General features: G+C 47.0%; 1 protein-coding gene across 3 annotated transcripts; it reads right to left on the bottom strand.

Annotated features, from left to right (window-relative positions):
- Positions 1-24,876: 24,876 nt before the first annotated feature.
- Positions 24,877-97,257, bottom strand: TBX1 (T-box transcription factor 1). Of its 3 annotated transcripts, XM_028709895.2 has the most exons (10): positions 96,781-97,257; positions 76,332-76,538; positions 70,706-71,225; positions 56,542-56,643; positions 49,045-49,216; positions 46,857-47,012; positions 38,670-38,737; positions 38,251-38,351; positions 35,434-35,496; positions 24,877-32,715 (listed from the first exon to the last, which is right to left on the bottom strand). In XM_028709895.2, exons 2-10 carry the CDS (start codon positions 76,363-76,365, stop codon positions 32,279-32,281), a joined length of 1,653 nt encoding a protein of 550 aa, XP_028565728.2. In that variant the 5' UTR covers positions 76,366-76,538; positions 96,781-97,257; the 3' UTR covers positions 24,877-32,278. The 3 variants fall into 3 exon arrangements, with proteins under 3 accessions (XP_028565728.2, XP_028565726.2, XP_028565727.2); XM_028709893.2 differs by lacking the exon at positions 96,781-97,257 and having other exon boundaries at positions 76,332-76,765; XM_028709894.2 differs by lacking the exons at positions 35,434-35,496; positions 96,781-97,257 and having other exon boundaries at positions 76,332-76,763.
- Between the last annotated feature and the right edge of the window lie 46,922 nt (positions 97,258-144,179).

Here is a 144,179-nt window from a genome sequence, read left to right as displayed (position 1 = left end):
GCCGTTGCTTAATGATTTGCCTTTTCACCCAGTTGGTGGATTCAGCTTTCGTTACATTGGTGTGCTTCCACACGCCCTCCGTGTCGGCGCCTTTCTTGAGAGACTGGACACAAAATGGCAGCTTCAGAAGCATAGCCCTGCCGTGCGTTGATAGAAGGAAAGGGCCATCTTTCAGGGCAGAGAGTGGGGCACCCTGTGGCCATCCAGATTTCTTGGACTACAACTCCCATCATCCCTAGCACTTAGCCATGCTGTCTGGGCTGATAAATGCTGGAATCTAACAGCAGCCAGAGGGCCAAACCTCTCCAGCCTTGTTCGAATTGTATGTCACTCCTTATTGCAACACCTAAACTCATAATAATAATAATAATAATAATAATAATAATAATAATAATAATAAATTTTTATTTATATCCCGCCCTCCCCAGCTGAAGCCGGGCTCAGGGCGGCTAACAACACTAAAATAGTGCAACATTCTAAAAACACTATAAAAATTAATTAAAATCAAAATTGATGGCAACCATAAACTAAAGTTCTGTAAAGATTGCCAAAGGAGGGAGTCAGGCTGCACCCTGACCAAAAGCCTGGTGGAACAGCTCTGTCTTGCAGGCCCTCCGGAAAGATGTCAAGTCCTGCAGGGCCCTAGTCTCTTGTGACAGAGCGTTTCACCAGGTCGGAGCCGCAGCCAAAAAAGCCCTGGCTCTAGTTGAGGCCAGCCTAACCTCTCTGTGGCCTGGGACCTTCAAGATGTTTTTATTTGAAGACCGTAAGTTCCTCTGTGGGGCATACCAGGAGAGGCTGTCCCGTAGGTACGAGGGTCTTTGAAGGTTAAAACCAGCACCTTAAACCTGATCCTGTACTCCACCGGGAGCCAGTGCAGCTGGTACAGCGCCAGGTGAATGTGATCTCGCAGTGAAGACCCCATAAGGAGTCTCGCCGCGGCATTCTGCACCCGCTGGAGTTTCTGGGTCAGTCTCAAGGGCAGCCTCACGTAGAGCGAGTTACAATAATCCAGTCTGGAGGTGACCGTCGCGTGGATCACAGTGGCTAGGTCAGGGCGAGAGAGGTAAGGAGCCAACTGCTTAGCTTGGCGGAGATGAAAAAATGCCGCCTTTGATATAGCTGCAATCTGCGCCTCCATGGAGAGGGAGATATCGAAGATTACACCCAAACTCTTAACGGACGGCGCTGGCACTAATTGCACCCCCGCAAGAGATGGGAGTTGCCCCCTCAATCCCATATCGTCCCGTCCCAGCTAGAGGACCTCTGTCTTCGAAGGATTTAACTTCAACCGGCTCCCACGTAACCATCCAGCCACAGCTTCCAAGCATCTGATCAGTGTGTCTGGGGCCGAGTCAGGATGGCCATCCATCAACATATAGAGTTGGGTGTCATCAGCATACTGATGGCAGGCCAGCCCAAAACGCCGGACAAGCTGGGCGAGGGGGCGCATAAAGATGTTAAAAAGCATCGGGGAGAGAATCGCACCCTGGGGCACTCCACACACCAAGGAGTGGCACGATGACAATTCCCCCCCCAAGCGCCACCCTCTGTCCCCGACCAGAGAGAAACGAGCGCAGCCATTGAAGGATGTGCCCTGGATCCCCACGTCAGCAAGTGTACCCTTAATTCTCAAAACCTCCCATTAAAACTGACCCTACCAGCTAAAGCTGTTGGATGATCTTCTGTTTTACCTGGTCAAATCTTACAGCGCAAAGATACGCTTATTCCTAGACACCCCTCTGTCTATCCTCTAGAGAATCATAGAATCATAGAGTTGGAATAGACCACAAGGGCCATCAAGTCCAACCCCCTGCCAAGCAGGAAACACCATCAGAGCACTCCTGACATATGGTTGTCAAGCCTCTGCTTAAAGACCTCCAAAGAAGGAGACTCCACCACACTCCTTGGCAGCAAATTCCACTGTCGACTGTAGTGCTTTGCATAGAAAGTAAAACATATACACTGTACAGAAGTTTGATACTTATCAGCAAGAAATGCAGTACAGGGGGTAGCATTAGCTGCCATCAGGCAAGATTATATTTACAAACTTGAGCTGCTAAAGTAATACACCTGCTAGTTTTTTCTTTTAAAGAACACCTATGTGGTGAATGGGCTAGGAGTCCCGATAGCAAAAAGGCACACTGTCAAACAAATTACTGATGCTAGGAGATGCTGAGGGGGAGTCTAGCAGCAGCAGTTCTTTCGACGACAAAGCCATAGTTGTACTCTTTCTCAATATCGGCAAGAGATTTGATATGCAAGCTTTTAAAGAGAGAATAGGCATTTGTGCCCTTGGGAGATGCTGCTCTCAAACTTGGGGTGGAGGGTGAAGGGCACTCCATCCATGGCTGAGATGCCATGGCTGAGAAGGAACGTTTTGATTTGTTTTTAGGCCTTTTCTGCTGAGATTTCTGCAGAGAAGTGATAGCTTCCTCCTAAAAAACAATTCAGGTATCCAGGCTTTCAATGTAGCCGTGATGGGAGAGTCGTGTATCAACTAAAAAAAAAACCAACCCAGAATGTCACAGCAGAGATAGGGCTTATTTCAAACACCACAAAGATGTGATCCTCTTCCCTCAAGTTTCTAAACATTCTTTAAAAAATTACTCTGCTAATTCCCATGTGCATAAAGTCCCTCATTATTGTGCTCATGTTTCAAGAGTGGCTGGGGAAACCCAGCCAGATGGGCGGGGTACAAATAATAAATTATTATTATTATTATTATTATTATTATTATTATTATTATTATTATTATGAGGTGGGGTGTGGCGAAAAGCTCTTCGTCCAGTGCGTCAGAATCTCAAAGCCATCCCAGGTGGGTTATGGCAAAGCTGTTGCCACCATGTTGATCTCTGGCTAAGGCTCGTCAGACCAAGGAATCGCTGTCTGAGGAATCTCTCTGAAAATGGGGTCCATGTTGCAAGTTGGGAGTCGGTGGTGGGTCTTGGGCCTGGACCAGTTGAAGACCACCTATGGATGGACCAAGCTGGCCTTTGCCGTGCCCCTGCACTCTAGCTGCGAGGCAGCCAGTGCAGCCACCTGGGTCCTCCAGCCAATTACAGCCGCGTCCCAACGTGATTTCCAGCAACTCGCATTCAAGGTCTTCCTGGAAGTAGGTGTGGAGCCTGCCTTGGCTCACCTGCCCAATGGCAGAAGCCAGAGTGTGCTGCCCTTCAGTTCAATCTGTCCCTATATCCAATCTGTGAACTGGTCTGGCTGGGGATTGCCTGCAACTCTCGAGACTTGCATTTCCACATCTCCTGCGACGTTGCAAGTGATGCCCCAATTGGGTCATACGGTGCAGCTGCTTGCAAAGGCGTTTTGTTTTTCGCTTGACTCCCCTCCCCACCCCCAGATGGGAAATTAAAGGAGAGAGAGAGCATGAGCCGCCTGGGGCCATTGGAGTCATTTATTTCAATTACTTCACAGTTTCCAACCTGCCCTTGCTCCTCGTGCTCAGCTTGAGTAGCATCTTGAAGCAGATTAAGATTTTTAAATTGTTACACACAGAGACACACGGAAGAATTAAAGACTGAAAGATTTGGGACAGGTTTTAAAAAGGACTTCTTTTTCGTAAATTTATTTATTTGGGTTTTTCAAATTAGAATTTTACAATCACATATCAACATACAATAGAGAAACAAGATTCTACAGAATCTCCTGGACTTCCCTCCTCCCCTTTCTATTGTTAGTCCTCTCCTCCTGCATCTTTTATAACAATCCAAATCTTTTGCATCTCCCTTATGTCCAAAATTCACCATTAAACTACAAGTGTTATTCTAATCCCACTAACGATTTTAGCTGTTTACAATGGTTTTTAAGATTATAAATTTCCCCCATTCCATATTAAAATTTTGGTCTTCCTGTTTTCTGATTCTTCCGGTCATTTTTTGCCATTTCAGCATTGTCCATCAACTTGATCTGCCATTCTTCTCTGGTCGGGACTTTTTCTTCTTCCCATAAAAAAGGACTTCTTCATGCAGCACAAAATTAAACTGTGGAACTCACTCACACAGGAGGCAGTGAAGACTACCAGCTAGGATGGCTTTAAAAGAAGATTCCTAGTCTATTGATGGACTATTTGCAGTCTAACATGAAATTTATTACGGTCAGAGACCAACTTGAGAAGCACAAATGGAACTACAATCCCAATAGCAAACATTTAAAACAATATACGACAATAGATTTTAAGTTTAAAAGTGCAATAGACATATAAACACATAAAAACTTTAAAATAGACTACCTTAGAGAAATGACCCAAAGTCGCCCGTGGATCCAGGTTTGGGAGTTTTCTTAACAAACTAGATTGAATCGGGGGATGGTCTGCGCCTACAGATCTGTGCCTAGAATCTGGCGACAATCCGGGTCCTTTTGTGGTCTTTGCCTAACAGAAGATCAAATTTTTGCTTTACCGGAAGGTCAGTAAGCCTCACCAGCAGGGGGTAAGTGGTTTCTCTACGTGCCTCATCGTAAAAGGGACATCTAAAAAATATGTATTCAGGGCTTCCTATATCTCCCAATGGACAGGCACAAATTCTCTGGTCATATGGGACTTTTTTAAAGGATCCTTCTGAGACCGGCGAGGGCAGAGCCAAGCTTCTGGCAAGTGTAAAAGCCCTTCTTGCATTTTTGGATACAAGAAAAAAGAGATATGCTGCTGGTGCAGTTATATTTCTCTTGATTTCTTATTTGTAGTCTATACTCTGCCTCCACAGATGGAGACAAACATGGTTCTGAATCCCCAGGAAGGGAGAGGGCTCTTGTGTTCAAATCCTGACTTCAGGTTTCCCATCTGGTGGGCCACTGTGAGAACAGGATGCTGGACTAGGTGGTCCATTGGCCTCATCCAATAGGACTCTTCTCATATTATTAGGCCTAAAAGTGATTATGGTGCATTTAATATAAACTTAACATAGGCACACTTTGCAAGACAAAGCACAGTAAAACAGCCCCTTTCTAAAACGTCAACTCTGGCAAAATTAAAGGACTGGTTTGCACCCGACGCCAAGAGTCAGCATCCGAAGGCGATGACAGCAACACGCTGGCTCTGCAAAGGCTGCCCTCCCAGCGAGTGAGTGGCTGCGGTCCTTCAGTTTTACGGGAAGGGGTGAGAACAAGCAACATTCCAAAATTAATTGATATAAATCTTGAGCACTCGCATTTGTCCACCAATTACATGGGATATTTATCACAGCCGAAAGGGACGCTGATCTCTGACCCCCAGACATTTCCTGCAAATGAATCAATTAGTTCCAAAGTCCCTTTCCTCCTGCGCTCCAGCGAGAAGTTCCCATTCCGTCTGAGCCAGCGGAGAGAGGACCGTGAACTAGCCTTTGGAGCTGGAGGTCTGGGGAATGAAAGAGACTCAGAGCCACATCCTGGAGGAGCACGACTGGACTCAGCCGCCTTTCTGGACCACTGGAGTGGCCTAGCAGCCTCAGCCAGAAAGGTCCTCAGTGAGAGATGACTAATAATAATAATAATAATAATAATAATAATAATAATAATAATTTCTTATTTATACCCCCACCCATCTGGCTGGACTTCCCCAGCCACTCTGGGCGACTTCCAACAAAATATTAAAATACAATAGTCTATTAAACATTAAAAGCTTCCCTAAACAGGGCTGCCTTCAGATGTCTTCTAAAAGTCTGGTAGTTGTTGTTCTCTTTGACATCTAGTGGGGGGGCGTTCCACAGGGCGGGTGCCACTACCGAGAAGGCCCTCTGCCTGGTTCCCTGTAACTTGGCTTCTCGCAGTGAGGGAACCGCCAGAAGGCCCTCGGCACTGGACCTCAGTGTCCGGGTAGAATGATTGGGGTGGAGACTACTGTACCTCTAATATAGAATAATACATTTTAATATAGAAAAAATAGGTCTTAAGTAGCATAAAGGAAATCAAAAGGCAGCAGCGAATGTTACAACAATGCTCAATAAAACCATCTGTCGTCGCCCGCCTTTCTGTTTTAGCCTCTAAATACCCACTGAAAACTTTTCCATGCCGCCAAGCGTAATGCTGGCAATTGAGAAATGTATTTATCTAAATACCAGAATTATTAGAATGGAGAACCAAAGTTATTGAATTCGTGGAGATGGCAAAATTAACAGCACCAATTAGAGGCTAATCAAAAAATTAATAAAGAGTGGGAATGCATTAAGGAATACATGAAAAAAGTCGGTGCTGGAGATTCAAAATTAATACGCAAAAGTTTAAAAGGCGCAAGGAGATAGGATAATAATATATTAAGGATGGAATAACAAATAAAGTGAATAACACAACAATAACAAAAATAATAGTAGGTAAAGAAGATCGCACACCGGTGGAGGGAAATATTGGGCTGTGGGGGAGGGAGGTGAAGGGATTAATTGAAATTGTTAAAGATTGGTGTAGGATTTAAGAGATTTAAATTTTCATAAAGATTCTATAAGGAAACCAGAAAGCAGCAAGAAATATCAAGTAAAGGTATCAGAGAGGAGATCAGTGTAAATGAAACATGAGACTTATGGTTTTCTTACATACGATTTTGTTTTGGAGTTGTTTGTTGTAAAGAATGTCTATTATGTGAATAAAATAATAAAGGATTTGAAAATTTAAAAAGGGGAAAAAAGAGAGAAATGTATTCTTCTTTTTGCAGTGACACACCCACCTTTTTTTCCTATAAGGAGCCTGGCGTGGTGTATGTGGTTCTCCCCCTCCTCGTTTAATCACCACTAGAACCCTGTGAGATAGGCGTAGGCTGAAAGAGGCAGCGACTGGCCCAAGGTCACCACCACTCCAGTGAGCAGTGTGGCCTGGGGAGGATTTTGTGTTAGTTTCTGTAAGAGAGCACCGGAGGATTAAAAGGAACAAGATTTCAGCAGGTCAGTTACGGAACATGCACTGGTTGCAAACAACAAGGTGTGTCTGCCCTGAATTTTTGGTAGGCACAAACGCTATGGAAAGCTGGGTTGTGTCTAAGCACCCTTTGTTGGACTAATTCATTGAGGAGTGGGCAATTGATGGCTGTTAGCCATGACAGCTATGTGCTGCCTCCACAGATGGAGGCAAGAGTGCTCCTGAATCCCAGTTGCTGGGAACCTCAGGATGGGAGAGGGCTCACATGCTCAAATCCCATATGTGGGCATCTGGTTCACCACTGCGAGAAGAGGGTGCCGGACTAGATGGGCCCCTGGCTTGATCCAGCAGGCTTATGTTCTTATAACAGGTGGTCGTTTTATTGGCAATCTCTGTTTCATATACAGTCAAACCTCGGGTTACAGATGCTTCAGATTGCGCTTTTTCGGGTTACGGACCCGCCGAAACCCGGAAGTACCGGAACGGGTTACTTCCGAGTTTCGGCGGTCATGCATGCGCAGAAGCACTAAATCACGCTTTACGTATGCGCAGAAGCGCAGAATCATAACCCGCGTGTGCACAGAAGCACCGCTGCAAGTTGCGAACGCTGCGGGTTGCGAACGTGCATCACGCATGGATCACATTCACAACCTAAGCGTTCACTGTATCTATGTGTATACACACACACGCACACACACACACAAACTTTTAATTAAATTTTCTGTTTTGCAATTTAAAATACTCATTTTTGCATCCTTAAAATATCAGTGACTTCCCTTTTTCTCTTTCCGTGGTTCATTTTGCATACCATAAATCCCTGTATATTTTACAAGCAACTAAACCATTCTGTAGGGATGCGGGTGGCGCTGTGGTCTAAACCACAGAGCCTAGGGTTGCTGATTGGAAGGTCAGTGGTTCAAATTCCTGCGACGGGGTGAGCTCCCGTTGCTCGGACCCTGCTCCTGCCCACCTAGCAGTTTGAAAGCACACCAGTGCAAGTAGATAAATAGGTACCACTCTGGCGGGAAAGTAAACGGCGTTTCCGTGCACTGCTCTGGTTTCACCAGAAGCGGCTTAGTCATGCTGGCCACATGACCCGGTAAAACTGCCTACGGAAGCAGACAAACGCTGGCTCCCTTGGCCTTTAAAGCGAGTTGAGCACCGCAACTCCAGAGTCATCTGCAACTGGACCTAACTGTCAGGGGTCCCTTTACCTTTACCTTAAACCATTCAGTATTCCATTATTACATCCATACAAACTTATTTACACTGCTGAATTCATCTTAATGCTGCCAACATTTTCAAATGTACACAATTTCCCCCCATATGTTCAATAAACACTTTCCAATCTTCTCTAAACATATGTTCTTCTTGTTCTCTTATTCCATATGCTAAGTCTGCAAGCTGCGCATATTCTGCCAACTTAAGTTGCCATTCTTCTTTGGTTAGGACCTCGCTCGTTTTCCATTTTGGGGCTAACAAAACACGAGGCGCAGTAGTGGCATACATAAATAACCTTTTTTGACACCTGGGAATTTCAATCTGAATTATCCCCAGCAGAAAGGACTCTGGGTTTTTTTTGTTTTTTTTTTTGGAAAGTACTTTTAAACATTTTTTTCAATTCATTATGGATTATTTCCCAATGTTCTTTTACCCTTTTACAGGTCCACCACATATGAAAGAACATACCCTCAGCCCAGGGCTGGATTTAGGTTTGATGAGGCCCTAAGCTACTGGACGCGGGTGGCGCTGTGGGTAAAAGCCTCAGCGCCTAGGGCTTGCTGATCGAAAGGTCGGCAGTTCGAATCCCCGCGGCGGGGTGTGCTCCCGCTGCTCGGTCCCAGCGCCTGCCAACCTAGCAGTTCGAAAGCACCCCCGGGTGCAAGTAGATAAATAGGGACCGCTTACTGGCGGGAAGGTAAACGGCGTTTCCGTGTGCGGCTCTGGCTTGCCAGAGCAGCGATGTCACGCTGGCCACGTGACCCGGAAGTGTCTCCGGACAGCGCTGGCCCCCGGCCTCTTGAGTGAGATGGGCGCACAACCCTAGAGTCTGTCAAGACTGGCCCGTACGGGCAGGGGTACCTTTACCTTTACCTTTAAGCTACTGAAGGTAATGGGGCCCTTCATGTGTCCAGCTGTCCTTTGCCAACAACAAATTGTCGCTGTTTTTTGTGTTGAATATATGCTATGTGGTAATTTATGGATCTACTAGGTATCTAAAGCCATTGGCACATGCAGAATGTAGGCACCGTATATATAGAAATGAGCAAACCAGTGATATTTTAGGGACCAGGCTAGCAGGCAGGGCCCATTATTTACATCACAGGAACCTACAGAACACAAAACAATAGGTCCGTATAGTTAAAGCTATGGTTTTCCCAGTAGTGATGTATGGAAGTGAGAGCTGGACCAGAAAGAAGGCTGATCGCCAAATAATTTATGTTTTTGATGCTTTATGGTGCTGGAGGAGACTCTTGAGAGTCCCAGGGACTGCAAGAAGATCAAACCTATCCAAACTGAAGGAAATCGGCCCTGAGTGCTCACTGGAAGGACAGATCCTGAAGCTGAGGCTCCAATACTTTGGCCACCTCATGAGAAGAGAAGACTCCCTGGAAAAGACCCAGATGCTGGGAAAGATGGAGGGCACAAGGAGAAGGGGACAACAGAGGACGAGATGGTTGGACAGTGTTCTCAAAGCTACCAGCATGAGTTTGACCAAACTGCTGGAGGCAGTGGAAGAGAGGAGTGCCGGGCATGCTCTTGTCCATGGGGTCACGAAGAGTCGAACACGACTAAACGACTAAACAACAACAACAACATCTTATATTTTGGAAATGTACATCCAGGTGTTTTTTTCCTTTTATTTTTTTCGGGGGCCCCAAGAGAGTGGGGCCCTCAGCTATAGCTTGTTTAGCTTATACGTAAATCGGCACTGCATGCGCCGTTCTTCAAATTTTCAGTAAAGGAAAAAACAACGCCCAATCGTTTTCAACACCAACAAAATCCCTAACACGCAATGGGGGCGACACTGCGGTGTGTGGTCAGCTGAGCATGTTGCTAACCGTTACATCAAATGTGTGCGCAAACACACAAACCTGCTTGGGCCTTTCCAGACTTGTCTGCTTTTTGAGATTTGCCTGAAACGCTGGAGTGTTATGAAGCTGTTTTCATTTACTTTCATTTTTTTTAATGTAATATACTTTTACACTTGCGATCCAATTAAAGATTTCCTGCATTCCAACTTGCCCTTGGCTGATTTTTTTTTTTTAATGAATACCAATTGCATAAACAGTGTTTTGCTCCAGCTATTAAAAAAAAAAAGTCAGACATGAAGGGTAATTGACCCCTTTCAGGCAGGAGTGTAATGTCTTGTGGTTGAATAATTCCAGCTACCTTTACAGCGACGTACAGGGTTCAGGCTGGACCCTCTTCGTTTGGAGGATGGATGGCGGCAAACAGATTGAGGTTGAATCCTGACAAGACAGAAGTACTGTTTTGGGGGGACAGGGGCAGGCGGGTGTGGAGGACTCCCTGGCCCTGAATGGGGTAACTGTGCCCCTGAAGGACCAGGTGCGCAGCCTGGGAGTCATTTTGGACTCACAGCTGTCCATGGAGGCGCAGGTCAATTCTGTGTCCAGGGCTGCTGTCTACCAGCTCCATCTGGTACACAGGCTGAGACCCTACCTGCCTGCGGACTGTCTCGCCAGAGTGGTGCATGCTCTAGTTATCTCCCGCTTGGACTACTGCAATGAGCTCTACGTGGGGCTACCTTTGAAGGTGACCTGGAAACTGCACTTAATCCAGAATCCAGAATGTGGCAACTAGACTGGTGACTGGGAGTGGCCACCGGGATCACATAACACCGGTCCTGAGAGATCTGCATTGGCTCCCAGTACATTTCAGAGCACAATTCAAAGTGTTGGTGCTGACCTTTAAAGCCCTAAATGGCCTCGGTCCTGTATACCTGAAGGAGTGTCTCCACCCCCATCGTTCAGCCCGGACACTGAGGTCCAGCTCCAAGGGCCTTCTGGCGGTTCCCTCATTGCGAGAAGTGAGGTTACAGGGCACCAGACAGAGGGCCTTCTCGGTAGTGGCGCCTGCCCTGTGGAACGCCCTCCCTTCAGATGTGAAGGAAATAAGCAGCTATCTTATTTGAGGTATTTGTCCTGCAAATGCCAGTTACCACATATTCCTTCTCGCTGCCAGCTTCTTAGGACCGAGAAACTAAAAGCCACATTGCCAGAGATGGGCGAGGCAAGAAGCAAAATGTGGGTGGAGCAATGAATGAAATTTTTTACCTTTGTAAAGATTGCATCCCCTTCATGGATCACTGCCTTGAAGGGGTTTGAATAACTCCAAGAAACTATGAGCTATGCCTTGCAGGTCCACCCAAGACAGACAGGTCATAGCCGAGAGTTTAAACTAAATGTGATCCACCTAGAGAAGGAACTGGCGAACCACTTTGCCAAGAAAACTCCATGGACATATAAAAGGAGAAGCTTTGAGAAGAATGTGAGAGTTTCCAAGGCATGCTCTGGTTCATGGGGTCATGGAGAGTCGAACACGACTAGGACGACTAAACAACAAAAATATTGCATACTGAAATATACTCGGAATCAAGAGTGGATTTCATGCTCTTTATTCAGCTCATAGTGGTGAGGAGGAATGGAAGTTCCCCCAGAATGTCTGCTTTATATACATTATTTACACAAATAGTGATTGGCTAATTCCGGGATTCTCCTGTAGGCCAATCAGGTTGTGGATTCTCTTCCACCTGGAGATGGATTGGGTGGCTCCTGTGGACCAATCAGACTGCTGCATTCTGAATCCTATTGTTCTAGGACCAATCAGACTGCTGCATTTTGGATCCTATTCAACTCAGTACATATCACATACCCTCCAACATTTCTCAGATGAACATAGGGACATCCTATTCCATAATGATAATTTTACTATTTATACCCCACACATCTTACTGGGTTGCCCCAGCCACTCTGGGCAGCTTCCAACACACATAAAAACATAATAAAACATTTTTAAGAAAACTTCTCTATACAGGATTGCCTTCAGATGGCTTAGGGGGTTGAATAACTCCATGCCCTCCATCATTTCTCCAATGAAAATAGGGACATCCTAAGGAAAAGTGGGACATTCTGGGATCAATGACGCCTCTATATTGGGCCAAACCCCTCATGAGCAGCATTCCAGGGTCACATGCCAGGGCCAGGCAGGACACAATCTTAGATAACTGTATCGTGTGTGTCCCTTGCTCACCTTTCCCCCCTTAAACCGCTATTAAGAAGTACAGTGGTACCTCTGGTTAAGACCTTAATTCGTTCTGGAGGTCCATTCTTAACCTGAAACTGTTCTTAATCTGAGGTACCACTTTAGCTAATGGGGCCTCCCGCTGCCGCCAGTGCGATTTCTGTTCTCATCCTGAGGTAAAGTTCTTAACCTGAGGTACTACTTCCGGGTGAGCAGAGTCTGTAACCTGAAGTGTTTGTAACCCAAGGTACCACTGTACTTAAGAGGAGCCCTCGTGGATCAGTCCAAAGGCCCAGCTATTTTCACAGTGGCCAGCCAGATATCTCTGGAAAGTCCCAAAGTTGTTTGCAATTGCAGGCACAACTGGTATTCAGAATCAAGCTACCTCCAGCAGCAAGTTAGCAGCGTAAGCATCTTTTCCAAGTCGCCGTCTCCTCCCTGAATATGCCTTCGAGGTGGGAGGCGAAAAAAGGCCTAATAACTTTAGACGGGTGCTACGATTTCTGCAAAAGATGGAATTGCAAGCCGCTGCGAGAGTGTCACTCAGCCTGTTTGATACCTAATAGATCTGCTCTCTCTCTCTCTCTCTTTTTCCCACAGAGCTGAGCTCTACATCACAGCTGGAATAAAGCGGCGTGCCGGCCTGGCAGTAAGAACATGGCCAGATACGTTTCACGCCATTAATCACATGGGCAAAACCCTTCACCGCGCAGGAATTAGGTTGCTACAATCCCAACTGCGGGCTTTTCGTACATTAAAGTGCCAAAGGCTCCGTGATGAATGGCGCCGGGAGGGAATCGACCCCCAACCGCTAAAAGCCGAGAAGGCAAACCCCACGCAGATAGGCACGCTGGAAGCACAAGGCTCGTTTCTCAGGGGTTCGTTTGCAGAGATTACAAGGAAAGCGGACCAAAAAAAAAAAAAAAATATCCCAGGCAGAGGAAACGGAGGGGGTGTAAAATCTAAGGCAGATTCGGACATTGTACAAGCGTTATACTCTGTGGTGGTTGGCGCCCATTGGGACTGGTGGGGTGGAAGGCAGGGAGGCCCAACAGTAGGTGGCGCCAGAGCCAATGACAGGCAGAGCCAGCTGATTCTGGAATTGTCCCCCAGCCTCCCTGAGGAGTTCTACAAAGGTAACACTGAGACTCAGGAGGAAACTGGCAACCAAAGGCATCCTCTGGACTGCGTGTAAGTAGTGCGCACTTTACCTGGCAAATGCACCTTTGGACGCATTACTTTGGACACGGGTGGCGCTGTGGTCTAAACCACTGAGCCTTGGGCTTGCCAATCGGGAGGTCGGCAGTTCGAATCCCTGCGACAGGGTGAGCTCCCGTTGCTCTGTCCCAGCTCCTGCCCACCTAGCAGTTCGAAAGCACATTAAAGCGCAAGTAGATAAATAGGTACCGCTCTGGCAGGAAGGTAAATGGCGTTTCCATGCACTGCTCTGGTTTGCCAGAAGCAGCTTAGTCATGCGGGCCACATGACCCGGAAAAACTGTCTGTGGACAAACTCCGGCTCCCTCAGCCAATAAAGCGAGATGAGCGCCGCAACCCCTGAGTCTTTCGCGACTGGACTTAAATGCCGGGGATTCCTTTGCCTTTTTATGCATTACTTTGGTGGGGAACTTGCATTGCAAAATTCAGAGGAGTGTGAATTTTGAAGGGCTGCTGTGTTTCGGCTTACTTAACTGGTGCAAATTAGGCAGGTTTGCCTTTAAATGCAAACTGACTCGAATCGCTGATGAGAAGAGGGGCACCTCTCGCTTGGCTTCCCAGCCCTCTCATTTCCACAGAGGTGGTGCATCCTTCAGGGCTCTGGACTTGGGCCAGAACCCTGCCACCTGCAAATCTCTCTCTATCGCGTTCCCATGCCTTCGCAGCACGTTTTCAAACAGACATGCAGCAAAGCAGGTTCCCTGACCTGACTGTGATCCCAAACCCGCCCCCCAGGTTTACTTGTGTTGTGGGGTGGAGATAATCCTGGGGCGCACAGTTCTGGCGCTGCCCCAATTCAGTCTGCCTCCCTCCTCCTGGGTGATGTGGGACTTTGAATCTCTGCTGGGCATAGGCAGGCCAGCCAATCTGGCCCGCTGCGGCCTCATTTGCTCTCATTTGTAACAACTGCGCTCGCTTCCGAGCTCTTAACCACAATCTCCTTCATCATCGCAGCAGAGACTAATTTGTGCGAGGAGTGATTACGGGTGCTTTACCACAACTGAGCCCATCGGCATGGGTGGATACTCACGGGAAGAGCCTTTTCCGGACAGGGAGTGGAAGTTTTCCCCTAGGCCAGGGGTGGGGAGTCTGTGGCCCCTGCAGGTGTTGTTCGACTGCAGCTCCCATCATTCTGATTCAGCAGACGCAATAGAGTGGCAGCCCAGAAGCACCTGAAGGATCACAGGTTCTCCCACCTCTGCTGGAGGTTCCTCAAGGTATCTGCTGGGAATCCTTCTACAAACACTGATATTGCAGCAGCAGTGGAGTCTCAGAACAGAAGAACGTGGGATGGCTTTACTGAGATACTGATTTATTTCTGGGCTTAATTTAAACTAAATGCTGAACATCAGATACAGGGAACCAGGCAGAGGGCCTTCTCGGTAGTGGCACCCGCCCTGTGGAACGCCCTCCCACCAGATGTCAAAGAGAACAACAACTACCAGACTTTTAGAAGACATCTGAAGGCAGCCCTGTTTAGGGAAGCTTTTAATGTTTAATAGGTTACAGTGGTACCTCGGGGTACATACGCTTCAGGTTACAGACTCCGCTAACCCAGAAATAGTGCTTCAGGTTAAGAACTTTGCTTCAGAAATCGGGCTCTGGCGGCGTGGCGGCAGCAGGAGGCCCCATTAGCTAAAGTGGTGCTTCACTTTAAGAACAGTTTCAGGTTAAGAACGGACCTCTGGAACGAATTAAGTACTTAACCTGAGGTAACACTGTATTGTATTTTAATATTCTGTTGGAAGCCACCCAGAGTGGCTGGGGAAACCCAGCCAGATGGGCGGTGTATAAATAATAAATTGTTGTTGTTGTTGTTGTTGTTGTTGTTGTTAAAGCCTGCTGGATTAGGCCAATGGCTCCTTTCGTCCAGCATCCTGTTCTCACGGTGACTGACAAGATGCTTGTGGGAAGCCCGTGAGCAGGATCTGAGCACAAGAGCACTCTCCCCTCCTGTGATTTTCCAGCAGCTGGTAGTTGGTCATTAGTTGGATGCAGACTGGATCTCGGTGGGTTCCACTAGATCTCACTTCCCTCCATGCATGGAAGCAGCCCTGCCGTCTGTGGAGGGGCGCCTGCAGATACTTCCCCTGATTTTGAAACCCTGTAGAATTTGGGGTGTGGATATTGAGAGCAGGAGGTTGCCAACCTTTTGAAGTCCATGTATGTTTGGAATTTTTAAGCAAGCGCTGTGCGCAACACCTCTTCTGGTCACTTTCTCCTGCACCCCTCAGATCAGCCCCATAGCAAGGCAGAAAGGAGAAAAAACCCACATACACTCACGCTTCACTTTTTCGAGGCATCTGGTAAAAGTCAGATCCAGTAGATTTGATCTGAGCAGATAAAAAAAAGCACGTAGAACTGAAGGAAATGGGAAAGGGCATCACTCTTTCTTTCTTTTTTTCCCAAATGATATTTATTCAAAGTTTCATCAAAACATATATAAAACCCCAACCCTAACCCAAAAAGAAAAACAATAAAAATAGAAAAGGAAAAGGAAAAAAGAAAAAGAAAAAATACAAATCTCAAATTACAGTTTTTCATTTGCTTAATTCTTGAACCTCCTCACACCTCCCTTTTTGTATTCTAGTTTAGTTCATTATTTCAGCAAATTCTTCCCATATTTCTCAATTTTAGTTTAAGTCATTAATCTTCACACTCTACCTTATTTATTAATCAACATAACATTTCCCTCTTTTAATATCATCTGTTAATCAATTTACCTTACTCTCTTTAACCTTATCTTATCTTAAAAATCTTAAAATTTCAAAATCACATCACATTCATGCATTTCTCCTTAAAATCATTTCTACTAAAGCCAACTTTTTCAACCTCCTCCTCCAGCTCTATGTCATTTTGAGGGGAGAAAAATTGCCCTCACCCCCTCCTGACCAAGGGAGTAGTGAGAGGGGTGGGAAAGGCTCAAAGGGCTTTGAAGAAGACTTCAAGGGTACCCCAGGGCACTTTCTTGGCAACCGATCGAGCAGGTCATGTCCTCTGGTCACCCATGCAGTTCTCTTTTTCGACAGCAGTGCATTTTCTAAAACAAAACATAGGCACTTATTAGTCTGCCTTGTTTAATATTGTCTGCACAACAGTAGCTCTTCAGGGTAGCAGACAGGAAGCTGGAGAGCAGTCAGGGCTTAGTGAGAAGGGAGAGTCTGCGACAGAGAGTACTCCAGAAGCAGAGGCAGGAGAGGAGGGGGCCTAAGAGGCAGAGATGAGTCTGGCTGGGGAAGAGTCTCTCCCCCTCCTGCTGGGACAACCTCCTCTCCCCACTTGTCTCCCAGAACCAGAAGAGACATGAAAAGGGCGGAGGAAGGACTGGCTGCATGCAGGCACAGCCTCCGATTGCTTGGGGAAAGGCCCTGGAGACGAGGGAACTTAGATGGCTGTTGCGAGGCAGGGACTTCCAGTCTCAGCAACTGATCCATGGGGCAAGACCTGCTGGGGATGAGCTGCAGTCACTCGAAGGTCAGTCAGTTTTACTGCACATAGCCAAAGGCTGCCGCAATGTACACAGAATCATTCAAAAATTGAAGGAAAATACACAGGTTAATACAAAAAACTTAAAACATTTATGTTATCAAGACTTTACCTACTCTTGTTCTTGCTAACAAAGAGTTAACTCCAACTTTAACAGTGTGATTTACTGCTGGCTTGCTCCTGACACCTACGCAATTTATGCTCTCTGAAACAGCTCGAAATACATCCAACGTTTTAAATTTGCACTATGATGAACCTTGCAATGCAACTCTCCTGCCAAGTAATAGTTGCACAAAATGCATAAAAGCATGTACAGTGGTACCTCGGAATTAAGTGGAACTTAATTCATTCCGGAGGTCCGTTCTTAACCTGAAACTGTTCTTAACCTGAAGCACCACTTTAGCTAATGGGGCCTCCTGCTGCCGCTGCGCCGCCAGAGCACGATTTCTGTTTTCATCTTGAAGCAAAGTTCTTAACCCAAGGTACTATTTCTGGGTTAGCGGAGTCTTTAACCTGAAACATATGTAACCTGAAGCGTATGCAACCCGAGGTACCACTGTACTGGGGTAAAGTGTGCATACAAATACATATATAAGGAAAATATGCACACACATATTAAGTTGAAATTGCTCTATATGCAGAGTTGCATACAGGTGTGTCTCAGGATAAATTCTCACAAAAATGCGGATGAATTTTCTTGAGGATGTCACACACACACACACACACACACACAAACACAATTGCATACTATTAGGGAAATGTAGAGATCTGGAGACTGGAAAAAGTGAAAACCAAAACTGACGGATTCATTCAATCCCTGCAAGGCTCGGTGCTCAATGAAATAGAGACATTGAAATATTTCAGAGGGTTGTTTTTTTATCTCATCAACTCATCTGGTTTGAAGCAACGCACACAGGAAAGGGAACGGAATCAAAGGCACTCGCTGTGGTTGCTGAAATAGGAGAAATATGTGAGGTGATGTTTAAAAGGACTCCAAGAAAGTGTCTCTCTCTCTCCTCCTCCCCCCAAAAATATTCTCAGCCTCCTTTATCTGGCAGTTATGAAAATGCAGAGTCTCTGAACGTGCCTCTCGTAGCATATGCAAACAGAGCGTTTTGAGCCCTGGTTATGGAGGCTCTCCAGAAATCCTCCTCCTTGTTGCATCCATGATGGTCTGTGCTCAAGATGGTATCAGGGCAGTAATACCTGATCTCGCTTTCAGTACTGTCTGAGACAGCAAAAGATCCCTGAGAGGTATGCAGCTTCTTTCCCAATTGTTGCAAGTCCCTGAACATCCTACCGAGATCCTGCGATTTTTTGTACCACAGGTGGTCCAGGGTTTCCTCCTCAGCCTGTCTCATTTTCTGTTGTGGCAGATCTATCAAGCCAAACCCCTCTGCAGACCCAAGCACCCAAGATCATCTGTAGGGATGGAGATGGCATTTTGGATACTTGAGGCCTAAGTCACGAAGGGCTTAAAATCACTTAGACCCATATCGTGGTGTAGAAGAAGAAGAAGAGAAGAGTTTGGGTTGATATCCCACTTTATCACTCCCCTTCAGGAGTCTCAAAGCGGCTAACATTCTCCTTTCCCTTCCTCCCCCACAACAAACACTCTGTGAGGTGAGTGAGGCTGAGAGACTTCAAAGAAGTGTGACTGGCCCAAGCTCACCCAGCAGCTGCATGTGGAGGAGCGGAGACGCGAACCCGGTTCACCAGATTACAAGACTACCGCTCTTAACCACTACACCACTGGTGTAGTGTTCTTATTTCCCTTTTGACTCTGCATAGACGCTAACCTTACTGTACGCTTGTGAAACATGGACCAAATTATGCCATGAACCTTTGAAACCCCTTTGCACACACTGCCTTAAGGGATCTCCACCTTGGGAAAGGATCCTCATCTTGATCCTTCGTTCTTTGAATTTAGTATTTTACAAAGCACTTTTCCTTTTGTAAGGCGGTTTCTGCTTATAATGTGAAAATCCTGAACTTGAGATTCATGACATCAGACTCAAACATCAGGTTTGTGGACTCTCTTCCTTTTCACCTTCCTTCCTTCCTTCCTTCCTTCCTTCCTTCCTTCCTTCCTTCCTTCCTTCCTTCCTCCCTCCCTCCCTTCCTTCTCTCTCTCTCTCTCTCTATTTCTCTCTCTCTCTCTTTTTCTCTCTCTTTCATACCTAATGGAAATAAATGTGAACAATGTATTGTAATTACTTTGATATAGGCTGTTCTCAATACTTTTCTCTTCACAGAAATCTGGAAACACATTTAATTCCCCATATGGAAAGGGGGAAAGCCCACATTTATCTTAATTTACCCATAGACGGGTCAGCCAAATCTGTTGTCCGTATATGCAAAACAGATGTGACATATACAAACTGTTTGAGTGTCATAGGCTATGAAAGGGAATATAATAGGTATATTACACCAACATGTGTGCCTCGTTTGCAAACCTATCGTGGGCGGAATTCGAGCACCGAATGAGGCAAAACCAAAACGTTAGCCAGAATCGAAACAGATCATTGGGAGAATTGTGGCATCTGCGTTCGTGCTGGGCTGCTCCATTTCAGGCTGCAGGTGGGGAACAGCACGTTTAAATGTTTCCTCAAATTGAAAAGAAAAGAAGATTGATGATAGATCCTCTTTCTTTGGTGATAGTATTTGTGTGTGTGTGTGTGTGTGTGTGTGTGTGTCTGCATGCCAGTATTTTTATGCAAGAGACTGAGTGTGTGGAATGCGGCTCCCGACAGCTTTCCATAGGGGCAATCTGGCCCTTGTCCTGGAAAAAAAATATCCATGCCTCTGCACAGCAGCTTGAACCAAAGAATCCTCCAGCTCCTTTTGCCTCCCTTCTCAACAGCTTTCCAGAGATGCTGTGGCGACTGGACCCTCTTACTTCCTGCGATACAAGCGTTGTTCTCTAGAGGGCACTTGCTATTAAGCTGCTGGCTGAATTCTCAATGGCTGGCAGTGCAATCCTATACATTTAGAAGTCAACACTCCTTCAATCCAGTGGAACTTACAAGTAGGGATGGGCAAATACAGGGGTAGGCAACCTTAGGCCCAGGGGCTGGATGCGGCCCATTCCCCTTCTCAATCCGGCCCGCAGATGGTCCGGGAATCAGCATGTTTTTACATGAGTAGAATGTGTACTTTTATTTAAAATACATCTCTGGGTTATTTGTGGGGCATAGGAATTCATTCATATATTTTTTTCAAAATATAGTCCGCCCCCCCCATAAGGTCTGAGGGATGGTGGATTGGCCCATGGCTGAAAAAGGTTGCTGACCCCTGGGCAAATATATCAAATTCAGTTTCAACCTTATGTTCAGTTTTCTGCAATTGGGATTTTTATTTTAAAAAGTCGTGAAAATTCACCAGTATTTTGGGTGCGAAATTCTCGTGGTGCACACATTTCTGTATGTAATTGTCCCCGTTATGCACCTTTTCACAAAGCAATTTCCCTAATATAATGCATTTTTGGTGATATACTCACTACCAAATACATTTCTCTGTCCACTTCACCTTAGCATCTGCAGTTTTGCATAGCTATGCCACAAAATCCGGAGAAGTGTGAATTCCAAAAGATCACCGTGTTTCAGTTTGCACCTTATTTTGCAAAGTGTGGCTTAGATAGATTTGCCTTTAAATGTTGTGTTTCATCCCCCATTCCTATATAAGTGTGCATAAAACAAGAGTCTTGTTCCTTTCCCTTGGGGGCATGTAAAATCACATTGCTTTAATGCAGGAAATGTAACACAGGCCGCCACAGCGGGTTTTGCCACCTCACCTGTAAACCAAAAGGAAGCACAAGAGAGCATTGCCGATTTCTTCCCATGTTTCATTCCAGTGACAAGCAAATGCTCCCAAAACATATATTTGCCCAATGGCCCTAGGATTGTAGGCTTTTGTGAGCAGAGCTGGCAACTGGTACATAAGAACATAGGACGCGGGTGGCGCTGTGGTCTAAACCACTGAGCCTCTTGGGTTTGCTGATCAGAAGGTCGTGGTTCGAATCCCAGCGACAGAGTGAGCTCCCGTTGCTCTGTCCCAGCTCCTGCCAACCTAGCAGCTCGAAAGCACACCAGCGCAAGTAGATAAATAGGTATCGCTGTGGCGGGAAGGTAAACGGTGTTTCCGTGCGCTCTGGCTTCCGTCATGGTGTCCCGTTGTGCCAGAAGCAGTTTAGTCCTGCTGGCGACAAGACCCGGAAAGCTGTCTGTGGACAAACACCAGCTCCCTCGGCCTGAAAGCGAGATGAGCGCCACAACCCCATAATCGCCTTCTTGCTTTCATTTGTCCCAAACCTTCCAACACTCATCTTTGTTGGGTAGCCCTGAGTTCTAGAGTTGTGAAAGAGGGAGAAACACTGAGCCAGTGTGGTGTAGTGGTTAAGAGCGGTAGTCTCGTAATCTGGGGAACCGGGTTCGCGTCTCCGCTCCTCCACATGCAGCTGCTGGGTGACCTTGGGCCAGTCACACTTCTTTGAAGTCTCTCAGCCCCACTCACCTCACAGAGTGTTTGTTGTGGGGGAGGAAGGGAAAGGAGGATGTTAGCCGCTTTGAGACTCCTTCCGGTAGTGATAAAGTGGGATATCAAATCCAAATTCTTCTTTTGTCTATCCACCAGGCAGAATTCTATACACCTCATCATGTCCCCTCTAACCTGCATCTTCAGAGTTCGTCTGAAACCCTGGTGTGATTCTGGTGTAGCATGAACCTGGGGAAGCTGAGCCACAAAATCGGAGTCATGACGTGGTACAGCTCTTTCTGAACGGTTCCACTTCAAGCTGCTTGCTGGAGCATGGCGTGCCTAAATTCTATCCCGTATAATTAAAAGAACAGCAGCAACCTTCCACCTAGAACACTAGGAAGATGGAAAGGTCACTTGGAGAGGGATCGGACAGTCATGAAAAGGCCCTCGTCCATTTAAACTGTGCAGAAAATCTCATAATGATCCAATGAATACTTGCTCCCATCTTCCAGTCCCACTCAGGAATTATCATCAGAGTCTGCCTTGCTCTCGGTTTCAATTTTGGAAGGTTTGGTCTGTGAACACAAGACCTGGGAGCTTTTCTGTGACAGCACCGCAGCCCTGGGTTTCTTTGCTGCTCAAACGCCACACGTTTCGTCTGGCTGAAATTAAGTACACTTTTAAATTCCAGTGGGCTTTTAGAGGGTTAGCACCCCATTTTATTGCCTCTCTCTTTCACATACCATGGTACCTCTGGACACACACACCTCTGGTTGTGTATCCTTCAGTATGCGAATGTGGCAAACCCGGAAGTATTTTTCCGGGTTTTACCATGTGCGCATGCCCAGAAGCGCTCTACCAAGCCGTGCACATGCGCGGAAGAGACACCTCAGGTTGTGAATTCCCCAGGATCTGACCGGAGCTCCAGAATGGATCCCATGTGCAAGGAGGCACCACTGTATAACATCTTTGAAACTCATTAACGCGAGGTTTTTGTTTTTGTTTAAAGTGCTGCTTGCTTTATTTGGGCGTCTGGTTGTTTTGGGTAGTCTGAGGTGAAGCCAAACAGGACAATTTTGCTGCACATTGGCCTCCAGATTTTGCTATTATAAATAGGGAGAGTCATAGAATTGCTCCTCCCATGGCTCACTCCTTGTGGTTGGACTATATAGAGTCATATTACAATCTCGGCTATATGTAACTGCATCCCTATGATTAGGGGTTTTTCCCCCCGCTCCTGGATATGCCTCGAATATGGTTCTGTTATTGTTTGCGTGGTTATTTGTTATTTTGTCCATGGGTTCATGATAAATCAATTTTTTTAAAAGTTGCTTGTGTTATATTCTTCGTTCATTGGTTCTTGCATTTGTACAACTGTGCTCCAGTTAGGGTTATTTCAGCTAAATAAATGGTTGTGACATTATTGGAAGTTGTAGCTGCAACAAAAAGTTGCAGTGGTGAGCGCTTTGGATCAGGGTTCCACCCGCTTCGTTCTGTTCCTGTCTTCTCTGCTCCCAAAAGCCTGTCTTTATTCTGAGCCCATTGAGTGTACCCAATCCCTGTTGGACTGTCTGGGAGCTCCTTCCTCCAACATCTTCCTCCAACATCTGGAGGGCCAAAGGTTCCCTGCACCTGCTCTACTAGAACAGGATTAGACCCAGGATTCCCTTGCGTGGCCTGTGATGAGTCTTTTTTCATTCATAAAAGTTGAAGTTCACCAGTCACAACTGAGAATATCAGGGAAATCTAGGGAGAGCCCTTTGGGGGTAAAGGGGGGAAAAATGGGGTAGAAATTTTCTTAAATAAACTAACCGGGCAGAATTACCGTATTTTTCACTCCGTAAGATGCACCTGACCATAAGACGCACCTAGTTTTTAGAGGAGGAAAACAAGAAAAAAAAATATTCTGAATGAAACAGTGGATGTATGATTTTTGTGGTTCAAGCTGTAGTCAAGGAAATGATATGTGATCTGATGGTGAATTTAGGGAGACCCAATGCAAAAATCCTGAGGATCCATGTGGATTGGTGCTTTGTAACCACGTTTTTGCGCCATTGCGGCCCCACAAAACAGTGGATGCATGAGGGTTTTTTTGGTGCAGGCTGTAGCCATGGACATGCTATGTGATCTGATGGTGAATTTGGGATGACCCAATGCAAAAATCCTGAGGATCCATGTGCTTTTACCTCCCCCCCCCCCTCCCCGGCAGCCTCCTTTATCGCTAGAGTTGCTTATCTCCCTCCCTATCGCTTGCCGATCAGCTGCTCAGCGGCTTCGTTTCAACTACTTAGTTAAATATGTTAAGATAACTTAAACAGAATTACTTGCGAGTATCAGATTGGCCTAGTGAGACGTGGGTGGTGCTGTGGGTTAAACCACAGAGCCTAGGGCTTGCCGATCAGAAGGTCGGCGGTTCGAATCCCCGTGATGGGGTGAGCTCCCGTTGCTCTGTCCCTGCTCCTGCCCACCTAGCAGTTTGAAAGCACGTCAAAGTGCAAGTAGATAAATAGGTACTGCTCTGGCGGGAAGGTAAACGGCGTTTCCGTGCGCTGCTCTGGTTCACCAGAAGTGGCTTAGTCATGCTGGCCACATGGCCCAGAAACTGTACGTCGGCTCCCTCGGCCAATAAAGCAAGATGAGTGCCCCAACCCCAGAGTTGGTCACGATTGGACCTAATGGACCTTTAGCTATCAGATTGGCCTAGGATTTAAATATGTGATGTTGTAGAACACTATGGATAAAAGTCAAAATGAAAAGAAAGAAAGATGTTAATGGACCAAGTAAATTTTATGTGAAAATAGTTTTGGAAAACTGCTATAATGACTTATATGGAAACTCAGCCAGGGGGATTCGAGGAAATCACCCAACAATGACAAACAAAAGTGGAAATATTATAGTTAGGATACATGTTTGTTTGTTTTTTGATGGGGTTTTTTTGTTTATGTTTGTGGATATGTTTGTTATAAATTTGGAAAACTAGTAAAAAAAATTGAAAAAAACAAATGGATGTGAGGCAAAAATGTTAACCTTCCTTCCCCAATTAACAACTGTCCTCCACCCAGACAAGTGAGAGGCATGAGTGTGAAGCAAGGCAGACAGGTAGCCTGGGGAAAGTTCTGCAAACCCGATTGAGAGCCCCGGAGAGCCACACCCGGACCCTAGACCTAAGGCTCCCCACCCCCTGAGGTTTGTGCTACAAACTGGGCTTTTAGCACTGCAGCTCCAGCCGTCTGGAATAAGGATGTGTGAAGAGCTTCGTTTTGCTTGAGTAACATGAAATGAACACCGCTGACGGCCGCACCCCCAGCATGTGATTTCGAAGGGGAGGGGGAAAAAAGACAGGAGATTGAGAAAGAAGGAAGACGAAAACCTTTTATAAATGTTACTGTCTGTCATCTCCCCCCCCCCCCCAGTGTAACCGCGGTATGTTTATCTACAGTTATCTACAAATATCTACAGATTATCTACACTCTTTGCAGATATGACTCTTTGGTTGAGTTGAATATTCCGGCCCCCCCAACCCCACCCCACCCTTCACTTTACACTGCAACTATCAAGAAGAGAAGAGAAAAAGAACACACGCACACACCACAAATTGCATAATTGCTGAAAGGAAGAAAATAATATTAATAATAACAATAAATATACCAATGTCATGAAAGACTTGACCCAAAGCTTTGGCACTAATCCACGTAATTGGGGAGAAAACCCTTCCAATAATTTGGAAATAAGAGTGACAAAAGCAAAAGCTCTCATAGAGGGGGAAGGGAGGTTCTTTGGTGATGGGCGGGTGATACACAGAATTGTAGAATGCTAGGGTCATAAGGGACACCCCTCCCAAAGGGCTATCTAGTCCAAACTCCCTACAATGCAGGAATCACACAACATAAACCTGCAGCCTTGGCCAGCCTGACTCCCTCCATCTGTTTCAGACTACAACTCCCATCAGCAGAACTGTGCTATCTGGGGCTGATGGGATTTGTAGTCTGAAGCCGATAGAGGCGGTCAGGGGGCAATGATTGCAATTGTCCAACTCAAACTCGGCCCTCCAGATGATTTGAGACTACAATTCCCATCATCCCTGACCACTGGTCCTGCTAGCTAGGGATCATGGGAGTTGTAGGCCAAAAACATATGGAGGGCCCAGGTTGAGGAAGCCTGCAATAGTCCATCAGCCATCTTCTTAAGGGCAGTGCTTGACAACATGGTTTAGTCCAGCCCTTGAAAGAATGCACAATTACCCCTACACTTTCTTTAAAGGATCCCTTTTTGCTCAACACATTGCGATTGAACCAGACTTTCTTGCAGCAGGAAAATAATAATATATAATTAACTAGAACACATCTGCTTTCGTCCGTGACTCTTCCGAGCGCTGCTAAAGCCTTCCAAAAGCAGAGTTCTCACTGCAGTAGTAACACTGTATATCCGGGGAAAGAGGGAGGAGGCAGGAGAAGCTCCCTTGAAGGAGATCAAGGAGCAACTTGCAGAATCTGGGGTGCAGAGGCACGAAGTCGCACTCAGAGCTTGGGTATGTTTAGGCTAGAGGTGGGTCATGATTGCTGTTGTGCATATGAGATAGATATGCCAAGTTGAAGATAGATAAGCCTGTATCAGGGATGATCAGAGCACTAGGGGGAACAGTGTTAGAACGTCTGCTTGGCATGCAGAAGGTCCCAGGTTCAGTCCCCGGCATGTCCTGGTAGGGCTGGGAGAGGACCTTGCCTGGAACCCTGGATAGACACTGCCAGCTGGGAGTAGACAATATTGAACTCTGAACTCCAGAGAACTGTTGCCTGAGTCCCTTTCAGAAAGCCCACACTTAAGGCATTAATTGTCCCCATCCTGTTGCCCCTGCCCCCCCCCAACCACTGGTAAACTAAGTGATAGACACCCACTGATCATAGGTGATTTATTTAGCTGTGCTAGCAAAGCATTTCCGGGGAAGGCATAGCTCAGTGGCAGAGCCTGGGGTACAGAAATTTCCATTCCCTGCATCTCCAGGCAGAGAAGCCCTGGAAAGCTGCTGCCAGCCTGTGCAGGCAATACTGTGTCCAATAGACTAAGGGTCCAACTTGGAATATAGTGGTGTCGTATGTTGCCAAGAGCTGTGAACGGACCTTCTTGCAATGACCCCCCCCCAAAAAAAAAATCCCCTTTAAAGCCCATCTATGTCAGACGAGCCACCTCCGCTTCTTACATCAAGTTTAAAGAGTACACCTAAGAAAGTAGGTGGTGCTGTGGTCTAAACCACAGAGCCTAGGGCTTGCTGATCAGAAGGTTGGCGGTTCGAATCCCCACGATGGGGTGAGCTCCCATTACTCGGTCCCTGCTCCTGCCCACCTAGCAGTTCGAAAGCACGTCAAAGTGCAAGTAGATAAATAGGTACCACTCCGGCGGGAAGGTAAACGGCGTTTCCGTGCACTGCTCTGGTTCGCCAGAAGCATCTTAGTCATGCTGGCCACATGACCCGGAAGCTGTCTGTGGACAAACGCCGGCTCCCTCGGCCTATAGAGCGAGATGAGCGTGCAACGCCAGAGTCGTCTGCGAGTGGACCTAAAGGTCAGGGGTCCCTTTACCTTTAAGAAAGTAATAAGCAAAGGCTGGTGCCCATTGGGGCTGGTAGGGGAAAGGGCAGGGAGGCCAACAGTAGGTGGCACCAGAGCCGGCAGTGGGAGGAGCCAACTCATTCTGGTTTTGTCCTTACCGAGCTAGGGGACTTGATGCAAGGCAGCTTCTAGGAAGGTCAGAGAGTCCGACTGCTCCTTCAAAGAAGAGCAGGAGCATGGGACAACAGACCACTGCTAAATTTTGAAAGCCAAAACTCTGCACACTTTGTCAGATAAAGTGGAATGGAAGCAGTGATCTCCAGCCCACCGAAGCAATAAATGTATTCGCCTTTAAGGCATTGCAAGCCTTGGTTCTGTTTGTGCTGCAATGAATGCTGTCCTCCTCCGGAAGGGTCAGTAACGCAGTGGCAGAGGGAGGGGGGCATGCGGGGCGGACAGGTTCAACCCCTGGCAACTCCAGGTAGGTCCAAGAGAGACTTATTCTGCCTGATGCTCCAGAGAGCCACTGCCAGTCAGTGTAGGACCAATAGCCTGACTCAGTAAAAAGGCAATTTCGTATAACTGGGGCGAGAGCTGAACCAGAGATGCAGTGGTGCAAGGCATGCTATTCCTGCAAAGGGTTGCAGGATCAGTCTCCAGCATCTCTAGGTTAGAGCTGGGAATGGTTCCTCTCTGAATCCCTGGGGGGCAGCTGCCAGTCAGCGCAGACAGTACTAAGCGTGATGAGCCAGTAAGGCAGCAAGGGTCATTGCTCCACGGGAGAGAATCTCCTGTGCATGCAGAAAGTCCCATGTTGAATGCCAGGTTCTCCCCAGGTAGGGCTGGGACAGAGCCCTGGCTGAATCCCTGGAGAGCCTCTGCCAGCCAGTGCAGACAATATTGAGCTGGATAGACTAATGTCCTGGCTCCTTATAAGGCATCTTCTTGTTAGGGTTAGGGACATAATTCAGTGGTTGAGTATCTGCCTTGCATGCAGAGCATCTCAGGCCCAATCCAAATTGGTGGAGAGCTGCTGCCAGCCAGTGTGGACCACCAACCTGGTTCCTTCCAGGCGTTTTGCACCACACTACCTGCCAGCACGCGAGACAAGAAATAAATAAAATAAATGTAACGGCCAGCGTGCAAGGACCTCCTGTTAGGGTCCAGAAATGGTTCCAACCATCATTTTTGGCCGGGGGCGTTTGGAACAGGACAGGACAGCTGCTTCAGAACAGACTGGTCCCATCAAGGTCTACTAGTCAAGGTGGCTGTGATCTGCCTCTGTTGTTGGAGGCAGCACGCCTCTGAGTATCAGCTTCCGAGACTCGGAAGTGGGGAGAGCCCTGTTGCACCCAGGTCCTTCTCTGCGGCTTCCAGGGGTGTCACAAAGAGGATGATGACTTGGTTGGCCATTGGCCTGATCCCATCAGAGCTCCTTGTATCTGAACCCACCGGAGGGACCCTCTCGGTCATTCTTAAGGTCAGACACAGCTCTGGTCAAGTCTGCGGAGTCTCCTTTGTTGTTGCAGCTACGTGGGGAGACTGAAACTTCCTTTCCCTGCTCTCTGCTATGTGATGGGGGGTGGGGGAGGACCCAACAGCAGCCCATGAACCCAAGTGTTATGTTTTGATTCTGCTCAAAGTCTTCACTACAGCTTCCTTGTCTAAAAATTGCCTTTGGGGAAAGAAGCACAAACTGGGCTATTCAGTCGTGAGTACCACTTTAGGGGTGCGGGGGTCAGTTATTTACGTTTATTGCCTGCCTTTCCTCCCAAACTAGCCCACACGCTGCAAGAAGGTCAGACGTGTGCATGTGCCCACACACACTTGTGTAACTTCTCTGGTTCGTCTGACAAGTGTGTCAAAATAAAATATCTAGACAACCCAGCGATAGCCTCTGGTGTCGAGCAGTAGGGGGTTAGCCCCACAGCTCAGAACAAATCTGACCACCACTGCACACAAATAGTAACAAAGGAGATGTTGGCATTTGTGTGATTTAGTCCAACTCCCTCTCTCTCTCTCTGTCCCCCAGCAAAAATGGAGGTGTTGTCTATAAAGCTAACACCCATTTGCATGAGTGCAATACCCAGCTTACACGATCCATGATTCAGCCGGCACATGTACCTGCTCTCTGCCATTGAAAGGAAGCTCTTGAGCTAGGTCCATCTATGCCATGTATCTTCAGCTAATGGGTGGGAACCCACTATTGGGTACCAGCCTGGTCCCATGTGGGTCACAACAGGAGCACAACCACCAAATGCACATTTGGGTTAAAAGTGGGTCCTGGATCTGAAAAGGTTGGCGATAACTGATCTAGGCAATTAATATTGCCTAGGACTCGGACAGATGTATGGAAGTGGGAGCTGGACCATAAAGAAGGCTGATTGCCGAAGAATTGATGCTTTTGAATTATGGTGCTGGAGGAGACTCTTGAGAGTCCCATGGACTGCAAGAAGATCAAACCTATCCATTCTGAAGGAAATCAGCCCTGAGTGCTAACTGAAGAAGAAGAAGAAGAGGAGGAGGAGGAGTTTGGATTTGATATCCCGCCTTTCACTCCCTTTAAGGAGTCTCAAAGCGGCTAACATTCTCCTTTCCCTTCCTCCCCCACAACAAACACTCTGTGAGGTGAGTGGGGCTGAGAGACTTCAAAGAAGTGTGACTGGCCCAAGGTCACCCAGCAGCTGCATGTGGAGGAGCGGAGACGCGAACCCAGTTCCCCAGATTACGAGACTATCGCTCTTAACCACTACACCACACTGCAAGGACAGATCGTGAAGCTGAGGCTCCAGTACTTTGGCCACCTCATGAGAAGAGAAGACTCCCTGGAAAAGACCCTGATGTTGGGAAAGATGGAGGGCACAAGGAGAAGGGGACCGCAGAGGACGAGATGGTGGGACAGTGTTCTTGAAGCTACCAGCATGAGTTTGACCAAACTGCGGGAGGCAGTAGAAGACAGGAGTGCCTGGCGTGCTCTGGTCCATGGGGTCACGAAGAGTCTGACACGACCAAACGACTAAACAAACAAAACAAGCTTCCTTATACTGAGTCATCAGGTCCATCTAGCTTAGTATTGTCTACACTGACTGGCAGGGGCTCTCTGAGGTTTCAAGCAGAGGACGTACCCAGCTTTACTTGGAGATGACGAGGACCTTTTCTATGCAAAGACAGATGCTCTGCCACTGAGCCAAAAACCTTAAACTGCAGACAACTTCTAAGGATACTCCCATGCGGACAAAATCAGAAGCAGTATCTTGATGCATAATCATCAGTCTCAGCAGTGCCCTAAGCCTGGCAAAAAGATTGTGTACATAATTCAAAAATACTTGCAGTTCTGAAAGTCTCAACATAAGCACCCCTTTTGAGTAGTCATGCAATGATTCTGATGGACCTTACAGAAGAAACCCACCTTTGCATACACTGGAAACCCTGTGAGTACGTATCACAGAAGTGCTTCTGGTGGGCTCAGCTTTGCCACTCCAAGGGCTCCCTGGGCTGTATCCAATGCCGGTCCTACTCAGAGAAGGCCCACTGGAATCAATGGGCCCAAGCTAGCCGTGCCCATTGATTTCAGTCCTCTCACAAGGACTAGCGCTGGATACAAACCTATGTATGGCTTGGGACTATGGTTGAATGGGTTGAGATGCATTCTGTTCTCACAGTGACCGACCAGATGCCCATGGGAAACTCCCAGGCAGGATCCGAGCACAAGAGAGCTCTCCCCTCCTGAGGTCTCCAACAAATGGTACCATGAGCATTCAGGGCCCGTGCAACAGATGACAAATAGAGGCCACTCTTGGTGTTGAAACCAGACACATGCCAGAACAGCAAGCACTTTAAAACTGCCATGCCAGCTGCAAGGGGCCTGATCCAGCTACATTTTTGCACTAGTGGTAGCCAGCACAATGAGTCCCACTAGTGCAGCGGTTCTCAACCTGTGGGTCCCCAGATGTTGTTGGACTACAAATCCCATCATCCCTGGCCACTGGTCATGCTGGCTAGGCATGATGGGAGTTGTAGTCCAACAACATCTGGGGACCCACTAGTGAAATGGGACTTTCCCCATCCTTTCCTGCTCATGTACGCCCAACCCCCCAATCAAATCTGCTCGGGAGGATTGGGAGAATACCCCAGAGCACGATGTGAGGGGACGAGAGGGGAGGTTGCTCCATCCAGCAAAAGCAGAAGTCATTGTACTGACGGAACGGTCATCTTAGTGTGACACTGAATTCCACCCAAGGTCCACAGATGCTCAACTCACCTGTAGGACATGCAGGCCTGCTGCACACCAGTACTCTACCTGCAACAGAAAGGTCCTGGACCATGACCAACTATTTGCCCATGTATCCCAGCATTGTCTACACCAGGCATGGCCAAACTCGGCCTTCCAGCTGTTTTGGGACTACAACTCCCATCATCCCTAGCTAACAGGACCAGTGGTCAGGGATGATGGGAATTGTAGTCCCAAAACAGCTGGAGGGCCAAGTTTGGCCATGCCTGGTCTAGACTGACCAGCAGCAGCTCACCAGGGTCTCGGAGGTAGAGGCTTTCCCGATAATCTGCCCTCTGATCTGAGATGCAACCTGGGGGCCATCTGCACTGAATCATGGTCCTTCCCCACTGTTACACTGACTGATGGATTTGCACCTGCCTTCCCCAATGCCCTCCAGATGTCCTGGACTAATTCTCCTGTCCGTGCCAAGGCTGATGGGAGTTGTAGTCCAAATCACTTAGAGCACACCAGGTTGGGGAAGTCTGCCATCTACCTAGATCAGCTGACAGATAAACCTTGTCACCTACCTTAGAGCGGTAAGGTAGGCAAGCTAAAATTCAGGCAAAAATAAAAACTGAGCTGTTCTGATGCTCACGCTTTAGGTCCACAGCCGTGTCGGCACGATCACCTGACCTACCTGCACAGTGGCAGTGCTGTAAGTAGTATTCAGCAAGCACTCTGAGCAGGTAAACAACTGCATAAACACTAAAAGGTTATTATGATGACAGCAGCAGCGAGGGCAACAGAACAACATATGGCTTCATTTATAAAGCAAAGGGATGAAAGTGCAGCTGCCAATCACTGTGTCGGGGGACGGGACGAGAACGGTGGTGCCCTCCAAGCAGGGCGGCAGGCGGTGCAAAATGCTCCGAGTAAAGTCCCAACCTCCATCCATCCATCCATCACGCATGTCAAGAGACTGATCATTTCCTCCTCCGGGACGAGGAAGGAAACCAAGTCATGAAGGACGATTCCAACGTTGCAAGAAGGGATGAGCAGAAAGCGTGTGCAAGAGACAAAGGACCCCCTCATGGAAACAGGGAAGGGTTGTTGTGTTTTTGTGGGGAGGTGAGACAAGGGGATGTTCTTTCGACAAGATAGTGCTTTCTGAAAACTGAGCCGTTCAAACCCATGCAGATAGCCAGTCATATAAGCTAGAGGACCTTGCGTCTCGAAGGTTATCTTGGTCCATAGTCATAGCTGGTGGGAGCTCCTGCGGTGGAATACATGTTGGCCGCAGCGGCAGCTGCTGCAGCGGCAGCCGCCGAATTCATGTGGTGGTGATGGTGGTGGTAACTGTGTCCCCGGATGCTGGGCAAAGGGTAAGGGGCTGGCCTGCTCTTTGCCCCCAGGTAATGGTCGTAGGCAGAGACCGGGTGCTTGTAGGGGTGGTGGTGAAGGGGCTCCGAAGTGGATGGCTCCAGCCGCAGTTCGTGGTGTGGGGGGCTGGGCCGGCTCCCTGCTGGGCTGGTGAGGGGGACCAGACCCCCTCCACCGGGCACAGGGAGCGCCGGGCTCAACACTCGTGACATGAGCTGCTGGTGGGCAGGATCTGCGTGGAGTGGCGTCCCGCCGGCTGCGTCCCTCTCGTATTCCCGACGACTCTCCGCCACATCTGCAGGGGGCGCCAAAGAGGAAGGGGGGGAGAAAAGCACAAGAGTCAGTTGGCTGGCAGGGGGCTTGGAAACTCCAGGTCACCTCCAGGTGCCCATCTAACCTCTAGAGAGGGGACCCATCACTCCAGAGTGAAGCCAGGTAACTCAAGCCGATACAGTTTTAGCCTTTGTAGTGCAAACATGCGCCACTGCAGATAAGAACATAACCTACTGGATCAGGCCAGCAGCCCATCCAGTCTGGCGTCCTGCTCTCACAGTGGCCAACCAGATGGGAAAGCAGCAAGCAGGATTCAAGCACACGATGCCTGTGGTAGAGAAAGGCTGGAAAATATGGCGGAGGCACCCAATTCTGACCTTTTGTCAAGCTACGTCATTAGAAAATAAGGTGTATGGTTGCCCCAGGTGCTTTGGCTTCTAGGCCGTTTTGACACCAGAAGAGGAGTCCTGCCAGATCAAGCTGAACATAGAACAAGCTGAACACATGTAGAACATAGCCATCATGGTGAGCAGCCATTGATTTGTCTAATATCCTTAAGAATGTAAGAGCAGCTTTGGTGGATCAGACCAGTGTGGCCCATCTAGTCCAGAATCCTTTTCTTGCAGTGGCCAACCAGATGTTCTCCGGAAACCCACAAGCGAGACTTTCCCCAGCCTCCTGTGGTTTCTAGCAACTGGTATTTGGAAGTACATTGCCTCCAGCTGCGAAGGTGGAGCATAACCTCCATCACCCCTGACTTGGAAGGAAGAGACATTACATGCGAAGGAGTCTCCTACATATTCCCACTTTGATCTCTCCTCGCTTGCTCAGAGGGGACACATAAACAGGCCACGTCAGCCAGGAAGAGACTACATCGAATGGCAGCAGCCCCCTCACTCGGCAGTGGGACCTCTGCAAGCACCTAACAATGCCAACCTATGGTCCCACGCCTTTTCTTGGAGCTGTGGGCCCAGACACTCAAAGCACTCCAAGTCACCCCAGAGACATGCCCTGTCCCCAGTGCAAAATGGGGTGCGGTGGAGAGATTGAGAATAAGGTGCGCTTTTACAAACAGAAGCGGTTTGCTACTGGTCATGGTTTGTTGGAGGAAAACAAACCACTATTGAAGGAACGTGGGAAGCTACTTCACACTGAGCAGCACCAATTGGTCCATCTAGCCCAGTACTGTCTACACTGACTGACAGCAGCTTTCCAGGGTTTCAGGCAGGGGAATTCCCAATCCTACCTGGAACCTTCTGCCTGTAACGCAGGTGGTCTCCCACTGGGAGCCATGGGACCTTCCTGGTTCAGACACAGTGTTAAACCAGAGATTGTGACCACCTGTTTTGTAGAGGCTTGGTGGAGAGGAGGGTTCTGAACCAAGGAGTGCAGTTATTATTTCTGGATGATTAAAGGAGGAGATTGATATTTTGATTGATTGCTTTGCATGTTCTACTAAGCTCTTCGTGAAGTTTTAGAAATAGCTTCTGCACACCTACACCTACTGAGACGCTGCTCTGTTCCGTGCGACCACGTTTCTTAAACAAAAGGACAGCCCTTTTTGTGTGTGTGTGTACGTTGTTGTTTTTTCTTAGCTCAGTGATCTTAAGTTAACAGAAGGGAGAGGAGGAATGCCAGGGATAGCAGCTCCCCACCCCCCCACCCCGCTCAAATGAAGTGTTTAACATTGTGTTCAGCAGAAATCTGTGCTCCTGGGACAAGGCATTCTGACTGTGATAAATAGAGCTGAGTTGAGTGACAAGTTTGCACACGCTTGAAATTTTTGCAATTGTATAACACTAAACAAATAGAGACTTCTCTTTATTTTAATAGGCCTGGAGTGTGCTGGGGGGAGGGAGGAAAGGCCCCCACCCCCAAGATTCTCTGCGCAACTGTTTACTCTGGGTAATGGAAAAGGAATCAAATAGAGGTGCCTAATGGCTTTGCTAGGGGGGTCCTGCAAGAGGCTAAATACAACTACTGGCGGTTGTGTTTTCTTGCTCCTTCACTTTTGGTTTAAAGAACAAGAAGAGGAGCATGGAAAATGCTCTGCTCAGGTGATTGTTGAGGAGAGTGAAAGCCTCAGAGGTTAAAGAGAAGCCAAACAAAACAAATCCCTAACTAATTTTAAGTCTCAGCATCATAGGCAGGCAATCTGGAAGTAAAACAAATATTCTATCCTCTGGTTTATGTTGTTTCCCTGGGATTTATGTTTATCCTTATAATTATTTTTGAACATTTCAAAACTGAAGTTTGTGTGCCTGCTAATGCACTATACAATTTTAAATAATGCATCTAAGGAAAGGTAAAGGTCAAGGGACCCCTGACCATTAGGTCCAGTCATGGCCAACTCTGGCATTGCAGCGCTCATCTCGCTTTATTGGCCGAGGGAGCCGGCGTACAGCTTCCAGGTCATGTGACCAGCATGACTAAGCCACTTCTGGCAAACCAGAGCAGCTCACGGAAACGCCATTTACCTTCCCGCTGGAGCGGTACCTATTCATCTACTTGCACTTTGACGTGCTTTCGCACTGCTAGGTTGGCAGGAGCAGGGACCGAGCAACGGGAGCTCACCCTGTTGCGGGGATTCGAACCGCTGACCTTCCGATCAGCAAGCCCTAGGCTCTGTGTTTTAGACCACAGTGCCACCCGCGTCCCTTCCACTAAGTATAATGGGACTTAATTCTGAGTAAAATATGCATAGAATCAGGTTGCACAGCTGCAAGCTGTAGATACTTACTTGGAAGTAGGTCCCATTGAACACAGAAGGACTTACTTGTGGGTACACACACATAGGATTGGTCTGCAAATTTAAGAAATAAAATTGGAGGGGCCAAAATTCACTAATCCTTTACATAAAACTGTTGGCATTATTTTGTTTGTCAACTACGCAGGGAACATTTATCAATGGGTGGTTACATGCATCTAATAAATAATAATATCAAACCAACAAATTTGTTCTATGCACATTTTTTTAAAAAAATACTAATTAATAGCCAAAATCAAATCCACCCAAATTCAGATAGTTGCACTGTATCCTGTACATGCCTACTTAGAAGTAAGCTTTATCGGGTTGAATGGGATTTGCCCCCAGGTAAATGAAAATCCCAGACTTCTGAACTGCCGTTCCTTGGATTGCCCTGTTAAGGCCTTACACGGTGCAAATAACACAGTCACAATTGGCTCCAGATTAAAGTATTCATCATTCCTGATATAAATATTTTAAAAACCACAATACCCCACCCTCTGCACTCTGTCTGAAATTGATAGGATCGTTGACATTATTTATCATATCATAAGAAAACCTCAAAGCAGTTTACGATGATATCTATGTATAAAGAAAATGCACAACAAATTTAAAATTAGAGACCAACTATCATTCAGCTAACTATCATGGAATTAAGATGTGCTCTTAATTGTCTGCATAAGTCTAAGGTGGAATAGCAAAAAAGTTATTTGTAGGCATTTGAAGGTGCCTGCAGAGTCTCTGTTTGCAGGGCATTCCATAGTTCTGTACTTAAAGGGAACTCTGAAATGTTTTGCTCAGGCACACAGGGACAATATATCAACCACTAGAATCCCGGGGCCGTATGGGTTATGTGTTCGGGTGCCCTCCCAGACCCCCCCCCTTTAAATTGCAATTCAGCAGGTCTTTGAGTCATTCTCCCCAAAGGCTCGAACTAAATGCAATTGGCAACTCTGTGGCTGGCTTTTAAAGCGTAAATCGCAGAGGCTGGAGTGAGGGAGGGCAATTTGGAATGGGACTCCAGAAGGCAGGTGGAGGGAGGGTGTGATCCAGATTCATTCGCCTCCTGCTCAGGAGCCTGGTTCCCCTTTCCAGCATTTTTTGATAGTGGTCTCTCATCCCTGCAGAGCAGAAGAATTCTGTGCACCTAATACAGAAAGCTTTGCTTGTGGAAACCTGTTTTTCTCAGGCGCATTGAGGCCACTGGATAGAAACTACTGGATTGAGGAAGAGGCAGTGAGCCCCACTTGCTTAAATAGGATAAACAGCCTATTGTGAAGTTTGCCACCTGAGCAAGTAAGTGCTTGGGGTGGTTTCTGCAGCCGTGGGCATTAGCAGCAAAACCCCAGAAGAATAACCAGATCAGCTTGCAGAAGGGAAATAAAGAAGCAGAAGCTTCCTCCCGCTGAAGCTCTGCTAGTAACTCAGACGCTTTCTCTTTTGTGAGCAAGATGTTTTTCTTGTAAGACTATAAACCAGACTGGCAAACCTCCAGGCACTGTGCCTCGACTAGTCAGTGGATCTGGCTGCTAATCACATTTAATTTAAGGCTCCTTTGCATCACACCACTTAAAGCCAAGCGCACACTTAGAGCTTCGTGTAGAGGGTGGAATCCCTAACTCTTACTAAGGCTGTCCCTTGTTCCAACGAAGTGACTTGTGGCCCTTGAACGACTCTTCCCACATTTACCCATTATTGGCCCTACCATTAGGAAGAGTGAGATATCCTCTTTTTCCATGTGGGGAAGGGTCACAGCTCAGAGGAAGAGCATATGCTTTGCCTGCAGAAGATCCCAGGTTTAATCCCTGGCTTTTGACTGTATTGGCTGTATTGACTGTATTGACTGTAGAGCCAGTGTGGTGTAGTGGTTAAGAGCGGTAGATTCGTAATCTGGGGAACCGGGTTCGCTTCCCCGCTCCTCCACATGCAGCTACTGGGTGACCTTGGGCCAGTCACACTTCTCTGAAGTCTCTCAGCCCCACTCACCTCACAGAGTGTTTGTTGTGGGGGAGAAGGGAAAGGAGACGGTTAGTCGCTTTGAGACTCCTTCGGGTAGTGATAAAGCGGGGTATCAAATCCAAACTCTTCTCCATGTAGGGGCGCACATTTGCCTCTGCTGTGGGCAGTTGGAAATCTGGGGAAGGGCCAAAGCTCAGTGATGGAGCCAGTGGCGTTGCAACGGGGGTGGGGGATAGGGCGGTGTGCCCCGGGTGCCATGTTTGCGGGGGTCAGCAATGTCTAGGCAACACGATGACCATGTGTATATGCAATAGACAATCTTTATAGAATTCCTTCAAACCATAACAAGTACAAAATGAAATCTTTAGTCTCAAAGTCTCTGAAAATCTTTAAATGAAGCGAGGTAGCAGACTTTGTACGATGAAAGACAAGCTGTGAATTCTACGAAACAATAGTCAATATCCGGAATCACTGTTCAGTGTTGGACATCATATTTGCTGGATGCACAAAGCTTCACAGCTTGTCTCTCATCTAGATGAACAAATAGTCTGACCTGTCCCAGACTCAATCCATTGCATCTCTAGGTAGGGCTGGGAGAGACCCACTGCCAGGCAGTGTAGTAATTCTGAGCTCGATGGACCAATGGTTTGGCTCATTGTAAGGCAGCTTCCTGTGCTCCTGTGAGGTGGATGCTCCCAGATCTACCTGGTTGGACCTTCTGCATACAAAGCTGTCAGCCTGCTACTCAGCTATGGACCTTCTCTGTTCTTAGGTTGAGTTTTTAAATCTACCATAACAAGCCACAGCTGCCCTGAATGAAGGAGGTTTCCTACCATTGTGACAAAGACTCACCTTTCTCGGTCCCATTCTGGTGCACAGGGGAAGATACTGGATTTCTAGATCTGGCAAAAGCACTCATGAGAGGCAGGGCTCCAGGCCGGTGATTCCTGGGCCTAATGTGGGAAAAGAGTGGACAGAGTTTAGACTTTTCAAAGGAATAATGGGCTCTGAATAATGAATACACAGCAAGACGTTATGTGAATAATCAATCCAGCCAGCCAGCCAGCCAAGCAACCAACCCAATTCTCCAAGACACAATCTAAATAAGGCTTCCCAAATCTCAGCACCCCCGATTTCCCTTGAAGTTGAGGTAGCGCCCCAAATGGACTCCAGCTCCATCTTCCCTTGCTCTCTACACCAGGGACATGTTTGAGTCCAAACCTAGGATGAAGCTGGACCTTAGCAGAGGAAGGGAAGAAAAACATCCTTACCAGTCTTCTGGATCACAGTCCCGGAATCCTTTTGCAAAAGGGTTGCTGGCAATCTTTAGCTGGGTTATCTGAAGAGAGAGGTTCAAGGAAAGTAAAGACGTCAAGGGCCATTAAGGAACAACAATGTCACACTAACCAAGAGGGTGGAATCCCCAGGCCCTCAAGAGGGCAAGTTGCTCTGTTTTATCCTATATCAATTGTTCCAAAGCATGCCACACCATAAAGACAGGGATGGGGAACATGTTGGACTCCAGTTTCCATCAGCCCAATCTAGCATGGTCAATGATCAGGGATGATGGGAGTTGTAGTCCATACCAGCATCCTCAGTAGGATCATAGGTTCCCCACTTCTGTTTTACACTGAATATGCAAGGAATTGAGCCGGGGACCTTCTGCATGCAAAGCTATTTATGAGCCACTGTCAGCTCCCTCAGTGAAACTGGCTGAATGCTGGGCACAAAACCCGCTCAAAGAACTACATAACACTCAGAAAGTACATAGGGTTCGTTTATTTGCAGCTCCCTTTATTCTGAGCACATTTTGATCGTAGCATGGTTTTCCTTCTTACAAATAAATAAAAGATTTTTGCACCTTTTAAGAGAGAACACTGAATAGGATCCACCCCAGTCTGGTATGCACAGGGCACATTAAGCACTTGAAATCCACATTGGGTTTCATGCCAGAGAGTTGAGCACATATGCATCTTGCTCCAACTAATGGGATTTAAACACTTTTAGTTATGGCTGTATTGCTGCAGCCTAGAGATGTACAGCACACCAAGTACAGCATGTCTGTGGTGTGTGTGTGTGTGTGTGTGTGTGTGTGTGTGTGTGTGTGTGTCTGTCTGTCTGTCTGTCCAGGATTGGGAGGGGAATGTACAGTGCTAGATTACCCAATAAGCAGTCTATGCATGTGATATGGGCACCAGCAAAGCAGAGACACAGGAAAAAATGAGTTGGGTTTCTTTTTTAAAAAAGAATTTGACATGAGGTAGAAGAAGAAGGAAGGAAGGAAGGAAGGAAGGAAGGAAGGAAGGAAGGAAGAACAACCGTAGCAGAAATATGGAGTACCATACAAACACAGATCGAAATAATGCAAGGGAATCAGATTCTGTCATGTGTTGCAATAAATCCTTGTTTTCTTATTGTAATGTATTCTTCTGAGCTATATACGTACTTGATTCATTTTTCTTTTTTGTGTGTGTCATAATTAATGTGAACCGAATCACATTTCTCCCCCATCCCTAATACTGGGTCCCCTTTTTGGTCGTGGCACCAGGGATGTTTTGAAAATGGTTACAGGCAAATTCTCTCTCTCCCTCTATGCCTTGGAAGTTCAACCACATGGCTGCTCCCAAATGCAAAATTGTACTCTGTGCTAACGCTAATTTGGGGCACCAGGGAAAGGCAGACCCACCCCCCAACATACATTGATCTGTCTGAAATGCAAATAAACTTGAAAGAAGACGTCACTTCATATGCCTCCCCCCACCTCCCTCCTCTGCCAAACCATCCCATCACCACAAGAGCAGTCCTGTATTTGTTTCATTCACCAGGGAGAAAGACAGGGCATTCTCTCCCCCCCCCCCTTCCACCCACCCCCATATTTAAGCGAATCCAAGGATAAAGTATGTGATTGTGAGTTTCCGGAATGGGTTGAAAAACAAACTTTAAGCCCCTCAGTGACAGTTCCAGCCTTAGAGGTCAAACTGATAGAAAGCAGAAGAGAAGGAGCAGCTGTCCCAAGCCATCAGATAAATGCCAGTCGGGAGGTGGGGGGCAGAGAAGTCTCTTAAAGGCACCGCACTTGGCTCCCATGAAGGTTATTTTCAGATGTTGTCAGAACAGCAATTGCGGAACCTCTCCCCCTCTTCCCCCCCCCCCCGCCTGCTTCACTTCTGATCTTATTATTTTTAGGGGGGGGAATGAAAAATTACAGGCCCAGAGTTCCATATTCTTTAGCAGTATGAGTAATACTACTCTTGTTTCTTAGAATCGAGTCATAAACAAAAAGACTATCAGCAGCAATACAGGTTTACACACACACACACACACACACACACACACACACAAATTGTTGCATTTGCAGATCAGATTGGACCCACGGATTCAGAGGGACTTCCAGCTGTGTGGTCCTGTACACGCCTGCTCAGAAGTAAGATTCACCAAGTTCTGTGAGGCTTGCCCCCAAGGTTCATACGTATGGGATTGCAGCACAACAGAGCAATTCTCTGCATGTTTGCTCAGAAGTAAGCCCCACTGTGTTCAGTAGCGCTTGCTCCCAGGCAAGCACGCTTTAGGATTGTCAGCAAAGTGTTGATGTTCAGGATTCATGGTGACACTGTGTGTCATCAGTTGTAACCTTGTGTGATGCTGCAGTGACAAAGAGTAGGTATTCAGCCCAACTGTCTCGATACTGTTTTGCACATCCTAATTTCTCTACAGAGAAAACGCTTCCATATAGGAAAAATGGGTGGAGCTTGAGTTTCTCCTCCTAACTAAGCAATATGGGCAGCTAATCCATTAATGGTTGGAATGGGAAGACCATTTAAAATGGATTCTCAGATTCACCTTTGGTGTGGTTAATGTGTTCGTTGGCTGATTATCAGTTAAACCAACGGCTTATGGACCACATCAATATTTATTTTGGCAAGGAAGTTGGTATTTATATAAAAAACAAATCTCACACACAAGAAACCCCAGAATCGATATTCTAGTCTGTACTTCAGAAAGGCAACTCATGTTTTATGCCATATTGAGTTCTATGGTTCAGCAGGGCAAGTCCAGATAAAACAGAGACCTCCCCCAAGAGGAGTTTTTCAGCTTACCAATTTTTATGTACTGTATTTGTACCACCTTGGTGGTGCGTTTCCTGCAGTACCTCAGACAGTGCTTGAGGCTTAGGTTTATACAAGCTGTGATGTCTCACTGATGTTCAGGACATTTTTGTGGGAGGTTTTCTTTAAGGCAAAACATGGAACCCTTGCCAGCTTCTTAGGGGGGGAGAGATAATACTTCAAGGCCTCCCAGGGTGATCAAATTCCTCCAGAAACCAAGGGACGGGCTTAGCAGATGAACTGCTGCAGCAGAAAGAGGAGGAGGGCAACTCCCTAGACAGACTATGCAACTTGCTTTGAGACTCAAAAAGCTGAATGCAGATTATTCAGCCAGAGGACTCTGTCAGCCCTGTAGAAAGAGTTGAGTAGAACAAAAAGCAATGGACTGGCTCTCACAGTCCATTACTGATCCTTCTCTCTATAGCTCTGGTGATGGGCTTGTCTGCACTGCAAACACAATCCAGTTCCAAACCTGTTCTCATCTATCATGGTTCCCCTCGCTGCAAGGGGACACTGTGATTCAGGGCATTATGAAGCTGCTGCAAATCCTCTACAAGTGCTCCTCAGTCTCATAGGTAGAAAGACTCAATAGTAGTACTTTGATAAACCCAAATTCAAGTTTCTTCCCAGTCTAGTTTTATTAAACTCAGTGGTGTAAGCTGTTTCCTGTTGTTGTGATTTTAAGATTATGAACTCAGGAGCTGTAATATCAAGAAAGAGACCTGGGGTCTTATCTAGTGCTAATCCTACCCAGAGTTGACCCATTGCAAATAATAGGCATGGCTATGGCCAACTTATATCCATTGATTTTCATGAGTCTAATCTGAGAACAGTTGGGTACAACTCACAGAAGAAGAAGAAGAAGAAGAAGAAGAAGAAGAAGAAGAAGAAGAAGAAGAAGAGGAGGAGGAGGAGGAGGAGGAGGAGTTTGGATTTGATATCCCGCCTTTCACTCCCTTTAAGGAGTCTCAAAGCGGCTAACATTCTCCTTTCCCTTCCTCCCCCACAACAAACACTCTGTGAGGTGAGTGGGGCTGAGAGACTTCAAAGAAGTGTGACTGGCCCAAGGTCACCCAGCAGCTGCATGTGGAGGAGCGGAGACGCGAACCCAGTTCCCCAGATTACGAGACTACCGCTCTTAACCACTACAGCACACTGGCTCTGTGCAATTAGCTTGGAGTTGGTGGTGGGTCTATAAAGTACAGCGGTACCTTGGGTTAAGTACTTAATTCATTCCGGAGGTCCATTCTTAACCTGAAACTGTTCTTAACCTGAAGCGCCACTTTAGCTAATGGGGCCTCCTGCTGCCGCCGTGCCGCCAGAGCACGATTTCTGTTCTCATCCTGAAGCAAAGGTCTTAACCCGAGGTAATATTTCTGGGTTAGCAGAGTCTGTAACCTGAAGCGTATGTAACCTGAAGCGTATGTAACCAGAGATACCACTGTATTGCCATTTTGGAAGGCACCCCAAGGGGCATCTAGTCCACCCCCCTGCAACACAGGAATCACAGCTAAATAATCCCTGGGCAGATGGCCATCACAACCTCCTGTGAAGGAGAGTCCACAACCATCAGTCACAACCATCAGTTCCACTGCCAAACAGCTCTTATCGTCAGAAAGTTATTCCTAATGTTTAGCCACAATCTCTTGCCATTTGAATACATTGGTTCAGGTCCTATCCTCCAGAACAGAAGAAGACCAGCTTGCTTGATTTGTGTTTAAGAGAGGTTATCACTGATCCTAACAATATTTACAGTTCCTTCCAGTAGCACCTTAGAGACCAACTAAGTTTGTTATTGGCAATGGCGTAGCGTGGGGGGTGCAGGGGGGGGCGGCAGCACCGGGCGCAACATCTGGGGTTAAGGCAAATCCACAGGTTAGGGGGCGCAAATCCACGGGTTAGGGGGTGCAAATCCATGGGTTAGGGGGCGCAAATTACTTGCCTTGCCCCGGGTGCTGACAACCCACGCTACGCCACTGGTTATTGGTATGAGCATGCACACCAATAGCAAACTTAGTTGGTCTCTAAGGTGCTACTGGAAGGAATTTTTGTATTTTGTTTCGACTACGGCAGACCAACACAGCTACCTACCTGTAACTAGAAATATTTACAGTGTGTGCAACAGAAACAACATCTAAGCGAGCGCGCTGGGGAGATGTCTGAACTGGTTGGGTCCAAGCACTGTGTTGTTACTGGTTTGTGGGTGGAAGTTATTAACGGCTGTTCTTATTAAATCACTGCTAAATTGGACCGGTGTGCTTCTAAGCTGAAATCCAGCAATTCACAGTTGCCATATTTCCCAAAGACCTCCATTCAAAGCCATGGGATTATCTAGGGAGCATGACACATACGTGAAACATGTGAGACAAATATGAATCCATAGCTATATTAGCAGTGACTAAAAAAACAGAGATATCAAAGTCTTAAAGCCATCAGAGCAGCTGAAGAAGCTGGAACATTTTGCTTTAGGACTTTAATCTGTTTTGTTAACAAATTATGGTTTTAGGGATTTAGCTGCATCTTTGCATGATCCAGAGCAAACAAGTGCTGTTTTACGCTTTACGAATTGTAGTTTTACCACTGCAATATTTTGGATTTGGACTTTCTCGTCTTAATTTGCTTTAGGATCAAGCCAAGGGAGGTAAGTGTTCCAGGTGTACTAGACCGGCCACTTTTGCTTCACAAATCTATTTAGGGCCATATTTTCATAGCTTCTGCTTACTGAGTCACTTCAACAAGATCTATGTCAAAAACACGACTGCCTTTGAAGTGGGTAGGAATATACATTTTGCTTTTAATCCACATTGCTAATCTGCAAATCGCCTCTTTTCCTTGGCCTTTGACACCTGAGATGCCTTTTGGTTTTTTAAAGGGTCCACCCTATTTTTGTGAATGTGTTGAATAGAAATTTTTTTAATTGTTGCATTTTAAATTGTTGTAACCAGCCCTGGGACCCGAGTGCAGGGCAGATGACAAAAAAAAAATATATAGCAACAACAACAACAATTTCCAATTGGTTTATAGACTGTGGGTTGGATCCAGACAACACATGAGGAAATTCCATTCACGGAACCCTGCTGTTGGATAGAAAGGTGGGGGGCTCTTTTTCTGATTCATCCCAAATCTTCCTCCTGCAACACCCTAATTCTACAAAATAAAAGGGGGGGAGGGGGAAACCAACCCCTTTTAACTCCTGTCATAGGGCTTATTTGTAGCATAGCTGCCTCTGTTCCTCCTTCTGAATACAGTGGTACCTCGGGTTAAGTACTTAATTTGTTCCGGAGGTCCGTACTTAGCTAATGGGGCCTCCTGCTGCCGCCGCGCCGCCGGAGCACGATTTCTGTTCTCATCCTGAAGCAAAGTTCTTAACCTGAGGTAATATTTCTGGGTTAACGGAGTCTGTAACCTGAAGTGTATGTAACCGGAAGCGTATGTAACCCGAGGTACCGCTGTATGTCTTTCTCAAGGAATACTTATGCTGCGGTTTGACAGTCATTTCCTCTCTCTAGGGATCCCTTGGAATTTTAGTTTTTTGGGGGAGGTGGCACAGATTTCTTACAAAATACATAGCCCTTCCACTAAACCAATTGTTGAGGTCTTTGGGGGAGTCGCTGTTAGTGCTCCCCCATGGCTCAGATGCAGAGTTTAGCTCAAAGGTCAGCAAACCTTTTCAGCAGGGGGCCGGCCCACTATCCCTCAGACCTTGTGGGGGGCCGGACTATATGGGGGGGGGGGATGAACAAATCCCTACGCCCCACAAATAACCCAGAGATGCATTTTAAATAAAAGGACACATTCTACTCATGTAAAAACACACTGATTCCCGGACCATCTGCGGGCCAGATTTAGAAGGCCATTGGGCCGGATCCGGCCCCCGGGCCTTAGTTTGCCTACCCATGGTTTGGATCTACGAGGAGCCGTGCATTGAGTACCAAGTGGCCAATTTTATGCAACTCCTCTCTCGATGAGGTCAGACAGACCCCCTCTGTGTTGAGTTTCCAGTGCCTCCTGAATATTTTTTTCATTCTAGCACTCATTTGTGATCGTATGGTTTTAACCGCTGTCCATTTTCATTGTATTGCATCCCTTGTATGCTGCTTAGAGATTACTGTAGCTAAGCAATATAAAAACCGTCTAAACAAATCAGTAAGAAACTGCCATCCAACTAAGTTATAACTCAGAGCAGACCCACTGAAGTGGATAAACTTGAGTTAGTCACGTCCATTAATTTCAGTGCATCCACTTTGAGTAGGATACAACCCAATATTAATAGGAAGCCTAGTAAATATTAATAGGAAGCTGGTAAAAATTGGTTGTGTAGACATTTTTCCCCCTTCTGTCTTGCATTTTCCTTCTCTAGAGGCAATTCACACTCGACAGAAACCACAAACAAAGCTCCCTTGAAGTTTGGCAGTTCTGAGTGTGGAGGGCCCAGAGGCACAGAAATCTTTTTAAATGGCAGAGTGACAAGTTATATAATCTCAGGCTGCACCCCTTTACCCACTTTACCTGGGAGTAAGTCCCACTGAACTCAAGGAGACTTACCTCTGAGTGCGAACAAGACTGAGTGTATGGGGGGGGGGCTCATTTAATTTCACTGCACACAGGTGGTGTAGTGACAATAAAGGTTTTTTAGTAGTAGTAGTAGTGGTATGCATGTGTGTATATATAGCATGGCACTGTTAACACCTCTTCATTTTATGAAACAGATTGAATAATAATTTCTGGATTATTTTAACTGCCTTGGATGAAGAGCTTGTTATACTCAAAATGTGCTGGGCATAATATCTGCTTAGAGACCTGCTTTGTAAATACATTAAAATAGCAATAGTAGTAATAGTAGTAGTAATAATAGGAGGAGGAGAAACTGGAGATCACTTGCAAATGTATTTTCCTTTAGTGCCTTTTTAGGTTTGCCTCTTTGGGGTTTTTTGGGGGAGGGGGGGATTGGTTTTGGAGCCCAACGTATGCAATGCATTTCATACATTTCTTCCTAAGGAGTCTGCAAGCAATTTTTCCATCTCAACCAGTTTGATCCCATCTGCGTAGTCTCATCACATCTGAGCTGATTTAACTGGGGACACGTCACCTTAAAGCACATTATGGATAGTTGTTTTGTGGCTGGTGTTGTTTTTTTTTTGGTTTTTTTTTTAAAACTATCAGTTGATTGACTGCTCTTAACAATGTCTCTCTCTCTTTCTCTCTCTCTCCTGCCTTCTCTTTTCCGGCTCTCCATCCATCATGTGGCTCAAAAAGAAGGTTGGGAAAGGTGCTTTTTCTTTCTTTCTTTTGCTGATAAATGAAGTACTGGACGGAAGGTTTGTGTCTCAATAATGAACTCCAGATACTCACCCGATGGTTCTGGTAGGCGGTCACCGCGGTGAAGCGGGTCTCCTCGAAGACAAAAGTCTTATAGTTCTCTTCCGCGTATTTCTCGCTGTCTTTCCTAGGATCCACGTAGACCACGTGGAAGCGGGGCTGGTATCTGTGCATGGAGTTCAAAATGATCTGGATGATAAAACGAGCAAGGGAGATCATGACTGAGTCATTCTACGACACCAAGATGGAACGCAGAGAGGCAAAGAAGGGTCCCACGCAGGAAACTGACAGCGGTGCCAATGGGGTAAAGGCTTTGGGGCAGACATCTGAGCTGCTGCTTGATAGGAAATCCCCCCCCCCCCAAGCACAGCAGAGTTGGCTTCTTACCATTTTTGGAGTATGTGAAGCAATTGACATTCCCATCTGAAAAGTCCATACCCCCCCCCCCCAATAAGACCATTAAATACAGAGTTTCAAATTACCTAGCTGAAGTATACCGTGTCACAGAGGGGGCAGGCTGGGGGTGAGGGGGGTCAATCTGTGCACCCCAAACTTTGAGGAGACATATGGACTGCAGGAGGACTCAACAATGCCTACTGGTGTGCAGTGTAAATCATTTGGGTGGATTTATTAATGCAATCACTGTCCTGCCCCCGCCCCCCAAAAAAGGAAAAAAAGAAATCTGGAGCAGACTATCAATGCCACTGCTGAGAAAACTGCACTGGCTGCCAGTTAGCTACTGGGTTACGTTCAAGGTGATGATGCTTGTGTACAAAGCGCTATACAATCAGGAACCAGGATACCTAAACATCATTTGTTCATTGTGTCAACAGATGCCAGGCCAATCATCCACATTTTTTCCAAAGAGCTTCAGGTGGCACCCATGATTCTCCACCTCCTCATTTAACTCCCACAACAACTCTGTGAGGTAGGCTAGGCTGAGAAGCAGTGATTAGACCATAGGTACTACACACCTGTGCTAGCTACTCTCTCACACACACCAGGCCTTTTGACCACACAGCCTCTTTATTTGAGTCAGTAAATCCCAATGATTTTGATTGAAACATTTTATTGATCTGGCTTGGAGGGTGTGCAATCTCTTCTAGCTTAGTTTTTTTGATGGGTGCCACTAAAGAAGTGTGCCAACAAAAAGTTGTGCATTCTGAAGTCCAGGACACTTTGAACCATGCTTCTGCCTGCCGTAATTTCGGAGGGCCTGGGCTCTCAAATAAATTCATTTAGGGTTGCAAGTTGTTCTCGTGGAAATTAAACAAGGCAACCTGCTTGGGCACCAAAATGTCTTCAAGTAAAATACGCAACGAAACAGCAGTTTAAAAAGCATGTCAATGGTGTGTTTTGTTTATTTTAAAAAGCAAACAGTGTAAAAAATAAAATCAGAAGTTCAGTTCAGCGGGAGACTTGTGAAACTGCTGTGTCTCTAGGGGCCAGCAGAATGCCAATGCTGATGGAACTTCTCATATTTCATCAGGGAGGGGTTTCTACAACACTGGTGTCAGCAGTAGAAAAGCCCACCTCTGTGTTACCACAAGCTGATAACCAACTGGGTTCTATTAACTGATTGTAGTGCGCTTGCTGGGGAGCGGAAGGTAAAAATGTGTTGGGGGTGGGGTTTCTGGTCCAGAATCATTTAGGGCTTTGTATGCAAGGAGCAGGGACGTGGGTGGCGCTGTGGGTTAAACCACAGAGCCTAGGACTTGTTGATCAGAAGGTCTGCGGTTCAAATCCCCGCAATGGGGTGAGCTCCCATTGCTCAGTCCCTGCTCCTGCCAACCTAGCAGTTCAAAAGCACGTCAAAGTGCAAGTAGATAAATAGGTACCGCTCTGGCGGGAAGGTAAACGGCATTTCTGTGCGCTGCTCTGGTTTGCCAGAAGCGGCTTAGTCATGCTGGCCACATGACCCGAAAGCTGTACACCAGCTCCCTTGGCCAATAAAGCGAAATGAGTGTTGCAACCCCAGAGTCGGTCACGACTGGACCTAATGGTCAGGGGTCCCTTTATGCAAGGAGCAGAACCTTAAAATTGGCTCAGTGGCCTTATAGGCAGCTGCTGCAGATCCCCTTGTACTGGTAGGATATGTGCCAGATACAGAGCACCACTCAGCACCCAACTGCAAGAACCACCCCACACCCAAGACTCATTCCATTATTATATTGTTCCATGTTCCCCAATTAGCTTCCGCCCTCCCCAAGACAACACTTACATGTCCATTGTCATCCAATAAATTGTTAGTGAGCTTGAGTTTATCAAAGGAGACAATCTGTTTCATCCACTGGGCTCCCCTAGCCGGGGAATCTGGGTGATAATGGACTCTCCCTGGAGTTGCAGGGTCTGCCTTGCCAGCCACCAGCCAGGAGGAACTGTGAAATGCATATCTGTATGGGGAGAAAAGCCAGCACTGGGTTAGCCGCCATGCTAAGTTTTACATTTGTGAATCTACGTTGCCAACGGCGAATTCAACACTTGTAAAAACATCGATTTTGATACATCAAATAAGCATCCTGTTCTTCAGATAGGTTAAATAAACAACCAATTTAAAGAACGGGTTGTTTATTTACTCTGTCGAAATCAGCATCACCCTGTCTCAATGGACTTCAAAAATATTTAGGTGTTTTTAATTAGCGCAACAATAGTGTGCCATTTTTAACAGTATGATTAGAAAGTGAGGCAGTGTGGTGCAATGGTGTTAGACCCTACTAGGCAAGACCCTGGTTCAAGTCCCCACTCTGCCGTGAAGCTCCCTGGGTGACCTTGAGCCCCTCTCTCTCTCTCTCTCTCTCTCTCTCTCTCTCTCTCAATGTAACCTACCTCAAAGGGTTGTTGTGAGGATAAGATGAATGGCAGGGAGGAAAACCACACGCACTGCCTTGAGACTTGTGGAGGACAAGCAGGACTTCAAGGTAATAAGTAAGTATTGCATTTGGGCACAGGTCACATGTACTGTAGTGAGCTTTAATTTATGATAGCATTTATAAACTGCTGATATATCTATCTACATAATATATAATATATAATATATAATATATAATATATAATATATAATGGTGGTGGTGCACAATAAATTATAAAATAGGGAAATGTTCCCTGATACCAAGATGAGGTATGGAATGCAGATAGAGAGAATTTATAAGAATAATGATCTGTTGTGACCTTGACAGAAGTGTACAATAGACGAGCCTTCTTGTGTTTTGGCTTATTTTCCACTCCCCCCCCTTTCCCCTCCTTCTTCTTTCCTTTTCCTTTTTTCTTTCCCATAATGGCTTACGTTCTATGCCATGTACTCTGATATTTTTTGTAGTTTTTTTAGCTTTTTCCATTATTATTATGGATTTTTCTTTTGTAATTTTGGTTGTTTATCTGTATTTGTTTAAAGCAAAATAAATGTATTAAATTATAAAGAAATTATAAAATCGTAAAATCCAGAACAAACGGTCAGCACTGACGAAGCACTTGGGGAAACATAAAATTTGAGCAGGTGACAAAATATCAGCTTTGTAGGTATATTTGATTTCAACAGTAATAGGCAGAAGGAACACCATCCCAACCAGAGCTGAAAGCCCCAAAATGGGGCGCTCTGTTGGGGGGCAGGACTGAGATGGCCCAAGATCCACCAGATCCCAAGCTGGTATCCCAGCCAGTGCCAGCCAGTACTGGGCTCCATGCAAATGTAATCGCCGCACCAACCTGGAGCTAGCACACAGATCAGGCCCGATCTGTGGCTGGGCAGTAGACATGGAGATCCCTTTCCCATGTTTCAGTGCTCTGGCGGCAGCAGTGGGTAACTTGGACTGCTTTGCCTACCCCACAAGGAAACTAAGCAAATATGTGGTAATTGTGGGACAGTCAAGTATTGCATCTGTATAGGGCTGTAGCTTTAATCTAGGGAGCCCTTGGCAAAGGAACTTGGAAGCAAGACAAAGAGACCTACCACAGCCAGAGGCCGGGCAACATCTGAGCCACTGCTCAGCCAAAAAATTTGTTCTCATTGCCAGCACGTCGCCTTGAAAGATGCAAAATGACAGTAACTAGAGGGTGCCGCTGACCATAGGCAGAGAGTTACTTTCACCACAGAGTAACCAAAAGCAGTGCATGGACATCTGGGATGAGAGTAAAAGAGCTCCAAAGTCAGAGTGGGTGTCTTCCAGAAAGGGCCTTTCATTTCTGAACTTTAACATGTGGGTGTGTGAAGTGTCAGGCTTTGCTTTCCCTTCTGTGTGATGGGAACAACTTCACTTTCTGCTCTTGTAGCTTCTCAACAGCTAGCTTGCAAAGAAACTGTAATATTTTAGTATGCTGTCTATAAGTTGGTGGGAACAGCTGATCAGGTGCTTAGGAAGTTAAGAACATTAGAAGAGTCCTGCTGGTTCAAGCTAAAGGGATCTCTGGACACCTAGGCCATTGAGTCATTAGGGCCCAATGGAGATATGGTAGGAATATAACAACAGCCCTGCTAGGTAAAGGTAAAGGGACCCCTGATCATTAGAGGTCCAGTCGTGGCCGACTCTGGGGTTGCGGCGCTCATCTCGCTTTATTGGCCGAGGGAGCCGGCGTACAGCTTCCGGGTCATGTGGCCAGCATGACTAAGCCGCTTCTGGAGAACCAGAGCAGCGCACGGAAACGCCGTTTACCTTCCCGCCAGAGCAGTGCCTATTGATCTACTTGCACTTTGACGTGCTTTTGAACTGCTAGGTTGGCAGGAGCAGGGACCAAGCAACGGGAGCTCACCCCGTCGCGGGGATTCGAACCGCCAACCTTCTGATCGGCAAGTCCTAGGCTCTTTGGTTTAACCCACAGCGCCACCAGCGTCCTTCCTAGGCCACTGAGTCAGTAGGGCCCAATGGAGATATGGTAGGAATATAACAACAGCCCTGCTAGGACAGGCCAAAGGCCTATGTTGTCCGGCATCCTGTCCTTACATTGGAGAACCAAATGCAAAGAGGAACCGAATGTCCCAGGAACTCTCTCTACTTATGATTCCCTGCAGCTGATATTTACAGGCATTCTGCCTCGAAAATATCTATCTAATGCTGAAATCAGCACCAACCCATCTTAGCAAAGGTGATCTTTCTATTAAAAAAAGAGAGAATCATTTCGCATGCCTCACCCGAATCAAGAGAGATGCATGCTGAAACAGTAATTGGTTTAAATGTCATCCCAACAGTTAAATATGTTGACATCTATGCATGTCTACTCAGAAGTAGGGGACGTGGGTGGCGCTGTGGGTAAAACCTCAGTGCCTAGGACTTGCCGATCGCATGGTCGTCGGTTCGAATCCCCGTGGCGGGGTGAGCTACCGTCTTTCGGTCCCAGCTCCTGCCCACCTAGCAGTTCGAAAGCACCCCTAAGTGCAAGTAGATAAATAGGTACCGCTTTATAGCGGGAAGGTAAACGCCGTTTCCGTGTGCTGCGCTGGCTCGCCAGAGCAGCTTCCTCACGCTGGCCACGTGACCCGGAAGTGTCTCCGGACAGCGCTGGCCCCCGGCCTCTTAAGTGAGATGGGCGCACAACCCTAGAGTCGGACACGACTGGCCCGTACGGGCAGGGGTACCTTTACCTTTTACTCAGAAGTAAGGCCCATTGAGTTCAGTGGAAACTTCTCTCAAATCAGTGCAGCCTCAAAGCAGGTTTCCAGCAAAACCTGCCACCGATTTGTTCTTTCTGCATGTTTTTATCTTCCCCAAAGTCCACATTGATTCAAGAGAGTGCCAAGAGAGTGCCATTCTCTTTTTGTGATTGTTTATTTAAAAGTCTGCTTTGGCTCAGAGGGAGAATCTTCTCGCCTCGGAGTTGAGCAGAACCATCACTTGCCAAAAAAAATGGAGGGAAGCAGAGGGTGAGAGGGAGAGAAAGGGAGAAAAAAGAGAGATATCCTCAATTAGATGTTCTATATCCCGTTGCCTTTGACAAGCAAACATTTCTGAAATGCCCTGGGAAGCTGGAGATCTGTCTAAATATTTACATCTTTGGCATCGGGATTTCATAGGAGCAGGTTTTTTTGTTTTTCTGCCAGGCGCCTCGGACCTGGAGCAAAACGCATAAATGCTCCTTTCACTGGGTCTTTGAAAACCCTAGGCATGGGGGGGGGGGGGAGTCAAAGCCTATAACAGGGGGAGGGTGGGTGTGAAGGTGGAGAATATAGTAAGCTGGCTTATATTAAGTCAGAACATCAGTCTTGGCAGTCGTTCTCCTGAGTTATTATTTATTTGTCTTCTTATTTTCCTCCAAGGAGATGGCACATGTGGTTATCTCCCTCCTTCCTTAACCTTCACAACAGCCCTGTGAGGTAGGTTAGGCTGAGAGGAAGAGGTTACCCAGTCAGCTTCATATCCAAGTGGGTGGCGCTGTGGGTTAAACCACAGAACCTAGGACTTGCCAGTCAGAAGGTCGGCGGTTCGAATCCCGCGATGGGGTGAGCTCCCGTTGCTCGGTCCCTGCTCCTGCCAACCTAGCAGTTCAAAAGCACGTCAAAGTGCAAGTCGATAAATAGGTACTGCTTCCGCGGGAAGGTAAACGGTGTTTCCGTGCGCTGCTCTGGTTCCCCAGAAGCGGCTTAGTCATGCTGGCTACATGACCCGGAAGCTGTACGCCGGCTCCCTTGGCCAATAAAGCGAGATGAGCGCCGCAACCCCAGAGTTGGCCACGACTGGACCTAATGGTCAGGGGTCCCTTTACCTCCCGGTCCTAGTCTAACACTCTAACCACCATTCCACACTGGCATGGACAGGGAGTCTCTCCAAGCCCTATCTAGAGATAACGGGAATGGAACTGGGACCTCCTGGCTGCAAAGCACTGAGCTGTTCCCCAAGCAGCTCTCAAGAGGAAGAGGAAGTGGGCGGGAGGAGGATGCATCCTTGCACTGGGGAAGAGATAGAGCATAGGTAGGCAAATTAAGGCTGGGGGCCGGATCTGGCCCAAACGCCTTCTAAATCCGGCCTGTGAACGGTCCAGGAATCAGCGTGTTTTTACATGCGTAGAATGTGTCCTTTTATTTAAAATGCATCTCTGGATTATTTGTGGGGCGTAGGAATTCGTTCATTCCCCCTCCCCCCCAAAAAATATAGTCTGGCCCCCCACAAGGTCTGAGGGACAGTGGACCAGCCCCCTGCTGAAAAAGTTTGCTGACCCCTGAGACAGAGGCTCTTGTTGCCTAAAATGCGTCTCCCCTGTTTCCCCCACTTCACATTCTTATATGTCCCTTCTACTGCTCTCGTCAACATGTCAATGTCAGCGGCGCACTTAGATCACTTTAGACATTGTCTTATGAGGACACGCCTCTTTCGATGGCAAGTAGTCAGTGTAGGTGCCCTGCAGATGTTGTTGCACTCCTGCCCCCAGCAGCCCAAGCCAGTATGGCCAGTTGTCAGAGTTGATGGGAAATGTAGTCCAAAAAATATGCAGGACACCATGTTGGCGATGTGTTTTTAATGGGATTTTTATTTTGTGAGTTTTAATTATGGGTTTTTGTTTTTTTTATTGCTTATGTAATTGGTTCTTATGAACTGCTGAGAAGCCTAGCTTGACTTTAAGTGGATTATTATTATCATTATTATTATCTGACTCAGAAGACCAGGTGCTTACAAGGGTGCTAGTTTCGGGACACCAGGATTAAACTGTGCAGAGCTGGAACATGGAGAGTGACTAAAAATGTATATATATATATTAAAGGTAAAGGTACCCCTGCCCGTATGGGCCAGTCATGTCCGACTCTAGGATTGTGCGCCCATCTCACTTAAGAGGCCGGGGGCCAGCGCAGTCCGGAGACACTTCCGGGTCACGTGGCCAGCGTGACGAAGCTGCTCTGGCGAGCCAGCACCAGCGCAGCACACGGAAACACCATTTACCTTCCCGCTATAAAGCGGTACCTATTTATCTACTTGCACTTTGACGTGCTTTCGAACTGCTAGGTAGGCAGGAGCTGGGACCGAAAGACAGGAGCTCACCCCGCCTTGGGGATTCGAACCACCGACCATGCAATCGGCAAGCCCTAGGCACTGAGGTTTTACCCACAGCGCCACCCGCGTCCCTATATATATATTATCTATTAATAAATAATAAAATCATAATGGTGATGCTTTTCTTCCTTTGAAATATGGGACACGGGATTCTGATAGAGGGGGCCCTGCTCCAAAGTCCTGCGTTCTATGGGGCTTACTCCTCAGTAACTGCCTACAGGATCGCAGACTCTACACCCAGCTGGCTGTTGCTTCCTTCCTGACTGATGTACGCAGCAATTGCAATGGACGACTGCAGGATCCGAAACGCAGCAGAACCTACAGAATAAACACGCATAGGAGTGTTGTAGCAGACAACAGACTGTGGCCAATTAAATTCTCGCGGGTGGGGGTGGGTAGCTGGATCGGGCGGAGGGGGTGGGGTGGGTTGGTTCTCAGTCAACCCGATGATCCCACCCACGATTCCTAAGGGCCTGCAAGCCAGAAATCGACTTCCACCGACCGAACCCGTTTGGAAGGATGGCCGTGAGGCGGATTCTTTTACCGAGTACAAAATTGGAGATAATCGCTGACAAATTGCCGAGGCCTCGGAGCGAAAACACGATAAAAGAAGCAGTAAAATTGGGATGTAATCGCCATCCGGGCTTGGCATTCCTGCGCGTTGGAATGGCAGGGCTCAAAGCTGCCGGTTCTGCCGAGCTAAGGGATCCCGTGGGGAGTGTTTTCCCCTCTCTCCCCTCCCGCACGACTTATCCCTCCTTTGAGCCACCGCTCCCCACATTCCCACGGCATTGGCACGCAAGAAAGTGTTTGCACGTCGGAATGCGCCCAGGCGTGTCAGCGTCGCTGAAACGATATGCTCGAGCGGAGCGGCAGTCCAAAAGAGAGGCTGTGTGTGTGTGTGTGTGTGTGTGTGTGTGTTTCAACTTCTGCTTTCAATGTTGCAATTATAAGCGTGAATTATCTTGGAAGTAAAGCCCAAGTAATATAAATGGGACTTGCTCGTGAGTAAAGATGGGTAGGGCCGGGCTGTGATAGGCTTTGGGACACTTTAGCTGGGAAGAGTAAGCCTGCATCGGGCTGCTCGACTGAAAAGTTACTTTCCCGTCTCCAGGGAAGGGAAAGAATTCAAGAACATGATGCATGGAGAGATTGTGAATTTACAACTTTTGAGCTCCCTCGTGGGTTGGTTCATATAAGAGAATAAAGCAATACAAATGAGAATCCATTAGATAAATAAATAACCTGTCCTGATCTGGGATTTAGGAGTGCTTATATCGAACTTGGTTTTGGGAAATTTTTTTAAAGGTTTTTGTTTGTTTTGTTTTTGTTTTGCATTGGTTCCTGATATTTGCAATCGCCCCTTAGACTTTGATTTTAAGAGAACATGAAAACACGACATCATACAGCTTGAACACTAGCAAACCCCTAAAGAACCACTGGCGACTCCAGCCCCACAACTCTGCCCCCATAACCGTTGCAAATGACCTTGCAACACCATCCTCACCACCATATCCATTTAGAAGCGAGTCCGAACTGAATTCAACGGGGCTCACTCCAAAGTCGGCGGAGTTTGGGAGTCTGGGGTTTTTTTATACTTGTAAACCGCTTAGTGCAAAGCGCTGAACAAGCGCTCCCTAGTCTCCCAGAGCTGCGAGGGACTCCAAAGTTTGCTGAGCGCCGATTTGGGCTCCCTTAATGAGAATCTTTGCTTCCAACCCGGAAAGAAGAGGTGCCCTTGTACTTGCCGGTATCGCTTGTCGTCCACCGGTACGAAGTCCATCAAGAGCATGTAGTCTGCCATAGGGTCCATCCCAAAAATCTTCACCTGGAAGGTGGGGAACATCCTCCTGGATTAGGGAAGGAAAGGACAGCGCAGGTGATGAGCCAGTTAGAGAAAAACGTTTTTCTGATCTTGCACCCGGTGGATGGCGAGGAACGAGGGAAAACAAACCAAACCAACACACCTGACCCGACTGGGCGCTGCCCTAACGACCCACATATTAGAAGCGCTGAAGCGGCTGCGCTGGAGCTGCCTCATAGCAGATCATTGGGCCACCTAGCTGAGCATCCTCCCTACACCGACTGACAGCTGCTCTCCGGGATTTTAGACCTGCGACGGGTCTCTCTTCCGCCTGGAGAGGCCTGCAAAGCGGATGGTCTACCAAGGAGCCGCAGCTGTAGCGCACACACTGTGCGCGCGGCTGTTGGACCCCTTTTACAGTGGTACCTCGGGTTAAGTACTTAATTCGTTCCGGAGGTCCGTTTTTAACCTGAAACTGTACTTAACCTGAAGCACCACTTTAGCTAATGGGGCCTCCTGCTGCGGCCGGAGCACGATTTCTGTTCTCATCCTGAAGCAAAGTTCTTAACCTGAAGCACTATTTCTGGGTTAGCAGAGTCTGTAACCTGAAGCGTATGTAACCTGAAGCATATGTAACCCGAGGTACCACTGTATTTGAAGGCCCAGCTAGCTGGAGAGCCGCTGCCTGTCAAACATACTAAGTAGTTCTGGGGTAAATGGACAGCTAGCTTTTTCCTGGCGTGACTCTGCGAGGCAGCTTCACCTGCGCTCCTCACCCTGGTGTTTGGAAGGTGGTTACGCACAACCCAGGCAGCAAATGCAAGTCTCAGTGGCACCGGGGAGAAAACCTTTCAGCCCGTCTAAGGCAAAACTAATTGCGCTTGCAATACCTAATTATACCTAATTGCAAATTCAAATGTATCCCCTATCGTGTTTTATGACTTCTTTGATATTGTTTGTGGGCTGGAACAGGTCTGTGACCGAAATAATAAATTCATTCAGTCTTTGAAGCCCGTCCATTCTCTCGGAAAGAAAGTGGCTTTAGTGGCGGGCCTGAGTTTAAATCCAAGCGCCTGTGTTGTGACAATGGTTTGGGTAAGCGTCGCCAGCCTGTCAGGGTAAGGTTGGTTAGTTGGGCTGGCAATGCCCTAAGAACAGGCTAGGAGGAACAGAAGAAAGATTCGTCAGAAGAGGCAATCCCGAGCGCTTAAAACCAGTGGGACTTTGGGTAGCAATATAAAATGCTCTCCTCGGCTGGTTACGCACCATACATCTGAAGCAGATTACATCACACACACGAGAAATCTTGGGAACTATAGTTTACCCGCCACAGGGCTTCGAGTCACAGCACTCTTAAACTACAGTTCCCATCGTCCTTTGGGGAGCGGGGGAGCTATGCGCTTTAAACGCGTGGCGTGTGCGCGCAGCCCTTGTCTGGCTGTCGTAAACATGCTACTGGAAGCGCATGGGGAGCGCGCCCAGCTCAGTGGGCTAGCGAGTGTTCTGGTTCAATCTCCGGTTTAAAGGGGCAGGGGTAGATTTCATAGAATTGCAGAGTTCGAAGGGACTAAGTGGGTCATCTAGTCGCTCCCCCTGAAACGCAGGAACGTTTCGACCAACGAGGGGCTCAAACCCTTGATGGCCCCGAGATGGAGTCTTATGCGCTACCAACGGAGCTACTCCCCGCAGGAAAAGGGATGGTAGGAAGGAGCACCCGTCGGGGGCTTTGGAGAGCCGCAGCAGGGCGTGTAGACCAGGCTTCCTCAACCTCGGCCCTCCAGGTGTTTTTGGCCTACAACTCCCATGATCCCTTGCTAGCAGGACCAGTGGTCAGGGATGCTGGGAATTGTAGTCTCAAAACATCTGGAGGGCCGAGGATGAGGAAGCCTGGTGTAGACTACAGAGGGCTAGATGGACCGAGGTCCTTCCTATGTTGTTCCTTAATGCACAACATAGAGAGAAGCAGAAGAGCTCAGGGGGATCCAATAGCTTGCTCACAACTATGTTTTGGTTGGCCCTACGGTTTCCCACCCCGCAGACCAATACACTGCTCTCACGCTGGCTCTCGTCTTCATTCAGAGTTGGGATCCCAAGGGTCATCTAGTCCAACCCCCCCCCCCCCGGCAATGCAGGCAACTCCACACATCCAATCTGAAACCGTACGGGGAGCGCCCAGCTTAGCTTTGCAAATGTGCTAATTGTCTGTTTCATTGTTTCTTCTCACCCTGTTCCCTTGTTACAGCTTCGTGGTATTTTAGGGGCACCGGAAATGTAGATGCAGGTCGCTGAGAAGAATAGCGCAACGGTGCCAAAAAGGACACTTAAATCCCTTTGACTTCAGTGTGGCTTTCTTCGGAAGAGGGAGTGGCAAACATCTGCTTAAACTTATAAATCCAAATATTTTCGCTTCTAGCAGGGCTGGATTTCTCTCTCTCTCTCTCTCTCTCTCTCTCTCTCTCTCTCTCTCTCTCTCTCTCAGCTTTGGATGTCTCCCCTCCCCCTCCCCCAATACAATTCTAGGGGCCAAAAGAGGAAAGTGAAAGCAGCCTGAGGAACTCTTAATAGGCCGACCTTCGCCCACGTGGGTGCCCCCTCCTCCTCCTCTACTTCTTCCGAGGGTCACGCTGCTCCAGAGATTCAGCAGCTACGGATCAGGTCCCACATGCACAAGTCTCAAGTACAATATTTCCCGCTCCCAGGGCCTCAGGCTACCCCGCCTCAGGCTGCTGCTGGCAGCTTCTCCGCGGTGCAATGAATTCAAAACCCTTGCAGGCAGAAATCCAGCAGGTGAATGATTCTGCCTCGCCTTTCATCCAGCATGCTTCTCTTCTAAGTGCGGGGAGCTTCTTCGCCCCCTCAAGTTGCACTCAGGGTAGACCCATTAATATGAATACACCCAAGTTAGTCGAGTCCGTCAGTTTTAATGGGTCTACTCTGCATAGGGCGAACGTCGGATAACATAAGACCCTTGAACATTGGGAACGGATGTGGACCGGCCAGGTGAAACAGCGCCGCTTGAGCCTGCTGCAAAGCGGTTGGTTCTCCGCCCACGTTTCCCCCCCGGGGCCTGTCTGGAGCCTGCACAAATATGCGCGGCATCCTGGCTTGGGAAGGATTCCCCCTCCCATCTCCAGGATGAGCGCCCCAGCTTCCAGAAGGGTGCCAGCGTGATTCTGTTGCACCAAAAGCAAGCGAAGAGCCGCCCAGTGGGACGTTAAAGGCCAACAGATTTACTGTGGAAGAAGTTCCGGTGGATTGGCGCATTCCCGGGGTAGGAAAAGCGTTTGCGCTCCATAAGAAGGCGATCCTGTTCCAGTTTGCCTGAGAATGACATACATACGCGAACAGGAAGCTGCCTCCCACGGACTCACCCTCATTGGTCCATCTGCCTCAGTACTGTCTACACTGACTGGCAGCCGTTCTCCAGGGTTGGAGATGCTCTGAGACTCAGCTACAGCCTTTCCCACGAAGCCCCTTTATAAGCTCCATGAACGGTGCTAACTTCGCCGAAAATCGCTCTGTAAGACGCTTCTTCTTTCCTCCCCCAGTTGTCCGGGCATATCGTCTCCGAGGTTTTTTGGTACTCCGTGCTGAGCAGGATGCAGGACTCGGAAGTTAGCAGCATCGCATGGGGCATTAACTCTTATTGGGGGCGAAATACCCCAGCGCAACCAATGGCTCTGGCAGCAGCCCCAAACCTTTGCGCGAAAGTGTGCAGAGGAGACTAGGCGTAAAAGCGGAGGGAATGATAAGGAAGGTAGGAGAGGATATATTGTTTTGATATTATCCCTCCTCACTCACGCTAGTGAGTAAACAGCACATTCCCTTTGCAACTTATTGGAAGCAAGTTGATGATTCATTAGAACCCTTTAATGAAGCAGTCAGGTCTGGCTTGTCCAGTCTGGATTGTTCCTGGTAAGTTCCTCCTTTATCTCCCTCTTAGAATAATAACAACACAACACAGTCTTCTTTAAAAGAACAAAGTTTTACTCACATTCAGTCCACAGCAGTAACCTGAAGGCAGGCTTTACCATGCAGTTACAGTGAAAAGAAAAAAGGGGTGTGGGTGGCGCTGTGGGTTAAACCAGAGAGCCTAGGACTTGCCGATCAGAAGGTCGGCAGTTCGAATCCCCATGACGAGGTGAGCTCCCGTTGCTCGGTCCCAGCTCCAGCCAACCTAGCAGTTCGAAAGCACGTCAAAGTGCAAGTAGATAAATAGGTGCCACTCCGGTGGGAAGGTAAATGGCGTTTCCATGCGCTGCTCTGGTTCGCTAGAAGCGGCTTAGCCATGCTGGCCACATGACCCGGAAGCTGTACACCGGCTCCCTCGGCCAATAAAGCGAGATGAGCACCACAACTCCAGAGTCGGTCACGACTGGGCCTTATGGTCAGGGGTCCCTTTACCTCTACAGTGAAAAGAAGTCTGATCTGCATCTCAGTCTTTCCGCTTGTGGGCTCCATCCTATGTGAAGGTTGAGCCATGCGCTGGCTAAGAGCCAGGAGAGCAAGAGTACAAGACTAAGAGTAAAATCTGACTTCTAATGGCTCTTAAATGCAGGTATCTTCAACGGGGTGGCCATAGGACTGTGGTACAGGGTCTGCTTCGCAAGCACAAGGTCCCATGTTGAATCCTGGCACCTTCACATAGGTCTGAAACCACCACTGCTAGTCATTGTTGACAAAGCTGAGCTAGATGGAGGAATGGTCTGGATCCCTATAGAGCAGTTTCCTCTGTGCCTATGCCTAGCTTGGCTCAGAAGAGCTTGAGGAGATCAGCCGAGGAAGGGCCCCGCATCACAAAACTTGAGGCACGTTCCCCAGGCGACCCCCTTTCCCAGGCGACCAAACTTTTCCCAGCTGAGAGGGCGGGTTGTGATTCGGACTTATGCGTTTCTCAGAAGCTCAGCCTGGAGCTTAGACTGAGTACACCCCACACGTTTGAAGCGCAAGTCTCTCCCGCCCCCGCAACAAAAAAATAATGTGAACTGCAGTTTGTTAAGGGTGCTGGGAACTGTAGCTCTAAAGGTAAAGGTAAAGGGACCCCTGACCATTAGGTCCAGTCGTGGTTGACTCTGGGGTTGCACGCTCATCTCGCTTTATTGGTCGAGGGAGCTGGCATACAGTTTCTGGGTCATGTGGCTAGCATGACTAAGCCGCTTCTGGTGAACCAGAGCAGCACACGGAAAGGCCGTTTACCTTCCCGCCTGAGCAGTACCTATTTATCTACTTGCACTTTGATGTGCTTTTGAACTGCTAGGTTGGCAGAGCAGGGACCGATCAACGGGAGCTTACCCTGTGGGGGGATTTGAACCCCCGACCTTCTGATTGGCAAGTTCTAGGCTCTGTGGTTTAACCCACAGCGCCACCCGAGTCCCTATAACTGTAGCTCTATGTGGGGCCAATTACAGTTCCCAGGATCTTTTGGAAGAATGTATTTTAAATGTGTTGTAAAATGCATGGTGTGCGCATAAGCAGTCTCGGGCTTTCTGAGCCAGTGTGGCCTAGTGGTTAGAGTATGGACTCGTATCTGGAAGACCAGGGTTCAAATCCCCACTGGTCCATGAAGCTCACTGGCTGACCTTGGGCCAGTCACGCTCTCTCAGCCTAACCTACCTCACAGGGCTATTGCGGAGATTAAATAAGGAGGGAGAGCAGCAGGTAGGTCACCTTGAGCTCCCTGGAGAAAAAAGTGGGATATAAATTAAAAATAAATCCTTAGGCGCCTTGCGCGCAATCCAGGCAGAGACCAAGGCGGGCGGGAGCCTTTTCTGAAAGCACCAGCCGGCTTCAGCTCACACAGCTAAGCGCGCAGCGATCAACGCTCTAGATCGCCCCCCACCCCATTGGGAAATAAAGCCCACCTTGAAATCGATCAGGACCCCCCAGCTAAAATGTTTAACTGCTAAGCTGATGGGAGGACAAGGTAGGTGTCAACTCCGAGCAAACTTGTTTGGGAGCAAATCCCACCCGAAATAAATTGGGTGTCTAAGAAAACGGATAGGATGGGGCTTCTGAAATCAAATGTGCAGGAGGCCCCACGCCGAAAAATATATAATGAATTTTATATCAGAGTAGCTTTCTGGGGATGGCTGGGTTAGCTCAGTGGGTAGAGCAATAGGCTCTTAATCTCAGGGTGGTGGGTTGGACAATCTAGGACAAAAGATTCGGGCATCGCAGGGGGTTGGACTAGATGACCCGCGTGGTCCCTTGCAGCTCTACAGTCCTTAGATTCTGTACTTAAACAATCCCGAAACTCTAAGGCTTCGTCTCCAAGGACAATACCTATTGCAATAGAGTGGTATTTACTCCCAAGTAAGTATGCAGAGGCTCGATCTGCAATGGATCGGAAAAATAAAAGTTGGATAAGGATGGCCACAATCCGTCCCATCAACAGCGCAGTCGAATATATATCTACTCAGCCCCGTTGAGTTCGTTGGGTCCTTACTCCCCGTTGTATAGAACTGTAGCCTCAGTACGTAACTCCTCTTAGAGAATATGTCACAGTGCGGGACTTATGCGGCACCAGTAAACTTAGCAGCTTGTGGTAAAGAGACCCGGCTTAGTTGTCCGTTTCTCTTGCTTCAAATCAGAGATGTCAGGGGCGATTCCCTGACACACATGCACCAAAAGTAAGTTGTACCATCATATGAAGAAGATATCTGAGCAGGTTTGTTAAACTGGGTCCCTTTCAGGGAACACTGGTATGTTCTGAAAAATAAGGACGGCGCTTGGAAAGTGCAGAATAGCACTTGCATGGCACAACGTCGTCTAATCTCTCCTCCTCTCTGCCGCAGAGCAGAACGACTTGCTGGTGAAATAGGCCTGCTACGTCGTCTAACCTCCCCCTCCCCAAAACAAGTCGGGCTGAATGCTCACGAGACAAAAATCCGCCTGGAAGCGACCTTAAAAGGATGGATTGGTTTACTGCGAGAACCCAGTCCGCAAGACGCATGGAGCTGGGTTGTATATTTAAATTACTTATTGCATTTGTATACCGCCTTCTCTGCCAAGGCACCCAAGGCGGTTTACAATTTAAATACTAAAACAAATGGATTATCTTAAACGAAGGCGGACAAGAGTCCTCTCCTGCCGGCTGCATACTCCTGGTCTGTGGGCTCCCTTGCGCGTAGGATCCCTGGCTCCTGCCTTCCCTCGGGGCACGCAGATCTTCAGCAGCTCCCCAGGCAAGGGGAGTTCAACGGGCAAAGAGGCGCAGGGGTGCAGGCTCTCTTGCTCGCTGCAACAGAAGACTGGCCACCCGGTCCAGGAGCTGCTTCGCTTTCAAGGGGGAAGAAGCAAAGGCTCCATTGGAAAAAGAGAGGCAGAGAGGGAGAGGGAGGGAGGGAGAAGTCTCCATTGCGGATTGGGACAGCTGTCCTTTCTGTTCCCGACGTTTCACGAGCCTCCCCCTAACATTTCTCTACCCACCCCACGTCTGCGCTTGGGAGAGAGAGATTCTCTGGCGGGCTCCGAACCAAACGTGCTCTTTGTAGAAAACGTGCGGGCATCTCTGCTTAACGGTGCCTGCTTGTCCCGTCTGGGGGGGACGGGGACGACTTCGGAGTCGTTCGGGGGGAAACCAAACCACACACCCCCAGACCCGGAGCGCAATATTGTGTCAGGCCCCGAGCTGATAGTTTAACAGGAGGTGAACCCTATTAACCTCCCGCCCCGGTGTTTTTTCGCTTTTGGCCTTAAATGAAGCTTGAAAAACAAACACGTTAACTTGAGAAACTCCAGCTTCAAACACCACCGGTTTTAAAGAGTCGTTAAAATAAACCGGAACACTCGCCCTTACCAGGGACTAGAAGCCTGTCTTAAAAAAATTTTGTCGGTTTGTTTTGCCCCCTTTTAACCTTTCCCTTTCCCCACCTCTGGTAGAGGCGTTCAGAATTTTAAAACGGTTTGGGCTAAAATGTAAGGACTGTATACATGTGAGAGAATTTAAAATATAGACAGGAACGATATCCAGTAATTTTCCCCACCACTTTCGGCGAGCATTTTTGCCTTTACTCGGAACTGAGTCCAAACTGGACTTACTCCCCAGTAAATATTTAGGAATTAAGCCTTAATTCTTCCCTCGTTGTTCCACTTAAAAATAATCCAGCAGATTCTCAAACGCGCAAGCACGATTTTTAGAAGACCTCCCTAGAGAATCTTGCTTCGTTATCAACTCTACTAAAATCAGTCAAGACGAAGAAGCAAAGAAAACCGCTTTGGAGTGACCCACTTCCAAAGGATAATAGAATCGCGGATAATAGAATCGTGGCTTATTTTTCTACAATGTAGATGGGCGAAATCAAGTTCTAGAGCAGCAGGGATCAGCACGGAACGACGTCGAGCAAACTCGCCCTGGCCGGACCTAAGCGTTTCGGGGATTTGCAATTGTAATTCTACCTAAAATTGACGTTTAAAAATTTGACAACCCGCTATTTACACACACACACACGCCCAAAAATAGGAGTCCGAAAGGGGTTAACGGTTGGATTCACAAGCTCAGGGCCTCGTTAACATACGAAATGCGTGGATTTCAGATCTGCAGACCCTGGACACAGACCCTAAAACCGCTTACAGCCAGGGCTTTTTTTACTTTAAAAAATTAAGCTGTGTATCAGTGTTGCTAATAAATAAGCACGTTCACTGGGACGTGACCCCCGTTGAAATCAACGGCGCTGACCTTTTCTTAAAAAAGGAAATCCGTTTCAGATAGAGGGCTTCTTGGGGAAACCACGATCGTGGCTTTCAAATCCAAAAACCACGCCCCACAAAACCCCCAACTCACTTATGGAGGCCCGCACACATAGCAGGGCCCAGGAATGTGGGCAAAGAACTCTGAAACCAAACCGAAATCAATGCGAAGAGCATTTTCCCCCATTGAAACAATCGCCGAGGTTTTAGGAAGTCGCCCATTCCCCCGCTCCATTATTTCAGCCCTACCAATTCAGAACAAAAGCAGCCATTGACTTAGAAGCTGCCGGATGGTATGAACCCTAATTCTCGCGAATCTGAGAGAGAAACTGGGGCATCAGTTTCCTTTCCCCGCAAGTCTTTGTTGTTGTTTTTAAATCAAAACAAAAAGCTGGCCCGTGGAGAGACTCCTTTCAACTCCAGAATCTCTGCTTTCCTAAACGAACGTTTCCCACATTGTACTTTTTACTGCAATCCTCGCATGCATGTTTATCCAGAGACAAACCGCATCGAGTCCCATGGGACTCAATCCCAAGTGACTGCGTATAGCATTTTAGATTTAGGGTGGCAATGTCACGCTTTGCTCGCTCACTTTTATGCGGGGCGTCCACATGAGGTAGTGATTATTTCATAGCCAGTCTGTATTTTTCCCCATGTCCCTTCGGTTAGCTCCAACGGGACTGGAAAGGAAAGTGTGTGTGTGTGTGTGTTGTTTAAACGCAACAACTGTGTACATTTACGTTTTCCTACAGCGAGGTTTACTTCTGAGCAAACACTCAAAACGACAGGAACAACACTAAGCAACTTCTGTCGTGCCTGGGGGAGGAAATTCATGTTTATGTATTAGTTAAAAGAGTTCTTCTAACACGATCAACAATTATAAACTGTGTCACCCAGGTAGAACTTTGGGGGCAGAAGTCCAGGGACCAGCTCAGAAGAATGAGCAGGAGGGTCCCAAACACGTATCTATAGAGTCACCGTAGGACTGTGAAGTCCAGAGTCAAATATTATTTAAACTTAACTACTGCCAAGTAAAGTAAGTAAACAGAGTGTTCTTTTGTGGAAGTTTAAAAAGGGGTGGGTATTCTGTTTCTGACACTGCTACATAACTTCTAGACCAGTTACTAAAAAATCGCCTCCCAGGAAAGGAAAAATCCTTGATCTAAAAAGGCTGGGCAAGATCCAAGCAAAGCCAAGTTCGTTGGAAATCGCCTAGATTCCCCTGGGAGAGATCAAGTTGCGTACACACCATACATTTAAAGCACACACGCACAAAAGTAATCACGGGAACTGTAGTTTGTTAAGGGTGCTGGGGATTCTAAGGTGTAAACTAAGGTTCCCAAGACTGGGAAGGTGTTTTTATTAAATGTATGACATTCTGATAAGAAGAGAGGGGGAGATCAATGCGGTTTAAAAGAGCATGGATCGTGCCCATTGCCTATCAGCAGGTGTTCTGCATCACTCCTTGCTGCAGAGGTGTAAACAGAAAGGGAAAGAGAGCGGGGGCGACTGGACACAGAAAATCATGTCCGGGTTGGCTAATAATTCCTACCGAGCATTCTCGGCAGGAGACGGTGGTAGACTCGGCAGGCTTTGTTCCTTTCTGCTCACGGTTTGCTACCAGCAAACATGTGCAGGCGTTTCTGCTTCCCGAGGAACAGCCGGAGAGAGAGAGAGAAAGAAAGAAAGAAAGAAAGAAAGAAAGAAAGAAAGAAAGAAAGAAAGAAAGAAAGAAAGAAAGAAAATTCCCCCAAAGCGTCAGACCCAAAGGGGACTCCAGCGCACACCGGGCCTCTTCTCTGCAATGGAGTCTTTCCTTTCCAGAACCAAAGCGGCTCCTCTCCGAAAAGGTTATGGGGCTGACAAGCCAGATCGGGAGCTCCTTGCTCTAACAAAAAAAAAGTGAGCCCGTGTGCCGCGATTGGAAGACCAACGATATTTGCCACGCTGGTTGGGATCAGATTCAAGGCCCCAGCGAGCCCTCCCCGTCTCCGCATTCTTGCCATAAAAAGAAGTTAGGGACTGTGATTCTTCAACCAATTCCCCTTTGAAACCAGCGGGGCTGATCTACCAACTGCTCTGCTGGTCGAGGATGTCACCCTAAAGACTCTTGGCTAGTGAGGAACTGAACCTTGCTGGGTCTTACTTCCGAGGAACTAAGCGCAGGCTTGAACTTTCTCCTGACGCGGAAGCGGAGGTCTGTTTATAGCGCCTTGGGCGGCGTTCATTGCCTCGGCATAGTCGGGGCCCCAACGGAGCAACAACTCCCAATAATTTCAACTTAACTGAATTGTGGGTTGTTGCTGTAACAAAACGGGAGCATAATATATGACAACTCCTGCTGGGACAGGAAAGTTGGGGGTGGGGGTGGCTGTGTGTGTTCAAGTTAATTTATGCGGCCCTCTGAAGTACCGGTAGGTGTTTCATTTAGTATATACCCAGGGAAAATTTAAAATGCAAAAAAATTAAAAAATAAATTTTAAAAATCCCCAGCATTTTATAAACGAATGTTTAAATTATGCTGAACTAAGGCTTTAACGAAACATAATACTTTAAAAAAACCACAACCTATTTTTGTTTTTATTATGTATATATATTCTCTCTATATGTACTATATATAGAGAGAGAGTTTGAGAGGCCTGCTGGGGCGAATCCTGAATTTATTTTACTTCCCTTCCGAAGGCATGAATAGAAAGAGATGACTAAACAGGCGAAATCCCATCATTTCCCCCGCTCAAAATAAAGTACTAACAAAGCTCCGTATTGATATAACCCCCTCCCTGTATTTTTTCATATATATTTTAAGCAATGTAAACACACGTTTGCCTCTCCGCGCTTCCCCACACATTTATAAGAGGCTTTCTCTGTTCTGCGCTCCCAACTCTTCTTTTCCACACTGAGACAAAACGCAGAGCTTCCCCTTAAAGAAACACAAGTGACTGAAAGCAGATTACCCTGAAAGAGTGAAGTTTTTAAATATATATTTTCTTCCAGAACAGGCCTATAAAATGTTTCCAACCTATCTATTCCCCGAAGGGAATTTGAATTCATTCCTTAGAAACTTTTTTTTTAAAAAAAAGCATTAAAACGGCATTGAAATTCTGAACTTTAATTTTCTGCACTGTGGTGGGACGGTAGAAAGAAAGAAAGAAAGAAAGAAAGAAAGAAAGAAAGAAAGAAAGAAAGAAAGAAAGAAAGAAACCGTATGTTGCGAAACCCACATTTTACGGGACTCAACAGAGACTAGAACCCAAACTCCGGACAATGAAAAGAAACGACGCGTATTTAAGATTTTAAGCAGATTTTGCGCCAGCTAAAATATTAAGATATATAATTTTAAAGCGTGCAGCGTATCCCTGTGGAAGTTAAAATCTCCGCTCGACTGCCTGGATCTCAACTTTTAATTCTGATTTTTGTACATTTTTTTTTCCAAAATAGGGAATGAACCCTGGTGGTCACGCGTTGACCCCTTTACACGTTACAACCCGCAAACCAAGTCAGGCCAGGCGGGCTGCTTCTACCTGATCGAAGGGTTTTAGGGATCGAGCTTGCCTTTTCCGCCGAATCAAAGGGAGACCGCTGACGCCCCCACCCGAAACAATTTATTTAGGTGAAAATGAGTCCTCGTTAAATCAGCCGGAATGACAAGTACACCGTTGTTGCGTTCAGGATCAAAGTGGATCAGCCAGTTTTGAGTACAATTACGTTTAGTTAATTTGTGGGCTACCACCTTGCGGGAAGCTATTTTAAAGTTATAATGGGCAGCAAATTATCGGAAGGAAATGACGAGGAGGGTAGGGTGGGGCGGGGCGGTAGAGGGAGCGCAGGCTGCGATCCTAGGCGCGCGCACACACACACACTTTGGAGCAATTCTCATTCAACTCAGTAGGACTTCTTTCTGCGTAAACGTGTACAGGATCTATTAAACCATTACAGCACTACTTTTAAAAAATACACATTGTGCATATATGTAAAGGTTGGGGCTGAAGAAAGAGTTTTGGAAGGATGAGGGTTGATTAAGACTGGTAATGAACTAATCATTTAATCATCGCATTATGATGATGATAATAATGATCCTCCACACCTATTTTTCAAATCAAAAAGGTTTCCACCAGCGTTAGCCTGTACTACTGTGAACTGGAAAGGGTTGTTTTTTTTAAAAAAAAAGCAAACAAATCAGCAACATTTTGGGTCAGATAAGCGGAGATGTCGCTACATGAAATCCAGAGTCAATAAACTGAAGGATCCTGGATCACATAGTCTCACTTGGAAGTAAGAACCGCTGAAGGAGGAGAGGAGGAAACGAGTGAAAGTGGTTGGGATCGGGGCGTTTAGGGACGAATTCGTTCCTTAGTAACTCCTGCACTTAACCGAAGCCACAGCAGGAAGAACGTAAGGAAAACAATGGAGGGGAGGGTGAAAAAAATGCCACAAGCAAGAAAGGGGGGGTACCTAGTGGTATTCACGGCAGGAACGAAGAATAAACTCCAGGAGGTCGATTAAAAGTCCCAACGCGCTCAAATGGCTTTTACTATCCAAGGCGAGCACAGAATCGCAGCCTCAACGCCGCAATCCTCAGCGTGCCTTCTGCTCAGAAGAAAGCCCAACATAGCTTGCAAGTTTCTGCAGGCGTAGGATCGCAGCCCTCCCTCCTTCCCAATCCCCCCAGACATCCCCAAAGCGCCCAACTGTGGCAGGATCGTGTGATAATAATAATAATAATAATAATAATAATAATAATAATAATAATAATAATAATAATACAAAAAAATTTCCTTCCAGTAGCACCTTAAAGACCAACTAAGTTAGTTCTTGGTATGAGCTTTCGTGTGCATGCACACTTCTTCAGATACACTGAAACAGAAGGATCTGGCAACTTCTGTTTCAGTGTTTCAGTGTATCTGAAGAAGTGTGCATGCACACGAAAGCTCATACCAAGAACTAACTTAGTTGGCCTTTAAGGTGCTACTGGAAGGAATTTTTGTTTTGTTTTGACTATGGCAGACCAACACGGCTACCTATCTGTAATAATAATAATAATAATAATCGCCTTAAAATAAATAAAAGAACGCCTGGTATGTTTCCCATTCGTCCGCACTGCCTGCCCATCGGGTCTTTCGGGGAAGAAGTTTGGGGGTGAGGAGAAACGGCGGACCCCACTTTCTGGGTAGGAAGCCCCTAGCGCCCCATGCTAGCCTTGCTCAGAGTAGCCCCATGGAAGTCAACGGACCTGACTCCTTTAGGCCCGTCCATTTCCAAAGGCACCACGAAGGGAAGCCTCTCCCGATCTCCTCTGAGCAAGACTAGGAAGCCTGCCGCTTGCTTTTCGAGACTTGGAAGGGACCTTCCGGGGTCATCCAGTCCAACCCGCCCTGCGCGCAAAACAAGAAAGGGGAGGGAGGCGCAAAGGGGGCTCTGACCTGCCGGCCTTGGTGACGATCATCTCGGTGCCCAGCTGGTTGAACTCGTCCCACAGCGCCTTCATCTCCAGCTGCACGTTGACGTTGGCCACTTTGGGGTTCTTCTTGACCGGCGCCTTGGCCGAGGCCGGCGCCGATCCGCCGCCTCCCCCTCCGCCGCTCTCGGGGGTGTCGGAGCCCGGCGGCGGCGGCTGCGGCGGAGGAGGGTTGGCCCCGGAGCCGCCTGGGAAGGCGTAGCCGAGCTGCTGCGGTTGCTGCTGTTGCTGCTGCTGCTGGCTGGCGTGGTGGTGCTGCGGCGCCGGTGGCGGCGGCTGAGGCGGCGGGTGTTGCTGCTGCTGCGCCGAGCAGGGCTCGTAGTGCGGCGGCTCATGCTGGCCGTACGGGTCCCCCGGCGACGGCGAGAGGTGGTGGTAGCCGGCCGCGGCCGCCGCCGACGCGTTGAGGCTGCTCAGGCTGTTGGCCGTGAAAGCGGCGACGTCGCAAAAATGGGACAGCTGCGTCAGCCAAGGGCTGGAGATGGCTGATATCATGCCGGAGGAAGAAGAAGAAGAAAAGAGAGAGAAAGGAAGGAAGGAGGGGGGAGAGAGAGAGAGAGAGAGAGAGAACAGCGGGCGGTCAGGTCGGTTGCTCGCTCGCTTCCCGGAGCTGCTCGCCCTCCTGAGGTAAACTGGGCCGCGGCGCCACAGCCGCCTCAATTTATAGCGCCCCGCCGCTGAGGGAGAAATAGAAGGGAGGCCCCCCCTCTCTCTCGGTTGACTTGGCCTCTTCTCTTCTCTCTCTCTCTCTCTCTCTCTCTCACCTTCCCCCCCCCCTTAAAAAAAAAAGCGCTCGGCCAAGTTCGCCTCAGCGCCGGCTGGCTCGCTCCTCCGCTCTCGGTGGCGCGCCTGCGCGCGCACCAGAAACTTTACAGCTTATCCCGCGGCTGCTTCTCCTCATAAACGCGCCGGGGGCTCTCCGAGGAAGGCCACCGCCTCGGCTCCGGCTTCTGCGCCGGAGAGACGCCGAGAGAAGTGAATGCCGAGAGAGAGAGAAAGAGGCCCAGAAAAAAGCCCCTCGCGCTCTGAAGGAACGAGCTCCTTTTCTCTGGCGTTTTCTCGCTTCCTCGAGAGAGAGAGAGAGCGCTACTGACAAGAACTCCCTCAGACTGCCTCTCTCTTTTTTCTCTCTCGCGCTGTGGCGCTCCTGACTGACTGACTGACTGACTGACAGACGGACTGAGTCATTCCCCCGGGGACTGGGGGGGGTGGGGAGCGCGGCGGTGGAGAGGCCTGGGCGCGCGCGCCACGCTCTCCTATCTCCTCCTCGCGCCCAGCCCAGCAGGGGACGTCCCTCCTCCCACCTCCAAACTCTTTCTCTCCCCCCCCCCCCCCTCGCGCTTGGGCTTTTGGCCTCGCCCCCGAAAAGGGAGAGGGCGAGTCAGCCAGCCCGGCCGTCAGTCAGCCAGCGAGCGCTGGCGGCTGGCTGCCCGGGCAGGGCTCGGCACCTCCGCCCCCCTTCACCCTCTGCCTCTTCGTCCCCCTCATCTTTTAAACGCCCTGCTTTGCTTCCATTTTCTCCTGGCTTGGCTGTGAGGCGGCCTCTTCTCTCTCTCTCTCTTTCTCTCAGCAGAGGGCCTCCCTCTTTTCGCTGCCACCAAACCGGTTCTTACTTCCCTTCCCCCCCCCCTTCTTCTTCAATGGCGATAAAGGGGAGCCCCTGCAGGTAACGCGCGCGCGCGCGCCCTTTTCCTTGCCTCGGGAGCCGCGGAGTGATTGACAAGCGGGGAGAGTGAGAGCGCGCGCGCGCTTGGAGAGGGTGGGCTTTTCCTGGAGCTCTCCCTTAGCTCGCTCTCCCAGCTTTGATGCAAGCAAAAATTTACATGCAACCTCTTTGAAACCAAAACAAAACAACAACCCCCCACTTGCATCGCCTCTCATCCACCCCCACCCCCATCTCCTATTATACTGCAAATTAATTATCTGCATATTATAGACGTGAAAACTCATCCAGCACCACTGCAGTTTTCCTGCCCATTCAAACAGGCTCGTTTTTAACCCAGGACCTCTGAAGCTTCAGCAAGCGCCGGCCCACAAATCTCTTAAGCCGTATACTGGAAGCAAAAGCCTTATTTGAGCTCTTAACTCTATTTAAATGGCCAGGAGGACTTGGACAGGAATCCCCTCTCCAGCCCGAAATTGTCCGAATTAGGCCCCCGATCTATATACAGTGTTGAATGAGGTTTACTGTCCTATATATGAGATTGCAGTACAGTACTAATCCGGATTGCGGGCTCGCTAATATGTGAACACAGTATTGGAGAGGGTAGGGGGATAAATTCACTGTTGCTAACCCAGAGTCAGATCACTGATCTCTCTAGTTCAATATTGTCCCCAATGACAGGCAACGGTTCTCCAGGGTTTTAGAAAAGGAACATTCCCAGCTCTACCTGAGATGCCCGGGACCTTCTGCATGCAAGGCAGATGTCCTACGACTGAGCTATGACGTCCCCCCCAATGCTCAGCATGCTGGAAGGAATGAAATGGTATTGGTTTCAAGAAGAGCTATTATTATTATTATTATTATTATTATTATTATTATTATTAGATTAGTTTGGGAAGTTATTATTATTATTAGATTGCCGTGGGAAGTGCATTTCCTTGGAAGTCAAGTTCCAAGGAAGCCACAGAATTATTCTGATTCCTCTGTTCGGATTTAAAAATAAAATTAAGATTAAAGTGATTCCTGCGGAGAATACTCACTGAAATCAGACTGAGTGGGCATCTTTTCCTACACGACTCTTTTGATATCCTATTCAATGGAGTTTACTTCCTCTCAAAAAAATGTTCCTGTAAGAGAATTGGGCTACTAGGAAATTTGGGGAAAGTTGGCAGGACTCTCCTGCCGGGGTTAAATCTCGCTATATAATGAAATAGCGAATATACAATATAAGTTTTATTGTTGTTTAAGATTCAATTCAAGTAAGTATAGTCTGTTTTAAAAGTAACCTTTAAAAAGCAACTTTAAAAAAGTTATTATGGCTTATTTTAAGGTGTAGTGTGGAAGCCCGTCATATTATTCTGAACTACTCTTGGACGCCTCCTCAAGCCAGAAGGTTTCATACTGGAGAGAGAGAGAGAGCCATGGAAGTGAACGGGGACCGCGCAGTACCACAACTCCCCCATTCACTTCCGTGGGGTTCCTATAGGTGACCTTTCCGCGAAGTTTAATTAATTGAAGTTTATTTGTATCCTGCATTGCCACCAGCAAACACGCGCTAAATCCATATTGCGTCCTGTGTTATTCGCTTGCTGTTTAGCACGGTGTTCTTGCTGCGCTGTAATACAGCATATAGCCTTTATTGCTCTGGTCGTCTGGATGAGCCCCCAGTCTCTCTCCCCCCCCCCCCCCCCACAAATGGAATATTTGAAACAGAGAATCCTCTCCGCCACTCTCCAATTAAACGCCTTTACTGATTTCAGCTACTCTGTGGCCTTGTTGTAGAAAATCGCCTCCTGACTTTGAACCAGCTGGGGTTTTTTAAAGTTCTAAAACCATTGTTTTATACTTTCTATAAGCGCCATATGACTTCCTATACCATAACACTGCTATTTTATTTTCTTTCTAATTATTTGTATTTCTTCCAAGCTCTGTAATCTCGTGAATTAATTCCTCCCCGCCAAGGCTAACGCCCCGTTGCGCGTTGAAATGAACCGGGCTATCGCAGTGGAATCTAGCACACGTTCATTTCTGTGTGTTTATTTATAGTAAACTTTTTAAAAAAACTTAAATGGAACAGGCTTCCAAGTTAAGTGATTAAGATCTCTGTATATAAAATACAACCTAGTGTTTACCATATTTACCGGGAAGCAAGACTCAAACGTGTTTTATGTCAGCTCCACAGAACGTTAGCGTGATCTTGTGTGTATAATCTGCACCGTATATGGGAACCATCCGGTCATTCATTTATTCCGAAGTTTCAGCCATTTATTTTTTAGTAAGTGTTAAGAGAAGACTTCACCTCTTCCCACTCAAAGAAACGGGACTTTAAAAAGTCCTGGGGTTAGAATTTGTATTCCCTTGACTTTCCTTATGTAGAAGGGAACTATTATAGTTCCTTGTAAATTTAATAATTAGAATTTAATAATAAGACTTATATGTCCCAAATACTCAACTTTCTCTTGTTCTTACAGGCAAATTAGAGAGAGCTTCTCCCCCTCCCCCCAAACACACACGTGGTCCCTTCCTGACTGCGCTGCAATCGCTGCTAATAACTCCATAGCTCAGGGCTACTTTGCTAATTGACAGCGAAGCAGCACATTACAAGCATGTGCCTGACCTAGATTTACTATCGATTTGAGAGAGCCTGTGGTTTGTTTGTTTTTTCCGTGGGCGGTGGCTCCAGTTGCTAACGTTATATGTGCCACCCAAATGCCACAGATGCTTTTACTCGGAAGCCAACCCCACTGGGTTCAATGGGGCTGACGCCCAGGTAGGCTTCTGTTTCGGGACTCCAGCCTCGGTTACGTTTAGAGGAGAGTCGTTTTCCAAAGAAAAGACGCCGGGCGGGCGAGCAAACCAGAAGAGGTTGTGGTTTAGTTCCTAGATCGGTTAAACAAAAGTATGGACTATTTTATTTTTTTAAGAACCCCAAACAGAACTGCAATGTTTGCTGCTCACAGACCCATCTGCTCACACGGTGAGTTTAATGCTAAGTGACTTGGTAATGCTGCACAACATTCATCATAATAGTAATAATTATTATTGTCGTTAATTATTATGAATTATAATGGGTACTCCAAGCAGAACCCATTGAAACTAATGGGCATGACTAGCAGGTTCATTAGCTCCTTCGGGTCTACTCTGAGTCTATCTCCGCTGGCTACAGCCCGGAGCTGGAGGATCCGGGGGCGCTTTTTGCTGCGGATCTCCATTGGGGAGGTTATATATGAGGAAGGGTCGTTCGTGGCTAAGCCGCAAACGGCATGCTCTGTAGGCAGATGGCTCCCCAGTTCGGACCCCTTAGGATCGGGGGAAATCTGCGCCCCAGACCCCCGGAGACCCAGTGCCAGTAAGAAGAGTTTAGAGGGACCGCTGGTCTAACTCGGCAGCAGGCAGCTCCCTAAGTCCAGAAGCCCCCCAAACCCGCGTTATTCCTCGGTGACAAAGCGCCACGGAAAATAATATACGCGAAACAAGGCACATTTTCATTGCACGGAAGTTCCTTGGAGCGAGGGAGCCGGCGCAGGGCAAGCGGAGGCGTGTCTACTCGGAAGTAAGCCCAGGCACCTTGAATTCCCAGGTGTCGTCGTGCGCGCCGCAGAGGGACTGGGGCGTTGGGTTTTGCTTTGTTTGAGGCTGTTGTCAAAATGTTTCCTTGCTGCAACACAGCCACTTGGGCCGTCTCCGGGTCTCCGAGCGCGGCAGAGCTGGGTTGCTCTAACCGGGAGGAGAGTATCCGAGCAAACTGTGCAGTTGTGCGAGTGTCTGTGGGCGAGATCCCCGGAGCTCCCTTCGCCCTTGACCTCTGGGTGCTGGCTGCGCTAAGCAGTGGCTGAGGGGCGCCACATATTTTTGCAGACATATCCTCTCCCCTCCCCACCAACTGATTTATTTAAAAGCAAATTTCTCGAGTCTCTTCGCCGCTTACCTTCCATGTCCCGGGTAACGGCGCTAAAATGCATCCTCCTCCGGGCGGCAGCAGCGGCAGCGGAGGGGCTGTAAGGTCTGCGGAGGCCCCCACCGACGGCGGCGGCGGCGGCGCTGGGCTCGGAGTCCAGCGCAGCGACTGCAACCTCCTCCTCGTCGTTGTCGTCGTCGTCTTGGTCGCCGCCTCCTTTCCCCTCGCGCTCAGCGGCTGAAATCAGAGAGGCGATACTGAACGCGTTGGCCTTGGGGGATAGGGGGCTCGCGTCGTCCATAGGAGGGCAGAGAAAACGCCGAGCCCGCGTGGAAACGGCTCGCCCGTCGGGGAGATCAGCGCGCCAGGGCCAGCTGCGCTGGGACGCGCGCGGCGCGCATGGCAGGGGCCCCGCGGCGGCCCGGCGGCAGAAACTGCTGCGGGAAGAGAAGGAGCCGAAGGAAGTTTCCGAAGCGGCTCCCCCACCCGTCTCTCCTCTGCCCTGGCCCTTCCCTCCCCCCTCCCCCCCTTTCCAGCAACCCATCGCCGTTCCCTCCTCCCAGCTGGCGGAAAGTGGCTCCGGCGCGCCTTGGCCCAACCCGACATCTCCCTCCTCCTCCTCCTCCTCTGCCACCTCGTCCCCCCTCCCGCTTGCTCCCCCCCCCCAGCACCTCGGATCGGCAGCCGGCCTAGCCACGTTTACTCGGAAGTAAGCGCCGCGCCTGCTCAGGGAGGTTTACCTCCAGGTAAAGCGCTTAGGATCGAGTGGGAGTTTTATGTTCTTGGTTTCTCCACACATTTCTCCCGCATTCCTTCTTTTTCCCCAGCAAGGAATAGCTCAGGTAAATGCTCCTGGTTTTCCCTTTTTTCCGGTTTCCCCTGGATTTATTGCGTTTATTTACACCACTCTCCTCCCTCCTTAGGGCGCGCGCCTTCCTTGCAAGGCTGAGGGCGCAGCTCCCTTCCCTGTCGCAGAGGATTCCTCTCGCTCGCTCTGCGCACCTTCCCGTGGGTGGCGATGCCTCACGGACTTGTAAGGATGGCCTTCTGCCCCGCCGCTAATTTCGCATCCTCCGCTCCCCGCTTCCTTTGCGGAAACACTACCAGCGACAAACTAGCAAAGAAGAGAGCTATAAATTGGAGAGGATTGTGTCGCGGAGCAGCAGAGCGGGTAGACTGCGCCTCCTCCTTCATTTTTCCAGTTTTCTTGCCGTGGCCACCAGAATAATAATAGCAGAAACTTGTTGTCTGCCCAGGTGTGAAAGGACACCTCAGAATCACCAGCAATTACGTATATAGGAGGAAGCAGCGCAACCCCCTCCCAGAGTGAGTCCAGCCTAGAAGCAAAACAGTCCGCTCTGCAGTTTCCCGAACCAAAGAAGGGGTCATCTCGCCCCGCAAGACCTTGAGAATGAACAATCCCTTCTTTAGTCCGGTCTGTGGGCCGGCACTGAAAACGGTTTCTCCAGAGGTGCGTGTGGACAGATTAGTTTTACCGCGTTGTACTGCTTCGACCTATAAACAGGCCGCACTATTAGCGGTGACCCCACCACACACAAAGACACACACACACGCCCCAATACACCAATCCCATGGGCTACTGTATCCTCAGATCTCCCTCCCAACAAAGCGCGCGTCGGGTTTTGCGGAGCCGCGTTTCACAGCAAAACGGAACGTTGCGTAAGACAGCAATTACAGCTCTATGGCAATTATGGTGAGGAGCCTTGATTCGCACCCCAAACCTCTCCTCCCCTCGCGCCGGAGATGTCATCACCGACCCATAATGTCTGGCTCGAGGCTTGGGGACGAGACACGTACCAGCTTAGTTTGCGAAGGATTGCCAGGGGGTGGGTTTTATTTTTTGCTGGGGGGGGGGGGGGAATACCGCCCCAGATCCAAACACCACCTGCTTAAAAACTTAAAACACTTTCTCGGGGTGGGAATCAGCTTCGTAGAGACCTAGGCAGAGACACCTCTTTCCGATCCAGCCTCAGACGTCCAGTGAGGCACGGGCCACTTTCGGTTTTTGAGGCCTCTAGCCATAATAATCTTTAAAAAAAAAAAAAATGACGACGGGGTGTGTGGGGAAGAAAACATATCTAAAAAGTGAATGGTTTGTATAATTAGATGTTCTGAGAGGACACATTCACCGCGGTCTAATCTTGAGCCATTCCAGCCGTTTTATTGCCTTAATACCTAGGAACACTTTAAACTATCTAATATGACAAAGTTCTATATCGGTCAACAACGAAGTCCCATCTCTTACTTGAATATATTTGAAGCTCTGAGCCGAAAGGATGTGTCACTTTTTGGTCTGTTAAGCAAAAAAAACAACAAAAAAAACAACAAAAAAAAAAAAACAAAAAGTTATCAAATGCTCCCAAATTTTTAAAAAAGTGTCTAAATTTGAGATTAAGGTTGAGAGCAAATGGGCCCCTCTTCCTAAAGCAAAATTACTCTAGGAATGAAATATGAACCGAGTATGAATCGGGCTCTCAATCCCATAATAGTCCCAAACTCTTCTGCATTGGTATGATTTTATACCAACAGTAATTGCGGAGTATTTCTCACTACCGTTGCATAGTATTCAGAGTAATCATCTTACAATTAGTAGGGTAGTACAATACATTCTATTAAGAACGTTTACTTGCGGCTGGAGAATGCTTTAAGTGAGAAACCATAATAAAAAGAATTAGCACTTCTTAAACAATTTTTCCATCTGGATCGAGAACGCTCTCTTGATGCAAAACGGCGATAAACCAGGATGGATACGGAAGAAGGAAGGAATTTTACATGAAATATCCCTTTGGGACCAAAGCTACAGTAAAAAGAATTATGGATCTTTTGTGCAATGCTGAATTCGGAGGAAGAAAGAAAACGCTTTCTGGGTTCCAAACCGTATAAAAGTCATAACTGTTTTGTGAAATCGCAAAACATTCCCAGGTGCTATATCTCTCGGGAGTCCGAAAGCCCGCGCGCCTTTTCTGGATAAAGACATACATAATTTCTGGAGGCATAAAAAGGATTTTGTCCGGGTTCACACAAGTCTCCAGTCCTTGTCACGTGAGAGAGAGAGAGAGAAGGGAATGACTTTAGAGTTGAGCAATCCGCATTGGTTTCGAGGACACCCCGCCGCCGAAAAGACCCCCACCCACTTAAATCTTCGTGCCACGGGAGCTTTAGCTCGGCTGCGCACCTCTCGGATCCCTTCCAGGGGGCTGCGATCCTAACCGCACATCCTTGGGAGTAAGCCCCATTGAGTTCAATAGGACTCCCGAGCGAGCTAGGCACAGAAACACACACAAATACATCTGCTTAACTGGCCAGGTCACCTGCAAAGGCTGCCTTGAAGCGCCGTCCTCCTTTTCTCTGCTGCAACGTTAGAAGGCCAGACGCGGAGAACAGGATCGCTTTCCGCGGCTGCTCCCGGCACAGCACTCCTGCAATCCGATCTCTCCTCCGGCTACAGACGAGCTCTTCCAAGTCCGAAGTGGTGGGTGGGTGGTGGGGGCTGGATAAGCAGACTTTGCCTCCCCCACTGCATTATACCCAAGACCCTTCTCCACATGAGAACTCACGGAAAAACTAAAAAATAAACCCAGGCCAGGGCTACTGGGATCTCGATGGATAAGGCAGACACACCATCGCCGCAGGGTCAGGGAGCGTATTGCGTGTTTTGCATAGAGACTGTCTGCAATTAACCACCATTATCATCATCATTAAAGGGAGAACCGCCAAGTGAAACCTCTGAATTGGCATTAATCAGGAAGTTCGACCGCATCACTCCTGGACTGAATCGCGACAAGGGCTTGGTGTTACGTTACACGTGCGAACCGGCTTCTCCGTGTTCCGAGAGACGCCTGTGTTATCAGCCACAACTGTCTGCAAACCGCCACCGGGAATCACGGGATCTGTGTTCTGCTTCTGACCTCAATGTTTACAACTCTCTCCCCCCACGCCCGGAAAAAAGCACCACTCTCATATGTACATATACTTGTAAAACAGAATAAAACTCCATCCATCTGATGAATTGGTCTGCAACCTACGGAAGCTTATGCCATCATAAATCGACGAAGTTTTCGAAGTGCCACAAGGGTGTTCCCTAATAAGGAGCAAAAATATATATTTATGCAGCACATTTTTTAACAGAAAATACGCTTAATATTATGCAGGAGGACTTATTTGACATAAGCAGTCCTAGCCAAGTCAATGGGATCCCTATGGAGTCCGTAAGAAGTGGGCGGGATGTTATCACGCAATGGATCCCTCGATGACCACGATCGCACGGATATTCCTCCGTGTTTTCCAACTAACGGAGCAAGTCCCACTTTTGAGTAAGCCGTAGAACATTGTTCCAGGTCAGTGGGGGTAGGAAGAGAGGCTAGCTGCCGTACTTTCAACCGGTCCCGTTGATTTCTTTAGACCTGGGTGTGAATTGTGCGGAAGGACCCCCAGGATTGGAAGCCGACGTGTAAGCCGCCTTGCGCTCCCGGATGGGGGGAAAGACGGTTTGTTATAAATGGCATAAACAAACGAATAAAATTGAGGGTTTTTTGGAAGGGGGAAAAAAAACCTTCAACCGCAATTCCGTACTTTATAAAGCCCCTTTTATATCAGTGGGACATATTTATGCGTAACTGTCCCATTGGAATAATAATAATCCTTGGCCTTTTGTCTGGAAAGTGCGTTTACAAGATAGTTTCAGAACAGGTGATGATCGGATAATGCCGTAAGAAAATAAGAGCTCTAAATAAAACGGATTTATTTGTCTGTCTTTCTTTTTAAAAAAAATACAAATCGTGCCTGGGTGTCTATAATTCTACAATGACTCTCCCCCCCCCCCTCCAATGAATAAACAGCACTTTTTACAACACTTTGCCCAGATATTTTTTTTTAAAGAAAAGTTTGAAATCCCTATTTTAGGTCTCCCTACCATGAATGACAAAACTCACAACTCTCAGGATTAATCCACCGCTTGAAGAAACAAACCACCAAAACCCACTATTTGATCTTCCTATAATCAATTTCAAATCCCCAGTATCATTCTGTTGTTATGGCTGATTTTTATGACTCATAATAATAGCAGTGTGCCATTTAAATCGTGTTCATGCTGACCTTATTTTATATCAACAAAAATAATATTGCAGTAATAATAATAATTTAATAATGAACAGGACTGGGGAAGCGGAGGTGTAAAACTTTGTGTTCAGCTAAGTCCTACTTAGAAAAGACCCACAGGAATTAATGGACCTAAGTAAGTCCTGTCCATTCACTTCAACAGGTCTACTCTGAGTAGGACTAGCATGAAATACCGCCCACTGAACCTGACAAATTGATCCTTAGCAATGACCCCTTAGAGTTTGTCCACAAGACTTACAACCTTACATACATGTCTTCATGTATGTAAGGTTCAGTGGCACTTACAACAATTCTATAGTCAAAAAAAAAAAAAAATTCCTTCCAGTAGCACCTTAAAGACCAACTAAGTTAGTTCTTGGTATGAGCTTTCGTGTGCATGCACACTTCTTCAGATACCAAGAAGAAGTGGTATCTGAAGAAGTGTGCATGCACACGAAAGCTCATACCAAGAACTAACTTAGTTGGTCTTTAAGGTACTGCTGGAAGGAATTTTTTTTTGTTTTGACTATGGCAGACCAACACGGCTACCTATCTGTAACTGGAACAATTCTATAGGCACTGACCTTGAACTCAACTCGACTCAACTAGACTTATGTAAGATATATGAGGTGGTGATGTCTGGGGCTTTTTAAAGGGACCCCTGGAAGTTGGCTTTTGAAAGTGAATTTTTAAAAAAAGCTGCATTTTCAGAAGGTGGACAATCAGACTCTGAAAGGTTGCTGAATCTGTTCTCTGTTTCTTCTCCTTCGTGGTAATTTGCATTGTGCAATGTGTGTCTCCCAACCGCCCAATGTCTGCCGCTCTGCCTGCAGAAGACCTGGAGGAAATAGGTCACTATGCTTTTATTCCCATTTTACAGATGAGGAACTAAAGTTGAGAAAGCCCGATTTTTCCTTGCTGAGTCCCATCCCACCGTCCACTGCTATTTATCTCTCCTGCACTCGATGGCTGTCAATTCACAACCATTCAGTCCTATTCATCAGAAGGAGGTCCCACTGCATTCAACAGAGCCTAATTAAAATGAATGTGCCTTAGGACTGCTGCCTGAAGCTATGACCTGACTGTGCTGTGTATGGCCACAAAAAAACATTAAATGAGTGGTGTGCACTAGTGAAAGAGCTCGGAGGGAGGAGCTAGAGTGACAAGTAGCAATCATGTGAGACAGTTCTGCTTGTGAGGAACACTGAATGCCACCCAGCTCCATCAGGCATGGATCGCTGGAGGGCAGTTGTGACTGGTACCCTGGTAGGATGAGAGGCAAGGGCACCAGCTGTGCCGTGACATTGAGGCATGGCACACGTGCTCTGTGCACCCACAGTGTGGAGCCCAAGTTGGCACTACTGACACCCCTCTTCCTGCAAGCAAGGCAGATGCTCTACCACTGAGCTATGATTCCTTCCCCAAGAAAACCTCTTGATGTATCAAGAACACATCTCTCTGTGTGTATAAGGCCAGAGAAGTCCTAGAAGGTAAGTGAACAGTTATTTAGAAATCTAGAACCTATCTGGCATGTGTGTATCTATCTTACGTGTTCTTGGAAATCTCAAAACAGCCAGATTCCAGGGGTTGCAATCCTATACATCCATTGAATAATAATAATAATAATAATAATAATAATAATAATTATTATTATTATTATTATTATTATTATTATTTATTTATACCCTGCCCATCTGGCTGAGTTTCCCCAGCCACTCTGGGCAGCTCCCAATCAAGTGTTAAAAACAATACAGCATTAAATATTAAAAACCTCCCTAAACAGGGCTGCCTTCAGATGTCTTTTAAAAATAGGATAGCGGCTTATTTCCTTGACATCTGGTGGGAGGGCGTTCCACGGGGTGGGCGCCACTACCGAGAAGGCCCTCTGTCTGGTTCCCTGTAACTTCACTTCTCGCAATGAGGGAACTGCCAGAAGGCCCTCGGCGCTGGATCTCAGTGAACGATGGGGGTGGAGATGCTCCTTCAGGTATACAGGACCGAGGCCTCAATGGGACTTACATCACAAGAGATGGTTGGCTCTCCCAATCAGGCATCTTTCAACCTCCTGGTTGTAATCATACTTACTAGGGTTCCTTGCGTTGAAAGGTGAGATATTAAATGTGCTAATATAAAACAAAGCGAAACAACAACTTTGCCACCAGATTCCAAACCCCCCCCCAATGTCTAGTGGTGCGTGTCTACCATTTGATTAGTCCCAGATGACTGTGTTAAACTCATAAGTGAGTATGTAAAACATGGTCTGACTGCACTTCTCAAATGTCTAGAAGTCGAACCCTTTCTCTGAAAGCTGCTGAACAGGTTTATGGGGAAGACTTCGGATAAAGCAGTTTGTGGATTTTTGTGGTTATAACCCAGCCAGTTCAAAATATATCAAGTAAAAGGCCTCTACTGCCATACCGGACAAACTGAACATTATCCTAGATGCTAAGAACATAAGATCAGGAAGAAAAGCCCAGCTTATCCAGGGTCCTGTTCTTACAGTGGCCAATGAGAGGCCTATGAGAAGATACTCCTAAAGAAGAAGAAGAAGAAGAAGAAGAAGAAGAAGAAGAAGAAGAAGAAGAAGAAGAAGAAGAAGAAGAAGAAGAAGAAGAGGAGGAGGAGGAGGAGGAGTTTGGATTTGATATCCCGCTTTATCACTACCCTAAGGAGTCTCAAAGCGGCTAACAATCTCCTTTCCCTTCCTCCCCCACAACAAACACTCTGTGAGGTGAGTGGGGCTGAGAGACTTCAGAGAAGTGTGACTAGCCCAAGGTCACCCAGCAGCTGCATGTGGAGGATCAGGGAAGCGAACCCGGTTCACCAGATTACAAGTCTACCGCTCTTAACCACTATACCTTACTGGCTCTAAACAGAACCTGAGCACCATCCTTGCTTCCTGGTGAGTATGAGCAACTGGTAGTCAGAGGCATACTGGAGGCAGAACATAAGCATTATGGTTTGTAGCCACTGGTTGCCTCATCCTGCATTGATTTGTGTAATCTAAGCCATGCAAGTTGGTGGAACATCACTACATCCTGTGGAACGCTGTAGTGTAGACTAGGGGCAGGGAACCTTTTTGGCTACACAGACCAGATCCTCGTCTCAGGATTAGCTTCCCAAGCTAAACTTGACAGGTGGGTGGGGTCACCCACCTGTCAATCAAATCACCTGTCAGTCACGTCACATCAGCCCTGGCCACCTCTCAAAATCCTTTGCACAGTCAGCTGGCGGTTTGCAAAAGGGCTTTCTACGGCAGTGCTGGGCTTGCATGCACTCCCACTCTGGAGGGAGGCTCAGACAGGAAAGTAGGAGTGCGCTTTGCAAAAGTGCTATTTGAAGCAGGTCCTCGCTTCTCTCTTTCACTGGGCGTCCATGGAAGGGGAGAAGAGAAAGTCCCACTCATCAGCAGCTGGCATTACCAGTGCTGTCAGCTGATGGTCAGGTGTGCATGTTTTGAGGGAAATTGTCCCATGGGTCAAACTGCACACCATTGTGGGCCAAGCTTGGCCCTTGAGCCTGAGCATAGCCCACTACTTCACTTGCTGTAGTCTGATTTCTTGGATTCAGGCAATTCAGGAGTGCCTGAATTGGCAGGGATTTGGACTAAAGCAGTATCGTTCAAACTAGGGTCTCCAGATGTTGTTAGACTACAACGCATTGTGGATTTTCAGTCTGAAGTCTTGCAGAAAGAACAAATGGTCTTAATGAAAGATGGTGTGATCTGCACCTGGCCCTGCGATCTCAGTGCAGCAATTATTGTATTAGTCAAGTCGTTGAGAAGTTCTATAAAAATAAGGACTGTTTCTTCATTTCCTCCCCCCACCTTTGCTTTTTAAAAAAACAACCTTCTTTATTATTTGGCACATTTTGCAACGTACCAATGAAAAATCTGCTTTGGGCTTCAAAACCATTGCCAAAATGAGACAAATCCCTGGAGGAGATTTGATTTCCTAGGGAATAAAATCAAAGTGTTTGCTTTCAGGATAGGAGGTTCACTCTTATGCTTGGGTTTCTAGCAAGTTAACAGGAGTGTTCTTAAACAGCATGCTTCAGTCTTGGGGCTCCAGGAATTGTTAGACTACAACTCTCATCATCTCCAGCCAGCATAGCCCATGGTCATGGATTATGGAAATTGGTGTCCAACAACATCTGAGGACCCAAGTTTGAGGAACACTGATTTTGGTTACCTTTGAGGTCATTTAGAATTACATTTCTCACCACAATGGTAACCTTGAATTGACCAATCCAGCCAACATCCTAAATCAGTGTTAAATTATAAACCGGATAGCCAGGGAGGGGATTCACAATACAATGGTACCTCGGGTTAAGTACTTAATTCGTTCCTGAGGTCCGTTCTTAACCTGAACTGTTCTTAACCTGAAGCACCACTTTAGCTAATGGGGCCTCCTGCTGCTACCGTGCCGCTGGAGCACGTTTTCTGTTCTCATCCTGGAGCAAAGTTCTTAACCCGAGGTACTATTTCTGGGTTAGCGGAGTCTGTAACCTGAAGTGTATGTAACCTGGAGCGTATGTAACCTGAGGCACCACTGTAGAGACTGACACTTAAAAAACAGTTTTATCAGGAAAGATCAACAAGCATACAGTACTTTGTTAGAAAATCTGGGCATCCTTTAAACCAGGACTTAACTTCCTGAACTGTTTTGGTGTTGTTGCTCAGTCATCAGAATCATAGAACCATAGAAGTATAGAGTTGGAAGGGACCACGAGGGCCATCTAGTCCAACTCTCTGCAATGCAGGAAACTTTTGCCCAATGTGGGGCTGAAACCCACAACCCTGAAATTAAGATTCTCATGGACTACTGATTGAGTTATGTAGGAGAGGTCTGAAAAAGATGTTGAAATATACATTCTTAAAAAAACCAGAAGCATTTTTACTTGGTATTATAGGCCAAGACATTAATAGGCAAGATGTTAAATTGTTTTTATATGCAACAACAGCGGCAAGAGTATTGTTAGCCCAGAAATGGAAGCAAGAAGAAATTCCAACGAAAGAAGAATGGCAGACGAAATTAATGGACTATGCAGAATTGGACAAAATGACAGGAAGGATTTGAAACCTGCGGGACCAGAGATTTACGGAAGATTGGAAGAAGTATATGAATTATTTGAAGAGCAACTGTAATCAAAAAATTACGCTAGCAGGACTACAAGAAGTTTTGTAAGGAGAAATATACAAAGTGTTACAAAGTAGAAAAAGATAGAGATATTGGTTATGTTTGAAATGTAATAGGGAAAATAAGAAATGAATACTAAGAGATTAGATTGGAAAATTTTCAGACAGGACTGATGAAGTCAAAAAAAGTGAATATGATGTAAAAGTATGTTTAATTACTGTTGAAAATGGTATGTTAAAAAACTAATTAAATTATGTATATAAAGAGTTATGTAGGAGAGGTCTGACATTGTCTAGAAAAGACTAAAGGTTTCTGTTCTGCTCATATGCTCATATGTAAAGTGTACTTTAGAAACACAGGAAGCTGTGTTATATGGAATTAGTCGTCTAGTTCATTTAGAAACATAGGAAACTGTCTTTTTTCTGATTATTGGTTCACCAAGCTCAGTACTGTCGACTCTGACTACCAGCAGCTCTCCAGGATTTCAGGGAAGATTTTCTCTCCCAGACCTATTTGGAAGAGTTTGGATTTGATATCCCGCTTTATCACTACCCTAAGAAGTCTCAAAGCGGCTAACATTCTCCTTTCCCTTCCTCCCCCACAACAAACACTCTGTGAGGTGAGTGGGGCTGAGAGACTTCAGAGAAGTGTGACTAGCCCAAGGTCACCCAGCAGCTGCATGTGGAGGAGTGGGGAAGCGAACCTGGTTCACCAGATTACAAGTCTACCGCTCTTAACCACTACACCACACTGGCATCTATTTGGAGATGCTGGGGATTGAATTTGGGACCTTCTGCATGCAAAGCAGATGCTCTGCCATTGAAAACTACAGCCTTTCCCCTAGCTCAGTATTGTCCTCATTGACTTGTTGTTGGGCTCCAGTGCCCATCAGCTGCAACTAGCACAGTCAATGGTGGGGGTTGGTGGGAGCTGTAGTCCAATGGCATCTGTGGGCCACAGGCTCCCTCTTCCTGCACTAGAACAACAGGCCTAACATTTCCCTCTCTGCTTCACCAACCTCTGGAAAGGAGAACTGTGTTAGAACACATAGCCATAAACACCTCCATACATATCCTACCCCCAAAAAACTAAGCACTTTTGAAAATGCAAAGCTCCTGTTGAACGTAGTATGGTCCGTGCCTGAGCATTTGTCATAAAGCCTAGAGGCTCAATGCAGCTGATAAAATATCCTCAAGCTTGTATTTATTGTTTAAAGCAATTGTTTATTGTTGGGACGCGGGTGGCGCTGTGGTCTAAACCACAGGGCCTAGGACTTGCTGATCAGAAGGTCGGTGGTTCGAATCCCCGTGACGGGGTGAGCTCCTGTTGCTCGGTCCCAGCTCCTGCCAACCTAGCAGTTCAAAAGCATGTCAAAGTGCAAGTAGATAAATAGGTACCACTCTGGCAGGAAGGTAAATGGCATTTCCGTGTGCTGCTCTGGTTCGCCAGAAGCGGCTTAGTCATGCTGGCCACATGACCTGTATGCCAGCTGTATGACGCTGTATGCCAGCTCCCTCGGCCAATAAAGCGAGATGAGCGCCGCAACCCCAGAGTCGGTCACGACTGGACCTAATGGTCAGGGGTCCCTTTACCTTTACCTTTATCCCATCCTCTCACAAAATATCAGGGTGGTGTACAGCCCCTAACAAACCTTTATAAGGCAATGCAGAACAAACAATAAAATAACTGACTGCTCAGGAAAGCTTTTAAACAATTGCATAGGCCTGTTAGTATAACAAAATTTCCAAGGTACACCTGACAGTCAAAAGCAAAGCTGCCTGTCAAGTTTCTGCTGGGACTGGCAGCACCAAATACTTGACTTCTGGTTGAGGCCAGTTGGGCCTCTGTAACATGGGGGACAGCTAATAGCACTCATCCGGATGACCCCAGTGATTGGGCTAGAATATCTGCAGGCTTAGTTGGTCCTTAAAGTAGCCTGGACCCAAATTGTTCAGGGCTTTGTGTATAAATGCAAGAGACTTGAACCTGGCCTGATAACTCACATGTAGACTATGATGTCCCATGTGTGAGGATGTGCAGCCAAAATCACAAATGCATGATTGCTAGACAGTCACAGAGAGGGGCAATGGCACCATGGAGTTTTAGAACCAATGCAGAGGGGACTCTGATATCATATGCACAAACCTGGTAATTCCCTCTTTCTGTCACTGCACATTATTTTATGTACCTGCAATGGGGGAACTGTGGACTATGGATATTTGTAAGGTTTAAGGATTATCGGCTGCCTGATTTTCCTCTGTTGAAGCCTGGCAAGACCTTTGATGTGAGTAAACCTTGCATTTTCTTGTTGACTTAACAGCCTGAGAGTGATTTCTTTGTTAAGAGGGGAACATAAAAAAGGGAGAAGATAATCAAAGTCTGCTTAAAGCACCCTTGAATATTCTAATTGTTCTAGAAGGTTATGCAAACTCGTCCTAATAAGTTCTAAAGATAAGCGTCACATAGACGATGATTTTTAACTCTGCTGAATTAGGCATTTGCTTTCTCATGCAAGTGAGAAAAAGGAAGGATAATTACAAAATAAAATATCATCTCCTACTCATCTAAATCCAACCAGCATCCCAAACGGTGCCTCATCCCTTGATAGACATCTGGCTGCTTCGTAAACAATGCTGAATTTATAGAGCACCAATACATACTTGGAACCTACAGATCTCATCTCTGCAGAGCATCTAAAAAACAAAATGGCTCCAACTCCCAGGGAGCAGATGCCACACACTTTAATAGGATGGACACCCTCCACAGTAGGAGCCGTCAACATGGTGCTCACTAGATGCTGTGGGACTACCAGCCCTTAGCATTGGCTATGTTGGTTAGGGCTGATGGGAGTTGGAGTTCAACGACATCTGGAGAGTGCCACATTGGGTATTCTCCCATATTGTCACATTGTGGAAGAGAGCAAAATATCTTCACATCAGGGGCCAGACAAAAACCGGACAGATTCCTACAGAGGAGCCAACCAAACAAATTGCCAGCCCCATGCAAATCGGGAGCCCAATCTAGATTTCATCAAAGCCTGGCTAGGATGGAGTGTGGGGGTTGAAACCTGTTCTCCTTATCAAGGTCAACGGTGGGACACCAGCTTGACTCACCACTCCCTTGTTTTTCCCACATGCCAAGCCCAAAATGTCACAAACCAAAACACCCCCATGATTGCATCACTGCTTCAGCTGTTCTTAGGAACCAAGGATATAATAATAAACCTCACCATCGCCTCTGAAGACAATCGAGCATCAAAGACTGTCTAGAGTTCCTGACTCATCTGGAAGAGGGAAGAGTTTGAATCGGCAGAGAGGGTGGAGCAAAGGTGGAGGCGAGGAGATCTATGGAGAATCCTGGAAGGGATGTTGGAAGTCATCTAATCCAAGGATCTGCTCAGTACAGTACAAATACATATTGCAACTTCAGCTTCCCTGAGAGATGACTGTCCTGCGTCTAGTTTAGGTGTGGGGAACCTGCGGCCCTCCAAATGTTGCAGAACTACAGCTCCCATCAGCCCTAGCAAGCATCTCATATACACAGTACCCTTAAAAAGCTTCATATTGCACTTTCATAATAAATAATAGTAAAAAAATTGTTGCTTAACATCTTTTAGTCAAAATAACCAATAGACATTTCCCAGACTCAATAATAATAATAATATTTTTTATTTATACCCCGCCCATCTGGCTGGGCCTCCCCAGCCACTCTGGGTGGCCTCCAACAAAATATTAAAATACCGTAATTCATCGAACATTAAAAGCAATTTGTTTTTGTGCGTTTAAAAAGTCTTTTATCATAAAGTTGATACATAATAACTGAACCCTGTCAGTAGACCAGTACTCACAAGCTGTCTGTGGACAAACACTGGCTCCCTCGGCCTGAAAGCAAGATGAGCGCCACACCCCATTGTCACCTTTGACTGGACTTAACTGTCCAGGGGTCCTTCACCTTTACCTTTTACTAACAAATGATTTGGTGTGTGTGTCTGGGGGGGGGGGGGGTGTACATCTAGGCAGAACGATCAAGAACCGAAACATATTGTGTAGCTTAGAAGGAAGACTGATTGAACTCAATGGGACTTACTTCTAAATAGAGACACACAGAATTTCCTCGCCAATGTCCTCCTTGTTGATCAGGGGAGCCTGAAAATCTGCATCCTATTTTGTGACATTTTGTCTGGCCTAATAAAGGCATTGCCCAGATTTTGGCCAACAGTTGTATTGCTTCAGTTAATTTGATTAATAATAATAATAATAATATGTCTATGGCTTGCTGGTTTCCCCAGTGTCACTATACTGGAAGGCAAGGAGCAGGCGAGTACAATACTGTCTGCACATTTTTCCTTGTGTCTGTCTTAGTATCTAGAGGATTACTAAAAAAAAAAAATAATAAAAAAAAAATCACACACACACACACACACACACACACACACACACACACACCATGAAAACATCAGAAAAAGGGTTTGCATTCCCCAGACCCCATCATTGGCCCCAGAGACCACAATAAAAATATAAAATGTTGACATCTCCACCTGTCTGAGCATTGCATAAATTGAAAGCAAAAACGAAAGCTAGACTTAATTCTCCAGTTAAACCAACAGGACTTTGTAAAACCATAGAAGGCTGTAGCTCTGCTAAAACAGTGCTTTCCACGTAAGGCTGGGAGACAGTCCCTGCCTGAAACCCTGGAGAGCGACTGCCGGCCAGTGTCAACAAGACTGAAGTAGATGAGCCAGTGGTCTGAATCAGTATAAGGAATTTCCTATGATACTGTCCATAAGAGAAACACGGTTGCGTCCCCTAGTACAGGCTTCCTCAACCTGGGCCCTCCAGATGTTTTTGGCCTACAACTCCCATGATCCATAGCTAGCAGGACCAGTGGTCAGGGATGATGGGAATTGTAGTCTTGAAACATCTGGAGGGCTGAGTTTGAGGAAGCTTGCCCTTGTATAAGAAAGGCCCTTCCTTGAAAAAAACACCCTAGTTCTTCTGAACACTATACTTCTATAATTGGGCATTTCTTACAATATCATGCAGGTGGTCTTACAGGGCAGAAGATGTCCATGCTAGATGATGACACCACACAGGCTGGTGAAGTTCAAAGAGGGAGAGGTGTTAACAGCAGGCTTTCGCCCAGCTAAACACAGTAGCTGCTCTATCAGTGAAATTTGCATACGAGAAAAACAAAACACTGCAATAGTTCTAAAGCATAAAGCATAATCCTTTTGATGATAGCTTATGCAGATGTGTGTGTGTGTGTGTGTGTGTGTGTGTATCGCAGCCCATGCCATCTTAAAAGTAGCTTCCTACTCCTTGCTCCAAGGACAATCTCTCTCCTAAAATGCACTTGCCACCTGCAATTTATTAAACCCTTGCATTAAAAATAATAGGAGAAAAAATTACGTCGCCCAATTAATTTTGGGGACATTTCTTCAGTTGGTTCATCTGCCATGAATCAGCTAAGCTGCTGCAACAGCAATAATTATAAGAATGTAATTGCCTCTGGTGAAGAAAGAAAAAAAATAATACACAGACACAATGCTACAGATCCGAGCCGTAACTTTTTATTCTTCTCCAAGTAAAGGATACTGTTTTTAGAATCACTGCGAGCAGAATTTAATCTTAGCTTTTTTAACAGCTGTCCAGTTGTTGTTTTTAATGCAAGGCTTTGTTTTGTGGTGTGTGGGTGTGTGGGTGGGTGTGTGGGTGTTTGTGTGTGTGTGTTTCTATATTGACAATGCACATAACAGCTGTAACAAAAAGAGACAGTTTTGCAATTGATTTCAGTGGGATATGAATTACAGACCAAGTCATAAAAGGTGGCTGATTTAAGGTAGGTTTCTCTACTGCAGTGGAATATAAGCAAGAGTTGCAGCCTTCCGCCATGTAACACATCAAGTGCTAAAACATTCTCTTTGTGAATGGGAATTAACAAATTTTTGTATGTATAAAAGTGGGACAGATATTATTATTATTATTATTATTATTATTATTATTATTATTATTATTATTATTATTACTGTCCAGGAAAGCTTATCCTACAATAATGTTGTTAGTCTTTAAGGTGCCACATGAATCTTGGGTGCAAAAGACTAACAAGGCCACCCCAGGCTACTACCAGTTTGCTACTAATAGTAATGGTAGAAGCTGATTGGAGCATTTTAAAATCTCCAAACCCTTTTTAAATTTTGTAATCTGTTCAGTCTGAAATATATCATGGGCGGTGCACACAAACGTGTAGACTTTATGTATTTTATAAATAAAAAGTAAACACTGCTATCGGACTCCAACGTAGAGCAAATTCGCCAGAATCTTAACTTGAAGTTCTGGAAGACCCATGTGTCTCGACTGTTCTTTGATTATGCAGGCGAAAACTTGGAAGGAAGATTTCAAGTCTTATTCTAGTTACTTATGTACTTTTTAATTTTTGTTACACCACTCCCCCCATCAGTATTTAGCCAACGGTCTAAAACATGGGTAGGCAAACTAAGGCCCAGGGGCCGGATCCGGCCCAATCACCTTCTCAGTCCGAATCAGTATGTTTTACATGAGTAGAATGTGTCTTTTTATTTAAAATGCACCTCTGGGTTATTTGTGGGGCTGCCTGGTGCTTTTACATGAGTAGAATGTGTGCTTTAATTTAAGATGCATCTCTGGGTTATTTGTGGGGCATTGGAATTCGTTCATTATTATTTTTCAAAATATAGTCCAGCCCCCCACAAGGTCTGAGGGACAGTGGACTGAAAAGGTTTGCTGACCCCGGGTCTAAAACCATATTTTTGAAGTGATTTCCAATGGACTCACTCAATAGGATACATTTTCCAGTAGGTGACTGAGGACCCTAGGTGAGCTATTTAAAGTTGCATCCAACGTCGCGCACCAAGTAGACCCATTGAAATTAATAGGCACGACTTTAATTTCAATGGGTTTATCCTTAGCTGAATAGCTGAGCCTTACTGATTTTGATGCTTCGCCGTGCACATCCCTAAGGCTGGGGCGGGCAGAGTAAACATCATTACACTCTGAATTATTACTATTACATTGACAAAGCAGAAATAGACCCGCGTCGTCCAAGTCAGAAGATGCACAAACTCTCCCACGGAATTTGGGAACAATTTCTTTCCTCCGAAGGCTGCAATCCCATGCCCGCTTTCTTGGGAATAAACCCCCTTGAATTAAAGGGGGACTTCTGAGCAAGACATGCGCAAGATTGCACTTTGCCGCCCCCCCCCTTTCCTCCAGAAAAAAAGAGGAGGCCCTCTTAAATCTCCCCCCAACATTTTAACTGGGGTCAGGCAGGAGAGACACCCGAGTTGATCCTTCTTGTAACTGTAGAGCCTTTAAATGGGGATCTCTCGCAAGCGTTCCCTGGGAAAGCGGGCCTCGTTAATGGAGAAGCAGGCCACGCGTGTAATCCCTGGATCAACACGGCTCGCTCTCTGTGTTTGCCACCACCGGGGCGGCAGGAATGGGGCGTTCAATAATCACCTCCCCTTTCGGCGAGCATTCACGGAGCCCACCGTACACAGAAGCTCCGTCAGGGAACCTTAGCCCCGGGACTTACTGTCCTAACGCCCCTTTGCAAAGCTTTAGACCAGGAGTGGTTAGCTTCCAAGAGACTGAGATCTAATCACAGAGTTAAAAACTGGCAGTGATCTACCCCCATTTTTGGAATGCAGGTCAAAGATGAAGAGCTTTTTTTAGGGGAGCCAAAGTTTCTGGGCTTCTTTGGGGGGAGGCAGTGATCTGCCAGCGATCTACCTCAGACGTCCACTGATCTACCAGTAGATATCGCTCTACCTCTTGGACATGCCTGCTTTAGATCTATATTCCTTCAGCTATATTTCTTCACCGGGTGGTCAACCAGCTCTGCTGTTTTCGGGGGAGTGGGGTGGTTGGGAGCTGGCTCATTCCGCAGCTTTCTGCCCCGAGGGGATCCCTTGACTGTGAGTAGATCCACCGGGATGGAGGTCCCACTCCGGATCTATGTTCCCCGGCAAAAGGCTACGATTCGAATCAACCGTGCGCTCCAAGCGCAGCCCTAACCGGCTGTTCCACAGATTTGCTTATTTCAGTGAGGCTTCTCTTACTTATGTTTTACTCCCGAGTATACCTGCGCTGGATTATCGCCGATTTAGTTCCTCCTTTTGGATTGTAGGGTGGAGACGTTTTTTCTTTTTTTAAGCAGGAACCCAGACAGTGTTTACTTCGCGCGTCTGGTTCACCTTGGGTGCTTGGCTAAGGGAGTGTTGGAAGGATTTAATGTACCTTTAAATGAGCCTTCCCTGAGCCAAACTAATCTCTCCCGCCGCTCTCTCAAGGTAATTGAGCATATAGGGATGTTAACCATTTCCTTCCCGCGTTAGAGCGCCCGGGTTTCAGGTTACCGGACCCGATTCTGGAGGAGGAGCCGCGTTCTAGAGTGTCTCCGATACGCGCACACCTTTTGAAACGCGTCCATAAAACTTGTTGTATTTGTGTTTGGGTGAGGGGGACACTTCCAGAAAACAGATTGAAGAAAGGGGCAGACGAGGCTATACACACACACCTATATCTGCGATCCTGTGTCTGTCTACTAATAATTAAGTTACACTGAATTCGATGGGTACAGAATATCTACCCATATTTACTTATTCCTGGGTTGTCTCCAACCAAGTCCTCCTGCCAGCTTGCAGTTCTCAGCTAGATGGACCACACTGGTCTCATCCTGTAATAAGAGAGCTTCCTATGTAAATCAGCGCTTTACTCAAAACAACGAAGACTGAATCTTGGGGTTGTCTCTAGCTAAGCGCTGTTCAGAGTAGACTCGTTGAAATTTAGGAACCTAAATTAGCCTTGCCCATTAACTTCAACGGCACTGCTATGAACATGACTAGTATTGGGTACGACCCTCTGCGTTTAGAGAGAGAGAGAGCGTGTCTGTTTGTGTTTACAACTCCGTTCCCGGTTGGGATCAACCCTCACAAAGCTCTCAGCGAGTTCAACGGAGGAGCTGGGTTGCACTAAAGCCCCGAGGGTCAGTTTCACGCGCGCACTTTTTGCACTGAAACTGAGCTGCGTTGCTGTTTCTTACAACAACCTCTCCCGAAGCCGCTCGCGCAGATTTCGCAGTAGGCATTCCACACCCGCGGTGTGTCTAACAACACGCTTGGGAGCTAAACCTTTTACCATCCCGATTTAATATGCACCCGCAAGAGAGCAGAGAGCTCTAGATCTCCCTCGCGGCTCTAAGCCACCAGGTATTAGCTAAACCGCAACGCTCGGTGCAGGGAATTTGGTTCCTCCGAATCCAGCGAGGCACACTTTGTCTTCAACTCAAGGATTCCGGCTTAAGTGACCTGCGTCTGGGTCAGTAAGGAATTTGCAAGGGGCCATCGCAGCAAATAATTGCTGCCGCTGCTGCCGCTGTTACTATTAGGTGTACCCAATGATGAGCCTACTCAGAGTAGACCCACTGAAATTCATGAAAAGAACTAACATAGGTCCCTTCTTTTCAAGGGGTCTACATAATAAGAACGCCTTTAAGAGACCGACCCTAACCATGTTTACTGGAAGTGAAACCCAATTTATTCCCGCGGAACTCCCAGCTATTCATAGGATCGCTCCGTGAGCCTTATTTTCAGGACACTCCGAGGGGCTTTCTTCCGAAGGATCCTCAACGACCCACAGTCCAGATAAAGCGAAGTGGTTTTAAATCTAGTGTTGTGCTCTAAAGCGCGCTCGCGGGAGAGTAAACCCCGCTGGATTGCGCGGGGTGCGGGAGGAGGCTTACTTCCGACCAAACGCGTATAGGATCGGCATTAAGAACCATTCGGAGCGCAGTGCTGTACGCGTTTGCTCGATAGAACGTTCAGTGGGACAGATCTGAATTTGCGCAAAGGAAGAAAATACGCAAGGGAACGTTGTCTCTCTTCTTCCCCCTCTCGAAACATCAAAAACAACCCGTTCTTACGGTTTATGCTACCAGCCGCAGGTCGCCTCTCTTAAGGAAGCAAGGTTGCGGCAGTGGGGGAGCTGTAGAGATTCTTGTGATTAATAAAAATAAAGAGATGGAAGATGGAAAGCGCGCGCAAGGATCCACTGGAATAAAAGCAGCTTGTTCGGTAGGGGAAGAGTTAATGGCTCGTTTAAAGAAAAGTGGAGGGATAAAGAAGTCCGTTCCCCCCTTCTCCCTCTCCCCAAGGTAAAGATCCGCAATAAGGAGGGATGGAGACTTACAGCAGGGAGAGGCTCGCGGAGGTTCCCTTCGTCTCCAGGCGGCGAGGTCTGCTTCCTCCTGCGAGGCCCGTCGCCAGCATCCAAAGCCCCGGAGGTTTCCGGAGAGGTCCCTCTGCGTCTCTCTCTCTTCTTCGGCTCCTGTCTCTCTCTCTCTCTCTCCGCTCCGGGCCAAGGTGCCTCAGAGGAGAAGCTCTGCCTCCCTCCGCCCGGCCTCCATTGGGTGCCTCGCGCCTCCCTCCTCACCTCCTGCGCGCAGCAGCGAAGGCAAAAAGGGGACCGGGGCTCCGCGTCTGTGCTTCCCTCGCCCTGGCCAACTCTCCAAATCTTTTGCAGGATTGGCTTGGGAGAAGCCTCCTCCCTGCCTTGCCTCGGCTTGCTGCTGCTGCTGCTACTTCTCTTTATGCGGAAACCCAGTCTTCTGCCTTGATCTCTCAGCCAGCCAGTCCCGCCAGCCCGCGCTGCCAATGGCACAAGCTCAGCAAGTAACCTGGCTGGCTTCCGCTCTTACTCCCCCCCCCAACTTGTGCCAATGCCTTTTTTTTTTTTTTTGACTGAGAGGAAGAAAGTCGACTCTCTGAATCCCATGGAGAGTCTCTCTCCCGCCCTCATTTTATTTTATTTTATTATTTTATTTTAATTTAATTTTGAGGGAAATTAGGTGGGAGCGTAATTGGAGGAAGTCCGTGAAGTGGGGGTGGGAGACTTGCACCCAACTAAATTTTCCTTACGGGTTGATATGCATGGGCCTAAGTTAGTCATCTCGATTCGTTTCAATGGGTCTACTTTGAGGAGAACTTAGTTGGCGGCAGACCGCAGTTAGGAAAGGAGGATGGAAGGGGAATGGGAACTTAAGAGTGGGGCAGGAAAGAGTTAAGTCCCGAAAGCAGAGGATTCCAGCTAGGATTTTGGATATGGGGCATTTCAGGTAGTTACGGCGTCCGGATGCTGGCGCAGCAGAAAGGAGCAGAACGCTGTTTTCTGCTTTTAAGGCCTGAAGTGCTGCGGTTTCAGCAGCTGGACTTTCGCTGGGCTGGACACCAGACGCGCCCTCATATTCTGTCATCTCTGACCCACTTGCGATTCTGAGTTGTTGAGTGAGATAGGCAGGGACTGACTGATCTACCTTATCACTCAGTCTCTCCTGCCTCTCGATCAGTTGTACATAGATCGATGACAAGTGTCTATCTCTCCGCCATCTGTGCCTGTTGGGGAAACAAGAAGGTGCCCGTGTACGGCGTAGCACCTCAAAGACTAACACGTTTGTTATGCCATAACCTCCCCTAGAGGCTATGGAAGGGCGTAGCTCAACGGCAGAGCGTCTGCCTTGCCTGCAGAATGTCCCAGGTTCGATCCCCAGCATCCCTACGTAGGGCTGGGAAAGAGCCCACATCCTGGAACCCCGGAGAGCCATTATTGAGCTAGATGGGCCAATGACCTGACTCAGTCTAAGGGAGCTTCTGATGTTATCCTCAGCCTGCAGGTGTAATGCATGCAATGGTGCAGAGGGTTGACATGCAATAGTGTAAAGGAGAGGGGTGCAAAAGATGGAGTTAAACGGGCCCCTAGTTTAGCGGAGGGCCACTGCCAAGTGTTGCTCTACACACACAAGGAGGTGACTAGGGCCTTTTTAGTGGTGGCATCTCAACTGTGAAATACCACCCCCCCAAAAGGCCCACTTGGCACCAACTTTACGTTCTTCCTCTTGCCTGGAAAATACCTTTTTTATTTTCCTGGGGTCTATAAATGTAAGTGATATGCTTTCGGTTCTTTTTTTAAAAGTCTAGGCACACTTTGCTTTTTTTTTTTTAAGGTTGCATTTTATCTTTAGTTTTATACTAGTATGTTTTCCACGATGACCTCATGTTTCATTTAGCTGGATTGATGAATCAAAAACAGATCTTTAAGAAGTTTTTACATAACACCAAGTTGCACGCTTTTGTGATATTCGCAAGGCGATAATGTTATGGTTTATCTTGCACTGGTGCATTTCAGGGATGTTTGTAAACCGCCTTGTGCGGTTGGCTGAGAGGCGGTTTAGAAACGACACCATTTAGAAATGATGGTTTGGGGTCCAGGAAGGAAAAAGTTGGAGACCGCTTAACACAGACTACCCGATGCCTTTTACTGCCAAGTAAGGAAAAGTGAGAAAAATAGGATTTTAAAAGCAGAAACTTGCTCACGCCTTCGAGTCTACAACCTCCACCCCCCTCCCAAGCAAAAAACGTGGCTGATTCATCGCACAAACTCATTATGTACCCCATACTCGTAGGTATGCCTCATTTGAATCCAGTGGGGTTTACTCCGAGGTAAACGCGCAGGACTGCAACATGGGACGCTTCCTTAGCCGGAGAGCTCTCAGGAAGGCGAGAGGAAACGGATCCAAAAGAGATCAATATCAGATTAAAACAAAAAGACCCCAAAATGAGGCGGTTTAAGATGCCGAGCATAAAAGGGGAAAACGTGTTTAATTAGGAGGAGGGTGGGTGGGAAATAATTGCTAAAATTAGGAGAAAGTTTCAGCGAGAGAAACAGCCTTCTAAAAGCCATCAAGCGGCGGGGCGCCGGATTACACCCACCCGCTTGCTCGCATTTATTAGTACGAAATTAAGGCGATGCCCGGCCTATCTCAATCCGGTTTTGCTAATCTGGAAAGAATCACTTGGGAGCGGACGGCTGTTGTTACTGCAAGCCGCGCTCTGTTATTAAGGCAGTGATCCCGTACCCGGTTAGCTGGCAATAAGCCCCACTGAGCACTGCAAGGACGTTCTCGCGCGTACCAGGCTCCAGATCCGGTTTTCCGCAGGCTGCGTTGTTTGCGCGTGTGAGAGAAATCACGCGCTCGCTCTTGCACTCACACCCCGGGTCTGAGATCCTAAACGCGCTCAGATCCACAAAACTGACTGGCTATATTCCAGCCAGTTCCACAGAATAAGATCTCCCAGACTTTGCGACTGATTTCCGTTACTCTCATTTTTATGTCACCGACAGAAAAGCATCACGGAGCGCTTCCAATCTAACTAAAGCTCCCTTAAGCCGAGAAGGAGGTTTTCCTGTTCAATAATGGGGGAGGGGGAAGTAAATGTTTATGTGTCCGGGGGGGTACTTGACCCCCCACCTCCTATTGGTGCCTCCAATGTTCTTCCATAGCCCCTATCCCCCTTTCCGCCCCCAGATCCCAGTCTTGTGGATTGTAAACCATCGGGGCAGAGACCTCGCTTGTAATTTCTGCGTTCTGTACAGCATCGAGAACGCGATGGGTGCGAACGTTGAGTAGCCTTTTCTCGCAGGTGTAAAAATGGCTTACGATCTCCCATAGGCGGTGCAGAAAAATAGTTTTCCCCGCCCCATTTTAATTCCACCCCCCCCCCTTCGTGTTTAACGCGCAACTAGCCTTTCCAACAGGAAATGGCCGGTCCAAGCGAATTGGGGGCAAATCCGAGGCTGAAATCCCGTCCAGAGAAAAAACAAGAGCGAAAGAATGTCGCAAAGTAGGTCTTCTTGCAAGCGCCAGGTGGGATTATGGAGCCGGGATCCTATTAATTGGCGGCTCTGAAAAAAGAGGGAAAGAAAAACAGTTGCGTCTAATGGGTATTCGGGATGTATTCAGAAGGAGATGTTTTGTCTTGAAAAATAATCCCCTCCCGGAAACAAAGAGACAGTTAAACAGCAGCCCGCGACTCGAAGTGACCGGCTGTGGGTGAAACGCGGACCTGAATGAAGCCCAAGCCATTTAAGATCTCTCCAAATCCGGAAGCAGGAATCTGCCGGACAACCAAGTTTAGGAGAAAAGGCTTCCGGTTTATTGCATTTTCCTTAAGCAGATAAATAAAAAATCGGCAGATTTTGCGGAGTATATAAACAAGTCGCACGAACTTTCTCGACCGCTAAATTATGTGAACTTTTGCACAACATTGAAAACTGTTGTTGTTGTCGGCGAGCGAAGCCCAATCCTTTACTCCGAAACGAATTCTGTTTTCGGAGGGGTTCATTCCTCTCCAGAAAATGTGTTTAGGATTGCAGCCATCTCCTGCCTCCCTCGCGACAAGTATTTATTTATTTTATTTTATTTCTAAACCGAAGTCGAATGCGCTCCAGTGATTGCAATCCTAAAGAAGCTTAGGCAGAAGTAAGCTCGACTGAAGGCAATGCGATCTATTTCCTGAAAAATGTCGTTCTGGCTTGTTTCGTTTAGTTAATATAGGGAAGGAAAAGCACAGCAGAGAGAAGCCGTTGATTCTGGATTTAAATCGGATCCAGATAGGCGATCCATTTAAAGATGAATCGCGATCCTATGCTTTTTTTTTTTTACTGGGCATACAGTTCGGATAAATTTATTCCCCGATAAAATCATTGAGAGCTTCAGCCTTAGTCCTGCTGAAGTCAATATTCCTCGCTGAATCTTCCCCACGATCTGAAGCGCAAGTCGCTCCGGTTGGATCGGAGCCACCCTAAAGCAAGTTAATAATCTCAACGGCGTCTACTCCTAAGGAAGAGCTAGCTGACTTAAATTTTAAGGTTTCGCACTTTAACAGGAGTCAGGATCATTTGAAATAAAGCTCAGAATAAATAAAAAAATATTCCGGCTTATTTTAACGAGTTTCTCAGGGATAACAGATTTTGCAGAGTGCTGTATTTTATTTTTAGAAAAGAGATAAATGGATACAAACAACGCTGCGCAATAATAGAGCGTGGACGGTATATTTCATCGCCCCCCCCCACATGGCGATGTCTTATACTTGGCCGGCAGCAAGTAGCCACAATCTCTATGTATTTCCTGAGAGAGGGAGTTGCTTTCTAATGCCGGCCATCCTTTACGCGCCAGGTTGCTAAATATTTGGAGGTCGGTAGCAGCCGCCCCCCAGAAAGGTTAATGTTATTATTTGGCTCCTTTGCAAAACTGCTGCTACTGAAGGATCCAGCTGCGCTTGCATCCTCCACCCACCCACCGCTGATAGTTTGAGGGTCGGCGGGTGACTAGGGCGGCTGCTCAGACTTCTGGGGATCAAACGCGCAGAGAGTGATCGAGGTGACTCCTGATTCAGAGAGGCGGGGAATGGTATTAATTAAATGATGGGATTTCAATCCTGCCCTTCAGCGTAAGCTCACAGGGCCAGTTACTTCAATAACAACAGAAATAAATTATAGAGAGCGTGTGTGTGTTTGTATGTGAATACATAGTACATTTATTATTATTATTATTATTATTATTATTATTATTATTATTAATTACTACTACAGTTTATTGCCCTCCCTTCGTCTGAAAGTCCCAGGGCGGGTGACGACAATTGAAACACAACATTAATATAAAACACAATAATGCACAATGTTAACAGTTTAAAACAACTTAACTTTACAAAAATAGGGCGGGTTCTAAAACTATACATCTGAAGTATGTGTGTATATATGCACACATATGGGATATATATGAACACACACACACACACACACACACAGAGAGAGAGAGAGAGAGAGAGTACATGGCATACAGATTTTCAATCTGGTTTAAAAAATGTTTTTCTTCCGCTGAAAATTGAGGTGCCCGCGAATGCTGTATTATAAACCGCGTGGGCGGAGGGAACCCCGGGAAGCTGTCATTCTAGGGAGCGGTTTATGTCGATCCCTTAGAATTCACGAACACAAGACTAACTGAGGTCTGTGGCTGGACTCTGAGCTGGACTTAGACCAGCATGGATTACCACGTCCTAACGCACAACGTCTGGATCGTCCAAAGACCTTCCCGCAATCTGCGTCACATATGCCTTGACTGCTTTTCGAGGGGAAGGGTTCAGGCCACAAGACACCCGTCGAGTTTTTGAGGCGCCCTAGGAGACTCCTGAGCTGAAATCCTATCTTCCCCTAAAACGAGGGACTTACGTTGAATTCTAGGTACCCCATCAATAAACAACAATCATGATCAATGAGACTGATTTCTGGATGAACACGGTTAAAAGGAGGGAGAGTTCTTCTTTGTATTTCTGTCCTATTCATTTTATTGTTCTTGTTGTTACGGCAGAGAATGGGTTAAAGAAAGCCTTACGTATCAGAGAAGGGATAAGCAAGTATCAAAGGAGAACTGAAGTATGGGTTTGTCTGTCAACAGCTCTCTCTCTCCCGTACGCTTGCAGATAATGTCAAGCTTGTAGATACGTCTGCGAAGATTTCGATTGGAAAACTGGTTTGGGGAGATCGTAACAGAAGAGCACAAAATAACATCTCCATATCCAAATCGCTGGGTAGTGATGAGACACAAAACCTTCGCCAACCGGCTGCCCTCCAGCTGTTTGGGGCTGCAAGTGGCTGGCTGGAGCTGAAGGAAGCTGTCCTCGAAAACAGCTGGAGCCTCAGATGAAACATAAATAATGTTATTTATTTAGCAGGATTTATATACCGCTTGAGCCTAGGAAAAATATCAAAGCGGTTTACAAAACAATGCCGCATACTAACGGTGATATAATATATAATTCTATATGTACTGCCCATGTTTTTAAAAGATGCACCTAGGTTTTAAAAACCAGTGCGTAATCCTAAAATAGGAATATATGGTTCCATTTTAATAAACAAAGTGCTTTCTGTTTTACCTTTTAAGAGTCACTAGGGCTTATTAAAAGAGTGGTAGTTCTGGTTATTTTGCTGCGTAGTCGGATTTTGAAACTGCTGAGCTAGTTCTCGTCTGAAACATTCACAGTCTTTGGGGTTGCTTAAAAGAAAGAGATCTGTTAGAATGACAGTTGCCAAACCTCTACAGAAAGTAGTTGGCAGAGAAGGAATCTCCAATTATTTCAGAGGTTTCAGCCACTTCCAAGTAACTCGTCCAATTAGAAATTTACAAAGATTGGGGGCGGGGGGAGGGTGTCCGAGCAACCCAGCCAGATGGGAGGGGTATAAATAATAAAATTGTTATTATTATTATTAGTCATGAAACCATCGATTCCTGGATAACCATATTCCCATATAGATGCTTTTGGGACGCAGGAACGCGCGGTTTTGACAATTTTTACTCTTGGTAACGGAGGTGTCTTGCGCCCTAGTAAATGTGTTGATGGTTGCAACCTCAACATCTGAACCTTTGAGAATATAACTCTCTCTCTCCACACACGGAGGCTACGATCTAAAGACTGACTAGGGAGTAAGAGTGCAAACCCATGTCTCCTGAAATATAAGTCCCATTGAATTCAATGGAGCTCATACCCAGGGGTTAGGAGTGCAGCTCAGAGTCTCGCGCAACACACCAAGACTTGCTTCCAAGGAAGCACATTTAGTTTTGCGCTGTAAGACTGCAACTGGTGGATGGTTACCCTTTTCCTGAATTTTAAACAAATAATCCACAACTGAACACTCCGACGCTTGTTGACTGAGGCCTTCCTGCGTCCTGAGCGGAACAGGAATATTGAATGGATTCCATGCTTGCTTTCTCAAAACCAATCTCTACTGAGTTCAATAAGACTAACTCGCAGCTTTACTCGCTATTGGGACTGCAGACGTAGATTGGAATCCTAAACGCGCCTACGAAGGAGGAAGCTCCGTTTGAACGCAGTGTAACTTACTGCCGAGTAAGCAAGCAGAGGTTAGCGCTGCTAGTGGTCAGATTCAGCTACATGCAAAACAACAACAACACAGCAGTTTTGTATGGTTTGATCTTAGATCATGTTTTGCCTTATTCTATTGTAGACCGCCTTTCGGTCATAAAGATTCCTCAGGCGCTTTACAATACAGCAAATGAAACAAGTTCAGGTTCATTAAAAAAGGGAAAAGGTGGGGGGAAAGTCTAAACCCCAACTTTCTCTTCTGTTGGATTTAAGGGGAGACGGATCCAGCGCAGAATAAAGGTCGGTGGGGCCGATCCAGCGAAGGCCTCCTTTCTAAGCAAACCTCCCCCTTGAAAGTTATAACCGCTGAGGACTTTTAAATTGTCACGTCTTATACACGCTTAACTGAAAGCCAGTTCCGGTGCTTTTTTTCTGGGGGTACGCATAACCCTAAACATTTTGTGAATCTTTGTCCATTTACTGTATTTATTTTTCCCAATTTGAACTATAAAATGGTGGTTTTCTTGAGTCAAAATGAGAGTACCCCCAACCATTTTTTTAAAGAAAAAAGCACTGGCCAGTTCCATTGTCTTCAATGAGGTTTAGGTTTGAATAGGCGTCTATGGGATTGTGCTGTGAGTGGGGTGTTTAGGATCTGAATTTTACGCTGACGGGTCTCGTCCTCTGGCAACTTCAAATTTGAATCAGGCTTGTTGTCGTGTTTTTAATCCATGGGGCTCCACTTTAAGCGGTGTGTGGTTGGCGTGCCCATAACTTCCAAGTGTGCCCCCCCCTCACAACAACCTTGTGAGGTGGCTTGGGCTGGAGAGACCGTGACCGGCCCAAGGTCGCCCTGGGAACTTCACGGCTGAATCAGGATTCCGAACCCGAGCTTCCCACATCCTAGTCCGACACTCTAACCATTATACCACACCGCCTCAGGGTTTGGAACCTGTATTTTGGCGTTCCTAAAGAGGTGGGGTTCTCTCTCCCCGCTTCCCACCTCAGTTTGATTGGCTAAGGCTGCAACCCTTAACCCCATTTACCCCAAGCCCCCTTGAATTCAGTACGGCTTCCTTCTGAGTAGACATGGTTAGTCAATCCACATTTTTTTCAATGCGCACCCTATCCAAATAATCCTGGGAACTATAGTATCTTAAGGGTGCTGGGTGCTGTAGCTATGTGAGAGGCAAAGTGCCATGCCCAGGATTATTTTTGGGTGCCTGAATACTCTACCTCCTCCTTCTTCTTTTTTTTTTAGAATAATAATTTTAAAAAGCCACTTTTGTTACCCTCCATAGAATCAAAAGCTCCATTCAGGGCAGACTTCCGAGGCCGGCAGGTGCGGGGGTCCACGCGCGATTTGCAGGCGTAAAAGCGCCGCTTTCAGAAAGTGTTTGCTTCTCTCTCTCTCTCTCTCTCTCTCTCACCCCCCCTTTTGTTTTCACAGTGGTAGCTCCGGGGAGATGCTGGGCCCCTTTCACGCGTCCCCCTTCAGGGATGATTCATGGATCTCCCTTCCCGGGGGCTGCTGGTGGTCCTGGGTAGATTTGGAGGGGAGATAAATGGGGGTGAGGCGGAGGAGAAGAGCTGTCATTGAGGAGAATTTGGGCATGACGGGCGAACAAACAAGGAAGGACGGACGGGGTGGTTGGGGAAGAAGGCAGGAGTCAGGACGATGGAGACGGAGGGGGGGCTGGACGCAGAAGGCTCAGGGTGAGTAGAGATTCCTTCGGCTGCCTTCCACTGAGTCAGACCATCTAACTTAGTATCGCACTGCACTGACCGGCAGCGGCTCTCTGGAGTTTTCCCCAGGGACGCGGGTGGCGCTGTGGGTTAAACCACAGGGCCTAGGACTTGCGGATCAGAAGGGCGGCAGTTCGAATCCCCGCGACCGGGGTGAGCTCCTGTTGCTCGGTCCCTGCTACTGCCAACCTAGCAGCTCGAAAGCACGCCAAAGTGCAAGTAGATAAATAGGTACCGCTCTGGCGGGAAGGTAAACGGTGTTTCCGTGCGCTGCTCTGGTTCGCCAGAAGCGGCTTAGTCCTGCTGGCCACATGGCCCGGAAGCTGTATGCCGGCTCCCTCGGCCAATAAAGCAAGATGAGCGCCGCAGCCCCAGAGTCAGTCACGACTGGACCTAATGGTCAGGGGTCCCTTTACCTTTACCTAGAGTTGCCGGGAATCGAACCTGAGACCTTCTGCATGCAAAGCAGATGCTCACCCACTGAGCTACGGCCCTTCTTTCAATAAGAAGCTGCATTTTGCTGAGCCAGACCATTCGGCCATGCAGCTCAGTGCTGTCTGCACAGACCGGCAGCGACAGTGTTTTCCATAAAAATTGTTTTCGAAATAAAGGACCCGGGAGCAAAGGCTTTTGACCGGAAACCAAAAGCTCATCTCCCAATAAATAAAAACACACCTCCCCCCCCCCGCCAGGAATACGAGGGGAAAAACCCCTTAAATTTAATCCACTCACTCCCTGTCTCTAGCAAGTGATGGGGGGGACGTACAGTGATACCTCGGGTTAAGTGCTTAATTCGTTCCGAAGGTCCGTTCTTAACCTGAAACTGTTCTTAACCTGAAGCACCACTTTAGCTAATGGGGCATCCTGCTGCCGCTGCGCCCCCGGAACCCGATTTCTGTTCTTATCCTGAAGCAAAGTTCTTAACCTGAAGCACTATTTCCGGGTTAGCGGAGTCTGTAACCTGAAGCGTACGTAACCCGAGGTACCACTGTATTTAAAAGGCTGGGACGAATATACCCATCAGCAAGTAGCTAATCCGAGTTTAACTCCAATCTTCCTTCCCAAGGAAACTTAAAATATATATATAACCAAAAAATATTCTTATTTATGACTCCATCTTTGCTATATCTCAGAGTCGCCCCTGACCAATTGTCGTTAGCGAGATTTCAACAGGGCTCGAGGCTGTTCTCCCTCCGCTCATCTGGGTCAATTTCAGCCCCCTTTCAGCAGCCTGGGTTTAGACTTGATCTACAAATGATTTCTTTCTCTCTCCGCCCCGCTCCGGATTCGAAGATCAAGATCAGAAGCACTTTCTTTCGGAAGGGTGAAGACTAACCTGTCAGCCCCCGATTCCACCCGGGAATAACGCCCATCCACGTGCATTAAGTGGGCTGCTTTCTCGACTTTGAAAGCGATCTAGGCGCAAGGGGTTTTGTGCGCGCGCGCTTTTAATATTTTCCCTTTCACTTTTGAAGAAAAACGGGGGGGGGGGGAGAGAGAGAGAGGGGGGGGGGGAGAGGGAGACCTTTTGAACAGAAAGCCTGTTTTCCAGTAGCCTGCGATTTCATTCAGGGTTGTTGTCGTTTTCTTAAAAAAAACCCCGGTTTTTAATGGCAAGTGTCATAAACTGTTAGGGTGCTAATTATTATTATTATTATTATTATTATTATTATTATTATTATTATTATTATTATTATTAAATATTACCAGCACAAACAACGGTAGGTAATAATAACAATCATGGAATAAATTTGTGTCCCTCGCAAGAAATAAAGCGCGTTGCTCAAAGTTGCAATCCCCTAGGCACATTTCTCGCGAGGAAGCCGCAGGGCAGTCGGTAGACCCAGTTCTCAGGCATCGGGACCCCCAACACTCTAGTTTAAATGAACGGGCTTTTAAAAAATTGCTTCACGTCGGGTGGATCGTGTCCACGATAAGGTGTTAGGGTGACTTGAGAATTAAAAACGTATTAGCAGCGTTTGGGCCACACTGAGAAAAGCGAAACAACGTGATGAGAAGGGTAATATGTATATTTATTTATCTATCGATCGATCTCTTGGGAGACAGGCAATGACCTCTCAGGTCCCAAATCCGGGAGATTTCTTTGGGATTGGCATTCTGTTTTCAAAGTCCTCTTGGGTTTTGCCCAACTAAAGTAGATCCACTGAAATGAATGGGACTCGGCCATGTCCATTCATTTCAGCAGGTCTGCTCTTGAGTCCGCTTCACGATGGATGACAACCCGTTGAATTTGACGGATCTCGGAGGAGGTTCTTATAGACCCCGGAGGGGGTTTCGTGGCGCCGGGTGCGTTTGAGACCCCCCCCCCCCAGGGAACCTTAATTCTAGGCAAAGCCTTCCTTTAAAACACCGAGGACATGTGTGAGGCACTGCCGAAACGGAAATAAAGAAAGTCACGGAAGGAAACACGCGTTATCAATTACACACGAGACGAACTCTCGTAACGCCTCGCGTGTAGAGGCAGGGGAAAAAAGAGATTTTGCTATAGGCCGTCGGCCTCTGCGGTCCCTTTCCAGATCGGGAACTTCCCCGCCCCCCCCTTTTTTTAGTATCTTTCCATGCGAAATCTTGACGCTGATTCGGATTGTAGTGATTCCCTCTCCTCCTGTTCTGGGAATTGGGATCGATAATAAAATAAATAACCCCTCGGTTCCCAGCCTCTTGCGATCCTGCGTCTTTCACTGTCTTCTTGGGCGGGGGGGGGGGTGGAGAGAGAGAGGAAATAAATAACCATTGTTAAAAGAGTCTGAGGGGCTTAGCAAGGGAGAGGTTTTATTTGGGGTTTTTTTGTGTTTTTACACACACACACACACACACACACGTATATGTAAAAATAGCCGCCCCGGATTTTTGTAAAGAAAACGTTACAAAAGAGGGGGGGGGGAGAGCCCAACATATTTCATAAATAATTTGTGAATACGCCCAACATATTTCGGACATAATTCGGACTTAATTTCTGCTGCTTTCTTTTGTCCGTACTGCTAAACCCCAGTCCTGAGCGACGCCGTTGCTTTGAGCAAGAACAAGGGGCCTCGTGCGCAGAAATTAGAGCCAGCTAGATTTCAGAGAAGATGGAGAGCGAAGACAACGTGAGATCCTTTATTATAAGCGAGCCCCCTTCCCCCACCCTTCCCAACCTCCAACTTCGGTTTTAAAGCCGGCACACGAGGACAATCGCCGCTGGCTGTTCGAGGAAAGGAACTGAAACGTGCCGTTTTCTTTTCGGTTGCAAGAGAAAAAGCGCAGCAGTCCCGGAGCGGACTCTTCCTGCTTTTAGGCTCTGGTTGTGCAAGTAGCGTGTTTGTTCTTTGAGATCGTAAAGAAAGGGAGCGAAGCTTTTCAGTCAGTGGGTTTCACGTGGGATAATGCTTTTATTTTATTTTATTTTTAATGGGGGAGAGGGGGAAAAATATGAGGTTCCCAGGGCCCTCCCAAAGGTGACTTCTGCGCGCAGCGCCAAAGAATCGACGCAGAAAGGTCGAAAGGTAGAATCGAGGTGTACCTTGCAGGAAAGCCTTTCCAGCAATGGTTGTGGATCGGGACCAGTGAGCAGCGAAGCTCACTTTCCGCCTCCTCCAGTGCTCGGGGAAAAGGCTGTGCGGAAGTTAAGGAAACAAGAAGCTCAATCAAACCAGAGTGGAATGGAGGGGATGATATTAACAGGATAGCAATAAAAGAATAACCATGTTGTAGGAGTTTAAAAGAAAATCCTTCTGCAAATGAAAAGGTTTTGGGTGTTGTTTTGGGGAGAAAAAACTGGGGAGAAGGGTTCTTGCGAGAGATGATGAAGTTGTTGATGATGATTTATTAAATTTGTACAGTGGTACCTCGGGTTAAGTACTTACCGTAATTCGTTCCGGAGGTCCGTACTTAACCTGAAACTGTTCTTAACCTGAAGCACCACTTTAGCTAATGGGGCCTCCTGCTGCTGCTGCGCCGCCGGAGCACGATTTCTGTTCTCAACCTGAAGCAAAGTTCTTAACCTGAAGCATTATTTCTGGGTTAGCGGAGTCTGTAACCTGAAGCTATGTAACCTGAGGTACCACTGTATAGAGAAAGAGAGGCGAGGAGGTGTGCGTGACTGTGAGAGAAGGGATTGATGGGAGTGCAGTTGTGCGCGTGAAAGAGAGACAAAGAGAGGATCGGATCGTGGGGAAATCCCAAGGCGGGAATTGTGAGCTCCAGTCAGTGGGGCTGGAAATTGAACCCCCATTTCATCATCATCATCATCATCATCATCATCATCATCATCAGTTCAGGATTTACGTATAAGCTAAACAAGCTATAGTTTAGGGCCCCACTCTCTTGGGGGGCCCCAAAAGAATTAATGGAAAAAACCGCTGGATGTCCATTTCCAAAATATAAGATAAAAAACAAATAAAACCTACATACAGCAACAGTATTTTGTGTTGCGTAAGCTCCTATTTGTTAGGCGCAAATGGCTTTTGATACCTATTAGGTCCATAAATCACCATATCACATATATTCAGCACAAAAAACAGCGACAATTTGTTGTTGGCAAAGAACAGCTGGACATATAAAGGGCCCCATTACTTTCAGGAGCTTAGGGCCTCGTCAAACCTAAATCCGGCCCTGATCATCACCACCACCAGCACACCATCATATTTCTCTTTCCCCTCTTCCATTCTAAGAAAGGAGGAAAGATAAGATTTGAGAGACGGCCTCCTCTCCTAGCCAACGCATCGCTTTTTCCCTGTTTGAATGATCATCTCTCTGCCTCACTCTTTCTTCTCCCCTGAGGTTTTGAACCGGGATCGAGCCGTCGGTGAAAAGCAGAAGGCTCGTCAGCTAAAAGGAAAAGAAAAACTGAATCTGGCGACAGCGCGATTTCTGTCTCGCAGCGCTCGACTTGGAAGTGAAGCTCCTTTGATTTCTGGAACGGACATTTCTCCAAAGAGCGCGATTCAATTAGGACTTTTCTGGAGAAAGACCCATTGGGTCTTTCTTGAATTGCAGCCTTGAAGGGCTCGGTCTCTGGCAGGAGTTTCCTTTGCAGTGTTTGGTTTCGGCAAGCGACGTCATTTTATTGCGTATATAATAATATACTCTACGTATAATATGCTCTAAGTCCTGCCTGTTTTTTAAATTTTCCTTTTATCGTTGCATGTTGCTTAAAAATAAATAAATCAACATCTTACATTCCACTAGATCAACCGCTTAGAGTCTTTTTGTTGTTAAGCGGCTTATAAATTTTGTTAGAAATAAACAAACAAAATAAATTCGGAATGGGCTGTCAGAGTGACGTCCACAAAGCCACTGCGGAGCGTCCCAATGTTTACTTTTAAAAGCGTGCTGTTTTTAATATTTAGAAATATGGTTTAATTATTTATTTATTTTAAAAAAAACTGGTGGAAGATTCCTCACCCCCATTCCATATACTTGTCCATCCGACCCGGTTTGGGGCTTGCCTAGGTTTCGCAAAATATATATGAAAATGAAGTCAAGTCTTAACCGGGGAAGAACAACCAGACCACAAGATAGCTCCATTTAATGTGCTCCTCTCTCTCTCTCTCTCTCTCTCTCTCTCTCTCTCTCTCTCTCTCTCTCTCTCACACACACACACACACACACTCCATACAGACTTCTATTTTTAGTTGCAAAGCAGAATCCAGCACTCTGCACATGTTTGGAAGGAATATTTATAATGCATTTATTAATTATTTTTTATCCATCTCATTCAGATTTCTTTCCCTTTTTTTGAAATCATTTTTATTGGTTTTACAAATAAACAAACTAGTACAGTGGTACCTCAGGTTAAGAACTTAATTCGTTCTGGAGGTCTGTTCTTAACCTGAAACTGTTCTTAACCTGAAGCACCACTTTAGCTAATGGGGCCTCCCACTGCCACGATTTCTGTGGCAAAGTTCTTAACCCGAGGTACTATTTCTGGGTTAGCGGAGTCTGTAACCTGAAGCGTATGTAACCTGAAGCGTATGTAACCCAAGGTACCACTGTAAAAACATTCCTATATAAAGAGATTCTCCGGATCTTGAGACTTACCCCCCATCCCCTCCATGGGATCTCATTTTAAACACTTACAACTGCATAGTCATCGGTACTCCAATTTTTATATCAAACCGTATTGTCCGTAGTGATGTTTACACTACATGTGAATCAAATCCCTGCTCTTGTTTCCATCTGCTTACAGTGGTCTCCTAAGCAACTTATAAATGTTTCCCATTCTTTTATAAAGTTTTTATCCACTTGGTTTCTGAGTTTCCCAGTCAGCTTTGCCATCTCAGCATAGTCCATCACCTTCGTTTGCCATTCTTCTCTGCTAGGGACCCGCTCATTCAGATTTCAGAACCTCAAAGCGCAGTTAGCAAACCGCAGACACAGGGACAGAAAGGGAACAAAGCGGCCAGCTCAGCAAATCAGGTGCAGATTTTCTATACCCAAAAGAGAGAGGAGAATGGGATAAATTTAGTTCTACAGGCTATCACTGCCCTTGGATATTTTGGGTGGAATGGATATTATTATTGTGGTTCACCACTCCTCATAATTCTTACATTTCTTGCAACAGAAACCGACACAACTTTGGGATGAAGAATGCATCTTTCAATTTGAACTTAGCCTGATCATTTATTCCCCTTCCTCCCCCCCCTTTTTTATGAAGATTACCCGCTCTGGGATCCCACAGCTAATTCTCCCCTGGTCTCCTCGCTGGCCCAAATTGGACTAATTTAGCCAGCTAGCCCTGGTGGTCATCTAATGCTTATAGGATGGATTTTCCCCCAAATTGATTTTGAATTCTGAATTTATTGTTATTCACGTTTTATACTGTATTTTATGCTGTTTTTTGTTGCATCAATTAAGTGTTTTAAATTTGTTGTTAGCTGCCCTGAGCCCGGTTTTTTGAACCAGGAAGGGAGGGGTATAAATAACAAAAATATTATTTATAATTATTATTATCTATCTTATTTTATTTATAATATAATTTGTTTAAGTTTTAAAGTGTTTTTAATATTATATTTGAATTGTCGTAACCTGCCCTGGGATCTTTGGGTAGGTAATTGGTAGTAGTAGTAGCAGCAGCAGCAGCAGCAACAATCTGATACCCCCTATGTCATTACAGTGGTACCTCGGGTTAAGTACTTAATTCATTCCGGAGGTCCGTTTTTAACCTGAAACAGTTCTTAACCTGAAGCACCACTTTAGCTAATGGGGCCTCCTGCTGCTACTGCGCCGCCGGAGCCCTATTTCTGTTCTTATCCTGCAGCAAAGTTCTTAACCCGAAGCACTATTTCTGGGTTAGCGGAGTCTGTAACCTGATGTGTATGTAACCTGAAGCGTATGTAACCCGAGGTACCACTGTACCAAGATTCAAGGTAGGCAACAACTCAGTATCTCATTTCTATATAAAGAAATACCTTTTGGGCTATTTTCTAGTTGGAACCCAACTCACAAATTAGACCAACGACAAGAGAGAGGGGAGGGGAGTTATAAGCCCATTTATAAATATACCCCAGAGAAAAAGGAGCTTGGTTTGTGCTTGGATTATACATCCCAAAAGAGGGGCATTAGAGGGCGTGTACAAAAGCTAAAAAGCTCTTTTATGACCACCTCGGGTTACCTTATTTTTAGAGTGCCAGTTTTAAATATAGACCTCCTGGCTTAAAAAGGAAGAGAATGAAGGAAGAATGCGGAGATGGACTTGGATGGATGAAGAACGGGGACAAGTCTTCCTTAAATATTCAAGCACTACATTGCTACTTGACCATCCACTAACTTCATAACGTAATAGTATCTTCCAAGTATCATGATGCTAGGGGTTGGGTGTCAGTAGGGTGGGGTATTTTTTTTTTGGGGGGGGGGTACCGCTGTGGGTTAAACCACAGAGCCTAGGACTTGCCAATCAGAAGGTCGGCGGTTCAAATCCCTGCGACGGGGTGAGCTCCCGTTGCTGGGTCCCTGCTCCTGCCCACCTAGCAGTTCGAATGCACGTCAAAGTGCAAGTAGATAAATAGGTACCGCTCTGGCAGGAAGGTAAACGGCGTTTCCGTGTGCTGCTCTGGTTCGCCAGAAGTGGCTTAGTCATGCTGGCCACACGACCCGGAAGCTGTACGCCGGCTCCCTCAGCCAATAAAGTGAGATGAGCGCCGCAACCTCAGAGTCGGCCACGACTGGACCTAATGGTCAGGGGTCCCTTTACCTTTACCTTCCCTTCCCAAGAGAGTGTTCATAAGATTGTGGATTTATCTGGGGAGTGGGAGAGACGTACGTGGGCAAACAGTGAGCATTATGATATGACACGTGCTTTTTGAAAAATTATTAATCTTTCATATTGAGTTTTACATTGGAAATTTCAATTCAAACATTAAACATCGTCATCATTTAGGATTCCCCAAATTCTTTGACTCCCCTCCACCCTTCCATGGTTACCATTTTCAATCTTTTCCCACTGCTTCACATATTTTCTCAATTTTTCTTAAATTATCCTTTTTTAAAAAACTCAAATCCTGCCAATTCCACACATTCTTTTACTGGTGAAAATAGCATTGCTTGGAAATCAGATGCAGTGGTACCTCAGGTTACAGACACTTCAGGTTACAGACTCTGCTAACCCAGAAATAGTACCTTGGGTTAAGAACTTTGCTTCAGGATGAGAACAGATATTGCGCAGCGGCAGCAGGAGGCCCCATTAGCTAAAGTGGTACCTCAGGTTAAGAACAGTTTCAGGTTAAGAATGGACCTCCAGAACGAATTAAATTCTTAACCCGACATACCACTGTACAGTGGTACCTCGGGTTACATATGCTTCAGGTTACATACGCTTCAGGTTACAGACTCCGCCATCTCAGAAATAGTACCTCGGGTTAAGAACTTTGCTTCAGGATGAGAACAGAAATCAGGTGGCGGCGGCGCAGCAGCAGCAGCGGGAGGCCCCATTAGCTAAAGTGGTGCTTCAGGTTAAGAACACTTTCAGGTTAAGAACGGACCTCCGGAACGAATTAAGTACAGTGGTACCTCGGGTTACATACGCTTCAGGTTACATACGCTTCAGGTTACAGACTCCGCTAACCCAGAAATAGTGCCTCAGGTTAAGAACTTTGCTTCAGGATGAGAACAGAAATCGTGCTCCGGCAGCGCGGCAGCAGCGGGAGGCCCCATTAGCTAAAGTGGTGCTTCAGGCTAAGAACAGTTTCAGGTTAAGAACAGACCTCCAGAAGGAATTAAGTACTTAACCCGAGGTACCACCGCACTCCCTGTTTACCAACCAACCAACCAAACCTAACCTTGTGTTGAGGGCTGACTTTCAAAAGATGGCAGCTCTGTTGTGTATCACACCCTGACCACGACTCAGGTTGTCTACGAAGGCCCCCGACAAACAGGTGGGGTGTTATGGGTGAGAGGCAGCCCCTTTCCAGCTGCATGGCATTCCTGAGAGGGGACAACTCACTGCCCCAGTTGCTGGCACCCACAGGAGGGCATAATGCTGTTGCTCACAGGTCCTGTTTGTGGATTTCCCACAGACACCTGGTTGGCCACTGTGAGAACAAGATCCTGGACTAGATGGGCCTTTGCAGGTTCGTCTTATGTTCTTAAACTCTCTGGAGTTAGAAGGAAAACATTTAGAATTTGGGTGGGGAACAAGGGGTGCCAACTTGAATGAAATATTGCGGGAGGGGGCAGGCAAGCTCTGCCCCGCATAATCAATCACAAGTCATGGTGCATACACACCATTTGAATAGCAATGTCTACAATGGCTGACCCCCTCAAATATTGTATTGGGGGACCAAAGGGACCTCGGCCGCTAGGAATTGGCTCCTATGCTGGGGAAGCAGTGAAGTACAATGCGCTGGCTGCCAATTAGCTACTAGGCTAAGTTTGTACTGTTTTGTACAAAGCCCTATATGGCTTGGGACTTCTTGTTGTTGTTGTTTAGTCATTTAGTCGTGCCCGACTCTTCGTGACCCCATGGACCAGAGCACACCAGGCACTCCTGTCTTCCACTGCCTCCTGCAGTTTGGTTAAACTCATGCTGGTAGCTTTGAGAACACTGTCCGACCATCTCGTCCTGTGTCATCCCCTTCATCTTCCCCAACATCAGGGTCTTTTCCAGGGAGTCTTCTCTTCTCATGAGGTGGCCAAAATATTCGAGCCTCAGCTTCAGGACCTGTCCTTCCAGTGAGCACTCAGGGTTGATTTCCTTCAGAATGGATAGGTTTGATCTTCTTGCAGTCCATGGGACTCTCAAGAGTCTCCTCCAGCACCATAATTCAAAAGCATCAATTCTTCGGCGATCAGCCTTCTTTATGGTCCAGCTCTCACTTCCATACAGCACTACTGGGAAAACCATAGCTTTAACTATACAGACCTTTGTTGGCTTGGGACTAGGATGCCCAAAAGATACGCTCATCCCATATATACCCATCTGCTTACAGCAGATGCCATCTTATCAGGAGCTCTGTCCTCAAGGCCAGCCCCCTCCTCCTGCCATGGAAGAAAGTGTGAGTGAAGATCTTCATCAGGAACATGGGAGGGATAAAGATCTACATCAGGATCTTCTGACCCTGTGGACACTGCTGCCTGAGGTGGTCACCTCGCTTGGCCTCATGGGTGGGCCGGCCCTGTCTGTCCTGCACCATGTAGGAACAGGGCCTTTAGTGTTGTGGCACCTTTCTCAATCACAGCAGTCTTACTTATTTATTTCCTAACTCTGCTGCGATAGCTACCCAAGTCCTATCTGTATCATCCTCATCCCCATCACCCTGAGCCAGTGGCATAGCATTGGTTGCTAGCACCCGGGGGCTGTGTGGAGCTAGAGAAATGTACTCAATCCCCGAAGAGTCACTTGGGAGCTGCAGAGATAAGAAGAGTTGTTCCATTGTCTGGAGAGGTCACTTCCTGGTTCTCATGGAGAAGTCGTTTTCAACAGAGCTCAGTGACGGAAGTGCACAGCTGTATTGAGGCAGCACCGGGTGATGAAATTTTATGCGCCTAAGGCAACCACCCTGTGGCTCCCCACGCTGTGCCACTGTCCTGAACCACATCACAATGCTAAGGGAGAACACAGAAATCTCTCCGCATTTGGCTGCTCCTGCTAATTCTGCTGAGCGGCGTCCCGGTGGCTGCACTAAATTCCTGCTCTGATGGCGTCCCTGCTGTCCAGGTTGAAATGACCATTCCTCTCTCCCACTTGGTGGATTGTGTGTGTGTTTGTGTGTGTGTGTGTGTGTGTCCCCCATCCTCTCTTCTCACTTTTAGTGCCCACTGCCCATAAATAATCACAACCAGCGAGGCTCCTGTGGCAAAAGATGAGAGACAGTGAGGGAACTGGCCCACAGCCCTTCTGCTAATATTGAAGCCACCAGGAAGTTGCCTTATTAATTGGGCTTGGAAGATCATTTCACACTTCATAAATCACGGCAAAGCCCGGCAGGTGGCTTGGGAGTCACAGGGAGCTGCCAGGTTGCTTTGGCACGACTCCCCTTCATATATGAGGGCCACAGATCCTAGAATTAAAATGTGAGCCTTGAAAGCTGAACTAGGGGGAGCTGGGAAGACCAGTTGGATTACTGACAGATGAAAAATGGGGGCTCTGAAGGAGAGAGAAAAGAGGCTTCTGTTATTTTCACTGCATTACCTGGCTGATTAAAGAAAGATTAAAGAAAGACAATTTCAGTTTCTCATTTTCCCACTCTGTAAAGTTCAAAAATCAAATCAAATATCTTTAATACGGTCAGTGACCAGGAAGCAATTTATAAAAAAAAATATATGACATTAAAAGTAGTATTGTGCTACAAATAACAGTAGAAATATGGCCAATTCACAGAATTGGTGCTTATATTTATGACCAGGTTTCGACTTTTAAGGTTTTAAAAATTCAATTCAGGTGTCGCTACTGTTTATTATCGTTCCTTCGATGTTTACAATTTGAACTCCATTGTTGACATCATTGCTCGTCTTATTCTTGTTGCAATGTAACAGTACTTTGCCACGGACCTGTTAATTTCGGGCTCTTTGTCAGCTAAGAGGTGTCTGATATAGGTGTCGTCTGTACTACGAGGTATTTTCCTCAGAATCGGTTCGATCAGCTCTTTTCTTGAGTCTCAATATAATGGGCAGTATAAGATGACATGCCCAATGGTTTCGATTTCATTGCTGTTACAGGGACATAATCTTTGTTCGATTGGTATTTTATTGTATCTTCCCTCTAGAAGAGCTGAAGGGAGAGCGTTAAAGCGGGCCCTGGAAAATGCCCATCGGTGTTTAGCGTTGTCTAGAACTTTGAGATAGTTTGCTAGATGGGGCCTTTGGGGATTGTATAGAAGTTTATAAGTTATCGGAAGTTGATTAAAGTCATTTTGGGCTTCAATGTCCCTGAGTCTTTCTTTGATTATGTTCTTGGCCCTTCCCCTTTCTAAACTTAATAAATACTCTGGGGAGAGACCATATGTGGCCAGTTTTCTGAGAGTGCCCTTCAACCAACTAGATTGGAATTTGTCAAGAAGCATCAGGGAAAGTAGTCCAACCGGCGAGTTGTTAAGTCTTAGCCAAGTGCATAAGGTTCTTATCCATACTTTGGCTTTAATGCTGTATAAGCCTGCTTCCAGTCGTAGGGCGGCGTTTGGGACGCATTTAGGTGTTTGCAGGAGTGATCTAAGGAAACCTGATTGTATCTTTTCATATGGGTCTAGATTAGAGAGGGAGACGAGTGGTGCTTCCGAACTGCTAGGTTGGCAGGAGCAGGGACCAAGCAACGGGAGCTCACCCCATCGCGGGTGTATTTGTGTATATAGTATTTGTGCTGTTGGTTTTTGCAACGAATAGTTTAATTGTAGCAGGAATGAAATTTCCTCCCGTTGTACGATGGAATCTTAGGATTGCTGTTGTACTTTTTGTGCTGTAGAGGAGCTGTAATTTTTTGACTCTGTAAAGTTCATTTTTCCACATTCTCTCACATCAGCTAGTGATTTTTTTTTTATATAAAAAGTCCTCATGAAAATTCACCAGCATTTTAGAGCATATTTATCCCAATATACACATTTTTGCCTGCAAGTTTTCCAAATACACACAATTTCGCAAAGCGTATCCCTTTGACATAATGCATTCTTAACGTTATTTTTACTTAGATGCGATCAGCCTTCTTTATGGTCCAGCTCTCAAATATTGCCAGTTCTCCTGAAATCAATGGGACTTTATTCCAACTAAGGCTCCAGTCCCAACCCTTGAGTACCCAGGAGTAAGCCCCATTGAGGGACGCGGACGGCGCGGTGGGTTAAACCGCAGAGCCTAGGACTTGCAGATCAGAAGGTCTGCGGTTTGAATCCCTGCGACGGGGAGAGCTCCCGTTGCTTGGTCCCTGCTCCTGCCAACCTAGCAGTTCGGAAGCACGTCAAAGTGCAAGTAAATAAATAGGTACCGCTCCAGCGGGAAGGTAAACAGCGTTTCCGTGCGCTGCTCTGGTTCACCAGAAACAGCTTAGTCATGCTGGCCACATGACCCGGAAACTGTACGCCAGCTCCCTTGGCCAGTAAAGCGAGATGAGTGCCGCAACCCCAGAGTCGTCTGCGACTGGACCCAATGGCCAGGGGTCCCTCTACCTTTACACCTCATTGAACTTGGTAGTACTGACTTCTAAGTAGGCATGGCTAGGCTAGTGCTACAGGTTAGGATTTTAAAGCTTTCACTGATTCACTGGTAGGTTAAGAGGCTAACACTTTAATCCTAGCCTGTGGATCAAGACTGTAGCGTCTGGATGCTGTTGGACTCCAGCTCTCATCAGCCCCAGCCAGCATAGCCATTGGTCAGGGATGAGGACGCGGGTGGCGCTGTGGTCTAAACCACTGAGCCTCTTCGGCTTGCCGATCAGAAGGTCGGCGGTTTGAATCCCCGCGACTGGGTGAGCTCCTGTTGCTCTGTCCTAGCTTCTGCTAACCTAGCAGTTCGAAAGCACGCCAGTGCAAGTAGATAAATAGGTACTGCTGAGGCAGGAAGGTAAACGGCATTTCCATTCACTCTGGTTTCTATCACGGTGTTCCATTGCACCAGAAGCAATTTATTCCTGATGGCCACATGACCTGGAAAGCTGTCTGTGGACAAACGCCAGCTCCCTCAGCCTAAAAGTAAGATGAGTGCCACAACCCCATAGTCGCCTTTGACTGGACTTAACCACCCAGGGTCCTTTACCTTTTTACCTGTTCAGGGGTGATGGGAGTTGGAGTGCAACCACATCTGGAGGGATACAGGTTCCCCATCTTTGCTGTAGCTTAACATCTCCCCTCTGTTCCTTGATCAGTAGCTGAGGGAGATCCCCCCCCCCCCAGTTTTGTGTCAAAGGCTGATTATCACCCAGGTATCCAAAATAGTACACAAACATTTTGAAGATTGGAAAAGAGTACCAATAGGTCTGATGATGAAACAGGAACTTCTATTATTCCAGGGTTGTTTTTTTGGATGTGTTTTTATTTTTATTTTTATTTTTAATATGTTATTAAAATTTTCTTGGTTTACAAAGGTAAGCACAATGTCTCTTTTTTCAGGTTACATTTTCCATAGCTCAGTTTCATTTGTTGAGACATTAGGGTTACATTATGAAGAAAAAAGGGGAGAAGAGGTGGAGGTGGGGTCGGGAGGCGATATTTCTATTTTGCTTAATGTATGTGTGGGTTTTTGTGTCAGCTTTGTTTGTGCAGGTTCTCTTTGCTATTCGCTTGTGTTCCTTTGGTGGTGAGAGAAATTGTGGTTGGCCTAGGGTCCGGTTGCTTGTTTGTGAATGGGTGTGTTGAACTTTGTTTTTGTGTGTTTTGAGGTTGTGGGGAGGTTTGGTCCAGAGCTGACTTTCACTAAGGGGCTCCCTGCTGATTCCACCATAAGTGCTAATTAGCAGATAAAAGTCAAAGCTGAAATCCCCAGCCAACTTGATTGACAGCGGTGGTTCTCTAAACAGCCCAGGAAGTGAACAAGGCATCAACAGGTGAATCTCAAATTAATTACGGAGTCACTCTCTCATCAGCATCTCCACCTCTCAAAGCTGACACATAAATATGTGGAGGGGAGTTTTGAACAATTTATTGTTGACTAAATCTCTAGCAATTGGGGGAGGATAAAGGCAGGCTTATCCATAAGCCTAATAATAGAGGCATTTGGAGGTAAGTCTTTTCCTTGTCCTTTCCTGCTTCCTTTAGCTCCTAGACTCTTCTCCCCACATCTCAGCATCAGAGTCACCAAGGCTCTAAGGTAGGGGTCATCAAACATTTTCAGCAGGGGGCCGGTCCACTGTCCCTCAGACCTTGTGGGGGGCCGGACTATATTTTGAAAAATAAATAAATGAACGAATTCCTATGCCCCACAAATAACCCAGAGATGCATTTTAAATAAAAGCACACATTCTACTCATGTAAAAACACGTTGATTCCCGGACCGTCCGCAGGCCTCATTTAGAAGGCAATTGGGCCGGATCCGGCCCCCAGGCCTTAGTTTGCCTACCCATGCTCTAAGGCGAGTGATGCTTAAACAGGTACAGAAAGAAGTTGGGACATGCCAGAAGGTGGCAGATTTTGGGGAACAAGTGTTTAATGAAATAAGTAAAATTACACATTAGCATATTCCTTTAAATTTTTTGGGGGGCCCCAAGAGAGCTGGACATATAAAGGGCCCCATTACCTTCAGTAACTTAGGGCCTCATCAAACCTAAATCCGGCCCTGACTGTGAGAACAGGACTAGATGGTCCACTGGCCTGATGCACCAGAGCCATTCTTAGGTTAAGCAGCGAGTCATTTTCATACCTTCTCAAAAGAGATGCGCTAAGATGCTGCAAAGGCTGCAGTCTGTGCAATGACACCTCTTGGTGTGTGCTAAATATCAAAAGAGGAAACTGATGGAGGTGGAGGTGAAAAAAAACGAGAAAGAGCTTTCTCGACTTCCAAGCAAGACGCAGACAAACTCGCCCTCTGTTTATTATCTCCAGCCGGTTGGCATGAACAAGGGAGGGTCTGAATGTTCCGTTGGTTACTTCCTCTGTGGCCGAACACACACTGAGCAACAACCCAGGGGGACGGAAAGGAAGTGGAGGGGAGACAGAGCGAACACAAGGAGAGGCGGGCAGGACAGAGCAGCTACGAAAATGTCAGAGGTTCAAAAGCCGGCCAGGAACAAACGCTGTGGATTAGCTCTCCAATTTGTTGACACTGCCATAGGCCGTGTTTTCCTTGGCATGGTCTGGCTCTAGAGATGATGTGCGCTCCCCAAAGTATTTGTGAATTAATTACCAGGTACTGTTCAGAACAACAACATGGTTTCCCGTGCAGCGTAAGAAAAGCATGACCCGCCCCCGCCCCGCCACCGAAATATGGAACACCCAGGATTATTTAAATAATGTGTTATTTGAGAAGGATCTCAAAGTGTCAAAGATAAGCAAATCTGGAACTGTAGCCAGGGACTCACTAGAGCCGAGGGGTGATGGCAGGGACCCCGTGGCCCTCCAGATGTGGCTGGACTCCAACTCCCATCGACCCCAGACAGTATGGACTATGCCCAGAGATGATGGGAGTTGTAGTCCTACTGTGTTGTGGTGTATTAAATACAATATACTCCCATAGAGACTACCTTAAAGGTAAAGGTAAAGGAACCCCTGATCATTAGGTCCAGTCACGGACAACTCTGGGGTTGCAGCGCTCATCTTGCTTTATTGGCCGAGGGAGCCGGCGTACAGCTTGTGGCCAGCATGATTAAGCCGCTTCTGGCGAACCAGAGCAGTGCATGGAAATGCCATTTACCTTCCCGCCGGAGTGGTACCTATTTATCTACTTGCACTTTGACGTGCTTTCGAACTGCTTGGTTGGCAGGAGCAGGGACCGAGCAATGGGAGCTCACCCCATCGCGGGGATTCGAACTGCCGACCTTCTGATTGGCAAGCCCTCGGCCCTGTGCTTTAACCCACAGCACCACCTGCGTCCAAGAGAGACTACCTTACACTGTGTTTAAAACCAAAATCACATTTGGATAGAAACTGTTTCTCAGGCGGCTAGTCTTAATAACCCTGTTACCCCCCCCCCCACAGTATATAACCATGATCTCTATGTTCTACCTCCAACATTGGACACAGTGACACCTCTGAATACCAGTTGCTGGTGGTCAGAGAAGGAGAGAGCATTCATGTGCTCACTTCCTGCCTCCCATGGGCATCTGGTTGGCTGCTGCGAGAACTCAGTGGGCCGTTGGCCTCATCTAGCAAGGCTATTCTTACGTTCGTAAGTTGTACCGTCCAGGAAAGAGATTATTATGTGATTCTGCTGCATGTCTAGATCAGCTGTCAGAGATAGATCCCTCTCCTCTTGTGCCTGGAGAACTGCTGTAAGCAGCAGCCTTGGGGTTTAGCACTTTGCCACAGGAAAGAAATTAGGGAACAGATGGCGGATAATGAATGACAGGAAAGCTTAGCATTTGTTTGTTCCCTTCCTTCTCCCTCCCTCCTTCTCAGGTCTCATTGGCTCTAGTTATGGAGCTTCCCAGTCAGCGAAAATGCACAGAGGGAGGTTTTCTCCTTTGCTGAAATATTGCCCTCCCCTTGCCACAAGTTAACCCAGGCAGAGGCTCTTCAAATCGCTTCCTTGCTACGGTGATGGCTGCATCTGATCCACCTTGCAACAAAATGCGCCAACGTGGCACATCTCCCTTGAGGCAGCGGCGCAGCGCCAGCGGGAGGCCCCATTAGCTAAAGTGGTACCTCAGGTTAAGAACAGTTTCAGGTTAGGAACAGACCTCCAGAAAGAATTAAGTTCTTAACCAGAGGTACCACTATACAGAGGAACCATGGTTCCCAAATGCCTTGGTTTTACGTTTCGGTTCTTGAACGCAAAAAACCTGGAAGTAAATGCTTCCGTTTTCAAATGTTTTTCGGAACCCAAACCTGCGACATGGCTTCCACTGAGTGCAAGAAGCTCTTGCAACCAATGAGAAGCTGCGTCTCTGTTTTCGAACATTTTGGAAACCGAACGGGCTTCCGGAATGGAGTTTGCTCAAGAACTGAGGTACCACTGTAATCTCACCGGCTGGGGCACTTCCTCTTTGCTGTTTTGCCTCATTCCAGCAATGTAGAACATCTGCATATCTGAGCTCCATTGCTGAGACACCATTTTAAAATTAGAATAAAGTATGCCCTTGTAAGAGGGATGAGGGTGGCGCTGTGGGTTAAACCACAGAGCCTAGGACTTGCCGATCAGAAGGTTGGTGGTTCGAATCCCCGCGATGGGGTGAGCTCCCGTTGCTCAGTCCCTGCTCCTGCCAACCTAGCAGTTCAAAAGCACGTCAAAGTGCAAGTAGATAAATAGGTACTGCTCTGGCGGGAAGGTAAACGGCGTTTCCGTGTGCTGCTCTGGTTCGCCAGAAGCGGCTTAGTCATGCTGGCCACATGACCTGGAAGCTGTATGCCAGGTCCCTCGGCCAATAAAGCAAGGTGAGTGCCACAACCCCAGAGTCGGTCATGACTGGACCTAATGGCCAGGGGTCCCTTTACCTTTACCTTATGTCTTTGTAACTGAATTGCCATTTTAAGCCAGCCTGAATAAAGCTGCTGTATCTGTTGCTGTTCAACAAGTATTCTGAGTGAGTAAATATTACTTTTTAACTTTTACAAGATTTGAGGGAATCCAGTCTGCCTTAAAGCATCTTGGATTACTTAAACTAAAAGGCTAAAACTAGCCTGTCTAAGCTTCCCCTTTAAGCTGCAAAGGGATGCACTCTGCTGAGCTCACAAACATGTGGAAGGAAAATATCTAATAAATATATCTTCCCCTAGCATCTATACACATCCCTACAGATTATAAGTGGTCTGGGGTGCAGTTGAGGAGGTGTGGCTTGGAAGGAGTCTCCAAGAGCCAGTGTGCTGGTCCTGGTGGCTAACTGAGAGGCGAGGTCCGAGTCCAGTCTGAGGTCGATGGTGCGGTATGGAGGCTGTCCGTCAAAGCTGTAGCTGGGTCCAAGGCGAGGAGTCGGGTGGGGTTAGGAACTCTGGCAGAAGAGCAGGACAGGGTGCAGGCAGGAACTGGCTACCAACAATGTTGCTCCTGCAACCTGGGACTGGGGCTGACTGGCTTTTATCTGCCCTGAGGCATAGGGCGGCCCTGGTCCACAGGTGACTCACCTCTCCTGGCCTGGAGGCGAGCACTCCTCCTGCGGGAACTTAGTTCCCTCCGCCTCTCTGCCCTGAGCCTCTGCAGCTCAGGAGAGGCTGGAGGGTTACCGGACCCAGAGGCAACCTCCTCTTCCCCTGACGGGGCTGAGAGTGGAGCACCTGCAGGCAACGAGTCCTCCATCACCTCAGGAGCCAGAGAAGACTCAGCTGGTGCCTGCACCTGAGGATCCAGCACAGGTAAGGACCCTTCAGGCTCAAGCCCCAGCCTTGGCTCAGCTGGTTCTAGAGGCAGGGACTCCTGTGCAGGCTGGGATTCTTCAGGTTCAGCCTCTGAGTCCGAATCCCAGGCCATCACAGCCAGATACAGAGGTGTAGTTGTCCAGCGTTGTGGGTGGCTGTGTCAAAGAACCATTATTCTTTCTGCAGTAGGGGGCCAGCAGAGTCCCTGCGTCCAGCACCTTAGAGACATGAAAGGGGAGATTTCTCAGCACTGAGAAGAAGTCTTCTGTGAACCACCCTGAGACCTTCGGGTGTAGGGTAGTATTTAAATTCAATAAATAATAATAATGTCTTGTCACCCTTTGTGCTGATTGGAGCCAACGAGAGTGAAAAGAGGAGGTGAGGATTGGCTCCTGGGATCACTCTGGAGAGGTCATGCAGGAGAAACACCAAGGAGGAGTCGCTCTCTATGTTTCAAAGATAAGCATTTCGGAATACAGTGGTGCCTCGCAAGACGAAATTAATTCGTTCCGCAAGTTTTGTCGTCTTGCGATTTTTCCCTTTTGCGAAGCACGGTTTCCCATAGGAATGCATTGAAAATCAATCAATGCGTTCCTATGGAAACCGACTTCAGACCAGGTCCGGGGACAGTCTGTCCCCCGACCTCTTCTGAAGGCTGGGGGGGGGGGGGGACAAGGGCTTTTCTTCCCACTCCCAGCATTTTAAAAAACCCCGGGGCAGCGGAGACTTCTCCGCTGTCCTGGGGCGATCTTAAAATGCTGGCGGGCGGGAGCGAAGCCTCTGCTGCCGCCCGCCAGCATTTTAAAAAACCCCAGGACAGCGGAGGGCTTCTCCGCTGTCCCGGGGCAATTTAAAAGCCCCCGGGAATGCAGGCAGGACCTCTTCTGAAGGCCGGCGGGGGGCAAAAGTCTTTGCTCCCCCCCTCCCCGCCTGCCTTCAAAAGCCGTCCGGGATAGTGGAGAAACGAAGGCTGGCGGCGGGAGGAGGTCTCTCCACCCCGCCGCCAGCCTTCGGAGGAGGTCCGAGGACAGTGGGGAAGACGTGCTGCACTTCCCCGCTGTCCCGGAGATTTCCCTATGGGCTTTCGACTTGCGAAGGAAGCCCATAGGGAAATTCGTTTTGCTAAGTGCCTCCAAAACGGAAAACCCTTTCGTCTAGCGGGTTTTCCGTCTTGCGAGGCGTTTGTCTTGCGGGGCACCACTGTACTGAAAACACAAGGGGCTTCCTGTTCAAGAGAATGGAGTGCAAGTTCTGTACTTCAAGGAAAACACAACTTAAGTCGCTCCGAAAGAAAACATGGGAACACTCCAGATCATTTGCCTATGTACATACCTGGAAAATAGTATATCTAGCTGAAAGGCAACACATGATTATTGCAACACATCCCTAATAATTACAGTGGTACCTTGGTTCCCAAACATCTTGGTACTCAAACGCCTTGGTCCCCAAACACTGAAAACCCAGAAGTAAGTGTTCCGGTTTTCTAATGTTTTTCGGAAGCTGCAGCTTGGTTTTCGAACATTTTGGAAGTCAAACGGACTTCTGGAATGGATTAAGTTTGGTGCTTTTGTTTTTGCTGTTTATTTAGCTGTTTTGTTTTTGAGGCATTTTTGATTAATTTGTTTTTGTGACTGTGTGGAACCCAGTTCAGCTACTGATTGATTGTGTGACTGTGGAAATGGATAAAATCACCCCATCCAAACAAAGACTATCATCAGTGCGGGTAAAAAAAATATATTAATTTTTTTTTAAATCATCTGCAATACTGTCTTATTTATTTTATAGTACAGTACATATTATCACTTTTATTTTATGGATCAATGGTCTCGTTAGATAGTAAAATTCATGTTAAATTGCTGCTTTAGGGGTTGCTTTTAAAAGTTTGGAACGGATCAATCCGTTTTGCATGACTTTCTATGGGAAAGTGCACCTTGGTTTTGGAACGCTTTGGTTTTGGAACGGACTTCTGGAATGGAATGATGATGATGATGATGATGATGATAATGATGATGATGATAATAATAATAATAATAATAATAATAATAATAATAATAATAATTTATTTGTACCCCGCCCATCTGGCTGGGTTTCCCCAGCCACTCTGGGCGGCTTCCATAGAAACCAAAAATACACTAAAATATCACACGTTACGTTTGAGAACCAAGGTACCCCTGTATTACTGTATAGTTATAAGATTATTGTATAGTATTACTCTTAGAAGGAGGTGTGGCTTTGAGCGGGCAGGGCTGTGACTATCCTGAAAGGACTCTGCACTTGCGAACTTCCCCCTGTGCTACTGGTCTGGAGGGCTACATTTTGTCCCTGTGCCTGAGGTTCCCCGTTGTTGGGGTTATGGGATAGGTTTGTTAGTCTATGCTGCAACATTATGTAGCAGGTCTGACTTGTTTAGCAAACCGGACAGCTCTTTTCTGTCACAGATATCTCTAGAATAGCCGAGACGCACAATCGCCACAAAGAAGTAAGTGCGAAAGCCAGATTTTTCCGCCTTTTCTCCCCAACATCATAAAAATAAAATCCGTCTGGAGAGAGAAGGAAAACAGAGCTTGTGGGGGGGACTGAGCCAAAGGCCTATCAGGATCTCGTGGTTTTGTTCTGGCTGGTAAGAAAAGGCTGGCCCGGCCTTCCCAGAGACAATTTCCTGCTGAGCCCGGCTTGTGATGTGTGTCCTTGCTTTTAAAACTGGAAACGCTTTGATGGATATTATTAGGCAAGGAGGGGAAGCATTTGGAAGCCTCCCCTTCCGCACAAACCCACCAGAGTGTTCCTGGATGAAAGAGGGGCAAATTGGAAGAGCCTGTGGTTGGATTCCTGGAGGGGATTTTCTGGCTCCGCGTTGGGAGTCTGCTGCGTATAGATGGAAACCTTCCCCCCAAAACTTCCTTCTTTGGGCAGGGGGGTTGAATCCCTTTGCCTCTTGAGTGCAGGAGAGGATATGACGTGTCTCTTGAGCTTGCATGTCAAAGAGGAGAAGACTGTGGTAGAGGAAGACATATCTCCAAGGCCTCTTCCCACTGGAACCATTTATTTCTGTTATTTTATTATGACTTGTCCCTGCTAGCAGCCCCTGATAAAGAGATGTAGGAACATAGGCAGCTGCCTTCTGCTGAGTCAAACCATTGCTCCATATAGCTCAACATTGTCTGTCTTGACTTGGCAGCACCTCACCAGGGTTTCAGCTAGAGGACAACCGAGCTCATACCTTCCAACATTTCTCCAATGAAAATAGGGATGTCCCATTCAGTTGCAATAATTTTACCATTTAATACCCCACACATCTTACTGGGTTGCCCCAGCCACTCTGGGCAGCTTCTAACACACACAAAAACATAGTAAAACATTAAAAAAAAAACCCTATACAGAATTGCCTTCAGATGGCTTGGAGGGTTGGATAACTCCACACCCTCCAACATTTCTCCAATGAAAACAGGGACATCCTGCCATTGTTGTTGTTGTTGTTGTTTAGTCATGTCTGACTCTTCGTGACCCCATGGACCAGAGCACGCCAGGCACTCCTGTCCTCCACTGCCTCCCCAGTTTGGTCAAACTCATGCTGGTAGCTTTGAGAACACTGTCCAACCATCTCATCCTCTGTCGTCTCCTTCTCCTTGTGTCCTCAGCCTTTCCCAACGTCAGGGTCTTTTCCAGGGAGTCTTCTCTTCTCATGAGGTGGCCAAAGTACTGCAGCCTCAACTTCACGATCTGTCCTTCCAGTGAGCACTCAGGGCTGATTTCCTTCAGAATGGATAGGTTTGATCTTCTTGCAGTCCATGGGACTCTCAAGAGTCACCTCCAGCACCATAATTCAAAAGCATCAATTCTTGGGTGATTAGCCTTCTTTATGGTCCAGCTCTCACTTCCATACATTACTACTGGGAAAACCATGGCTTTTACTATACGGACCTTTGTCGGCAAGGTGATGTCTCTGCTTTTTAAGATGCTGTCTAGGTTTGTAGCATGTAAGTGAAAATAAAAACACTGTCTGCTTCTTCTGTTTGGAAGGGCCTCTGAAGGTGACTTTCTTGTGTTAACGTAATGCATGAAGATCATGGGTCAGGAAGCCAGACAAACATTGGGTGCAGCCTAGGTATAGTGGAGGAAAAGGCTCTGTCCTGGGTATCCAGCCACTTTACCTCTGAAATTGTTGGTGGGGAGAAGAGAAGGCTCTTGAGTAATGGCCTAAAATTCCCGACAGGCTTAGTGGTGGCTGGTGCCCGTTGGGCCTGATGGGGCAGAAGGCAGGGAGTTTGACAGTAGGTGGTGCTAGAGGTAACATCAGGTAGAGACAACTCATTCTGGCTTTGTCCCCAGTCTCCTCCATGTTGGGTTATTCAAGGGCAGCACTGAGACCAAGAGGAAGCGAACAGGCAATCTCCCCTTCTCCTTCTCTTCTTATTTGGCGATCACTCATTGTCGAGTAAGATTGTCTTCCATGAACACGGTCTTAACAGTGAGTCCATAAGTGACTGTTTCTGAATCCACACGTCCTTCCACAGTGGGGAAATACGTTTGCGGGTGGGAGTTGATCATGGTGAGGGTTTGCCAGTGGCATAGCGTGGGTTGTCAGCACCCGGGGCAAGGCAAGTAATTTGCGCCCCCTAACCCGTGGATTTGCGCCCCCTAACCCGTGGATTTGTGCCCCCTAACCTGTGGATTTGCCCTAACCCCAGATGTTGCGCCCGGTGCGGCCGGCCCCCCCTGCACCCCCCACGCTACGCCACTGGGGTTTGCCAAGAGTACCTTCCTCTTAGCACGTTTTTCCATTTCGTCCTGAGTTCGAGCATCTTCAAAGCCCGTGATACCTTTGGTAAAGGCTGTTCTCCAATTGGAGCGCTCGCAGGCCATTGCTTCCCAGTTGTTGGTGTCTATACTACATTTTTGAAGATTTGCCTTGAGAGAGTCTTTAAACCTCTTTTGTTGACCACCAGCATTACACTTTCCATTTTTAAGTTTGGAATAGAGCAGTTGCTTTGGAAGACAATAATCAGGCATCTGCACAACATGACCACTCCAAAAAAAGTTGATGTTGAAGAGTCATTGCTTCGACACTGGTGGATCTGCCTTGGGTGACCCTGCTGGGAGTACAAGACTCCCAATGGCTTTGCTCACAAGGGGAGGAAGGGAAAGGAGATTGTTAGCTGCTTTGAGACTCCTTAAAGGTAAAGGGTAAAGGGACCCCTGACCATTAGGTCCAGTCGTGACCGACTCTGGGGTTGCGCGCTCATCTCGCTCTATAGGCCGAGGGAGCCAGCGTTTGTCCGCAGACAGCTTCCGGGTCATGTGGCCAGCAGGACTAAGCCGCTTCTGGCAAACCAGAGCAGCACACGGAAACGCCGTTTACCTTCCCGCCGGAGCAGTACCTATTTATCTACTTGCACTTTGAGGTGCTTTCAAACTGCTAGGTTGGCAGGAGCAGGGACCAAGCAACGGGAGCTCATCCTGTCGCGGGGATTCGAACCGCCGACCTTCTGATCGGCAAGTCCTAGGCTCTGTGGTTTAGACCACAGTGCCACCTGCTTCCCTTGAGACTCCTTAGGGTAGTGATAAAGTGGGATATCAAATCCAAACTCCTCCTCCTCTTCTTCTTCTTCTTCATAGGAACGTGCAAGCCCCCACGCCACAACAAGGTGATGATCCAGTGAGTGAGTAACAGGCAGTACCACTCCCTGAATGGGTTGTAAATAGGAACGCTGAGTTTGGTCCACCCAAATGGACCTGCCTCCGTTGGAAGGAGGTGGGCCTTAAGATATTTACCTATTTAATAAAATTTATACACTGCTTGATTGTAACAAAACAAAACGAGACCCAAAGCGGTTTACAAAGAGATAATAAAATCAAGGAAAATTTACACCCATACTTAAAACATACAGAAGTTAAAATATGGAAACAGATTAAAATTACCTCAACTTTCTAGCCTACTTGGGTAGGCTTGACTAAACAAGAATCGTTTTTAGCAGGCAATGAAAAAAGGGTAGCGAAGGCACCTGCTTAATCTCAAGGGGCAGGAGGTTCCAAGGTTTAGGTGCTGAATTGAGTTCTTACAAATACAGAATGGGTATTAGGTGGCACCTATAGTAGTGCCAAGGTACACCAGACATTTGCAATTCTGCCCAGTGCCAGATTCTGCACTTTATAGGGAATGGGGCAAGATGTACTTGACTCAGAAAGTCACTTGCTTGCTGCGCTACTGTGAACCCATAATTTAAAACAAGCCGATCTAATTCTGACTATAAAATGCAAAGGATTATGTGGCTGCAAAACCTGGTTTCCCTTGTGGTGGTGGGACTCAGAATTCGAAGGCTTCCAGGATCCTGCGGGTTCTTAATACAATAACCCACACAATCTTTGATGTGAAAAGTAAGCGCAGAGGGATTTCTCGAAAGTTGGAAAACCTTTCCTTTTCACGTCCTTGATATGAACCCCGGGCTGCCCAGCATTAGCCTCAAACCAGCTGAGCGAGCTACATCAAGAAACCCTATTATTTCAAACCAAAGCGAGCCCCATAATTGGAAAGAAAACCCCACTGAACCGCGAGGGTTGGGTAAAACAAATCCAGGCATTATTTTGACTTCAGTTTCGTGTTTGGCTGCAGGATTTTTTTCGATAGCAGAGAGCGGTTAGTACCCGATGCAACCTGGGAAAGATTAAGGGAATAATAACAGGAATAAATCACGAGGCTAATGAAAGTTTGTCCTTGCAAAAATGGCTGAGTTGAAACCTTAGCCTCTGTAAAGGTAAAGGGACCCCTGAATGTTAAGTCCAGTCACGGACAACTCTGGGGTTGCGGCGCTCATCTCGCTTTAATGGCCAAGGGAGCAGGCCAGCATGACTAAGCCACTTCTGGTGAACCAGAGCAGTGCACGGAAACGCCATTTACCTTCCCACCAGAGCGGTACCTATTTATCTACTTGCACTTCATGCTTTCAAACTGCTAGGTTGGCAGGAGCTGGGACTGAGCAACGGGAGCTCGTCATGTCGTGGGAATTCGAACCGCCGACCTTCTGATCTGCAAGCCCTAGGCTCTGTGGTTTAGACCACAGCGCCACCCACGTGTAGCCTCTGTACACCTTTTTAATTTTTGTATGAATAGCAAAACTTTTTAAATAACCCCCTCTCACCAAACATGTATTTTTCTTGCTGCAGCAACGTTGCCCCACAAAGTGGGGGTGGGTGGGGAATATTTTCCACCCCGAGGCCACTTTCCCTGCTTGGCAAGCTTGTGAGGACCACTTGCCCATTGGTGGGTGGGGCCAAAGGGAAAAGTGGGTGGAGCAATGCATGTAAATTTACATTTGTACAGTAGGCTTGTTTCTACACATGCTCACACATCCCTCTCCACCCTCCATAAGAGGCATTATCAGAGTTTAAGGACACATTTCCGATGAGCAAAAATGCTAGAGGAAGGGGTGAAGGTGTTGACTGGGTAAAATAGGCTTGGCTGGAGAGAGGATAGGCCATGGCAAGAGTCCCAGGGGCCAGAGAGAGATGTTTCGAGGACTGTATTTGGCCGTCTGTCTGAGGTTCTCCACCCCATCATAAAGATTGGATACTGTGCTATTGAGGCAGAAATGAAGTATAGCACTGCTTTAAGAATGGAACTATGAAAAGAAGGTACCTTTTATCACTAGTGGTGCACGTGTATGGTAACTAAAACTTTTTGGAAATGATATATAATGAAATGAAAAAGAAGTTTAAAATAACATTTGTTTGTTAAAAATCCAGAAACTTTTTTATTAGGAATTATAGGTACCGAGATTCCAAAGGACCAGAAAATACCTTTTATGTACGCGACAACAGCCGCACAGATGTTGCTAGCTCAGAGATGAAAGGAAGAAACTATTCCGACCAGGGGAAAATGGCAAACCAAATTGATGGACTATGCTGAAATGGGAAAATTAACTGGGAAGCTCAGAAACCAAGAGGACAAGAACTTCAAAAAAAGAATGGGGAAAAATTATAATATATTTAGGAGACCACTGTGAGCAGATGAAAACATTAGCAGGATTTTAACCGCACTTGTAAAGTAACCAAAAATATGGACAATTTAGATGGATTAAAAAATTGGATAACAAACTGATATGCAGTTGTAAACATTGTCATTAGGACCCATGGAGGGGATGGAAGGGGGCTCCTGAATTCAGAGTAATCTCTTTATACGTTTTTTAAATTGTTTCTGTTAATATGGTTATATCTTTTTAAAGTAAAAAAAAAAAACCTTACAAAAAAGGGAAAAAATGGAACTATGGTTCAGAGACACACGGAAGAAGCTGAATGAGGTTCTGAGTTGTACATGTGCTTTCTCTTGCTTCTGAGAATGGAACTAAACATGGTGGGCCAAGGTTAGGTCCCAGTGACTAGCGTAAGAAATAGTCATATCCTCACCGTTCAGACTACAGTACCCTTATTCAAGGCTAATAATGCAAGAACACAGACAGGAGATTATTCAGCTATGGTTTGAACCTGTTGTCCTTCCTAATAGCGAAGGAAGCTGCCCAGTCCTGAATCAGACCAACGATCCATCTAGCTAAGTGTTGTGAGACTGAGCTCGGTGGCACAGAGGACCGTTTTCCCCAAAGCATCATCATCATGAGAATACTGAGCTAGGTGGACCATCAGTGTGGCCTAATGTAAGGCAGTTTCCTGTACTCCTCTGTTCTTTACTGCAGTGGTGGTTTTGGTGGTTGTGTGGGCAGGACACCCCCAAATAAAGACACAGTTCACACCACATTTTTGTTGTGGTTATTGGCATAATTTTGGCCACAACTTTATTGAATTACAGTATGTGAGTGGTTGCTTAGGCATTGGTTAGTGACTATCTGTTCCCAAATAGAGGTAGGAACAGAACTGACAACCGCAAGCCTGCAGAAGTCAGTAAGGGTAAACATTTTTGGGGAGAGAATAGAGCTGGGCGCCAGGCTCTCACCTCTCCCCAAATGCTCCCAGGGGCTCTTGCGTGGCCCTAGCCCCTTGCCAGGGGTTCGGACAAGAGCATGGCAAGCCCCTTTATTCCTTTACGGGAATACCCTTGCAGCAGCAGCATTGGAGGGGCAGGCACAGCCAACCACATCCCCTCCACCAACCAAAATTAACCAGTGCCTAACCGCAAACTTACAAGTTGTGACGATTTGCTACGCAGTAGGCAAAAAACCAAATGGCACCAGCCAATCAGCCAAATGGACAAAATTCCTACCAGGCCCCTGCTCCAAAGCAGACCACCCCATGACAGGCATAGCGAGGTCAGCACCAACAAACCCTAAATATAGGGAGGGTGGGCAGGTAATCCGATGTGCGCAGCGAAAAGAAGAAGCTCAATGCTGCGCGCAGGAAATAAATGGCACCCCCATCAATTTTGCAACATTAAATTCTCCCCAGCAACAATGGGAGGTGCCCTATCAAATTTGTGGCCATCCATACTAACCCCGCCCAGCAACAGGGGATGTCATGGTTGCTCCCACCGCAACACGTGTTCTCCATGAAGGAGAACCCGCTTTATATCATGGAAGACGTTCTTTGCTGCTGTATGGTCCACATACATGTGAAGAACAAGCACACCAAAACCGAGTTCTTCTCTCTCAGGAGGACCACGTTGATTGAAGCCAGGTGAGACATGTTGCAGAGGAGTACCAAACGCACGAGAGGAGCAAGCGAGAAGCTGCGCCACATTCGGGAAGCCACCTACATCTCTGATATGGCGGAGCCCCCGCCATGTTTAAAGCAAACAGTCTTGACCCTTGTGTAAGCTCTAACCACAGAAAACCTCACCTTTTGGACTCTCCATGGCGTTTCATAATGTGCTTCCATATTTCAATGGACATGACTCACGCCAGGGGTTCTTGTGTTCAGTCGATTGAAGGCAGGTGGGAAGGAGTAGGAAAGAAAGATGAAACCCAGATGTTCAGACTTTCACATCTTTGCTGTAAATTAAAATGGACTGAGGATTCAGTCAATGTGTCAGCGTTTGCTTAGCTTTTAAGAGCATATTATTAAAATTATTTATTAAATTTGTATACCACCCTTCATCTGAAAATCCCGGGGCAGTTCACGACAAAGGAAGCAGCCCTATTTTGAGTCAAGTCCAGCAGTGTAGCCACAAATTCAGAAAGATGGGGTCCCATCATGTTAGTCACAGCTACACCTGCTTACAGCCATGTCCCCCACTATGCTTACATAATAATTTATCATTATATAATAATAATAATTAGGAATGCATTGCAATGGTCAATGCAGATCTCAGTGGGCTGCCTTGCAGCTAGACTTACTATTTTCTGCGTACGAACATGGGCAAATAATTTGGAGTGTTCCAATATCTCCTTTTGGTGACTGGGATTGGCTGCCGAGAGCATAGAACACTGGTCCTGAAAGACCTATATTGGCTCCCAGTATGTTTCCGAGCACAATTCAAAGTGTTGGTGCTGACCTTTAAAGCCCTCAACGGCCTCAGCCTAGTATCCCTGAAGGAGTGTCTCCACCCCCATCGTTCAACCCGGACACTGATATCCAGTTCTGAGGGCCTTCTGGTGGTTCTCTCACAGTGAGAAGTGAGGTTACAGGGAACCAGGCAGAAAGCCTTCTTGGCAGTGGTGCCCGCCCTGTGGAATGCCCTCCCATCAGATGTCAGGGAAATAAACAAATATCCGACTTTTAGAATGACTTTTAGACTTTTAAAATGTTGGGAGCTGCCCAGAGTGGCTGGGGAAACCCAGCCAGATGGGTGGGGTATAAATAATAAATTATTATTATTATAATTATTAAATTTAATTTGTGCTTTTCCTGGAGTTCCATTGCACATCGCAGAACTTGCACCCCACTCTCTTGACACCGAAGCAGCTTTGTGTTGCCAATGTACCTAGATGCTTAACTTTGTTGTTCTCCCCACATGGCACCTGCAAAGTCACCCTGGGAACCAGTCCTCGGTGGTCAACTCACCTCCTTTCACTCTGGTTCCAGCCAACACAACGGGTGAGGAGAATTCATCTCAACGGCTAAAAAGCCCCCCTTTCATGACGGCCGAGTGGTACCAGGACACTGGAGACAGGGATCATGCTACAGGTTTAGTAATGACCTCCCACAATCCCAGACCATTACATCTTCTGGGGGCGGGGAACCTGTGCCTCTCTAGACATGGTTGGACTCTTAATTCCTACCATCCCTGACCATTGGCCAGAATAAGGGTTGGAGTATTTGGGGGTGTGGCACAGCTTCCCCATCCTGCTTGATGTGACATACAGTGGTACCTCGGGTTACAGGCGCTTCAGGTTACATACGCTTCAGGTTACAGACTCCGCTAACCCAGAAATAGTACCTCAGGTTAAGAACTTTGTTTCAGGATGAGAACAGAACCCGTGCTCCGGCGGCACAGCGGCAGCAGGAGGCCCCATTCGCTAAAGTGGTGCTTCAGGTTAAGAACAGTTTCAGGTTAAGAACGGACCTCCGGAACAAATTAAATTCTTAACCCGAGGTACCACTGTATTTTGAGCAAATACCTCAAAGCTGCTTGACACGACCATCTGTACGATTTAGGAAGACAGACCATCCAGGGCTCCATCTGTACTGTATGCAGCATCCTACCACTTTAACCGCCATGGCTTCCCCCAAAGAACCCTGGGAAGTGTCTGTTCTTTTCTTTTTTTCTGGCAAAACTGCTTTTATTTTTCACAGTTGCTTGGTTCTTCTTCTTTTTGAAATCTTTTTTATTTGGTTTTACAAACATAAATGGATAACAATCCAAATGCATATCCATATATAGAGCTTACTCCGAATCTCGAGACCTCCCCCAATCACCTCCATGGGTCCTACTGTCAACATTTACAACTGCATATTATTTCATAATCTGTATTTTGTATCGGTCCATATTGTCCACAGTGATTGTTACATTACAAGTGAGATTAAAATCCTGCTAGTGTTTTCATCTGCTTGCAGTGGTCTCTTAAACAGATTATAATTTTCCCCCATTCTTTTAAAAAAGTTTTTGTCCTCTTGGTTCCTGTGCTTTCCAGACAGCTTCGCCATTTCGGCGCAGTCCGTCAGCTTGGCTTGTCATTCCTCTGGCAGGGACTCTTTCTTCTTTCCATCTCTGGGCTAGTAGCATCTGAGTGGCTGTTGTCACGTACATCAAAAGTCTTTTCTGCTCCTTTGGTACCTATAATTCCTAATAGAAAAGTTTCTGGTTTTTAAACGAAAGTTATTTTAAACATCCCCCCCCCATTTCATTATATCATCTCCCAGAAAGCTTTTATTACCTCACACGACCACCACATATGATAAGAGGTACCTTCTTTTTCTTTACATTTCCAGCAGGTATTTGTACTTGTTTTATACATTTTTGCTAACTTAAAAGGTAAAGGGACCCCTGACTATTAGGTCCACTCTTGACCAACTCTGGGGTTGCGGCGCTCATCTCGCTTTATTGGCTAAGGGAGCCGGTGTACAGCTTTCATGTGGCCAGCATGACTAAGCCACTTCCGGCGAACCAGAGCAGTGCACGGAAACACCATTTACCTTCCCGCTGGAGAGTACCTATTTATCTACTTGCACTTTGACATGCTTTCGAACTGCTAGGTTGGCAGGAGCTGGGACTGAGCAACGGGAGCTCACCCCATTGCAGGGATTTGAACCGCTAATCTTCTGATCAGCAAGTCCTAGGCTCTGTGGTTTAACCCACAGCGCCACCCGCGTCCCTTTTTGCTAACTTACTAGGAGTCAAATACCACCGGGTACATCATTTTCATATCCTTTTCTTTCCGCATACAACATGCCACGAATTTCAGATTTGTTTTCCATAACCTTTCCCAACCTGCCATCTGGATATTATGTCCCAAATCCTTTGCCCAGTATATCATTACAGATTTAAAAGATGAACCTGTTAAATCTGGGAAATGTCGTTTCTTAAGGGAGCTGAGAGTTGTTAGGCGACTCCTTGACTGGGAAGTCAAGGAGAAGGAGGTAAGATCAGCAATGGTTAAATGGGCTCAAGACTTTGGTTACATTTAACATCCCTATGGATGCCTGGGAGAGGCCCATAGCTGTCAACTTTTTCCTTTTTTTGCGAGGAATCCTATTCGGAATAAGGGAATTTCCCTTTAAAAAAGGGAAATGTTGACAGCTATGGAGAGGCCATGGAAGGTAGATATGAAGTTCACCGCGTGTTATGCCTCGAGAGAAAATTTATGAAGATGCAATTTCGCAGGTACCTAACACTACTAAAATTATCTAAAATGTATTTTAAAAACCCCTCAAGTAAATGTTGGAGATGTGGGGAAGCAGAAGGCTCAATGCTACATATGTGGTGAAAGTGTAAGAAAGTAAAGGAATTTTGGGATGTAGTCTATAACGAGCTCAAAAGAATGTTTAAGATCTCCTTTCATATTGGGAATAGTAGGAACAGAGGCGAGGGATATATTCCTGTAAGGCACGGTAGCATCAAGAGTACTGATTGCTACAAATTGGAAAGGGGGGAAAATCCCGACCGAACGAGAAATGGCAAAGCAAACTCTTAGAATACGCAGAGTTGGCAAAAATGAGAGGGAAACTGAGAGGTCATAGTGATCAAACTTTTATTAGACAATGGGGCATGTATAAAAAATACCTCAATGAACATTGCAATAACATGACGTCAGTGGCAGGCCTTGAATGATTTCTGTGATATCGTGGAAACTTATAGGATAATAAGTCATGAATGAAAATTAACAAAGGAAAATGAATAGACGAAATAAGTGGTGGAGGCGTGATGGGGTGATGGGAAGTCATTATAGACGTAAGAAGAATTGATCGTGATCTGATGTAACATATATTACTGTTTTTACTTTTGGGATGAACTTTTGTTGGCTATTTCTTTTTAATTTCAATAAAGTATTAAAAAAAAGAAAGAGAGAGTTGTTAGGAGACCTTTATTCCCCTCAAAGAACTACCATTTCCACAGTGGTTTAACAGTCAATTCCTCTTTCCAGGGAACTCTGGAAACTGTAGTTCTGTGAGGGAAGTACGGCTTTCCTGACAACTCTCAGCGCCCTTAATAAACTATAATTCCCAGGATTCTTTGGCCCCAGTTGGTTTTGTTCCCTCACTTTTCACCATGGCGTGTGGGACATCCTGTTTTCCCATGGAAGTCCCCCTCTCTGTTAACTCCTGGAGTTTTGCTGATGGAGGGAGACGATTATCCCATAATGTCATTGACCCCCCCCCCCTTTCTCTGCTGCCACAGGGTCTTCACCTGCCACCCTCCACCACCACTTCCTGTTGAACAAATAAACAGGGAAGTGTTGACAGCTGTCAGAGGAATTCTGACAGAAAATGGATGCTTGGGCCGAGAAAAGAGTGTGTTTGTGTGTGTGTTGTGTGTAGGAGAAAGAGAGAGAGAAGGGTCTTTGTAGTGCATAGTAAAATGATGCCTAGGTTAACCAAAATGGGTGGTCTCAGGAAGCAACAAAGAATTAATTCAAAAACATGAGGGGGCTTGTGGTACCTCAGAGAGATCTCTTCTGGCACAAGTTTTTGTGGAGTTGAGGCCACTTGGGTCAGAGGGACGAAGCAGGCTCTGGGCCATGAAACATCATCTGCACCCTACATTTTAAAGCAGTATTATTATACCACTTTAACAGGCATGGCTTCTGCCGACTGTAGATCGTTAAGGGTGCTGAAAGTTGCGAGCAGATCCCCGTTCCCCTCACAGAACTACAAATCCCACAGCGGCTGAACAATCAAAACTTCTTTGCAGGAAACACTGGGAATTGTAGTTGTGTGAGGAGCGTAGGGGGTCTTCTAGCAACATTTATTTCCCTTAACGAACTCCCGTTTCCAGGCTTCTGTGGGGGAAGAGGGACTGTAAATAGTGGCATAACAGTAGGGTTGCCATATTTTGAAGAGCAAAGAAGAGTACACATTTCCCAACTTCTACTTTTAACTATGGACAGGGGCGTCTTACCCATAGAGGCTAGTGGCGCGGGGCGCCAGGGCAGCAAGTTCTGGAGGGCGCCAGGGCAGAGGCGGAGGCTGGATGTGGCACCTCCTGGCATCAGCTCACCGCCTCCGCCCGCCTCCGCCATGATGAAGCAGCGCTGCACCCGGAGCCTCCGTCTGCCGTGGCCACCATGGCACGAAACGGCCAGCTGAGCCGGGAGGCCACCCTCTAGCCGCTGCCCGCCTCCCCCAGCCCCACTGGCAGTGCTTTCCTCCCTAAAAAAAGGTGGCCGACTCAGGGAAAGGGGGGGGGGCGCTGGAGGGAGCTTTGTACCACGGCGCCAGATATGCTTAAAATGGCCCTGACTATGGATCACCATGATGACTCTACCCATGAAAAAAAGAGGACGTGTTCTGGAATAATAGGACATATGGGCAACCCTACATAACAGTGCTTTAAATGTATCGTGTGGATGTGGCTCTTTTAAGACAGGCATAGCCAATACGGGGCTCTCCTAACGTTTTAGGACTCCAGTTCCCATTATGTTGTTGGACGCCAGTTTATTATGATTATTAACATCACCATTGATTTATTAATTGCCTTCTAAACAGCTGTGCAGGAGTTCCCCCTCTGTATGCTTGGTTGAATGTTTGGTTGCTATGTACAAGGCCTCAGTTAAGAAAGACAAAGCCTCTCTGTTCCTTTCTCCCCAAATTATGCACTGTTTTTGTTTAGTTTTCTCGGTATTTTCAGGATTTCTTTTCTCTCTGGACCCCACCAGCTGACTCTGCCAGGTCCTTATTCCAGGGAATCTTAATATGAGCTTTCCTTGTTTGCCTTACACCCTTAGGCTGAGAGATTCCTAAGCCCCAGATGTCAGCCCCAGCATGCATGGTAAGTGGAATATTTGGAGGGCACCAGGTTAGGCCAGCCAGTTTTGTGCATTTAAGATCTTCTCCACATCATTAGGCCCACTTAAAGAACCCACAACTGCTCTCACTGAATGCAAGAGATTTCAACAGGCCCTCAGTGCTCAGCACTGTGCCACTTCCCTTTCTCGGGTCCTTCCTTGCTCCTTCCTTTCTCAAAGGATTCTCTCTTTTCCCTCTGTTTGGAGATTTCATCACCTTGGCCACTGGTCACTACCGATTGGCTCCTGTGCAAATATCTTGAATTCCAAACTGAAAGAACTGATGACATAGGACTGGGGCTTAGCGATCCCCCAAATTAATTAAAGACCCTTTCCTTTTGAAGCCAAACTCCTTGACTTTGTATTCTGCCTTCGCCCCCCCAAAAGACCATCTGAAAATACCATTATCCTTTGGGGAAGAGCCCAACTGGTTATTTCTCAAGCTCTCCCTCCTCCCTACAAATAAACTATGGAAGAGTTTGGTTGGTTACTAGAATGAGTCTGTTTGCTGCCTCTGTAACAACAACAAGAACATATATTATTTGTACTCCACCCATCTGACTGGGTTGCCTTAGCCACTCTTGGGCGGCTTCTATCAGAATGTAAAAACAAAACAAAACATCAAATATTAAAAACTTCCCCTATACAGGGCTGCCTTCAGGTGTGTCCAGAAAGCTGTGTAGTTGTTTATCTCTTTGACATCTGATGGGAGGACGTTCCACAGGGAGGGTGCTACTACTGAGAAGGCCCTCTATCTAGTTCCCTGTAACCTCACTTCTCACAATGAGGGAACCGCCAGAAGGTTCTCGGAGCTGAACGATGGGGGTGGAGACGCTCCTTCAGGTATACTGGCCAAGGCCATTTAGGGCTTTAAATGTCAGGACCAACACTTTGAATTGTGCTCGGAAATGTACTGGGAGCCAATGTAGATCTTTTAGGACTGGTGTTCCATGTTCCTGGCGGCCATTCCCAGTCACCAGTACGGCAGCCGCATTCTGGATTAATTGTAGATTCTGGGTCTCCATCAAAGGTAGCCCCATGGAATTGTCACCCCATCAAATATTATGAGAATTCAAATTAATGGACCCAGCGGAATTCATCCCTTAGAATGTCTCTGGTTTACCCCCAATCTTCCCTCACCCTTAGTCACTTGACATTCTTTTACTTCTCCTCCTCCTCAATTCCAACCGTAAAGCTGGAGGAAACCTAATGCCTGCATTAGGAGAAAATACTTTTCAAATTATCCTTTAGTTCCAACAGCTTAGTGTCCTCGCACATGCTTCGTGTGGAGTTTCAGCTCTTTGCACCACAGCGTCCCAGAGCGTTCCTGTTGCACACCAGCAATGACACAACCCTCTGCTTTCTAACTCCTTCTGACATCAAATCTCTGCATGCTGCTTGCCAGCTGCTGAAAAGGAAGACCAAATTCAGTATTATTCCTTCTCAGGCAGACACTATGTACAAAGGGCTTTTTTTATTGGGTGGGGGGTGTCCTTCTCCTTCAACCAGACTCTCTTGTGCCTTGTGCCAGGGTCAAAAAAGACAAGGCCACTGGAATGTTCCTTAATCAGGCTGATCCCTCCTGCTGGCTTTGCAATAACACCTGCTTTTGGTTTCAAGTTGTCGTGCTGGAGGAAGGCTTCATTAAAAATATATATATATTCATTTGCACGGAACACTTGAAAGCCATCCTATGCACTTGCAATTCTTCAGAGCCCACAGGCTCGCCGTGGGAGAACGCGTAAAGAAACTTGGACAACGCACAGACTCCTGTGGCATGACTCTCAAGCAGGGATGGGAGGTTAGTGATTCGATTTGGATCGAAAGGCAAACTTACCAAAACTGTATTTTGCAAAATGCTGCGCGAAGCCAAAAGTTCTCCTACGAAATTCACACTTCTCTGAATTTTGCAATGCAACTGTCCAGCTAGGTAATGTGTACAACAATGCTATGGTGAATGTTTGTTTGTTTGTTTGTTTGTTTTCCCCCTTTCTCTCAAGCTGGGATTCAAGGTGGCTTCTAATATTTTTAAAATCAGGATAAAATTCAAAGCAATTATAAAAAAAACCCACCTAGTTTTTATGGTTAAAATACATCAAAATGCATTCAGAGCTAGCAATTAAAAAATAGTTTGCCCTGATGGCAGCCCAGTGATCATCATCACTTGTACTGTAGTTTTCAAAGGCCTATCTGATAAGGAAGGTCTTAGCTTGCTGGTGGAAAGATAACAGAGAAGCAGGCAGTCTAATCTCACTTGGGAAGGAATTCCACAATATGGGAGCAGCCACAGAAAAGGCTCTGTCTCTCCAGTCACCTCCAACCATGCCTCTGATGCTGGTGCTCACCTGAGGATCCTTAGCAGCTTTGTATGGGGAGATCTTTGAGGTAGCCGGGGCCCAAGCCATATAGGGCTTTACATTAGCGAAAACAATGTAAAAATGCATCATATGGCTTTGTGAAATGCGTATAGTATTTTTCCCAAGCCTGTAGGGCCTTCCCATCAGCCTGACGAAAACCAACATCTTGGGTCAGGATGTTGCCAGCGCTCCACACGTCTTGGTGATCACACACATGAGGCACTAGACAATTTTGTCTCCCTGGGTTCCACCATAACCAGCAATCTCTTCATCAACACTCCGTCTCAGCACAACCGGATGCCTTCATCTGCCCCAGCTGCAACAAAACATGTCTCTCCTGTATTGGTCTCTATAGTCACAGCAGGCACTGCAACCTCCCAACAGCTTGACCTTACCCCCAGAAACGCAATCCTTCACTGTCTCTGGAGACCGACAGATGCCAAACTAACCTATAGTATTGAAAATTGCATATAAAGATGTGTACCACATCTTTTAAAGCCCTAAACGGCCTCGGTCCAGTATACCTGAAGGAGCGTCTCCACCCCCATCGTTCAGCCCGGACACTGAGATCCAGCGCCGAGGGCC

Source organism: Podarcis muralis, chromosome 16 (genome assembly GCF_964188315.1).
Source record: "Podarcis muralis chromosome 16, rPodMur119.hap1.1, whole genome shotgun sequence".
NCBI classification, from domain to species: domain Eukaryota; kingdom Metazoa; phylum Chordata; class Lepidosauria; order Squamata; family Lacertidae; genus Podarcis; species Podarcis muralis.
Note: the sequence above shows the minus strand (reverse complement) of the source record. Positions and strands in the feature narration are given on the sequence as shown.

Coding starts and splice junctions, on each gene's coding strand:
- TBX1 (XM_028709893.2), bottom strand. CDS start 76,602: ATGGACGACGCGAGCCCCCTATCCCCCAAGGCCAACGCGTTCAGTATC. Junction 71,226..76,331: donor CGTTACCCGGGACATGGAAG/GTAAGCGGCGAA, acceptor GCATGATATCAG/CCATCTCCAGCCCTTGGCTG. Junction 56,644..70,705: donor ATCGTCACCAAGGCCGGCAG/GTCAGAGCCCCC, acceptor TCCCTAATCCAG/GAGGATGTTCCCCACCTTCC.